This window comes from Grus americana, chromosome 1, assembly GCF_028858705.1.
Source record: "Grus americana isolate bGruAme1 chromosome 1, bGruAme1.mat, whole genome shotgun sequence".
Lineage (NCBI taxonomy): Eukaryota > Metazoa > Chordata > Aves > Gruiformes > Gruidae > Grus > Grus americana.
This window is the reverse complement of record NC_072852.1, coordinates 85,007,328-85,148,769: the sequence shown is the minus strand read 5'-3', so window position 1 is coordinate 85,148,769 and position 141,442 is coordinate 85,007,328. Positions and strand designations below refer to the sequence as shown.

General features: G+C 45.7%; 6 protein-coding genes and 1 long non-coding RNA gene across 15 annotated transcripts; 2 read left to right on the top strand and 5 right to left on the bottom strand.

Moving 5' to 3' along the window:
- The first annotated feature begins 10,060 nt into the window (after positions 1-10,060).
- On the top strand, positions 10,061-23,073 carry LOC129203394 (TRPM8 channel-associated factor 2-like). Its single transcript, XM_054817870.1, has 7 exons — positions 10,061-10,677; positions 13,985-14,976; positions 15,219-15,313; positions 16,655-16,875; positions 17,377-17,609; positions 21,497-21,834; positions 22,825-23,073. The coding sequence occupies exons 1-7, from the start codon at positions 10,061-10,063 to the stop codon at positions 23,071-23,073; spliced, it is 2,745 nt and encodes a 914-aa protein (XP_054673845.1).
- A 20,478-nt stretch (positions 23,074-43,551) lies between these two features.
- Positions 43,552-50,459, bottom strand: LOC129204508 (C-type lectin domain family 4 member E-like). 6 transcript variants are annotated; one of them, XM_054820663.1, is made up of 7 exons: positions 50,063-50,396; positions 49,025-49,120; positions 47,861-47,953; positions 45,085-45,236; positions 44,736-44,962; positions 44,257-44,453; positions 43,552-43,986 (listed from the first exon to the last, which is right to left on the bottom strand). In XM_054820663.1, the coding sequence occupies exons 1-6, from the start codon at positions 50,097-50,099 to the stop codon at positions 44,294-44,296; spliced, it is 765 nt and encodes a 254-aa protein (XP_054676638.1). In that variant the 5' UTR covers positions 50,100-50,396; the 3' UTR covers positions 43,552-43,986; positions 44,257-44,293. The 6 variants fall into 6 exon arrangements, with proteins under 6 accessions (XP_054676638.1, XP_054676676.1, XP_054676666.1 ...); XM_054820701.1 differs by lacking the exon at positions 44,257-44,453 and having other exon boundaries at positions 43,552-44,031; positions 50,063-50,459; XM_054820691.1 differs by lacking the exon at positions 44,257-44,453 and having other exon boundaries at positions 43,552-44,188; positions 50,063-50,458.
- Positions 50,460-59,247: 8,788 nt separating this feature from the next.
- Positions 59,248-68,809, bottom strand: LOC129204527 (C-type lectin domain family 6 member A-like). The gene is made up of 6 exons (XM_054820709.1): positions 64,779-68,809; positions 62,494-62,610; positions 61,661-61,753; positions 60,900-61,051; positions 60,553-60,674; positions 59,248-59,832 (listed from the first exon to the last, which is right to left on the bottom strand). Exons 1-6 carry the CDS (start codon positions 64,843-64,845, stop codon positions 59,673-59,675), a joined length of 711 nt encoding a protein of 236 aa, XP_054676684.1. The 5' UTR covers positions 64,846-68,809; the 3' UTR covers positions 59,248-59,672.
- Positions 68,810-76,119: 7,310 nt separating this feature from the next.
- Positions 76,120-83,729, bottom strand: NECAP1 (NECAP endocytosis associated 1). Its single transcript, XM_054820639.1, has 8 exons — positions 83,489-83,729; positions 82,129-82,229; positions 81,874-81,978; positions 81,386-81,467; positions 80,867-80,975; positions 80,598-80,784; positions 78,586-78,679; positions 76,120-78,469 (listed from the first exon to the last, which is right to left on the bottom strand). Exons 1-8 carry the CDS (start codon positions 83,584-83,586, stop codon positions 78,421-78,423), a joined length of 825 nt encoding a protein of 274 aa, XP_054676614.1. The 5' UTR covers positions 83,587-83,729; the 3' UTR covers positions 76,120-78,420.
- Positions 83,730-84,435: 706 nt separating this feature from the next.
- Positions 84,436-94,201, top strand: C3AR1 (complement C3a receptor 1). Of its 3 annotated transcripts, XM_054820596.1 has the most exons (4): positions 84,436-85,022; positions 86,329-86,570; positions 90,818-90,881; positions 92,706-94,201. In XM_054820596.1, exons 3-4 carry the CDS (start codon positions 90,838-90,840, stop codon positions 93,799-93,801), a joined length of 1,140 nt encoding a protein of 379 aa, XP_054676571.1. In that variant the 5' UTR covers positions 84,436-85,022; positions 86,329-86,570; positions 90,818-90,837; the 3' UTR covers positions 93,802-94,201. The 3 variants fall into 3 exon arrangements, with proteins under 3 accessions (XP_054676571.1, XP_054676561.1, XP_054676580.1); XM_054820586.1 differs by lacking the exon at positions 86,329-86,570 and having other exon boundaries at positions 90,736-90,881; XM_054820605.1 differs by lacking the exons at positions 84,436-85,022; positions 86,329-86,570 and having other exon boundaries at positions 89,630-90,881; positions 92,819-94,201.
- A 1,014-nt stretch (positions 94,202-95,215) lies between these two features.
- Positions 95,216-124,936, bottom strand: FOXJ2 (forkhead box J2). Of its 2 annotated transcripts, none has more exons than XM_054820551.1 (11): positions 123,348-124,936; positions 108,313-108,665; positions 107,709-107,783; positions 105,674-105,742; positions 105,170-105,310; positions 104,516-104,714; positions 100,385-100,711; positions 99,884-99,985; positions 99,216-99,416; positions 98,355-98,453; positions 95,216-97,759 (listed from the first exon to the last, which is right to left on the bottom strand). In XM_054820551.1, exons 2-11 carry the CDS (start codon positions 108,643-108,645, stop codon positions 97,671-97,673), a joined length of 1,635 nt encoding a protein of 544 aa, XP_054676526.1. In that variant the 5' UTR covers positions 108,646-108,665; positions 123,348-124,936; the 3' UTR covers positions 95,216-97,670. The 2 variants fall into 2 exon arrangements, with proteins under 2 accessions (XP_054676526.1, XP_054676536.1); XM_054820561.1 differs by having other exon boundaries at positions 104,516-104,711.
- A 2,252-nt stretch (positions 124,937-127,188) lies between these two features.
- On the bottom strand, positions 127,189-128,423 carry LOC129204548 (uncharacterized). Its single transcript, XR_008576436.1, has 2 exons — positions 128,128-128,423; positions 127,189-127,601 (listed from the first exon to the last, which is right to left on the bottom strand). It is a non-coding gene; the product is annotated as an uncharacterized LOC129204548 (long non-coding RNA).
- Between the last annotated feature and the right edge of the window lie 13,019 nt (positions 128,424-141,442).

Genomic DNA, 141,442 nt, shown 5'->3' with positions numbered 1-141,442 from the left:
CTGGCTCCTTGTGAAATTAACTCTATCCTTGCCAGAACCAGGACATGACCTCCAAAATAAACAGAATTCTGCAGAGTATAGAGACTTAATTCTGGTAAATGCCTTCTGTTGTTCTTTGAAAAAGAAACTGTACAGTACAGCTTGGGTGACATGACATACCTTTTGATAGTTCACATTGCTTAAAATCTGTGGGCTTTCATGAAACTGTAATCCAAAAATCCACAATTTAGATGAGACTTCAGTAGTGGATTAAATGAAAAACATTCCTAAATATCTGATATTATCTTTCTTGTACGCAGTGTTTGCTTACCTTCCCTTTTTGGACCTACCTTAAAAAGGGGTAAAAGCAGGGGACATTACTGAAACCCTGGACTGCATAAATGATTCAGTAGCCGTTACTTTCTACGTTTGCCTCTACGGTAAAAATTGTCCCCACTGTGCGACACTGGATTAACTCCTCCATTGCCAATAATTTAGATATGCTCTGTGCCTGGATGGAATGGGAAGAACGGATGGTAATTAATTGTACTGAAAGGCCCTTGGTAAGGGAAAAATGCAAAAGAATAGTGGTGGCTGGCTGAGCCTTGTCTTTGTCCTGCACAGCCACTATTTGGTGTGAAAGGAGGTGGTGAAATGAGAGCACAGGAGCTAAAAAGTTGATAGAACATTGGGTGGGACTCTCCCATTATGTTGTTCCTTCGTGTGGCTAACACGTACATCAGCTACTTGGGTCTTTGGACCTGTTTCTTCCTCCAGGTCCTAAGAAGGTTCAGTATCACTGACTTTGAGCTCAATACACTGACGAACTTGATTGTTTCTTTGGGAGCTGCTTGGGGTGTTGAATTCAATGGTACTGGATACATCACTCTTCCATAAATCAGTGATGTCAAGAATCTCTACACAAGATGAAACTGAAATACAGAGTTTGGCAACCCTGTGATCCATAATCAGGAGCATAGAACGCAATTCTGTGATGCAGTTCTGTGAATGTAGGTGCAGAATTGATGTGTGCACTGATGTAAACAGACTATGGCTATGCCTTCAAATAGGAAGCTGACATGTGGCTGAGATGACCCATAAGCAGTGGAAAGCCCAAAGATAAACAGGATGACCAAGATGTATAGCAGAGCAGTGTTGGATACTACCAAGAGGCGCGCAATATTTGGTACTGGTTAGGGATATGGCCTCACCAAACTGGCTGTAAATAAACCCAGGCAGAATTTAATATGGTCCAGCTCATGGTAATGGGTTGAAAAATGTACCTGAAAGCCTTCAGAGCTGGTATGCAGGGCCTACTGCCATTTCTCAAATGGGAAAATACAAGGCCAGGCACAGAATCAGCCAGAGGCTGCTGCCGCTTCTGCAGAATGTAAAAATAACTTCAGTGTAGCCAAAGGATTAATCTTAAGCTACCTCGTAAAGAAGCGTTTTTTCCACACACCCAGTAAATTTGTTTTTGAAACAGAGCTGCCTGAAACTCTCACAGCACCTCAAAAACAAGTAACGGGGTTATGAGCTCCACAATGGATTAAACTGCTCAGTGGAGAAACAGTGTGGAAGTACAGAACAATTTCATTTATGTTAATGTTACTGAAAAACCAGAAAAGCACTCCTAATGTAGTATTAAAGAGCAGGCGTTCTTTATTACGGTGTTGGATGCATGGGGGATAGCTCTGCCTATCGTGCATACCCTAAAACCAAAGTTCATCCTTTATATACCTTAAAGATATGAATATTCATACATTTTCTGAGAAGTCTCCGCCTCTTTGCCTATCTACTACATTTACATAATGCTGGCATTGCAAAACTACACTGCGCATATGCAGGGGTCTCAGGTGGTTGTCGGTGGTCATTTGGGGATTTAGCCCCCCCACTCCTTTTTCCCTTTTATGGTCATGAGTCTTGAGAACAATTTCTTCTCCTTAGATGTTTCCCAACTCTGTTGCCTGGCCAAGCTGTTCTTCCTTATCAACCCTGTTTGGGCAATCCTGCCAGGATGTCTCTATTCTCAAGGTTAGGATATCTTCTCCGTACACATTAATCACTCATTGGCCTTGTTAAATTCAAAGCTAATCATTGTTTGGTAAAAGAATTTCTCAACATTAATATTGTAGAAGAGAGGAAGAAACTTAGAGGCCTCTGTCAATGGGGATGTATATTTTTTAGCTGTTCTTTGAGATGTCTCAGAGTGCTCACGTAGAGGAGCAGTTCAAGGATGTGCCAAATAGCAGCAGCTTCAGAGGGAAGGGACGTGGCTGTCATTGGGCTGTGGAACGGGACATGGGCAAATCAAGCACCTACCAAGCTTCTGTGGTCTGAGAGGAAATGCTTGACGCTTGTAGCAGGGGACAATGCCATCTATATAGTATAAAAGACCTGGTGACGGGTGGCTTAAACCATAACAGATTATTTTCCATGTCAGAGCAAATTCCAACTGAAGCATCTACTTCACCTACTGGTTCCTCCGAACTTAAGCACATGGCTGTGTCTGTAAACCCAAGTCCAGAGATAGCCACGTGGTGTGTGGGTACCGTCTTGCAACCTCACAGGCTTCCCTATTAAATGTGACCAAGAGTGCACTTTTCTGACAGGCAGTGCTGGGGAGGGAGATATAGGTCTCCACAGCAAGCCACCTCTGATATTTACGGTCTCTAACATGCCCCTTTTCTCTAATCCTATTCTGGATAGCTTGTCCAACTTCAGTAGCAAAAAGACATCCGTGTTAAGGACATCACTAGGAAACTCCCCAGCCTGGTACACCCCTCTGACTATTACCCACTGCCGCTCCTCCATGTGGGTGGGGATGAAGCAGAGACACATACCACGAAAGCGATCTAAAGGGACTTCAGGCTCTTGGGACAGTCACTGAAGGATTCGGGAGCGCAGGTAATATTCTCCTCCCTCCTTGCAGTTGAGGGCAGCAATGTTGGGAGGAACAGGCGGACACAGTCCATAAATGCATGGCTCCATGGCTGATGTCAATGCCACAACTTTGGGTTCTTTGACAATGGGGTGGCCTACATGGCACCAGGCCTGATGAACCCTGATGGGATTCATCTCTCTCAAAGGGGGAAGAGGATCTTTGCCCAGGAACTAGTGGGGGCTCATTGACAGAGCTTTAAACTAGGCTTGAAGGGGGAGGGGGACAACATCAGGCTTGCCAGTGACATGTTGTGGGATGATATGCCCAGGTTGGAGGGACGGGGTGCTGGTGAGGGCCCTCAGCCTACTGCTCAGAGACGTGCTGGACTCAGAGACTACAGCACGCTCAAAGCCTAGAGGAGATGATCCAGGGGCTTCAGATGCAACAGGAACCAACGGGGTAACTCTGGGAAGATATATCAAAAGAATTCCAGCCACCCCAGCCAATAAGTCAGCCTCATCGGGGGCACAACTGAAATGCCTCTATGTGAATGCACGGAGCATGGCGAATAAACAAGAGGAGCTGGAGACATGTGTGCGCCTGCAAGGCTATGACCTTATTGGCATTACAGAGACGTGGTGGGATAGCTTCTGTGACTGGAGTGTTGGGATGGAAGGGTACAGGCTCTTTAGGAAGGACAGGCAGGGCAGATGAGGATGGGGCATCACCCTCTACGTCAATGACCAGCTGGAGTGCATGGAGCTCCACCTGGGGATGGATGAGGAGCTGACTGAGAGCCTATGGGTCAGGATTAAAGGGAGGGCTGGAGCAGGGGACATCATAGTGGGGGTCTGCTACAGGCCACCTGACCAGGGAGACCGAGCAGATGAAGCCCTCTATAGGCAGATAGGAGCAGCCTCATGTTCACAAGCCCTGGTCCTTATGGGGGACTTCAACCACCCTGACATCCGTTGGAGGGACAATGCAGCAGAGCACAAGCAATCCAGGAAGTTCCTGGAATGTGTCGATGACAACTTTCTCCTCCAAGTGTAGAGGAGCCCATGAGGAGAGGCGCCATGCTGGACCTTGTTCTCACCAATAAGGAGGGTCTGGTAGGGGATGTGAAGCTCAAGGGCAGCCTTGGCTGCAGTGACCACGAAATGCTGGAATTCAGGATCCTCAGGGCAGTGAGGAGGGCACGCAGCAAGCTCCCTACCCTGGACTTCAGGAGAGCAGACTTCAGCCTCTTCAGGGATCTGCTTGGTAGAATACCATGGGACAAAGCCCTGGAGGGAAGAGGGGCCCAAGACAGCTGGCTAATATTCAAGGGTCACCTCCTCCAAGCTCAGGAGCAATGCATCCCAACAAAGAGGAAGTCAAGCAGATCCACCAAGAGGCCCCTGTGGATGAACAAGGAGCTCCTGGGCAAAGTCAAACAAAAAAAGGAAGCCTACAGAGGGTGGAAGCAAGGGCAGGTAGCCTGGGAAGAATACAGAGAAACTGTCTGAGCAGCCAGGGATCAGGTTAGGAAAGCCAGAGCCCTGATAGAAATTAGTCTGGCCAGGGATGTCAAGGACAAGAAGAAAAGCTTCTATAGGTATGTTATTGAGAAAAGAAGGACAAGGGAAAATGTGGGTCACCTCTGGAATGAAACGGGTGACCTGGTTACCTGGGATATGGAGAAGGCTGAGGTACTCAATGACTTCTTTGCCTTAGTCTTCACTGGCAAATGCTTGAGCCACACTGCCCAGGTCGCAGAAGGCAGGGACTGGGAGAATGCCGAACCGCCCACTGTAGGAGAAGATCAGGTTTGAGAGTATCTAAGGAACCTGAAGGTGCACAAGTCCATGGGACCTGATGAGTTGCATCCATAGGTCTTGACGGAACTGGCGGATGAAGTGGCCAGGCCATTCTCCATCATATTTGAGAAGTCCTGGCAGTCTGGTGAAGTTCCCACTGACTGGAAAAGGGGAAACATAACCCTCATCTTTAAGAAGGGAAAGAAGGAAGACCCAGGGAACCACAGGCTGGTCAGTCTTACCTCTGTGCCTGGCAAGATTATGGAGCAGATCCTCCTGGAGACTATGCTCAGGCATATGGAACATAAGGAGGTGATTGGTGACAGCCAACATGGCTTCACTAAGGGCAAATCGTGCCTGACAAATTTGGTAGCGTTCTATGATGGGGTGACAGCGTTGGTGGATAAGGGAAGAGCAACTGACGTCATCTACCTGCAAGGCATTTGACACTGTCCCACACGACATCCTTGTCTCTAAATTGGAGAGACATGGATTTGACAGATGGACCACTCGGTGGATAAGGAATTAGCTGGATGGTCGCACTCAAAGACTTGCGGTCAACGGCTCGATGTCCAAGTGGAGAACAGTGATGAGTGGCGTTCCTCAGGGGTTGGTATTAGGACTGGCGCTGTTTAATATCTTGGTCAGCAACATGGACAGGGGGATCGAGCGCACCCTCAGCAAGTTTGACGACAACACCAAGCTGTGTAGTGCAGTCGACATGCTGGAGGGAAGGGACGCCATCCAGAGGGACCTTGACAGGCTGGAGAGGTGGGCCCGTGCGAACTGCATGAAGTTCAACAAGGCCAAGTGCAAGGTCCTGCATGTGGGTTGGCGCAATCCCAAGCATGACTATGGGCTGGGCGAGGAATGGATTGAAAGCAGCCCTGAGGAGAAGGACTTGGGGGTATTGATTGATGAGAAGCTCAACATGAGCCGGCAGTGTGCGCTTGCAGCCCAGAAAGCCACCCGTGTCCTGGGCTGCATCAAAAGAGGTGTGACCAGCAGGTCGAGGGAGGTGATCCTGACCCTCTACTCTGCTCTTGTGAGACCCCACCTGGAGTACTGCATCCAGCTCTGGGGGCCCCAGTACAGGAGAGACATCGAGCTGTTGGAGAGAGTCCAGTGGAGGGCCACGAAGCTGATCAGAGAGATGGAGCACCTCTCCTGTGAGGACAGGCTGAGAGAGTTAGGATTGTTCAGCCTGGAGAAAAGGCAGCTCCGGGGAGATCTAACTGCAGCTTACCAGTACCTGAAGGGGGCCTACAGGAAAGATGGTGAGGGACTGTTTATCAGGGAGTGTAGTGGCAGGACGAGGAGTAATGGGTTTAAGCTGAAGGAGGGTCAATTTCGATTAGATGTTTAGAAAGAACTTCTTTACTGTTAGAGTGGTGAGGCACTGGAACAGGTTGCCCAGAGAGGTTGTGGAGGCCCCATCCCTGGAAGTGTTTAAGACCAGGTTGGATGAGGCTTTGGGCAACCTGGTCTAGTGGAGGGTGTCCCTGCCCGTGGCAGGGGGGTTGGAACTAGATGATCTTCTAACCCAAACCATTCTATGATTCTATGATTCTGTGACACTCCTTATTCCAAGTCTGTTTACATTATTGAAGTGGGGCCTTTCTCATCCAGCATGCACTAAAATGCATGTAGCTGTAAAGTTGCTCTGTGGCTTAACCCAGTAGGCAGCTAAAACCACACAGCCGTTCGTTCACCCCCCACCCCTCACAGTGGGATGGAGGAGAGAATCAAATAGAAAAAGGTAAAACTTGTGGGTAGAGATAAAGACAGCTTAATAGGACAGAACAGGAAGATGGCAATAATAATAATAACAACAATAACAACAACAGAGGAATATACAAAAGAAGTGATGCACAGCACAATTTCTTGCCACCTGGAACTGATGCTCAGCTAGTTCTTGGGCCGAACTGCCTCCTGGCCCATCCCTCAGTTATATACAGATCATGACATCATATTGTATGGAATGTCCCTTTGGCCAGTTTGGGTCAGTTCTCCTGACTGTCTCCCCTCCCAGCTTTTTGGGAACCCCCCACCTTCTCGTTGGCAGGCCAGTATAAGAAGATTAAAAGTCCTTGACTGGTTGGAAACACCTAAAACATCAGTGTGTTATCAACACTATTCTCATTCTAAATCCAATACACAGCACTATACCAGCTGCTAGGAAGAAAATTAACTCTCTCCCTGCCAAAAAAAACCCCTAAAAAACCCTGCCAATATTTTCTTTGGTTTGACAGTTCATGCAGGGCATCAGTTGTACACAGAAAGTAAAAAAAAAAATGTTACTTTGACCTTAAAAAAAAAAACCCACCTAGATATTTCAGTGTTCACCAAAGCCACCTGACTGACTAGTCAAGAAATCAAAAGCATTTACCTAATCAAAGAGGTTCAGGCTAGGAGCTGACAGCCATTTACTATCATTATTGTTTTTAGGCCATCAGGCTCCTGCAAAGGTGAGAACCTTGTGTGAGGCACTGTGCAAACACGCAGAAACAAGTAGTACCTTTCCCCACAGGCTACAGTCTAATTAAGCAAATGAAAGAGGTTTAAAAGATAAAATGGTTTAGCCACAGCTAGATCAGGATGAAAATCACTATCTTGTGATTTCCAGGTCTATGTCAGACCTAGACCCTGTCCCTTGAGTGAACTACAGTAGAGGCAGGACAGGAGACAAGCTACAATGTATGCCTGTGGGACCCATCCTGGAGAAAAGCTACCTACAACAAATTTCTGAGAGCCACCCAGGAGGCAGGGCCAGAGACAGGCACCTGACAACATCTGAAGGCCCAGGGCTGAGCCAAAATGGAGCCCCTGCACCCATGGGCAGGGGAGCAGGTGGAGGCCCCAGGTGATATTGGCCATTAAGACCATGAAGGGTGCACTCCGGACCCTGACATTCAGCTGAAACTGCCAGCAGAAAACTGTACATGGTGGCTATTTTGACAACATATTCTCAGCTGCCAGGGAAATGGGTTTAGATGAGCTAGTCACTTCATTGAGGTTATAGGAAGCAAATATTAAATGGCTAGAGCTTCCATTCACTCCAGTGGGAGGTAGATGCGAAGTAGCACCCTATTCCTTCTCCCCGTCTCTGCCCTGTCCCCTTGCTGATAGAGGAAGACACCCAATGTATTGCTAGGTCAGCTTATGTAAGAAGGTGGCACCTGGTGCAGGATCAGATTAAAAAAATGCTGTTAACACAGCTTTAGCCTGCTAGTTAGTTTCCCTGTCTGGACAAGTGGAGGTATGTGGAACCCGCCACACCAGTGTAGCCCCAGAGGAGATACACTGGTCATGAATGGATGCAGTTACCTATCCTAATGGCCATGTCGATGGTTGGGGAGGCAATGAGACCACATTGCTTATGCCAGAAGATGTGCCCCTAAACACACAGCCTTGCAAAAGCATGCATCTGTCTAATTCTTCAGCACTCCATACATAATGTTCTGGAAGGGGTTTGATTGTCTTTGTTGCCCAGTGCTGTGGTTTAGCCGCAGCCGGCAACTGAGCACCATGCAGCTGCTCGCTCACTCACCCCTCCCCCTTCCCTCCTCTTCCCCCCCCGTGGGACAGGGAGGAGAATGGGAAGGAAAGGCAAGACCTCGTGGGTTGGTATAAGGACAGTTTACTGGGACAGCAAAGGGAGAGGGGAAAAGAAAAAAACAAAACAGTACTTAACAGAATATACAAAACTGGTGACACACAATGCAGTTTCTCACCCAGGGACCATACAACTCAGACCGCATGCTCAGACCCATCCCAAAGCCAGACCGTCCCGAGCCACGCGCCCTGGAGCTGCTGCTCCCCGCCCCGCAACTAGCCCCCTTTTATACTGAGCATGATGCACATGGTATGGAATACCCCCTTTGGTCAGTTTGGGTCACCTGTCCTGTCTGTCCCCTCCCAACTCCTTGTGTACTCCCAGCCATCCCGCTGGCAGGGTGGTGCGAGAAGCAGAAAAGGCCTTGGCTGTGTGTGAGCACTGCTCAACAACAACAGGTCCATATAACAAAAACATCTCTATATTATCAACACTGTTTCCAGCACAAATCCAAAACACAGCCCCATACCAACTACTATGAAGAAAATTAACCCTCTCAGCTGAAACCAGGACACCCAGTAAATGCATTGTTGCTACTAGTAGAGGCAAGCCAAAGGCCTTGTCCTAATTTAACAGCTCAAGACTCACCAGTAACCATCTTGAGTGGCCACAGGTCTTTTTTAGATATAACTTCAGAAATTTATAAGTGTCAGGAGAGACTCGGGAGGGCTATCTTCTATAGCTTAACACTGATTCTGCATATTTATCAAACATGGTAGAGGTCTACCATTACTAAGCAGTCATCGTGTAACTGACCCACGGGCCAATAAGAAACTGATTGTTTAAGAGGTATAAAAATAACTCCAAGAGGACATAAGATCAAGGAAGAAGAACTTCCCTCTACTTTCCTCCATTGAGTTCCTCCCAGTAACTAAGTCAGGATATTGATGGCTCACTGCAAACCATCTTTTCTAAGAAAAGACTAGCACGACTGAACATCAGGACCCAATGCTGGGGAAACGGATAGATAGCAGTGAGCCTATGTATATCAGTTTTAACTGTATCATTATTAGGATTTAGCAATAATTGAATGATTTGTATTATATATGACAGTATCATTTTAACTGGATTAATATTTTTGCTGTATTGTAATTACCCTGTCAAGGCACTAATGAGACGAATGATAAATCCTTTACTCTATATAAGGTATGTTCCTTTAAGTCTATACAACTTTAATTGATTGCCACACACTCTGATGGCAGGGGTACAATGGCATGAGCGCCACTGATTCCACCTCTGCCAGTGGGATGAACACTAAGCCCTGCAGTCTTAGAGATAACTGAAGGACTTTGCCACCTGGAGACACAAGACTTCCTCTTAAAATTGAGCCATGGAAATATAATAGCTTGTGGCTAGACCTAGTAATCTGAAGTCTACATATTATCTAATTAAAAAATTATTTGGATTGTTGTTCTACAAATCCAGGCATGTTAGTGTTGTAAAGCAGTTTCATACCAATTTGAACACTCATAGGCAGAAGAATATAGAAAGGCTTAACTGGAATTATCTCTTCAATGTACATTTCAGGACATGTCTCTTGGGATTATTGTGTGACTAGTAGCTATGCAAAGTTTCCTCATTCCTGTCATTTTTTCCTGGCTCACCTAACTGATGGGTTATATATTTGTGCATCATTTGTGGATACAGGTTCCTCCTGGGACTGTAGAACAGCATAGCTGGTATGTATCTCAATAACTCGTATCTGTTACACATTTCAAATGTAGCTTCTAATCTAAAAAGTGCTTCCTTTTCTTTCTCTTTCAGTAACAAGAAGTATATCAAATGGATTCCACAGCAGCCTATGCCTCTCTGGTGAAAGATGTTAATTCATTTGAGTTCACAACAAACTATCATCCATGTGAGCTGTTGCTCATTGGAGATGAAGCCTTCCCAGTGCTGGTGAGCACCAGTGGGCAAGTGCTAATTGCAGCATCTTGTTATGGAAAGGGCCGGATGGTGGTTGTTTCCCATGAGGGAATCTTGAAGGACTCCAAGTTTTCCCAGTTCCTCAGAAATGCTGTGGAGTGGCTCAAGCCTTCCCCCGAGGCCCTGGTTGGGGTCCATCCTCATTTGGATTCCCTCACCCAGCTGCTGCTCAGGGCTGGCACCAAAGTACAGGCTGGGGCAGAGCTTAGCCCCTCCCTGGGGGTGTACTGTATGGACGCCTATGACAGCACGCAGGCAAAAGACTTGGTTGGCTTTGTAAAGGGGGGTGGGGGGCTGCTCATTGGTGGCCAAGCCTGGCACTGGGCTAGTCGATATGGCAAGGAGAAGGTGCTGTTTGAATTCCCTGGGAATCAGGTGACCAGCGTGACTGGCGTGTATTTCACAGGCAGTGAGGGAGAGACTGACTCTTTTTCAGTGTCCAAAGAAAGGCCGAGGATTCCTCTGATCAGCCGGTGAGTATTTAAATACTTGTTTGGACTGTGTTTAGATTGTATATAGTGTTTATTCTGCCTTGGGTTTTCTGCTTGTGGCCTGCTAGAATGAAAAAGATCTCTTCTCCCTGTCCCCCAAAAGAAATGACTATGAATAGAGATGGATGTGCAGGAGTTGAAGGTGCTTCTACAGGTTATTGAGAAACTATGAAGAAGCTTGGCTCATGCTCCATGTTAAAATGTTTGATAACTGACTGTTCAGGAAGAAATTTTTGGTTGCGTCTGACCTGTTGTGCTATGGCACATCTAGCCTTTTTTCTCCACTATGTCAATAGCACAGCTATGAGGCCAGTTCCTGAGGTATTTAGATCCTTCCTGATGCAGAACCTTGGACACAAAAGATGATGTTTGTCTTTCCTGCTAATCTCCTGTGGTGTGGTGTAAATGTTAAGGCATTTGTAACAGAGGTAAGGCATTTGTAACAGATTGTGTATTGTGTAGATGCCTGCTGGTGGAGGCAAGTAGACTCAGTAGATGCCTACTGGTGGAGGAAACGAGACTCAGTAGCACAGGTTATCCTTTCCTGCCCAGTGCTGCAAATAGAATAGAATAGAAAAGAAAAGAAAAGAAAAGAAAAGAGAAGAAAAGAATAGTTCCAGTTGAAAGGGATCATTAGTCCAACTGCCTGACCAAAAGGGCTCACCAAAAGTTAAAGCATATTATTAAGGGCATTGTCCAAATGTCTCTTCAACACTGACAGGCCTGGAGCATTGACTACCTCTCTAGCAAGCCTCTTCCAGTGTTTGAGCACCCTCTTGGTAAAGAAATGCTTCCTAATATCACATCTAAACCTCCCCTGGTGCAGTTTTGAACCATGCCAACGTGTCCTTGCACTGGATCCCAGGGAGAAGAGCTCAGCAACTCCCTCTCTGCTTCCCCTCCTCAGGAAGCTGTAGAGAGCAATGAGGTCGCCCCTCAGCTTCCTTCTCTCCAAACTAGACAAGCCCAAAGTCCTCAGCCGCTCCTCAGAGGACATTCCTTCCAGCCCTTCCACCAGCTCTGTTGCCGTTCTCTGGACGCATTCAAGGACCTGAACTTCCTTCTGAAATGGTGGGGCCCAGAACTGCACACAGTGCTCAAGGTGAGGCCAGGCCAACACTGAATACAGTGGGATAATCCCCTCTTCTGACCGTCTGGTTATGCTGTGTTTGATGCACGCCAGGATGGGGTTTGCCCTCTTGGCTGCCAGGGCACACTGCTGGCTCACATCCAACTGCTGTCTGTCGACCAGCACCCCCAGATCCCTTCCTGCCACTCCTCTCCCAATTTATACTTGTATCTTGCGTTAGTCCATCCCAAGTGCAGAATCCAGCATTTGTTCTTGTTAAATTTCATGCCATGGATGATTACCCAATGCTCCAGTCTATCCAGATCCCTCTGCAAGGCCTCTTGTCCCTCCAGAGAGTCCACAGCACCTCCCAGTTTGGTGCCATCAGCAAACTTGTTAATGGTGCATGTAGCTCCTGCACCCAGATCCTTGACAAACACATTGAACAGAACTGGTCCTAGAAGGGAGCCCTGAGGAACACTGTTGGCGACTGGTTGCCAGCCAGATGTAGCTCCATTCACTACAGCCGTTTGAGCCCTGCCCTTCAGCCAGTTCTTCACCCAGTGCACCGTGTACCTGCTCATCTCACAGTTGGACAACTTGTCCAGAAGGATGCTGTGAGGGACAGTATCAAAAGTCTTACTAAAATCCAGAAAAACTACATCCACCGCCTTCCCTTCATCCACTAGGTGGGCAACCTTGGAGTATTACAAGAAAGCTCTAGAGAAAGTATCTTACAAGGGCATGTAGTGATAGGACAAGGGGTAATAGCTTTAAACTGAAAGAGGGTGGATTTAGATTAGGTATTAGGAAGAAATTCTTCACTATGAGGATGGTGAGGCACTGGCACAGGTCGCCCAGAGATGTTGTGGATGCCCCCTCCCTGGAAGTGTTCAAGGCCAGGTGGGATGGGGCTTTGGGCAACCTGGTCTAGGGGAGGGTGTCTTTGCCCATGGCAGGGGGGTTGGAACTAGAAGATCTTTAAAGTCCCTTCCAACCCAAACCATTCTGTGATTCTCTTAGAGTTAAGGCCCTTTCTTTTCATGTCACAAGTCCCTGAAAGTGATGATAATTCTTCAGGGAATTTCTCACAAATAAGGTATGAATTTGAAGCTCAATAATGGGACCTTATACTGCTACATAAGGAAGAACATATTACAGCTTCATCTCTGTCTCAGAGCTATGTTCAGGCAAGGAAAATAGACCATGTCATGATAACGAGACTCAGCTCTGGCCACGCTCAGTAGGCAGCTCTGCTGAGGCAATAAGCCATTATGTTCACAGTAATTTTTCAGGTGTGCTGCACTGCCAATATATTTGGAACATGCTGATGAAAATCTGAATCATGGAATAGTTGAGGTTGGAAGGGAACTCGGAAGGTCAGTTGCTCCAATGTTGCTCAAAGCAGGGCCACCTAGAGCAGGTTGCTCAGGGCTTTGTCTAGTCAAGTAATGAATATCTTCAAGGACTGAGATTCCACAACCTGTCTAGGCATCTGTTCAGTGGTTAACCACCATTATGATGAAAAACAATATCCTTGTATCTCAGGATGGGAAGGCAGGCAGGCAACAGAGGCTAAAATTTAGACTGAAGCATGTGGTAGAGACAAGCAAGAGAGCAGGTGACTGTGCAACTTTGCAAACAACTATCACAGTTTTAACATTTTGCTACCTGGTTTCCATTTGCTCTATGACTGAAGGTCACCATCTTAAAGCTGAACTGTTAGAAGAAAGAGTGTCAGAGCCTCTAGAGTTTCTGCAAGCAAAATCAAATGGATTAGTTGAAGCCATTGCTGAGAATGTTTTGAAGTACATGTCTACCTTTGCACTGAAAAGGATAAGGCAGTGCTTGCCTGATCTTTTATGGAGTCTGTGCCCTGAGGACTATAACTTCTTGTGAATATCTTAGCCCATTGCAGAAAAATCTAACATGAATCACAAGCACACAGCACCATTCTTGCCTGGAATTCAATTTATGCCATGCTTAAGGAAGGCTGGTGATCCCTGTAATTTTACTGTTGCTGCCACTTCAGTGGTATCTGTTGGGTAAACTTTCAAGTCTCTTTTGATAGAGATTACTATATTTGTCTTGATAACTTCTTGAAACAAGGAGTGTTTATAGCAAGTCATGACTGTATCACTACTAACAGGGCAAAGATAAGTACAGCTTTCAGCATTTATAAATCGATCTGGATGACAAGGATTTCTTTTGGTTTTCCAGACATGGATTGGATACGAAAAAAAATTTAGAAGTTCTTTTGAAAGGAGTGACCGAATTCAAGATAGAAGATGGCAGTGTCCCCTCCCATCTACTCATCCATGGTGCATTGGCATTTCCTATTGCTATGAATGACTCCCACCAGGCATTCCTTGTAGCTGCACACTATGGCAGGGGCCGTGTTGTGGTACTTGCTCATGAAAACTTTTTCCAAGCATCAGCAATGAAAACCTTTATCCTCAATGCCATTGGTTGGCTTGATGCTGGGAAGGGAGGACAAGTTGGTATTGCTGGTGATCTGCAGGATTTTTTCACTTTCCTAAGCCAGGAGAAGATCCCTTGCAAGCTAATGGATCTTAAGGAAAACCTGAGTGTGTACTGCTGCAAAGTTTACAGTGATGAGGAGGTGGAGAAGATTCATGAGCTTGTTTCAAGGGGCGGTGGTCTGCTGATTGGAGGACAGGCATGGTCCTGGGCTGCAGCGAATGCTGATGAGAATGCCATTGCTGAGTTTCCTGGGAACAAAATACTGCAAAAGTTTGGAGTTAGTATCTTAGGAGATAACATACTACCATCAAGTCAGCCAGTCTTACATCCTGATGCGATTTTCTTACAGTACCACTTTCGCAAGGCACTCTCCCAATTTCAGCAAAACCTCAAGAAAAAAGAAGCTCTAAAGCCACCATATTCCTCCTGGCTCAAGAAATTAGCACAGGACTCAAGAGTGTTCCTGAGGATTCCAGCACAGACCTCCCTAGCTATCTGCTTTGTTCAGAAGGAGATGGCTGAGCTAGTGCTTTCCCAGGGGGTTCTTGATGTCAGTGCTGACAGCCCAATCAAAGGCAGCTCTGAGGAAATGGTTTTAATCAACATAGCTGCCGAGCTCTATGGCAACTTCCCTGATGTACAAAAACAACTGTGTGCTCCCAACCAAAATCTTCCAGAAATGACTACATCCCCAACTGTAACTGTTCAGATTGATGGAAGAAATGAAGGTAGAGGATATTTTTCTATTTCCTTCCTCAGCAGCACCCAAACCATGGAATGGAATCAGGCTGACCAGAGTAATCTATAAGTATAATAGTCTAAATCTCTCTGCTTACACTAAGGTGTAAGCTTCAGAAAACTAATTTGTTAGAATTAGAACTGAAGCTGCTGTTGAATTTTATCTGTAATTTGAAAACTCTCATATGACTTACATGTTTCTATCTTGATAATGCCTGTGGTTCTTTCTAAGGTCCAGAAGCATGGAGAAGCACTGGGCTTTATATTCCTCCCAGAAGAACAGCCACTCTATATTTTCCCGCTTCTGCTGTTGCAGCTAACCTGAAGGTGAACATTTCCCTTTGTTTCTCATTACAGTCAGAAAAGCTTTCCTTGCTTCCATTCTCATTTCTTCGAAGTTTGGCTTGGCCTTACTGAAACATGAATCACAAACAATTTCTCCCCAGGTTTCTCCTATCATAAACCTCTTTCTACATTTCTCAAGTTATTCTCTCTCCCTTTTGTCTTGAAAAAGACTGCCCTATGCAGCTGTAATGGACACACCTCTGATTTTCATCTGCTCCACACTGTGGTCATCTCATGTTGGTCTCATACATCTTCTGTGCCCTTCTCCATACCTCTAGAGAAGGCAGTAGTCAAACAAGACAAATACCTACATTGTTGCTTTCAAGATTAAAGGAATAATCCCTGTATTGACAGTGAATAGGATGAGAAATGATAAGGTTGAATTTTGTCTATGTGGAGGAGACTACTAGATATTTCTGCCCACTATAAAAATATCTTACTTGCCCCACCTAGCTGTCTTCTGCTATCATCCTGCCTCATTTCATGGCCTCCAAGCTGTTTTCTTGCAAATTTTATTATCTTTGTCATCAGGACAGAAAAACACCGACACTATAAAAAAATATTTTTGTGGGGTTTATATCTTGACTCTGAAACCAACCTCTATGTAATTGTTAGCAAAAAGGGATAAACACTACAGTAGACGTAGTTATCCAAACAGTATTATAGCATAGCAGGGTGAGTTGTTTTTTTCTCTTTAAAAGGACAGTAATAGGACAGAAGCTTTGGTCAGAACTGGGCAGAACTAGTCTGATGACCAGGGATTCCCATATCTTCAGTCCCTGATGGCTGGCCCATGTGGGCATTACAGTGTTTCAGAGAGTTCATGGAAAGCAGGTGAATTATTATAAATGGGACATTATAATGTCCTTTCTTCTCATTTCATATTAGGGTAAGCTCTGCTCATGCTCTGCTTTTCACCTTGACACTACCCATTTATAGCAGTACAGCTATGGTAGCTGTGATGGAAAGTAAGGGTGATAAAACTGAGGCCAACCAACTTTGAAATTTCTTCAAAATCTCTCCTTTTGAACAGAGCTGTAGAAAGAGAATTCTACTTTTCTTTAGCATCTGATCCAGCATTTCCATTTTCTTCTTCATGGAGTTTAAGTCTGCCCTTGAATTCTTTCATGCTACTTTCATCTGATTGATGTCTGTGCTGAGGTGAAAAATAATGTTCCATATGGTAGCATACTGTTGCCTTTCCCTGCTGAGACAAGAGCATCTTGTTGCCTACAGTAGCTACAGAACACAACACATTTGGAGTGGAGCTACCTGAACCTGTCTGGGTTGCAGTGCCTTTCGGTGACTGTTGTTCCCCACCAGGTGCAGATTGGCTGTCACACTGATGACCTCAGCTATGCTGCAGAGCTGAAGCGGCCTCCGTTGGTGGTAAAGAAATTCAAAGTTGAAAAAACCACCATGGAAGTCTCTAGTCTGTGGGGTGGCCTCATATATATCATAGTGCCAAAGGAGAGCACATTAGGCCAAATATCAGTCACAATTAAAGAGGCTGTGCAGGCTCCATTCTTCAGGCTTGGTAAGTGGTCCCGAAACTTAACTATGGGCAGGTGAGTAAAGAGTGAGTACGTATGTATTGATGGCTTGCCTATATTTTCCTGGTTTTTTTGTGGTCATGCATGGAGAAGACCTCAGAATAAGTAATGCCCCAGGAAAGCCTTTGCATAAAGCTTTGTATTTCTCAGTGCAGAAAGTGTATTTATAGGACTTTCATTTAGGAATTAATCTCTGTCCATGTTCCCAGTATGAGCATGTCTGAGACACTTTTAAAGTTGCTTGATATTAAAAAGTGAATATCTTCAATCCCTTGCAGCGACAGTAGACATGGAGTCACCAAAGATGACTGGACTCTTCTCCAGAATCTCAAGATCTCCTCCTGATTCAGTAAAACCCAGTTACGTCTAGATTAACTTATTGTTTCTGAGGCTATACAGAGGGGTTTAGCTATTGTGATTCTCCTCTCGACACTTAAAACTTCTTTTTAAATTGGCTACCTTTTTTCACCTGAATGCTGAATTATGGGAAAGTGACATCTCTGCCTGGCAGTCAACCATCTGTCAGTACCCAGCCCCCTGGGCTGAGCTGGCCACAGAGAACATCATCCTGACAGTACCAGCTGCTGATGTACGCCACATGGACGACCCAGAGAGTCTGCTTTCCATCTGGAACAAGATGATGAATGCAATAGCCAGACTGGCAGCCATCCCAGCAACTTTTCCAAGGCCAGAGAGGATGGTGGCAGATGTCCAGATATCTCATGGCAAGTATAATAACTAGAACATTTTGTCTTTATCTGTGATGGATATTTGTATGGGAAATACACAAGGCAGTAGTATTATCACAAGATCATGCAGATCCTCAAATCAGCCGATTAATCCCACCAAATTCATGGAGGCTGCTCGTGAGAGTAAGAGTCTTCTGTAAATGTCAAGAGCTTGTACACAAAAGTAACACATTCTGCTGCTAAATCTGAGGCCGTCGCAGGGTAAAACACAGTGGAGGGAGACAGGCTGGCCACCAAATGACATGTGTACTGTGTCATGTTACTCTTATTACTGTGCAAGTGAGTTTATGCTAATTGCAACAGAAAGAAGGGAAACAGAGCTAGCTAGTTTAGGCAGGACAAATGAGATCTTGAAACTTTAAGGCATGTAACAGACACACAGGTAGCCTACTATGTAATAAGACCCTGATGTTAGCAGGCATACGATCACTTAAATCAGTGGGGAACTGAGGGCAGTGGTTGGGGGAAAAGTTTGTTGTAAGCAGCATTTTGCTGTCATTTATGAAACATGCTACTTAAAGGCAATTCACTAAGCCAGTGGAACTGAAGAGGCTGGAGCCAGTTATGGATGGTAAAGAGGCTCCTAAAGGCCAAATCTCACCGTTATTTGCAATTAATTTTTTTCAAGTATTACACTTTTCTCAGTAGGATTAGTAGGTGCTTTCAGCTCTATTTGATTGCAACACTAGAGGTGTTTTCTACCACTTGAATTGATAAGTTCATCAGCTGCCCAGGCCACCACTCTCTCAATAATCCACAGCTCCAGAAGCTTAACTCACGTGGTGTAGCTGCTGTCAGTCAAGTAGGACTAATTCAAGAGAGGCTGGCTCAAGTGTAAACAACTTGCACTTCAGTTATTAATAATCAGTTAATTATAATCACTAGTGAAATATAACCAAAATAAATAATAAGCCCCCTTTCAATACTTAAAGGGGGCTTATAAGAAAGATGGGGAGAGACTGTTTAGTGGGACCTGTAGCAATAGGACAAGGGGTGATGGTTTTAAAGTAAAGGAGGATAGATTCAGACTAGAGGGTGGTGAAACACTGGAACAGGTTGCCCAGAGAGGTGGTAGATGTCCCATCCCTAGAATATTCAAGGTCAGGTTGGACAGAGCTCTGCGCAACCTTATCTAGTTGAAGATGTCCTTGCCCATTGCAGGGGGGTTGGAGTACATGACCTTTAAAGGTCCCTTACAACCCAAACCATTCCATGATTCCATGATAGGTAAGTGCTCTGTTTCCACATTGCAATATGCTCCTCCAAGCACATCCTCATGTAAGAAGGATTTTATCAGACTAATCAATCATTACATCTGGCAACATATGGCTCTAAATTTAACAATGAAGTTGTAATCTGTCAGTGACTCTGCAACAACTGTGTTTAGATTACATGTCAGTTGCTAATTTTTGTAACTGCTAACGCCTCAAGCTCATCAGGGAACATGGGAGTATTATATTTTTCTCATTCATTCTTACCATTAGTGACAGCTGTAGTTGAAAATTCAGACTCAGGACACAAAGCTAATATAATTGTCATCAATATTTTTGTACAGGTATAAAGAATGAGCAAGGAGTTAATCTGGCAGTGCATGTCAGAGAGCAGAGTCCATCCTTCTCCCTGCTTTGTTTTAGCTGCATTGACTCCACAAGCCTAGTAAGCAAACCATGGTGTGTGCATGACCCAGGCCAATCAGTAGGTTTTGTGCTGACACAAGTAGCTGTTCTGCAGTAATTTTTACTGATGCACAGGAAGAACTGACTTGCAAATGCCAGAGTTTAAAATTCTTGGATGTCAACAGATGGAGGTGAATGTTAAGCACTAGCCGTCCCTTCCCTTGAGCTGCAGAGAAACAGCAGTGTTAAAAAACAGCATGACCCTGAACACATGCAGACTTGATTCACAGCTGCAGATCTTTCAAATGAGTTTGCACCAACTGAGAACCCGCCCTGAGAAACACTTGTTGTTTAGATAGCTGCCCTTCTCTGAGTGAAGCTGCACTCAAAGACTGCTGGATTATTGATTTCTGTGGCTCCTTCTCTTAATGTATTCCAGCCCTCTGCACAGATACTCACAATGTGATAGACTGCTATGTCCACCAGAGGCCACACTGGTAGAACCCAACATATAAAACTCTTCCAGTTTCTGGCACGCCTGGTGGAATAAGTGGAGAGTAGCACCATTTCAGAGATGTGAATGGCTCTGTATCCTTCCTGCACTGTTATGGAGCTGTGAGAAACCTGTGAAGGATCCACTGAGCCTATTGAATTGGCACTGAAGGAAAAAGAACTAAAGATAGTAAATTCCTATGAAAAGATACTGAAACATGATTTTTAAAGCTGGTTATGGTAGTCAGCAATACTGATGAATTCATGGGAGATATTAAGGAGTATGTTAAGTCTGTCTTTTCTGAAGAAAGATTTTTACAAACAGCATGAGAAACAGCAAAACTGGAAACAAAGTAATGACAGTTACAGTGAAGTAGTAACTGTGGCCATCAGCAGCAAGTTCTATCCAAAGCTGAAGTGAACTATGGAATATTTTTCAATAGTAAACAGCTGCTTTAATAAAAACTGACAAGAATCTGCCTTCACAAAAAACAAAACAAAACCCCAGTTCACGTTTTGCTTTCTGACATTGTCAGAGCACAGTGGAGGCCAAGTGCTCCCCAAGGGCCAGGGAGTCAGGAGCCAACAGCAGTAAGACAGCCAGCAGGGCAGATGCCTCACCAGCACCTGAGTGAGGCAAGCAGGGCAGACCTGGCACAATAGCCAGGGTCAGCTGACCGTCCAGATTGCTAGACAAGTTTTCAGGGATGAGGCAGGTCTGAGGTCAAGCAAGGAAATCAATCCGCAGGTCATGGTCAGGTTCAGTGATGGTAACCAGGGTGAGACATAGTTCAGTGATTACCAGGCAGGCCCATCGTGATGAAGCACATCCTGAAAGCGAGGAAGTCATGGATCAGGGTCTGGATCAACAGGGTCCATGGCCAGACACAGGCATTGCTGTAGCACAACTGGAGACAGGCACGCTTACAGCATAGCTCAGGCAGGGACTGACAGCCCAGGACTGAGCTGAAATGCAACCCCTGGGGCCACCAACAGGAGGTGTGAGTGGAATCCCCAAGTGGGGCAGCTCAAGGCCATTAAAGCCTTTTGGTGCACATAGGGCCCTGACCCAAAATTTTGCAATGAAACATTTTAGTCCTCTGCCTTCAAGATTAAAATCTCCTTCTTCTGGAGGACTTTAGGAAAACTAATCCTTTAATAATACTTTATTTGTGTCTGCTATTTGTCATGAGGTTTTCCCCTCAATGTATTTCCTCCAGAGCCAGAACTTAGATTACAGAGTTTCTAGGGAGAGCTGGGGAGGGTGCTGGGGTAATTTTCATCAGCACAAACCATACAGTTATTTGGCTATACAAGGATACAAACTGTCCTGGCAATAGCATCTTCCTTGCCAGATCTGAAAATAAGAAAACACCAGTGTCAACAGAAAATTCTTCTACAGACAGAATTAGATTTCCATGCCTCTTCTCCTGTTGCTGGGAGTACAGTTGTCTGCAATGTCTATAGCTCTGGCAAAAGTAATTTGGCCTTTTTTGCTCTTTGCATTGGGTAGTGCCGAGGAGTGGAAATGGAGCAGAAGACTGTGCACATTGACCTTTTGCTTGTGGTTGATACATTTGATACTCCAGCACAGGGAATGGAAGCACATCATGAGCAGCATCCACTCATGAAAAACAACTCAAAGAATGAGTTAACATAAAGATAATGAATTGTATTTTTCTTACTGTGGTCTTCCATCCCATGAGCTTTCCCAGACAGATTGCCAAGACTGATTGTGGTTTACCTTCCCTGCAGGTTGGATGCATGCTGGCTACCCAGTCATGCATCATTTGGAGTCGGTGACAGAGATGATAGATCTGCAGTCCCTCCAAGCCAACGGCCTTTGGGGTGCCATTCATGAGCTGGGCCACAATCAGCAGCAATCTGAATGGGAGTTTCCTCCTCACACCACCGAAGCCACCTGCAGCCTCTGGTCTGTTTATGTGAATGAGACTGTGTTGGGCATCCCAAGAGATAAGGCCCACAATGCACTCACGGTGGAATTTAGAAAGAAGAGGATTCAAGATTACATTAAAAATGGAGCACAGCTGAAGGACTGGGAAGTATTTACTGCCCTGGAGACGTACCTGCAGGTAATCTGTAGGCAAATTAAGCTTGCAACAGATTTACAAACTGATAATTTTAATCCAGGGCTGCTGCTTTCCATTTCTTCACTTTCTGCATCCACTTGATCCCTACCCCAGATTATCTCTCTCTGTTGACTATTAGTCTCCAACAGAGTCTTTGTGTGCCAGCTCATAAGATTCCATAAACCAACATGAGTCAGTCCTGATCTGTCTGTAGGTATCACGCTTCAGTGGGAGACCCAGAGTTGCAGGGAAGTTTTTGAAGCATTCCTCAAAAATGTACTTGTTTTGAGCCATTTGTGATCTCAGCACAGTGTAAAGGTCATTTGTCTGTGGAATTTACCGGTTTAGGATGTAATGGTAAATCACAGCCTTTGGGCATTACCAAAGATGACTTCTGATCATTGATAATTTTTGGTTTGGTTTGGTTTTTTTTTAAATTTAAGTCAGTCTTTCAGTTTTGTTGGTGCAATACTTCATTCAGTAGCACCCAGAATTAATTGATGGTACAAACATCAAGTGCAGAATCACCAAGCAGAGAGCCTATATTTTGTGCTGAGAGAAGACAGTCTTATGCATTATAAGTATTCAGAGATATTATACATATGCATACTTATAAGCATGCAGAAGTGGGTTGATAATTGTATCAATCTTTTTTTGAACCATTGTAACAATTGTAAAAATAAATGTAGCACTCAAGCCTGTAAGTGCAGCAAGGCCCTTCAGGATGGAAAGCACTTAAATAAATACTTGATTTTTGGTTTTGTGTGAATATTAGAAATATAGGGTTGTTGAAGGTGTTAAAGGGCTACTTTGATTCTTCAGTAGGCATTTAGAATTTGTCAGGTAGCTACACTTATAAAAAAGAAATAAAAATATCCTGTAAAAAGGTCAGTAACTAAATTTAGTAAAAGATTTTGTAAAGAATGCAAGTAGACTAATTCTAAACTTCCATACATATATTTTGTACTGTTTCCATTTTCTTCGGATCCATAGCTGCAAGAGGCCTTTGGATGGGAAGCCTTCATTGAAATCTTTTCTAAATACCAAAATATGTCTGAGCTCCCAGATGATAATGACTCAAAAATGAATCTGTGGGCAGAAACCTTTTCTCATCTGGTGAAGAAGAATTTGACTCCTTTCTTTAAAAGCTGGGGATGGCCAATCAAGGAGAGCCTTTCCCAGCAGCTGGCTGATTCTTTCCCCAGTTGGTCAGATGATCCAATGAAGCAATATAGCTCCTAAGCAGGTTTTTGGTCATGAAAATGAAAATGTGATTGCCTGTGATAAAGCCAGTGCTCTGCAATAGTTTTAAATGGTGTCTGAATGGTATGGAATGATAATGAATCTGAGAAGCAGCTTTACATTGTGCATGTGATAGAAGAGTTCGTTCTTGGATCCCTCCCAAGACTGCCTTTGTGTGCTAGGGTCCCACTACTTCCTTTCCCAACAGAAGTAATTTTAACCACAGAAGGGGAAACATTTGCTATCTTAGTACCTGTGAAACAAAACAACCACCTCCTATTTTTTTACTTTCTCTATTTCCTTGTCTCTAAAATGTTCTCTGTTCCAGATTTAGATATGCAAAGTTTGTTAATTAAGATCATTAGAAGAAGAGTAGGAACAGGGGAAAAAAGTAATTTTAGAAATAGAGACATGTTAGGAGATAATAAAGCTAGAAATAAATGGAAGAACGAAGGTGAAATCACTGCTACAGCAACAAGAAATCAGAATGACCATTCAAAAGAAGACCTTGATGGACAGCACAGGAAAGGCCTTGATCTTTGTTTAATGTTTTGAAAGGGGTTGCCCTCATGCTCATTTTTCATAGTTGGTAGATGTGTAGTGAGAAACTGTTGCTTTAGTTCATGTTAGAAGCAAAACAGTGTCCAGGCAGTGAAGTTACCACCTCAATCTTCAGCTAGAATAAGTCTGCAGACATCTAGTGAATGTAAAATTGTGGCAACTCACTCTGCCTAAGGATCTAAGACAGAAGGTGGCTCACCTCACAGGATTGAATGTGTTGACAGGAAAGCAGCACTGGAGTGTGTTTACAATGGTCTATTTTGATCTCCAATCTAAATAATCAGATCAGTGAACCTTTCTTAAATGCTGCCCCTGAATCTACCCTATGTTAAAACACAGGCTATAGCACAAGCCAATTTTTTTATGGTGCATTTCAAGACCCAGAACCAAGCAGTTGCTTGTCTTGTGGCTGTGGTTTCTTTTTCTAGTGAATGTTACAGAATTCTTGATCTTGCTGCTCAGGCCCCTGACACACACCACAAGGGATAGCAGCAACAGAGTCAGAGGCTCTCTGCAACTCTTACAGCTCTCATGGGCCATAGCTGAACAGATTCTTCAGCAAAAGAGCTGGGAAGTAAGGGATACAAGGATCAAGCATTTCTTTCCACTTTGCCCAGATAAACATATGTCAAACCTATGAATAATCCGAAGTCAATTAAGTGACCTGCATTAATAATAGCACAAATCGTTTACATGTACATCCAATAGCACATGTTATCCAGAAAGATCCCCAAAATCCTTCAGCCATCCTGAACTTGAAAAACTTTATTCTATACTTTGAAGACGAACATTCACATGCTACTGTTTTTTCTTCTGGCAAAGTTCTACAACTCTGATTTTGTTTTGATGTTTTGGTGATTCTAAGCTGAGAGAAAGCTGAAGACTTTGTGATTTGGTTCTTAGGAATTAAAAGCTAAGAGTGCATGATTATCTCCTCAACCCCGATGTTTGAAAAATTTCCACAAATCTAGTTTTAATACCCCAGAAAATTGACCTTGCTGTCTTTTCTACAGTAGAGGATATTCTTCCAAATTTCCAAGTACTTTTGACACTGATATTTTATGTTACTGTACAACCTCTTTTTGCCTCTGGTGTTTTGTGGTGTCTTTAATAAAGGCTTTTTTGATTGTTCCTATCTGTTTGTACACAATATGATAACATTCTGTTAACATAATTCAGCAGTTATATCCAAGATTTCAAAGTGTTTCCTTCGCAGTTTCCAGTACAGCATGAAGAATTGTACTAGGCACTAATTTAATTTAGCATATTCATCCTGATCTCCTGCTAATAAATCTTGCTGATACCACAAATATATGGGCATTGTTGGTACATGAATAAAGTGTATGAATATTATCTGAAAATAATCAGATATCACTGAAGACTATAGTACGGGAAATGGAATGAAATTTTAAAGTGCAGAACTATTTTGACCTCATCATCAAGAGCTTCTTTTCTAAGCTAAGAACTTATTAATGGATAATGGCAGAGAGGAAGAAATCTGGGCATATTAAGTGGGTCACTGAAGAGCTTAAGACAGACTGAAACTTAAATAAATGCAGAAGATAATGGGGAGGGGGAATGAGGAACCAGCCATAAGATTTGCTTTGTTAAACATAGTTTGTTTAAGCCTTGAAAGATTAAAGTCTGGGAGAGGTTCTGTGATTATTATCTATGAATGCACTGGAGAGGCAAACTCACAGAAATGAAGAAACCTACCTCAGATGTCTCCAACAGCAGTAACTGCATGGAACCCCTTCCAGAAGATATACTTGGGGATCTGCCTGTGCTCTCAGATGCTGGCCTGGAGCTAAGGAAGATCTTCAGGTTTCCCCAACTTGACATTATCAACATAACAGACATCTGGTCTGCACCTGTTTCTCCGGCTTCTCTCCTGGGAAGGATTCTGAGTAGTATGGTGTTTTATTTTAAAATAGTAACACACACTCATGTGTTCAGGCATGGGTAGGTACTCATTACTGCTTCTTTACATTAAAAGGGGAAAGGAAAGTAAGGAATCGTGCCTTCCAATTCATGATGACTCAGAGTATCTGTCTGACCATCTGGGACAGGCTCCTGAGAGAGCTGTTTCCTATCTCAGGAATGCATTGTTGATCATGGCCACAAGCCTGCAGCCTTATTTGATCTTTCAGATACTCTAGGCATGGGGTATCTTAAGAACCAAGGCCTAGAAGTCATTGCAGGGTCTGGAGAGCATAGTGTTTGGTGTGCTTGGGGTAGCCAAGGCTGAGAAGTTGTGCTGCAGTGTTCCGCTTCTGCTGGGGTCTCCTAAGAGCTGCAGACCTCTTCCCTAGGTATACTGCACTGCTGTAGTGCCTCTGAGTGGTGGTGAGGACATGAACAATTGGGCTGGAGTTTGCCAGCTTAGCCCTGAAACTGCCCACCAACTACAAACAGCTACTGTTAAAGAAGATCTCATTTTTGTGAGGAACCCACCAGTGAGCCTAATCTCCTGACATGAATGAGCCAATTTATCATGGGTTATCATTTTCTCAGTGAACCTCATTTTCTGTGCAGTAGTGGATAAACAGGAAAGCTGTGAGAGCAGCAAGAGGTAAGAAAGAGCAGTGGTGCTATTTAAGGGTGAGGGCACCTCACTTCAGCCTCCCTGCTCATGCTCTACAAGCACTGGTGCCATGAAAGGCCTCACATCTTCTTGGATTCAACCTAAGACAGCACATGCATGTGCATACCCACCCCATTACTGCTAGTGGACCCTCACTCTCAGCAGCTCACATCCTGTGCCAACAAACTGCTCCCCAGTGGGACTCTGCCTTCCACTAGACTTCAACTGGTTCCACATCTTCAGTGCTTTCCAATGGTTCTCTTCCTTCATGGGTTTTATCTTCTCCCTCACCTCTAACTCCCAGAGACTCCATGTCACAGGAGCTCCTCTCCCCATCACTGTGAGGAGTCACCAGTCACTCTTTGCAGATGTCCAGTGGTAACTCTTTCCCTACCAAAGATGGATGGAGGAGTTCTTTCCTGCTAGGCAGGTACAGGAGTACCACCCCAATTCTCCACATGTGGGTAGGGAAATCCTAGGTGAGGTTTCCCCTTGAAAAAGTTTTCCTTTTGGAAATGAAACTTAGGGCCAAGGCATTGTTCTCTCCAGACACAATAAGACCGCTGGGCAAAGCTGGAATCTAGTTTCAGAACCACCCAAGAGATGGGATAATGTCTGCCCCTCTTTCCTGTTAGGGGACTGAAGATGGAAGACAAGTGCTCCATCCAAGATCAAGGGGCAGAAAAGCTGGACACAGTAGTTGGCACAGAAGCTTGACATGGAGCAACTCAGTTCAGTGGTGCCTGAAGACATTTTATTACATTACTTAGAAAAAGCAGATTATATTTTTGAACAAGTGGATGAGTGGCAGGAAAATTCCAGTCCTGTAATATGTCAGCCAGAGGTGGAACAGTAGGTGGATTCAATGCTTGCTCCAAGATTAGCATGTCACAGAGGAAAACATCTCTTGGTTTGTTCATTGTAGGCCAAAACTTCCCATGTTTCACATGTACTTGGGATTCTGCTTTTGTTACTGTTCATAAAATGCTGAAACAGAAGGAGCAGATGGTGGAGCTGGGGTAATAAAAAACCCAAGTGATTCACCTGGTAGGAACTGCTGCCAGAACATTGTTATTTATTGTGCAAATGTTGAAGGAGGAGATATTGTGAGAAGTGAAATATCAGGAAAAAGCCCCAGAAAGTGACAGTAGCAAAGTACACGTAGATAATTAAACAAAAAAAAATAAGACAGAGGACAAACTATCCCCCTTCATCCCCTTCCCCCCAGTCAAAAGTTACCTCCACAGAAAAGAAATAGCTTTTCATTTCTTTTTATTTTTCTTTTTGCACCTTCCTGGTGGGGTGATGTGGGCAGAGGTGATACTGCTGCAGAGCTAGCACTCACCATTGGCTCTTTGTGTTGGGTTTGCGTGGCAAGGTTTTGGTAGCGGGGGGGGCTACAGGGGTGGCTTCTGCGAGAAGCTGCTAGAAGCTTCCCCTGTGTCTGATAGAGCCAATGCCAGCCGGCTCCAAGATGGACCCGCCACTGGGCAAGGCCTTTGTGATAACATATTTAAGAAGGAAAAAAAAAACAGAGAGAGTTTTTGCAGCCCAAGAGAGGAGTGAGAAGATGTAAGAAACTCTGCAGACACCAAGGTCAGTGCAGAAGGAGGGGGAGGAGGTGCTCCAGACACCAGAGCAAAGATCCCCCTGCAGCCTGTGGTGAAGACCATGGTGAAGCAGGCTGTCCCCCTGCAGCCCATGGAGGAAGGATGAGGGGGTGTAGAGATTCCACCTGCAGCCCGTGGAGGACCCCACGCCGGAGCAGGTGGAGACACCGGAAGGAGGCTGTGACACCATGGGAAGCCCACGCTGGAGCAAGTTCCTGGCAGGACCTGTGGACCTGTGGAGAGAGGAGCCCATGCCAGGGCAGGTTTGCTGGCAGGACTTGTGACCCCGTGGGGGACCCACACTGGAGCAGTCTGTTCCTGAAGGTCTGCACCCCGTGGGAGAGACCCACGTTGGAGCAGTTGGTGAAGAACTGTAGCCCATGGGAAGGACTCACATTGGAGAAGTTCATGAAGGACTGTCTCCTGTGAGAGGGACTCCATGTTGGAGCAGGGGAATGATGAGAGGAGTCCTCCCCCTGAGGATGAAGAAGCGGCAGAAACAACATGCCATCAACTGACCGTAACCCCCATTCCCCGTCCCCTTGTGCCGCTGAGGGGGGTGGAGGTTGAAGCCAGAACTGAAGTTGAGCCTGGGAAGATGGGAGTGGTGGGGGGAGGTGTTTTAAGATTTGATTTTATTTCTCATTGCTCTACTCTGGCTGCAAAAGCTCTCTAACTGATTTTTTTTCCTTCTTAAATATGTTATCACAGAGGCACTGATTGGCTTGGCCTTGGCCAGTGGCGGGTCTGTCTTGGAGCCCACTGGCATTGGCTCTATCAGACACAGGGGAAGCTTCTAGCAGCTTCTCACAGAAGCCACCCCTGTAGCCCCCCCCCCCCCCCCGCTACCAAAACATTGCCATGCAAACCCAACACACTGATGCAGCACCCTTCCTAGGAGGCTAACATCTCCGTGGTCTCTGCCCAGGCCAGACCATGTTGCAGAAGAAGCAGGAAGGGGTAGGGCTGCTGCTGCGCATGAGGTCCCTTCCACAAGTGGATTGCCTATTGAATTGCCTTCATGTCCTGCTGCAGACCATGTGCCCATGTGGATCCCACCTTTTCTCCACCCATTCCAACTTACTGGCCCCTGTGCTGCCACTTTCGTTTGCCTCGGGTAACATCATCTGCTTAAACTTTCCCAACCAAATAGTGCCAGCTCCCCACAGGGCACTGATGTGCCTCTCCGTCTGTGTGACTCTCTCCTACCTATGAAAGTGATTCCTCTCTCTCTGTGTCCCAGAGGGGAGAATTTGTAGTGGAGGCAAGGTGAGAAGGAGATTTGGCTCCTAAGCCAATCAGTGGAAGTAGTTCTGTGAATGACAGTGGGTGGTGGCAGGAGCTGCTGAATCCCATAGCCCAGCAGACGCAAGGCTGCTGCAGCTCCAGGTCCCCAGCACCAGCTGGTAGTGAGGCTGAGTGTGTATGTACAATATGTACATATACAGATACATACTGAAGAATAAGAATACATACACATAAGCAGCCCCACAGGTCAACACAGGCAGAAAGCACTGACGCAAACACAAACAGCGTGAACAGCCTGATCCTGTTCCCCTCCCTGGCTGCTAGCAGGGTGAAAGCCTGCTAGCAGAAAAAATACATGTTTACACATATACAATATGGACCCCTCCAGCAGCGAGGCTTAGTCATTCAGTCTATCCATAGCTGGCCCCTGCATCCCCTCGTTTTCCCTATACTGGCGTGTCTCATGCCAGATGCATAAAGAAAAGGGTCTCTCTGGTAGCTTGTTAAGACTTCTGGTCTTCCCAGTAGCTGCCTCTCAGACCCCTAGTCTGCCAGGGAGCTGGCTTGGATGCTAGACCCTGCTACATTTTTAGTGATGAGGTTCCCGGGGTTCATAACTGCCTGACGTCGTTCAACCACATAATCTGACAGATAGGAAGAATCTGGAGTCCTTCTTTGGAAATTAGCTATTTCCACTGGTTGACAAGGGTATTTCCACCTGTGTAGTATTGACACTTGTAGGGATTTGACTTAATTCCACAAGATACCATCAATAATGAAAGCTGACATGAAGCAGTGTCGCAGACCGCTGTCAGAAAGCGGTGATCGGCAGAGACTTGTGGTGATATCTGGGAAATCGAGAAGTGCAGTACTAGAAATTGCCTCCCTTCCCCTTCCTGGTGTTCCAGTCCTCTCCAGCTTCACAGGTCAGCAGTGTATCTCATGCAGAACAAAATCCTTGTCTGCTGCCACTTGAGTTAATGTCCTCCAGTGTCCTCTGGTGGGAACATGACCACTGTGTTCTTCAGAACCTCTTAGTGGATGAGATGTTTCTCTCCTTTCCTCTTCCAGGGGCTTTTTCCCAATGCCAAGCCTCATCTTTCCTCACAGACTTCTTTTCACCATTTTTCTTACTTTACCTTGGACTTTTCCCATTCCCTTCTGGCTCTGGATAAGCCAAATGCTCTAGCTGTAAGCAGAATAGCAGAATTTACCTCTTCCCCCCTATGTCGTACATCTAGCCCTAGTGTTAATATACCTCCTCTGGAGACCTGCTGCTGGACAAGGAGTTTCCTCCCCTCTTTAGGGAGTTTTATGAGGCTCAACCTCACCCCTGCAAAGCTGCGTTGTAGTCACTTGTCCCAGGGTTTATTTCCATGTTGGATTTCTCTTCCATGGTGTAATGGTCTCAGCCTGCTTTCCAAGCTGACTGGTTTTAGTTCTTTTCTCCAGTTTCCAGATCATTTGTCCTCTCAGCCTGCTTCTTGGCCTCTTGAGTTGTCCCTTCTAAAGTTTTCACAGCTTTTCCTACTCTTTGACTGGTTATTGACTTTTCCTCCTCATAGGGCTTTTCTTTTTGTATTAGTGGAGTGAAAGAGCCCATGCTTTGCCTCCTTTTGAACAGACCCTGAAAAACTAGATAGGGAGCAAAAGAAATCCAGTGGTGATCCACCTTGGTGATCTGACTGCACCCTGTCACTTCACAGAATGGCTCTCGACCTTCCTTGAGAGTTCTTCTTGCACAAGAGACCTGCAAGTGAGGCTTTCTTCCTGAAACATGCAGAAGATGAGTTCTCATAGACCCAGGTTCTGCCTGGTCTTACACATTGTCTCAAGAAGAGTGATCTGTGACAGTATCCCCTCCTGGCCCTGCAAGTGAGGGCCTCTTCTTCTACAAGCTAGAAAGTATCTTCTGTAGCGGCACAGGTCCTTCCAACCCCATTCTGGGATCCTGGGCTCAGCTCTGCCTGGGGGGCATCCTCCTTGTCTGGACCCATTAGCAATGTTCCTGCTAGTTTCTGGCTTTTGCCATGCAGGACTCCCCTTTAGCTCTCACTCTGGGATAATTCTTAGCATGCAAGAATAACAAGGAGCAGATTTCCTTTCTTCTTTCCTCCAGAAAAGAGCCAAACCAAAGCCTGCAGTGATAAAGCTAACTGAAGGTGCGCAGCCATTGAATGACAGAGCTGACCAGCAGTTTCATCTGCTGAGTGTGGAGAGACTGGGGTGAGCTGCAGTGAACAGCATGCCTTACCAGGATCATACACATCCCTCTTGTCTGGGCTCATTCAGAGATGAATCAACACCTGGAAGAGTCCACTTCCATGCCCCTCCAAGCCCTAGATCCCCAGGTCCCAGACCTGACCTTTCCTTGCAATGCTCAACAAGGGCATGCTGGAGCGTAACATGTCTCCCATTCTGGAGGCCTGGGGAACCAACTAGTGTGAATGATGATGTGTGTGTTGTAATCCACTGGAAGGCAGAAGTACACCAGAGCTGGAACAATCTTCCACATGAGTGAGAGCCCTTGTTTTCAAATTTCTGAAGCTGCAGCATCAACTGTCTGATGGAGGAAACCTGATCCTGAGTAAAACTGAGAGGTACGGGGTTTTGCTCTTCCCCTTGTTGAATTTCATGAGGTTCCTGTCAGCCCATTTCTCCAGCCTATTTAGGTCCCTCTGGATGGCAGCATGACCCTCTGGAGTATCAACCACTCCTCCCAGTTTTTTGCCATCAGCAAATTTGCTGAAGGTACACTCTGCTCCATCATCCAGGTCACTAATGAAGTTGTTAAATGGGACTGGATCCAGTTTAGACCCCCGGGGTACACTGCTAGTTACTGGCCTCCGGCTAGACTTTGCACCACTGATCACCACCCTCTCCTTACCAGCTTGGCCAGCCTGTTGGCAAAGATCGTTTTGCCCCAGTTAGGTTGATGCCATCTCTTCCAAGCATCTCTTCTAAGCAGCTGTCAATCCTCAAAGAGGGTCCCATGGTCATAGAATCCAAAACCCTCTTGCCAACTGTTGTGATCCTCACTAGAAGACCATTGAGAAGTTAGTGATCCACATAACAGTTAACCTGAGTAGGCACAGGACTGTGCTGTGTGTACAGTGTGGCCTTCAGACTGCGTTGTGCTGCCCATATCCCTTGTCCTCAGGATAAACTTATCTGGTTGATTGTAATAGGAGCCTGCAGGCATCTCCCAGACAGTATCAGCAATTACACTGTGTATACTTGCCTTTAAGGCTGCAGCAGGAAGTACCCATGTGAACATCCTTTTGTTGTACAGAAGAAATGATGAATAGAATTGCTTTCCTTGTAATAAAATCCTATAAGAGTTCAGAGGAACAAAATGAGACAACCCTTGCAGAGACGGGATCCACTCAGCATCCTGTGACCTGATCATAGGACCATTCAGTGCTGCACAACTCAGGGTTCCCAGCATCCAAAGGGACAAAAGACTATATGTACTATCCACCCTTTCTTCATAGTGTTATCTCTGATAAACAGCATTTTAACTGGTACTTTACAGAGTCTGAGTGCCTTTCTTGCTGGAATCATAACAAAACAGCATTTCTTGGTGCAAAACACTGACATCAGCTGCACAATTAGTTGCTGACCCACAGACTCCATCCACTCCTCCTCAGGCCCTTCCCCCTCACTTGCAGGATTAAGAAGAACATCACTTGGGCTCCCATGCCCTTGAACCTTGTCCCTTGCGCGCACACACACACACCCCCCCCCCATGTAGTCCTGCTCGACATACTCCAGGTCTCCCCCAGCAGTATCACTGTTGCCCACATGGAAGAGCAGCAGGGAGTAACGGTCTGAGGGCTGGACAACTGTTGGCAATCTTTCCACAACATCAGAAATATATGCCCCTGTCAAACAGCAAACCTGTCTAGATGTTATATCAAGTTGCCAGATGAGGGCCTCAGATCCCAAGAGCAGAGAATTGTCCAGTGGGGCAGAGGTGAACCCAACAGAGAGAGGATCTAACCCCTTCTGATACAAAGACCACTTTTAAGAAACTTCCCAGTTGCCTTGAATCTAACAGATCCAAAAGGGAACTGGAGCAACAGGTTAGCACTTCAGCTCTGTGCTACTTTGGCAGATGGGCATTAACAATGCAGCTGTCCTGGGACACCACCAGGATGGCTGAAGATCTAGCTCCTCTGTGTTCTACAGCATGTCAGCACTGTTGCACCTGCATGGAGCCAGCAGTGTTCTACCACCACTCAATGTGTATGCCTAGCAGAAATATGGGATATTCTTCTGCCCATATGGCTGCAGCAGAAGAAAAATAAATGGCAATGGCAGCTCTGTGGTTGCCTTGCTACATATCAGTTGCAGGAGAGCTAGGACTGCACATGCTGCCTTGTTGAAGCAATTTATACTATGACCCCTTGCTTGCTTTCTGCCAGAACTGCCTGAACTGCTAGCCTAGTTCACAGACATGGGTAGGCATTTGGACAGAATGGGGTTACAACTGCAATACAGGTGCTGTTTTGGCATAGACAGAGCCTCCCTCATGAAGTTATGTTTTGTTGTATGGTACTTGAATGGTTGTGCAGGAAGCACAGATACTTGTTCTCCTGTGGATACAAGTCATCAATAACTCCGTTGTTTGGAACTACCCAGAGCAGGGGAGATACGCTCCCATTAACAGTGTGATAGTGTTTGTTACTTGGACAGTTTTCATCCACTGCTTTCATTTGCTTTAATAACTCTTTGGTGAGTTCAGTAGCTGTGGAGGGATGGCCGGAAACCTCAGCACTCTAGGAGCAAAACCTGCAGTGCTCTAGAAACAGGAAGCCATGGCTTCTTCCTTTTCAGAACTATAAAACAGTCTTAAAATTTTGGAAATGACTCACAATACTTTGGTTTGGGGTGCAGCCACACTATATGGCCTCCACATCAGCCACTCTTCAGGGAGGGGGAAAGGACAACATCAATCTGTCCCACAGCACGCTCGTACCAACCTGGCCCATACTACACTCAGTTCCCCTTCCTTCTTTGACCAGGTGAACAGTGTCATGCAGTAGAATGGCTTCCGAACAGCCAGCATGGAAAGAAGGGAATATGAACCGTCAAGGGTCCTCCTGAGGGAAGTGATCCATGGCACTTTTACAAGTAACTTTGCCAGCAGACATTGGGTTAACTACAGAAGTTAACAAAAAAGGGGGTTTTCCCTTTTATTTTTCCTTTCTTTGTCCTCTTTCATATCTTCTGGATGCTCATCAACATTGCAGAGCACAAAGCTTTGCTGCAGTACCTTAGAATGGAAGACTGTGTCTGTAAGATATCTGGTGGCACAAGTTGCTTACCAAGAATGATGTAGATCGCCTCTTCTTAACTCCTCCTATGTTAGTCAGGTGACTAACTTGCTCCCACACGTCACCACTTGAAATTGTTGTTCTTAAAAGCAGAGGGAGAGTCAACTGAGGTAGGACATAGGGACAAAGCAAGAGACTGCATTTCAAGTCAGAGAGTGGATAAACACTCACAGGGTGAGACTGATTACACTGAGATACTACTGTTTTTCTCCAGGCATAGATTTCCACAAGTGGTTAGATCCACAATAATCAGATTGTTGATGTAGCTAGAGCTGCTAAATGTATTAGGAAGATCTTCTTATAACCCATGTTTTATCCCAGTCTCAGCAAAGGCCTAAACACAAGATGGCAAATCCTTAGACATAGGGAGAAAATGATCCTACATGGTTCCCAGGGACTATGGAATATCCCATGTAAATCATTAGTGCTTGATCTGTGCTTGTCCTCCACACACAGGGCAAGGCAGGATCTGCTGTCCAATGGACTGGAGAGGTCTTTGTGTTGGGTTTTGTGTGGCAAGGTTTTGGTAGCGGGAGGGGCTACAGGGGTGGCTTCTGCGAGAAGCTGCTAGAAGCTTCCCCTGTGTCTGACAGAGCCAATGCCAGCCACCTCCAAGATGGACCCGCCGCTGGCCAAGGCCAAGCAAATCAGCGCCTCTGTGATAACATATTTAAGAAGGAAAAAAAACAGTTAGAAGAGCTTTTGCAGCCAGAGAGAGGAGTGAGAAGATGTAAGAAACTCTGCAGACACCAAGGTCAGTGCAGAAGGAGGGGGAGGAGGTGCTCCAGGCGCCGGAGCAGAGATCCCCCTGCAGCCCGTGGTGAAGACCATGGTGAGGCAGGCTGTCCCCCTGCAGCCCATGGAGGAAGGATGAGGGGGTGTAGAGATTCCACCTGCAGCCCATGGAGGACCCCACGCTGGAGCAGGTGGAGGCACCTGAAGGAGGCTGCGGCCCGTGGGAAGCCCATGTTGGAGCAAGTTCCTGGCAGGACCTGTGGACCCATGGAGAGAGGAACCCACACCAGAGCAGGTTTGCTGGCAGGACTTGTGACCCCGTGGGGGACCCACACTGGAGCAGTTTGCTCCTGAAGGTCTGCACCCCGTGGGAGAGACCCACACTGGAGCAGTTCATGAAGGACTGTAGCCCGTGGGAGAGACTCCATGTTGGAGCAGGGGAACGTTGAGAGGAGTCCTCCCCCTGAGGATGAAGAAGCGGCAGAAACAACGTGTGCTGAACTGACCATAACCCCCATTCCCCGTCCCCCTGTGCCGCTGAGGGGGAGGAGGTTGAAGCTGGGAGTGAACTTGAGCCCAGGAAGATGGGAGGGGTGGGGGGAGGTGTTTTAAGACTTGATTGTATTTTCTCATTGCTCTACTCTGTTTTGCTTAGTAATAAATTAGACGAATTCCCTCTCTCAGTTCAGCCTGTTTTGCTCGTGATGATAATTAGTGAGTGATCTCTTCCTGTCCTTATCTCGACCTAAGCCTTTTGTTATACTTCTCCTCCCCATCCCACTGGGGGAGGGGTGAGTGAGCAGCCGCTGCCAGCTGGGCCTAAACCACGACAGTCTTCAAGTCAGCTATTGTCCGATATAATGTCCCAGCAATGGGAACAAGAACTCCCACACAATCTGTACAGGTGCTGAGAAGGTAACTACAGAGCTCAGCAGTTCTGTTGGGATCCTGCACCTCTCATCTTGCTAATGAGTTGGACCCTCTCTGGGTTGCTTCCATCCTCAGTCCCATGGTCAACCCACAGAGACTCAAGTCTGCTCAAGCCCTGCCTCTGCTGAAGAATTAATTTTATGTTTTAACAGGATTTCCTCTTCTGTTTGACTCTAAGTACTTGTCACAGGCAGCAAAGAAGTAATCCCATCAGTCTGGGTGTGGAGAAGGCAGAAGACTAAAGCCACTGGGCATGCCACAGTGCAATGTGCATATGCTCTATGATCGAAACCATTTGTCAGAGCACAGCCAAGATGAGCAGGGCTGAAGACGATGTGAGGCATGCGTGCAGTTGGATGCTGATGCATGTGTGAAAGATCATGCTCCTTACTTGGAATGAAGTCTTTCTGCTGTAACAACGAAGTCTGTGTTGGGAGAAACTATCAACTCCTCTCAGGGCAATGAAGAGAAACCTTGATTTCCCATCCCTCCAGCTGCAGCTACAGCTCTTTAATATCATAGAATCATAGAATATCTCAAGTTGGAAGGGACCCATAAGGATCATCAAGTCCAACTCCCTGCTCCACGCAGGACTACCTAAAACTAAACAATATGACTAAGAGCACGTTTGGTTTGGTAAAGCTGCAGCAGATGGGAAAGCAGTGTTAACTGAGGAAATAAAAGGTTCTGCCCAATAAGCTGAGTTACTTGCTGTTACATGAGCTTTTGAAGCTGGAGCTAACACAAGCCTATACTGATTCCCATGCTGTAGGGGCTGGAGCTACCCAATGGCTTGGGAACTGGCAATGACATGACTGGCAGGTAGGGAAAAAAGAAGTTTAATAATTCCCTTCTAATGCAAGGACATTTCCCTCTTGCAGAGGCTGGTACCTAGAGGTACTTAGTCATAGAGATGGGCAGGATTTCGGTGTTTGTGAAAGAAATAACATATGAGAATGGAAACAGAAGTTTCCTGCTTTTCCTTGAGAGCCTGTCACATTTGTGGCACTCCAGGAAAACATCTGTGAAGGATTCGTTGGGTCTCCTCGACGTGGGGCTACAGCAAGAGAGACCACCCTGGCTCTCTTGAGGGAATCTGGTGAGAGAGGATGTGGGGAAATCCTGAATCCTGGCTCTTATTATGCCGAAAGAGGAGAGACTGAGGTGGCCTGGTTCACCATCTTGAAATCAAGAAACAAACATTATTCTTTAAGGAAATTTGAAACATTTAATATGTAGCAGAGTAGGATGGCCAACCTACTGTGTAGAGGCTTCTTATGAATATCCAAACATGTTCTAGAAGAGGTTGATTGGACCCAGATTTTTTTGAGAAGTGATACAGGGCAAATGACACTAATACTACTAAACTCTGCAGCTTCTGTGTGAATGTTGTGAACCCAACACATTTGTCCAAATATGAAAAAGGGAGCAGCTCCTCTTGTCTGCAGACCTTCTGTGAAAGCAAATATTCAGCTTTTGCACAATGAAGGGCCAGACTTCTAACTGCTTTGGCCCCAGTGGAGATATACATGTTTCCAGCAGTAGGGGACAGCAGTAGTTTCTAGTATCTTATGAATCTGAAAAATGTCAAGAGGGAAGCAAAGGCCTGCCTTATAACCCCTGCTCAGGAACTTTGCCAGCCTGTCTTCCTCTGAGCCAGCCCAAATTCTGTCTCCGTTTGTCACATGCAAAAGGCCTCACAGTGTCTCTCAGCCAGCCTAACCGTGTGGGCAGTTGACCCGTGGGCACTGCACGCTCCAGGGCAGAAACCCTCTGAGGCAAATGGGTCTGCTACAGGTGTAGTCATGCAGGATCCAACCATGAAAACTTGTAATTGCTGTGCATATTTCGGTGTGGGATAGGTGCACCTTTCTGAGCAGGAGAATAAAATTTCTGAGTAGGTGAGGCTGCCTTGGGGTAACCTGGTGATGCAGCTTTTAAAAGCTGTGTCCTCAGGGCCATGAGCTGTAGGAGAAGTTTTCTGCATCGCAGCTCTTGTGTCACAAGCTTGCAGCTGTTCCCCATGTAGTACAACTGCCCAGTAGTCCCAGCGACCACCCGAGCTGCACCAGCCGTGACCAACCCTTTACACTCCCGTGGCACAGGCTTATGGTCCAGTGTTGGTGGGTACTTTCCCTGGTAGCTGAGCAGGGGTGGAGGGAACAGAGGGAAGTCTGTATCTCTCTCCTCTGGCAGAAGGAGGATGTGTTTCTTCCACAAAGAGGGCCCTTTCCACCCTGCAGATCCTCTTCAGCTGCCTCCACCCCTGCCTCCCTTCCCCATCTCTCCCCAGTCACAGATGCTGGTCTCACAAGCCCTCTCCCAGCTCCCCTCACCTCCTCCTATCTCCTGGCAGCCCCCCACATGGCTCCTGTCAAGTACATCCCACTCAGGCCTTGCCATCTCCTCCCCCATCTCTCAGCAAACTGCACAAAAGCACAGGCATCCTGCAGCCCTGCAGGGGCAGCCCTGGCCACCATGCTCCAGGCAGGGTTGTGAGACCGCACCCTCCAGCTCAGGAGGAAGGCAGGCCAGCACTTTGGCCAAAGGCCCTTGCAGATAGCTGCCTTCCTGCTTTTTGTCATCCAAGAAACCTCTGCCTTGCAGACTACCTGCTGCTCTAGCTCTGGGCCACTCACATAGCTTTGATAGTGCCCCCACTCCTGCCTTGCAGACCCTTTTCCTTTTCCAGCCAAGAAATATATCCCTCTTCATCCCCAGAGGCTCCCAGTCCTTGTTGGAAGAGCTGTAAGGATCCAACCATTTCATTATAGGTCATAAATTAAATTTAGTTGTATCTCAAGTCATTTCTTTGAGCCTTATAGTTGCCCACAGCTGGAAATGGCTTTAGCCAGTGGTTCTAGTTTGGAGCCACTGAGCGACTGGCACCGCAAAAGTCTGAAATAACTGATTTTCTGAGGTGGATGAAAAGGACCCTTGAACTGTAATTGGTCATCTGCAGAGGATTTCTACTACATCTGCTTGGGATGGAGAAAGGAAGGGACTTTTTTCTATTTTCTCTTTTGTAAAATGGTGAACACATTTGTATGCTCTGGCAATATGTATTGATGGCTCAATGTAAAGGGAATTGAGAGTGCACAGGCTGTGGGCGTTCCTTCTCCATAAGCTCATTAACCCATACGTTCCCTTGCATCTCACTAAGTCAGTATTCTGAAGAGCAGCAAAAGCCATTTTATGCTTTGCTGCAAGAGAAAGTTGGATCAGATGCAAGAAACAAATTCTTCCCTGAGAGTGGTGTGGCACTAGAACATGTGGCCAGAGGGACTGTGGGATCTCAGTCCTTGAGACTGTCCAAACTCACCAGGAAAAGGACCTAAGCAACTTCATGTAGCCTTGAAGATAGCCCTCCTGCTAGCAGTAGGTAGGACTAAAGACCTCCAAATGTGCAATTCCACCTAAAGTGCTCTATGATTCATCAAAGGTACCAAATAGCAGGACAGCTTCATATTGCACTCTCACAGTACAGAAACTGTAGCTAAGAAAGCACCATATGCAGCAACTGTCTTCCAAAGCAACTGCATTACTTTGGCACTATGCTTCCCCATCCTCAGGATCCCTTGGCCAAAGTCTACTTAGACCAGACCTTCACGGCTGCTTAGAGATATATAATGAGTATCAGATGGCTGCATGATCAAGAGATCCCCTTCTAGAGGAAAAAGAATGCTTAATTCACAGAGTGCTCCTTCCACAGTAGTCTGATACTGCTGCTGTGTCTGGTACTGGTTCTTTGGCTGGTCCTTGCTGGATACCACACAATGGCCTTTGGCAGCTGAGCTCAGAATCCAACTTGGTTTACAAAACCAAGAGCTTCAAATATTTCCTCCTTACCTGCTAGGGTAGATCTTAGCTTATTCCTGTCTCTTTTCCTTTCCAGCTCCTTCACATCTGAGTTGCCTTTCCTGGAGAGAAGCCATCTCATTCTGAAACAGTCAATGTGGGACAACATGGGCAGTGTGGACAACCAGGGTGTGTAGAGGTATGGCAGAGATCAAGCCCCAAGGTGACAGAATGGTAGAAATGTCTCTGCTGTGTGGGAGCCCCCTACAATGTGAGACTTCAGGGTCTCACATCACACAGTTCATCACTCTCACCACAACAGCCTTCCCACCACTCATTCTCGCCAGCAGGTATCCATTACCCTCAGGTGAACACAGTGACTCTGAGAGAGAGTGGCAGGTGACTTGCTGTGAGCTAGAGATGATGCTAGGGTACTGGACCTCATATTCAGCTAAGGCCTTTGCAGGAAACCAGGAGGTTTTCCAAAAGCATGTCAAGAGAAATTATTTATAATTAAGCAGCTAAGAGAGAACAAGGTGTTGTGTGAGCACAAAACCAGAATCTGAAAAAACTTGCTCTGATATGTGGACTGTCTGCATATAAAATAAGAAAGTATTTGTATTTACTTGTAACCAGGTAAAGATATAAAGGCTAAAGTCACAGGATTTGTTTTAGACAACATATGAAGTAACCAGCATGAACTGGACAACTGAAGGGGGATTTGGGGGATCTCTTGGATAAGAATTTTGCAAGACCAACAGTACTTGGGTTACTACTAATACTTTTCACAAGATTGCTTAGGAAGTGGTTTCAGAAACACCAAATTTGGGTATAGATGTAGCAAAGCTGAGACCAATGGGGAAAGAGTAATTAGACGTAGGCTTTTTACTTGGGAGGATACTGGGTAGAGGAAGATCAGTACTAAGGTGGCAAAAAGTTGGCTCGAAAAATGAAAAGGAAAAAAACAATAATAAAGTATAAAATCAGTCAAAGAACAAAGGAGGGCAGGTCTTCCAATGGTGGGAATATGGACCCCTACAGCTTGTAGTGAACCTGCCCTGAGGATCCAAATCCAGCAAAACATTGAAAGGATCCCCCTTTGACAACCCACTGGCCTCTCCATCAGGTCTTTGTCTGAAAGACTAGATGTGGGAGGGTGGAGTAAGGTGAGATGGGATTCCATCCTAAAACTAGGTGACGTGGGAGGACAAAGAAAAGGGCAGTGGAAGTGCAACTCAATACTAGTTGTGTGTATGAGGGATAAACTGTAGCTGCATAATTGAAAGTAGATGTGAGAAATCATAGACCTGTAGATTGATAACAGAGATGTTAATTAATTTATTGGTCATTTAATTGATTTATTAATTTCTTAATAGTGTGTTTATTAATTGATAGTCTCTTGAATATAGTCTCTTGGACCAAATATGTCTCAAGCTTGCAATCTAAAGAGGAAGGTCAGATCGCAGAATCATAGAATCATGGAATGGTTTGGGTTGGAAGGGACCTTAAAGATCATACTGCAGCATGGTACAAATCATGGTTTCTGGTGTAGCAACTCCAGTTCAGTAGGAAGTTCATCCTACCTAACGCAAGCCCTTTCATAGGAGAGTGATTCTCTTATACCACTCTCTAACTTACAGCTCAGAAATAGCAATTTCTGTTAAATTGGCCATTATTTGTCATCTCCTTTACTTTTTCTGTTGCATTTAGACTGCGAGCTCTTTGGGGCAGGAACTGCCTTCTGACTCCTGCTAAGGGTATATCAAGTAACTGATTCTGTGGGGACCTACACAGGCCTCTAAGAACTATAGGAGTAGATTGGAGAAAAGCAAAAATGGTTAAATTCCATTTAAGAGCATCAAAGCAAATCATTGCAGAATAAAGTTTTTGGTTCAGTGTTACTTCTCATTATCAGTGTATCTAGGAATACCAAGTTTCACATATTCAATAACCTCCTCTTTCCTCTTTTCTTATAAACTTTTGAAAGCCAGAACTGATATGTTTCTGATGTCAGAACTCCTTTAAATGCCATTTCTCTTCTCTTTTATATCCCAAAACAACATTGTACGCTCCTCATCTGTGGTCTAGCAAGAAAAGGTAAAAGGAAACCAAACTAAAAAAAAAAAAAAGGAATAAAGTAGGAAGCAGTATGAGACACAGCAGGAGAGAACTGGCTGTGCTTTCCTCTGCAAAAGAAACAATATGCAGGGGAATGAGGCTGTCCTTCCAATATGGCTTTTCCGATGTTTTTTCCAGCTGATGACAGCATCTCAAAGACTGAGCATGACAGGGTTTCTTGAGGAAAACCAGAAGCTAGTACAGGTTTGAACCTTGACAGGTTTTTTTTTTTGTTGCAGTCAGACCATGTCTTTAGTGTATATATCCTCAGAAGTGAATGTCACTGTGGTTCCTTCTGAATCCGCAGACCTGAGTTTCTCTCCAAAGGAAAAGTTAATGCGCCAAGGAGTGGTGACCTTCCAGGTTTTGTTCTGACAGGCGGTTGGGATGTGGCCAGGATTCCCACCTGAAAACAAGGACTACAGATGCCATCATAAACTTTTTGTCCTTTCCATCCAATTTCCTAGTTCAATATGCAGGGATTGTCCTTCTGAAGCTTTCTAAAAGTGCTATACCCGACTGCATATCTTTATTTCTGCCTCTTGCTATGACATCTGCTGCTTCCTGGATGAAGACAGACAGACATAATGCCTGTTTCTCATATGTTGGAGAAAGGTACCTCTTTCAGATAAATCCATAACGAAGAGGAATACATTAAGAGAGAGGCTTTTACATTATTCTACATCTGTGCAAACACCCACTGTGGACAGAGTCCATCCCTACCTAAACCCTGAGTGCTGCTATTGGGGTGGACTAGTCAAGGGCATTGGCTTTACTCTGAGACATGGCTGAAACTCTTGTTCAGAGTTTTACCACCTGTCCTTCAACAGTGGCTGCATGAAGCAGGGACAGGGACCAATTCTTCTGTCTACCTTCACTTGCTGTATTGTACAACTAATGCAAAAGAATGGGTTTGTACTTCTGTATGTGTCCATGTGTGTGTGAGTGTGTGTGTGTGTTTGCAGGGAGATGGGATCAGAAACTTTGCTTCAGCATTTCTGCAGGCAAACCCATTATCATCTCCCAAGATCCCTCTTTTGTCAGGACAAAACTGCGGCTGCCTCTAAAACCTCCTGTAAAACATTGGTCACTCTCTATGTGTCTTATCTGTCTCACTTTCTTCCTCAAAACACTGCTGCTGTGGTTTCCAGAGCTGAGTTGGGAGAAATCGAAAAGAGAAGTCCATTGCAATGTTTTGGTTTATTGTCTTGTTAGACAGGACAACAAAGTTTTGTCCATTGTGAAAAGATCCCAGAAACTCTAGTGTCCTGGTTTCAGCTGAGATAGAGATAATTTTTGTTCTAGTAGCTGGTGGCTTTCAGCTGTGGCTAGGTAGTTCTAGTGTCTACCCTAAGTCAAGGACTTTTCAGCTTCCCATGCCCTGCCAGGTGCACAAGAAGCTGGGAGACCATAGCATGGACAGCTGACCCAGAGTAGCCAAAGGGATATTCCATACCTTATAGCATCATGTTCCAGATATAACTGAGGAAGCTAGCTAGGAGGTGGGATTGCTGCTCGGAAACAGACTGGGCATTGGGTGGGTTTGGTTTTTTTCCTTCCACATACGGTGAGCAATTGCATTTGTGCATCACTTATTTATACATATATATAAACATATATATACACACATACATTTGTGTATATATATTTTTTTATATGTATATATAAACCATCACAGTAATATTCTCACCTGCAGGTGCCAAACACACTGAAAAGTTAAATCCGCCATGCAGAGGGGCTGGGACTTGTCACTCAGAAGAGAGTCTCATGCAAAGAGCAGAATTAACATTTATTGATATGGTTTTTTAACTTATCAGCACAGGATATACTGAAGGAAGAAGGAAACATTAAAGATAAACCACGTATAATTGTTCCCTTCAGGGGTGGGCCAAGCACACTCCACTGAATGCTCTTTCAAATTCTGCTCCAGTGATTTGTGGGACCAGTGTCCTTTCGTGAAACAGAGAGAGGGCCTTTTCCGCATCATTATCTGGACAAGGAGTCAAGGAAAGTACTGGAGGATCAGGGCACCCATCTATGAAGAAGGAGAGTGAAAAGGGGCACAGTAGGTCCTTGAGATCAGCCTGAGCAATTTCATCCAGGACTGATCTTCAGCTTGGAAAGAGATGCAGGGGCACAGGCTGGGAACTGAGGTCCTTCAGAGCTGGGATTCTGTGGCAGGCTTGCTCATCCTACATTGCAAGATAAAGGATTTGTGTGGGTTCAGCTCTTTCACAAGCTGCCCTTTCTTCAAGGATACTCCTTCAGGTCCTATATCCAAAGTGGAGTTTCCTTCCTCAGACAAATTTGACTGCGAGTTCACAAATTCGATAGCAACTTGTGAAGCAAAGAATGTTATTCCAGTTACTGTAAGTGCTGGAATCTGTGTTTCCCTTGACATGAATTGCAGCACATTTTTCTGCAAAGAGTAAATTGGGTTCCCCGGGTTTCCAGAACCTGTAAAAGAAAGTTCCTCTATTGGGAATGCACTGGTATGCATGACAGTGGGAGTGAAGTCATCTCAAACAGTTGTGGAAGAGGAAGGAGAAGATTGCTACAACAGCAATCAGGAGCTCTGGCAAGGCAAAGACTAGTCATGTTTTTGACTAGAAAACTAGTCAAGTTTTCTGACTTAGAATACAGTTAGGAATAGAGACTCGTCTCTGACACATGTGTATTAATCACTTGGACTGAGGGGTGTGAATTACAGGACGTTCCTCACTCTCCCGGGATACTCACGTGGCTGCCTTCTTATATGGAGTCTGATCCACCCACTGCCATTGCCCATTTTCGTAAGCAGTTAAGCCTATGTAGTATTTTGTTTCATATGCGTTAGTAAATACTCTTTTTGCCAAGTTGAAGAGGAACTCCTGGAAAAAGCACAATGTCCATGAGGTGCAGGACTGAGCAGAGGGAGGCAGCAGGAGTCCCTGCGGGCTGGGGCTGGTGGCAGAGGGGAGCCGGTGCTGAAGGGGTGCAGAAGGGACATCTCCCCTCAGCTGCAGGAGCAAGGAGGGGCTCCGAGTCCCCTCCAGGGCCTGGCACTGTGTCTCTGGCTGCTGTGCCCCTCTCTCAGCCCTGCACCTACCTGCTCTGCTTCGCTGTTAATCACCACCAGGTGGGAGCCCATCCCAGTGCAGTTCTGCACACTTTCAGCCCAGCGCATCTTATCATCTGACAGGTAATAGCAGCTTTCTTGAAAGCGTTTCCAGCCCTTTGGGCAGCACATCCAGCTCTCCTCTGTGGAGAAAAAAAAATAATCACGCTTTTGAACATGATGTGCTGTCCTTCATCTTAGGGAGCTCATTGTAGGGTCTAAGTGTTAGGGCAGGGGTTTGAACTACACTTTTAATCTGGGCAGAGGTAAATGCTCTCTTCCATGTTCCACAGGTAAAGCTGTCAACAGCCTGGCAGGGTCCTGTCACAAGGCCCCTGCCTGAAGTGCCTTTCCCTTTCTCTATCTGTTCCGCCATGTCCATGCAACCTCTGTTTGGTGAGAATCAGTTTCTGCATTACACTTCCTGAGGAACCAAGATGGGAAGTAGTTGGCTTCCGCTCCTCTGGGAACACTTCCATCAGAGAACTGTTGTCCAAGTGTTTAGCTCTCAACTCATGCAGACTGACAGAAATGTGCAGTAAACTGCTCTGGCAGCCTTGCTGTCACCACAGGCAGTTCCTTACAATAGCCAAGTTTTCCTAGAGATCTGCCTTATAGCCAGAAAGTCACATGACAGATTAAAAAAACACAGATATATCCTCTCAAAGCATGAGGCTGCATGCTTTGAGGCTATATATGTGTATCTATGAGCTGTATATATTATACTCTGAATATATCTCTGTATAGAATGTATCAGGCTGAAAAGTTCATCCAATAAAGTCAACAAACAAATGCATCCTTGTATGTGCTACCTTAGATGCTTGCTCTTAATCTCAGACCTCAAAGGGACTCCGTTCTTGTGAGATCTCCCACCTGGAGTACGGCATCCAGCTCTGGGGTCCCCAGGACAAGAAAGACATCAAGCTGTTAGAGCAAGTCCAGAGGAAGGCCACGAAGTTGATCAGAGAAATGGAGCACCTCTCCTATGAGGACAGGCTGAGAGAGTTGGGATTGTTCAGCCTGGAGAAGAGAAGGCTCCAAGGAGACCTAACTGCAGCCTTCCAGTACCTGAAGGGGGCCTACAGGAAAGATGGAGGGGGACTGTTTATCAGGGAGTGTAGTGACAGGACAAGGGGTAAGGGGTTTAAGCTGAAGGAGGGTCGATTTAGATTAGATGTTAGAAAGAAATTCTTCACTATGAGGGTGGTGAGGCACTGGCACAGGTTGCCCAGAGAGGTTGTGGAGGCCCCATCCCTGGAAGTGTTCAAGGCCAGGTTGGATGAGGCTTTGGGCAACCTGGTCTAGTGGAGGGTGTCCCTGCCCGTGGCAGGGGGTTGGAACTAGATGATCTTTGAGGTCCCTTCCAACCCAAACCATTCTATGATTCTATGATTCTATGACTCCCTTCTTTGGTTTCCCGGCTAGGAGCTCTTCATGGGGGGGGCACATGCAGCGATAATGCCCCAGCCAAGCCAATGTTCCAGCCCACTCACAGCAAGGAAGTACATCATATTCATACTACAAGGTGGACCCAGATAACCCTGTGTCCTTCAAGAGCTGTCTTTACAGCACAGAATCTCACATCCCATTCTTGGCACCAAATGGAGGGAGTAGAGTCCAGTGAGTGGAACAGGTAGCAAAACTTTTGTTAACCTACCTGTGGTCTTATATATTAGATCAACTCAAGGTGCACCATTATGTACCTTTACAGAAAGAGACCGTGGCACTAGAGAGCATCAGAAAATATGCAAAATCAAGTTCAAGCAGTCTAAGGAGACTTGGAGCTCTCTGTCTCTGTGCTGCCCCCCCCGATCTTTCACTGAACTGCCGGAGGATGGTCTGTAGCCATCATGTACTCTGCAAAACTTTTCCATCCATTCCTAATTCCACAATGAAAGCAAAAGTTTTCCCACATGACTAAGCAATGCTGGACAATTTCTTCTAAATTCTTAAGTGTGTCGGTTGGGAGATGGACATGCATGTGCCTTGTGGAGCTAGGCAGGTTTTTTTTTTACAGGGAACAGCAAATTGAGCATGTGCAGAACACAGCTTGTCTGGCCTTCCATAGATGTCCACCATAAGAACAGGTGAACTGTGCCTATTTTATACCTGCAAACACCTTTTTTATCATGGACTGTAAACAGAGTTTGAAAAGCTAGCTCAGATGTTACTAAAGGGGTTAGCCTTTGTGCAAATTGCAACCTGTTTCTGAATGCAGCACACAAGTGAGAACAGACCTCGGAACTGAGTTTTGGAATTTGTGCTGCAGGAATTCTAGCACTTGCCATTGCCATCACTTCATGTGTGACGGCAGCCCAGCTTTCCAGCTATGACAAATTACGTAACAACATCCTCCTACCACTCCTACTTCTGTCCCTTGCACTGACCATGATGCCTGTGTGAGTGGGCAGTGAGCCAGCACAGGGAGTAGAGCTGGATTGAACCAGCCCTTGCAAAAGGATGAATCACTTGCAGCTAGATTAGTGAACTGGACTAGCAGTTGAGGTTGTGTGAGGGGAAGAGTAGGAAAGGTGGTCAAACATAGATCTGGACAACCCACCCTCTTCCACGGGCCCAGAACATGTTTTCATAGCATCCAAAGTAAAATTGTGCAATGCAGCATTTTCCCTCAATTGTCCAGCTTCCTTCCTTAAAACAATCCAGCTCTGGCTGACCATCACATTCCCATTGTCGAAGGCTGACTGACACCAGTGTAAATTTTGGTGAGGTTCTTAGTGTGGCTTAGGAGGCTTTTAGCATCACTCACTTTTCCCTGCAAATATGTTGGGGACGCAGCACCACTCTGTGGCATTCTGGAGCAGGGTCTTGTACTGGCCGTAGGTTCCATGAAGGAAAACAACTGGGAAGAGAGGAAAGAGAAGTGCTACTGTCATCGTTTCCTCATTCATGAGCAACATGCCCTACCCACACCCCACACCCTGCCCCGCTTCTGGTTTAAAGTCCCCACAGAGACTGTTACACTAACCAGCTCTGAAATCTGTATTGAACAAGGAGATGAGAAACAGCAGGCTGCTTCTCCCACTACTGGTCACTCCCTCCTTTGAACAGGCATTAGTTGCATGAGCTTCCCTCACCTCTGCTGGCTGAGAGACTCATTTTCCCAGCTGACAAAACCAGCTTAGACATCCTTTGAGGATGGGGTCAGGAAAGGGTCAAAGAAGTCATGGGATAAGCTTAATAAAGGTGGAATGTTAATATATATTTCCTCTTAATCTTCCTGGGCATTGCAGTTTTAGAGCATCACTTTTACCCTTATCAAGAAGGGGTAGAACTGTTGAGTGTTGAGGCCTCACCCAAGGGAGACAAGAAGAAGCATAGAAGAGTCATCACAGAACAGTATGATACTCCAGGACAGTACAAGCAAAGGATTTCCCTTTTGGTCGGACCGAGCAGTGTGAGTGGGATGCAGCTGGAGCATTTTGATGGATTCACCCCCACGCTGCTAAAATATGGGCAGCCTGATACCAGTATTTCCAAGGAGATCGCGCTGGCTCCTTGGCTGCAACATTGTCACAGGGAGCTCTGAGAGAGAGAGACCAGGTCAGGACAACCAACATCCAACAGCCAGCCTTTGGGGAACCTACTCAGATGCCCTCAGACACTAAAGAGACTTCTCAGCTCTTGGTGAGAAGGGAGAAACTGACTGATTTCATCCAGGACCAGTGTTATTCAGGCAGGTGGGAAAGTGAGAGGAGCAGTGGGAAGGTCCTGCCAGGGAACAAACCTTAACTGTGGAAGGGACCCGACTCCCTGACTAAGAGGGCAGAGGTAGGAGGGGGGCAGCAGAACAGGCTGTTTTGGTAAAGGGCATTTGCCTGCTGGCAGAGAGACTAGGACTTTTTTTTCCATCTGACAAAAGGCAATCAACTACCCCTTCATCCCAAGGGAATTACGAGACCCTGGAACCCACCAAGGCAGATGGTTACAAAAGCAGTTTTGATGACAAGGACAGAAACAAGGAAGACCCAGGGTTTCAGCCAGGAGCAGCTTCTCTCTTCTACTGGGGCTGAAAAACACAAGGCAAGAATGGGGATCCCCCAGCTCAGAGTCAGGGGCAGGATAACCCAGGTGGCTCTGTACCACAACAACCTGCTGGTACCCTTGTTCCAAGGACTGGGGATCCCCACAAGTGCTGTAACCAGGTCCTGCTGTAACCACGTCCTGCTCACTGTCATTAGCAGTGGGTCATATCCACAGAGTAGGGCAACACGGGGGCTACTGTGAAGCTGCTCTTTTATTTCACTTTTTATCACAAGCCCTGCTTGTACCGTTCCCAAACTGCACTCCTCTTTTCTTTGTCCTGTCACACCTCCTTTCTCCCCAACACATCTTCCTTATTGCCCTCCATTACCCCTGTCTTTCAATGAATGCTCTTTCCATACTTCCCTCCTCTTCATCTCTCTTTAGAGCTTCTTTTTCTCAGCTACCTTTATTTTGGCTCTATCCCACAAGCCCTTTTATACAATAGCCTATAGTCAAAGGAGTGACTGTCCAGCTCAGCGTTTGCAGAGGCAGACACACAGAAGAGATTGTTTCCACAGGGAGAATGGGCACTTTGAAGCTCTTGGGAGAGCCCTTGCTTGATTGTCCTTAGAGACACCAGAGGTGGGAGTAGTGACTTGTGCTTAGCTTGATGCAGGTAGTTTTACCTCGATAATGACAGTAGGATAGCGCTCTTCAGTCCCATGGTTTACAGAAAAAAACACCAAAGGGGATGGCAGACCATAGTCTGCCTGGACTTTCATTCCCCCTGGCTCTAGAAAAAAGGTCATTCTCCCAGCCCGGGCACTCTCTAGTTCCCTCATCTGTTGCTTTGCTCTTGTCCTAAGCCCCTTCTCCTGGTACAAGGCCAGCCACTATACCATGACCATTATCTATCCCAGTCCTGTATTTTCCCCCATCTCCTCCTTCTTCTACAGGAAGACAGAAGGGAAGGCTTTGTGGTTACCTGCAGTTCCAGGACTGACTCTCCCTCGGCGATTCATTATCTCTACCGCAGTATCACTCTTCTCCACCAAGAGTCCACATTACCAATATAACCACAAATACAGCTTTCCTCCTGCACAGAAGACTGCACTAGGACAGCTCCCACACTGGTGAGGAGCCTCTATAATCTCTAATCTGGTGTGCAGAAAAAGCGATACCCTGGGTGTTCCCCACAGCACATGCAGATGGGGGAATTTTCACCATTTCTCTGCCAGGACATTTCACAAGATGCTCCTTGCAACACAGAAACTGACAGAGGCAAATGGAAACAGATGAAGAGTAGAATCATTCCAGCTCGAACTACCTCCTTTTGCACATATTCAAGAAGTTTCACAGGACATACTACTGGCCTTACCTCTTTGGTGTTTGTTCTCTCCTGGTGAGTGAGTATGTGTGTGAAAATGCCTGTGCTGTTGGTATTTGCTAGCAAAGGGCTAAACCCACTCCTGCAAAAGGGAGTCAGAAAATGACAGGAAACCATATCTGTGACTCAGTCTGGGCAACCCCCATGTGAAGCCTGATCACAGTAACCCAGAGCGCAACAAAGAATTTGCCAACGCTGTTTTTAACTAAGTGCTCAGGAAAAGAGGATGGAGCTTTGAGTGGAGGGATTGCATGTGACCTGTCATTATGGAGCTCAAGGTCATAAGGGAACACTAGACAGTGCCAGAATCCCTGTGCACTACAGATCATGAAGTTTTACTTGGTCATGACTACAAAAGGCACAGCCATACCTGGTACTTCTAGCACTGCTCAAGGCAACTTGATTCAAAACGCTGCAGGATAAAGTGTGCCTAAGGATACCCCTAAGGATAAATAATGTCTGCTGGATCTCATTGTACTCTGAATGGACTGGAGTGGGTATGCAGCCTTTACTCTTCCATGTTCCATCAGCTAGTTTCTTTCTGTGAAGAGGCATACACAGATGCACTGAGGAAGGAATGAGATAGCTAACACAATAGCATAAGCACATCAGTTAAAGACTCAAAAGAGCAGCGCAAAAAGCTGGTTACAAACGAGGAGCCTAAATTGTGTGTAGAAAATATCCTCTGAGTATGTTTTTTCATGCACGACAGGCTGCAGGCAGGGTCCAACCATCCAACAATTCTGTTGCATTGAAAAGATGGTCCATACACGTGCTTGCTGGTATTGTCGTAGAAGGTATGAGCTACTAAAAGGCACTAGCTACTGGATTCACAGTGCAGTGAGAGATTCTCAAGTGACATTTTAAAAGGTTCCCAGCCGTCATGCTGGAGAACAGCACCGAATTGTACCACAGATGCCCAAAATGCATTGTGTTTGCTATCACTCTAAAATATACTTGCTTTTGCACATATGAGCTGGGAGCTGACTTCAGCTGATCAGTATGGAGAATGCAGAGAGTGCAAAACTGTCAGAAGGAAAATATGCTCAGTGCATGTGTTTTAAATCTAATAAGGATAGATCTAAGTAGTTTACTGATTTACTCATGACATGGAATTAACAGACAAACCATGACCTGTATATTCAAGATCAGTATCAGCAATCCAACAGATAAAACACAATACCAGACACAAAATATTAATAAACACCTACAAATTTCTAAACAACTTTATGTAACTAATCCCCCAAAGCTCTAAACCCCACACGCACACACAATCATATGATTACTTGTGCAACCTCCTGCCTGCCACTCCCACCACAGGAAGTGCAGGCTGCAAGAACACATCCCTTTTCTGGGAGTAGGGGTTTCCCTATTCTCACACACTTCCTGCTGGAGATGTAGGTTCATGTATATCCACGACACTTCCTACAGTCTGCTAACCCACAGGCCTGCGAGAAAGCACAAGGTCACATATGCACACTGAAGTTGTGGCTCTGTACATGTTGCACCCCATTCTGCCAGGAATGCAGGTTACCCACAGTATCCAACAGGGAGGATGCTCTGTTACAGACAGAGGTTGCAAAGTTCCAGGGCAACGGTCAAAACAGATTTCCACTGTCATTTCCTTCCCACGTCTCTCTCTTTTCTCTGCTAAAAATCTTCTTGCTTCTTCTAAACTTTGTTTTTAGACTGACTCTTCTCTGCCTCAAAAGCCTTTCGCTAATTCCCTGGTTACTGTTAAGCTGGTGGTCATGTTTTTCTTTAGCAATAGTGTGTTTGGGGCAAATGCCCTCTCAGATAGTTTCAGGTGTTCCATTCACACAGCTGTTCACATTCATATTCCTATTTTATCAGTTGTTGCTATCCAGGCCATTTGACCAAGGCGAAGATCTCTGCAAGCACCCTCATGTGAATTCACTTTGGTGTGTGCACAGGGTCTAAAGCAGAGAGATCAGATGACTTTCTTTTCAGCATCACAAACCAAGCTAATCTTCCCAGCAAATCAACAGCTGACCTTACAAGATTCAGGTGACTAACAGGTCTGTCCCACTCCAGGATAAAGAGACTCAAAGTCGTGAGGGTAGCCAAACTCCGCACTAGCCTGCACAGAAACTCCATAGTAGTCCTGGTGCCGGACAGCTGGGACAGTGATGGGAGAGGTTACCTCCTCAGGGGAAGGCTCTGGAACCATTGCAAATAGCTTTTCCAAAATATATCATTTCCAAAATGGCAGGAACTTATTTCTCTTTCCTGCTGCATAAACATGCTTGGGGAGAGCATGTATCAATGACCTCAGTCTTCCTGTACATCTTTCCACAGTTCTGTAAGTAAAGATTCTCAGCTGTTCTCTACCTGCTCCAGTCATGAAGAGCTTCACAAGTGACCCTAGGTTATTTAACTTCACAAATATATGTGTCAGATCTGTGTGCTGGGGCAATGGCGTGGCACCTGGCAGTGCAGAATTGCTAGGGACTTCTGGCCCTGAACCACTAAAGGCAGCGGTATTTGTTTATAACAAGTGCACTCCTAGAAGAGGCAGTGGAAATCCTTGAATCTACTTTCACACACCCATGCAATATAGACAAAGAGTCAACAAGCATGACATGGATACAGACAAGATCAATGGGACATTAACTAAGGAAAATATTGCAGTCACAATGTGTCTTGCAGGACTCAAGATTGCAGGAGAAGACATAGAATGCAACTTCCCTCAGAGGTAATCAGGAGAAGCTGAAATCCAAAAGCTGGAAGATAAAATTTTCAGTTCTTCTGCAAAATTATACGACACAATAAATTAGTTGCAGCTCCTATTTAAGAGGTGGGAACACAGCAAAACACATGTTGGGAGCACTGAAGGTGCCTGGTTTTAGAAGCAGCCAGCCACCTGAAGCAGATGGAGAATACATGAGAGGATTCCAAGCACCACCAAAGATCAACAGGTGTGCTCACATTCAGAAATGAACTTGTTGGATCTAGGTATCTCATTTTCAGGCATCGGTGGCAGTTTCTCCATCCACTTGAATCCCTTGGGGAGTCCTGCTTTCCAGTTTTCTTGAATTCAGAATGACTTTAAGGGAAAGACTTCTCTGCAACAGTCAAATAAAGGCAAGTAGTCTAGAAGGGGATACCGACAAAGTGAAAGGCAGAAAACACAGAACAAGTGCAACCAGCTGTGACAATATAGGATGAGAGACTTAATCCCACAGGAAGTTCTTCCCAATGTGCCTGTTTGCTTTGCACTTTCGAGGACTGAAGACCAGCTCCACAGTCCTAAGCCCCAGCAGTACGTGTGAAAGTGCAGCTAATAGAGGCAGCCAGCAGGCTTAACAGTTTGCGCAGCAGTTTCCGAGCTTTGTTTTCAGCAGCAAAGTACGAGCAATCCAGGAGGTTTCTGGAGTGCCTTGATGGTAACTTCCTGACAGGTTATGGAGGACCTGATGAGGAGACGTGCTCTGCTGGATCTCACACTTACAAATGAGGAAGAACTGGTTTGGGATGTAAAGGCTGGGGGCAAGCTTGGCTGCGGTGACTATGAGATGTTGGAGTTCAGGATCTTGTGAGGAGGGAGCAGGGCAAAACCCAGGATCACAACCAGAGACTTCAGGAGAGCAGACACTGGCTGATTTGAAGATCTGCTTGGAAGTCTCCCGTGGGTAGACTCCCACTTACCTGATTTGCTTCTGTATTGATCACCACCACATGGGAGCCCAACCCTGTGCTGGTGTCCTTGCTTTCATTCCAGGACATCTGTTCAGCCAATATGTATCATAGAATCATAAAATCATAGAAACTTAAGGCTGGAAAAGACCTCTAAGATCATCAAGTCCAACCGTCAACCCAACACCACCATGTCAACTAAACTATGTCTCAAAGTGCCACGTCTATGTGTTTTTTGAACACACTCCACCACCTCTCTGGGCAGCCTGTTCCAACGCCTGACCACTCTTTTGGTGAAGAAATTTTTCCTAATATCTAATCTAAATCTCCCCTGACGCAACTTGAGGCTGTTTCCTCTTCTCCCATTGCTTGTTGCTTGGGAGAAGAGACCAACACCCACCTCACTACAACCTCCTTTGAGGTAGTTGTAGAGAGCAATAAGGTCTCCCCTCAGCCTCCTCTTCTCCAGACTAAACAACCTGCGGCGGGTTGACCCTGCCTGGGGGCCAGGTGCCCACCAGAGCCGCTCTATCACTCCCCTCGTTCACTAGACAGGGGAGAAAAAGTGTAACAAAAAGCTTATGGGTCGAGATAAGAACAGGGAGAGATCACTCACTAATTATCATCACAAGCAAAACAGGCTGAACTTAGAGAGGGAATTCGTCTAATTTATTACTAAGCAAAACAGAGTAGAGGAATGAGAAATAAAATCAAATCTTAAAACACCTCCCCCCACCACTCCCATCTTCCTGGGCTCAACTTCACTCCCAGCTTCAACCTCCTCCCCCTCAGCGGCACAGGGGGACGGGGAATGGGGGTCGTGGTCAGTTCAGCACACGTTGTTTCTGCCGCTTCTTCATCCTCAGGGGGAGGACTCCTCTCAACGTTCCCCTGCTCCAACATGGGGTCCCTCTCATGGGAGACAGTCCTTCACGAAGTGCTCCAACGTGAGTCTCTCCCACGGGGTGCAGACCTTCAGGAGCAAACTGCTCCAGTGTGGGTCCCCCACGGGGTCACGAGTCTTGCCAGCAAACCTGCCCTGGCGTGGGCTCCTCTCTCCATGGGTCCACAGGTCCTGCCAGGAACTTGCTCCAACATGGGCTTCCCACGGGCCGCAGCCTCCTTCAGGTGCCTCCACCTGCTCCAGCGTGGGGTCCTCCACGGGCTGCAGGTGGAATCTCTACACCCCCTCATCCTTCCTCCATGGGCTGCAGGGGGACAGCCTGCTTCACCATGGTCTTCACCACGGGCTGCAGGGGGATCTCTGCTCCGGCGCCTGGAGCACCTCCTCCCCCTCCATCTGCACTGACCTTGGTGTCTGCAGAGTTTCTTACATCTTCTCACTCCTCTCTCTGGCTGCAAAAGCTCTCTCTAACTGTTTTTTTTTCCTTCTTAAATATGTTATCACAGAGGCGCTGATTGGCTTGGCCTTGGCCAGCAGCGGGTCCATCTTGAAGCTGGCTGGCATTGGCTCTGTCAGACACAGGGGAAGCGTCTAGCAGCTTCTCGCAGAAGCCACCTCTGTAGCCCCCCCCACTACCAAAACCTTGCCATGCAAACCCAACATACAACCCCAGTTCCCTCAGCCGCTCCTCATAAGACTTGTGCTCTAGAACCTTTAGCAGCTTCGTTGCCCTTCTCTGGACACGCTCCAGCACCTCAATGTCCTTCTTGTACTGAGGGGCCCAAAACTGAACACAGTATTCAAGGTGTGGCCTCACCACGGCCTCGCCAGAACAGCACAATCACTTCTGTATTGCTGCTGGCCACACTATTTCTGATACAAGGCAGGATGCTGTTGGCCTTCTTGGCCACCTGGGCACACTGCTGGCTCATGTCCAGCCAGCTGGCAGCCAGCACCCCCAGGTCCTTTTCCTCCAGGCACCTTTCCAGCCACTCTTCCCCAAGCCTGTAGTGTTGCCTGGGGTTGTTGTGACCGAAGTGCAGGACCCGGCACTTGGCCTTGTTAAACCTCATACAGTTGGCCTCGGCCCATTGACCCGGCCTGTCCAGATCCCTCTGCAGAGCCTTCTTACCCTCAAGCAGATTGACACCCCCTCCCAATTTGTTGTCATCTGCAAACTTACTGGAGGTGCACTCAATACCCTCATCCAGATCATTAACGAAGATATTAAACAAGACTGGCCCCAAAACTGAGCCCTGGGGAACACCGCTTGTGAACCAGCCACCAACTGGATTTAACTCCATTCACCGCAACTCTCTGGGCTCGGCCTTCCAGCCAGTTTTTTACCCAACGAAGAGTGCACCTGTCTAAGCCATGAGCCGCCAGCTTCTCTAGCAGAATGCTGTGGGAGACAGTATCAAAGGCTTTACTAAAGTCCAGGTAGATAACATCCACAGCCTTTCCCTCATCCACTAGGCAAGTCACCTGGTCATAGAAGGAGATCAGGTTGGTCGAGCAGGACCTGCCTTTCATGAACCCATGCTGGCTAGCCCTGATCCCCTGATTGTCCTGCACCTGCCTGGTGAGCGCACTCAGGATGAACCTCTCCATAACCTTCCCCGGTACCGAGGTCAGGCTGACAGGCCTGTAGTTCCCTGAATCCTCCTCCAGCCCTTCTTGAAGACAGGCATCACATTAGCAAGCCTCCAGTCATCTGGGACCTCCCCTGTTAACCAGGACTGCTGATAAATGATGGAGAGTGGCTTGGCAAGCTCCTCCGCCAGCTCCCTCAGTACTCTCGGGTGGATCCCATCCGGCCCCATAGGCTTGTGAGTGTCCAGGTGACATAGCAGGTCATTAACTGCTTCCTCCTGGACCATGGGAGGTTTATTCTGCTCTCTGTCCCTGTCTTCCAGCTCAGGGGGCTGAATGCCCTGGGAACAACTGGTCTGACTATTGAAGACTGAGGCAAAGAAGGCATTAAAAGTACCTTAGCTTTTTCCTCATCCTTGGTGGCCATGTTCCCCTCCGCATCCAATAAGGGACAGAGATTCTCCTTAGCTCTCTTTTTGTTGTTAATGTATTTGTAAAAACATTTTTTGTTATCCCTTACAACAGTGGCCAGACTGAGTTCTAGCTGGGCTTTTGCCTCTCAATGCAAAGTAGCAGCATTTTTGAAAACATCTCCAGCCCATTGTGCAGCACACCTAGACAGCAGGCACCAATGACAGCAGGTCACAGAGTGCATGTTACCAAGAGAACGGAGAGGGAGTATGGCCTGTTGTCTGGAAAGTCACTAAAGTAGTGAGCACAGTGCTGGATTGTTCTTTGCAGGTTGTTACCCAGGCAGCTGACCATATCACTAACCATGTGTCCAAACAAGCTATAGGAAAAGGCCAATCTCATTGCAAAGCCAGTGTCTTTGACAGGCTGCAGTAAGAGGGAAGTTTCCTATGTCTTGAAAAGGCAAATGGAGCATCTTTTGGAGCATCTTTCATACAAGGGGAGGCTGAGAGAGTTAGAAGTGTTCAGCCTGGAGAAGAGAAGGTTGGTGCTCACCAACTGTATCACTTCCACTCACATATTCCCATGCAGCAGAGTGAAGATGCAGACTCCAGCATTCACATACATTCCAAAAAATCTTCTGTGTTCTTGTCAGGTCACTGCTGGTCTCTCAGTTTTACTCAGGATGAGGCTTCCTCCATCAGACACTTGATGCTGCAGCTTCAGAAATTTGAAGACAAGGACTCTCACTCATGTGGAAGATTGTTCCAGCTCTGGTGTACTTCTGCCTTCCAGTGGATTACAACAGATAATTGTGTTTATGTCAGTGCATTCTGTCTGTGTGTCTGCTTATGTGTACGTACCCTTTTTCTTCTATATGTATCCGTATATGTACATATTGTGCATACACACTCAGTCTCGCTACCAGCTGGAGCTGGGGACCTGGAGCTGCAGCAGCCTTGCGTCTGCTGGGCCATGGGATTCAGCAGCTCCTGCCACCACCCACTGCCGTTCATAGAACTACTCCCATTGATTAGTTTAGGAAGCCAAATCTCCTGCTCACCTTGTCTCTAGTACAATTTCTCCCCTCTCTTTGGGACACAGAGAGAGGATTCTCCTCATATTTGGTCAACCATGTGCAGGTCAGACTCCCGGCACAAGTTCCTGTTACTCTCTGTGACGGTGTGCTCCCACCCCCCCAACCTGACCTTTATTTCCCATAACCCTGCTCAAGTGATAACCACCAGTGGCAGTGGTAATGGATGTGTCTGGTCCATTTCTTTTTGTGTGATGGCTGCATCTGGCTCAAAGTGGATTCCGAGACAGATAGCAATACAATAGCCAAGGGCTGATTTGAGCAATGTGCCCACCTTACCACAGTACTGGTCAATGTCCAACTCAGGCCAAGACTGGAAGAAGCTAACATTGAACAGCCCAAGAGCCCTTTGAGCTCTCATGCACAGCAGTGGGCTGCACACCAGGATCTTCCTTTGAGTAGGGATGCCTCACAAGTTTACCCCTCGAGGTCGAGAGAACCCTCATTGTGTCAGATATACTTGGTAAGTGAATTTGGAATAAGTGCACTGAAACTTTGAAAATTTTAGCTCTCTGATATAAAGGATTGATTGTGCACATACAATCCTTTAGACATAAACTGTTGACCAAGCCTGGGACTAGGAGTGGATCCAGCTGCACCTAGACTCCTCTGGGAGTTTAGAAAGCAAGGGGGTCATCTCTGAACCTCATGACTCAATGGGAGGGTCTCCCTGACAGTTTTGTCTGACCCTGTCCTCTATGCAGTAAATAATCAAGTGTACCTTGCCATCGAACCTTGTTAAACCACTGTTGCATTTACCATTGAACCTTGTTGATAATGAAATACTTTGCGGCTTCTCTCTTGCAAGTGAAGTGCATCTCTATTTCTCCATCCCTGACACTCTGCTGAGCAAGACTTTCAGCCATGGAAACAAATACTTAAAATATTCCTAGAGCCATTTTCCTGTGCCCAGTCCCCTCCAGAGCTTTAGCTGTGTGCAATGGGACTGTGTAGCCACATTGTCTCTGAGGGGTTTACTCTCACTGGGTGGATGCAACGTATGCTGCAGTAGTTGTGTAAGGGTCTATCCTGGCAGAGCAACATCTTTGGATCCTGTTTGTACAAAACGCAAATTAGAGAGGGAAAGAGGAAGAGAGAGAAAGAGAGAGACAGCACAAAGACTTTTTCATTGGTCTAATTTGTATTTTCTCTTTTATAGGAAATCAGTGCAATTAGAGGACATTCTCTGTCTGCCCCAAGAAAAAGCAGACACCACTGCTCAGGGAGACAAAGGAAATCACATCTCTGAACATCTGTCTTCCATTCCTGTGTCTTCTTTCTGGAGAATTCAACCTCTTTTCACCCAGTGGCTGCTGCACCCACTCAGAGGGAAGAGGACGCAAGAGCCCAGGACCTGCTTTGATGACCCTGAGCCTTCATGTGTTCCCTGAGCCGATACGTGCACTAGGCATGCTGGACACAGCATAATATCACTTCCACTCACATCCTCTCAACCAGAAGACTGAAGGTGCAGGATCCAGGGCCCCCCACCCCTCCCAACACAGCCCTGAGCTGTTCCCAGCTCACTGCTCATCTCTCAGTTTTACTCAAGATGAGGGTTGCTCCATCAGAGTTACTGCTGCAGCTTCACAAATTCGATAATGGTCCTCACATCGAGCATCATTCCAGTTGCGTATTTCTGAAATCGTATGGATAACAACGCACATCTCAACTGCCACATTACTTGGTTCATCTGGCCTCCAGAACCTGAGATAGAGACAGACATGTTATTCCCCAGTGTACCCTGTAAAGCACTGCTGGAAAAGGCCACAGTGGAGGGAAGAGGGAAAAATTGTAGATGCTGATTCACACACAGAAGCTGTATCCTTCCTCCCCCTCTGCTGTCCCACTGGCACCAGTCTTATGTGGAAACCTGCCTTCTTCCTACAGCCAACACAACAGGGCTCTGCTCAGTCCTGGTGGGTGGAGTTCCTCCCCACCACTCACCCCGTGCACTTCACACCCAGCAGAGGCACGTGTCTGCCTCCAGGGCGACTTTGTCCTCCAGAAGAAGACACAGCAAGGACAGCCCTGGTGATCTCTCCCTGTGCCCGATTTCTTCCAGAGCATCACAGCACTGGTCCTGCCCATGCACATATGGGCACATATGCATGGTGGGGGCCGTATGGAGTTTAGGCAAGGATGGTCATCTCTGAAGGGTTCTTCCCGCTGGCAAGATGCAGCTTCTTCTGTGCCTACAGCATTGATGGCCACGTCACAGGTAGTTAACTAACAACCACTAACCAGCATGATGGATAGGGCCATGTGAACCTGGTGTCCTACACAGCCCTCTCCTGCTCCATCACTGTCCTCTCACAGGGAGTTGTCTCACCTCCCCCTCATGCACCATCAGACACCCTCACATCTCTCCTACTCTCTCACATTACCAGGAGCCGCACCAAACACTCTCCATCCGAGGATACTCACGCTCCCTCCTCATTAAATGGAGTCTGGTCCACCCAGCGCCACTTGCCCACCTCCCGCGCATGCAGACCAATGTAGTAATTTGCTCTTCTTGGAGACTGTGGTAGCTCTTTAGTGAGGAAAGCCTGGAAATCAGGGAGAGTGCAATGTCCATGAGGTGCAGGACTGAGCAGAGGGAGGCAGCAGGAGTCCCTGCGGGCTGGGGCTGGTGGCAGAGGGGAGCCGGTGCTGAAGGGGTGCAGAAGGGACATCTCCCCTCAGCTGCAGGAGCAAGGAGGGGCTCCGAGTCCCCTCCAGGGCCTGGCACTGTGTCTCTGGCTGCTGTGCCCCTCTCTCAGCCCTGCACCTACCTGCTCTGCTTCGCTGTTAATCACCACCAGGTGGGAGCCCATCCCAGTGCAGTTCTGCACACTTTCAGCCCAGCGCATCATATCTTCTGACAGGTAATAGCAGCTTCCTTGAAAGCGTTTCCAGCTGTTCGGGCAGCATGTCCAGCCTTGCTCTGTGCAGGTAGAGACCGCAGAGATGAATGCTAATAATGAGAGAGATGGTGACTGCAAGGATCCCTATTCTCCAGGGACAATGCTTATGTTCTCCTTAGATCACTCTTCCTGACAGAAAGAGCTTGAATAACAAGGATAGTACAGATATTTCTTCCCATTGCTTTGCGGTATGACCAATGAGATTTATATACACAAAGCTATGTAATCCTTGTAAATTATTTCACGTCTTGACTTGACAAAGTTATTTTGGTGATCTGGTTTGACTTCTGCTTGCAGTCTCCTTTCGGCCCCAGGAAACAGGCAATACTGCTTTTTTCCTTGACTAGAGCTGCACTTTTATTATTGCTCCGTTGTTAACCTTCCCTGTGCCTCTGTATCTGTCCCTTTTGGTTTGTCAGTGTTCACAGCCACCCTGCCCTCCAGGACATCATTAACATGGCCCTCTCCTCCCCCTAAGCTGCTAGCAGGAAATCCTTTTTCTTTCCACCCATCTCCTCTGGAATCTGCCTCTCCAGAGTCTGCTTCCGCTGCTGCTTGCTGTCAGAGCAGACCCAGCATTCATTGTCCCCATCCCAAAGACCTCCTGCACCTGTGCCAGCACTACTGACCTTTGCCTTGCGACACTGCCGAGATGCACTGCCACTCTGTGAATTTCTGCTGCAGGACTGTGGGCTGGGCACTGCTATGTGAGCGGGAAATGACTGGAAAGGGAGAGGAAAGGCAGCAGGATTACCCCTTCTTGTGCTGTCATATCCAGGGTTTTTTTTTTTTCCCCTCTGCTGAATGTAATTAAGTTCTTTTTTGTGTGGTATGCAGGTAGAGAATTGTTCCATGGTTCCAAAGAGGCAAGATGGGGATGTGCAGTCTGGGAACACTGAAAAGGCCTCAGGGAAAACAGTGGAAGATCTGGGGGATGTATGCAGACATATACAAAGTCAGGGCAGAAAAGCCTGAGACCTTTCAGAAAGCCCAAGTAACCCTGAAATTCTAAAGATGGCCATGCTTCAAATAAGACATGAGATTAGAGAACCCCAGAAGTTAGTTCCCACATAACTCTTTTCATCATTCTAAGAAAGAGGATGTTTACAACAGAACTATCTGGTGTAATGCTGTGGTAGTCCTAGCTCCCACATACCAGTTGGCCAAAACATCTGGTTTGTCTGGCCTGCAAGAGAGAAGTTTGTGCCATGTCACAACTGTACCCTTAAATCCCCAATGTTTAAGTAGTCAGGAAAGATTTTGCTGCTTAGTTTTCAAATATTCAACAGTTGGGTTTTCTGAGTCCAAATGTTGGTGCTTGCATCCTTTCTCATGACAAAACAGTTCCTGAGTAAAAGCTCCCTTCTGTTTGGAAGATGTTCCCCTGTGGGCTCTGATTTCTCTGCTTTTCTCCCAGCACTTATCCCAGACCTCCATCTGTAACCAGCCTGCACGTACTCACCAAGGAGAACAACAACAAGGGCAATGCACACCAAGAGAAGCAGCAGTGAGATCAGCCACGGGAGCCAAGGTGGGTATTTCTGGGGATGGTGCTCATGCTTCTTCGTCTCAGGAGGTACTAAAAGTGAAGGAACACACCAAACACAATACCACCATCACTTATGCTTCAGTCAGGCCACATACCAAGAATGTACAACTCGAGGGAGAGCCGCCCCCCCCAAAAAATGCAGTTTCAGTTCTGATATGGAAGTTTGGGAGGGGGCATGTTGGGACAGAGCAGGGGACCTCTGTGGTTTCTGGAGAAGGACAGGTTCAGTGACACTGTTCACAGCCCCAGCCCCATCAGTGAGCTAGCAATGCTAATTGCTGGTATTTGGAGGTGAGGCCTTCACATGGCCTCAAAATCTCAAGTGAAACCATGTCTTTCTAGACTGAGATGAGAGCTGCCAAATACAACATCGCTCTAGCTGTAATACTTGAGACATTCACAAGAAGTTTTCATGTTGACTTCCCCAAGAAACTTTTTATGCCTGCTTCAGTTCCTTCTTAGCTTTTTGGACTTTCTGTGTAGGAGAAGGTTGGTGTAAGTTGAATGAGGGCATGAGACAAAAAATGTGCAAAGGTAGGATGGCACAGAATCACTGGAAGAGAAAAAAAAATTCCCTTACATCTCTGCTTTCCAAGCCAGGTTCAGAGATCTGCTGTAGTAAAACTAGGCTGTGCTAGGCTAGATGCCTGGGGAGAACAGAGGGCTGAAGTCAATGTATAAGCTACAAGTAGTGTGTGATCACTTGGACAGACGCACCCAAAGACAGACCCTGAGCACACATCCAAACCTATGGCATGAGCTTGGCATCAGCAGAAAAAGCAAACATGGCTGGATCAGGTGTCTTTGGAATAGGCCATTGGGAACACAACAGGGAACTTCCACCACCTCACCATGATGGAAATTCTAGCTGTAATTAGCACCAGCTAATCTTGGTGCATCAAAATCAGTAAGCTTTCAAATCAGTCAGGAGTATGTACATGCTTTATTTCCATGACTCATGCCTCAGAGCAGGCAAGGAGTAACCTGGAGCTGATGCTTGCTCTGTCTGAGATTGTAAAACTGAGATAAAGCTGTAACTAGGCTTTATTATCCTTAACAGCAATAACAATTTATTTATTTATTCATTCATTTATGCACACATACTTTCACACCTCTGGAACCTGCTGTTGTGTAGGGTCCTGTATGTAAGGGTGGAAGCAATGAGCCACACATGGAACATCTCTATGCATTTCTACTTGTGGCATAATGATTACAGAATACATACTGATCAGAACATGCCTTAAATTTGCACAAAGCCTAGTAAAGGCATCATTTTATAACCATGATTTTTAATAGCAATAAAAATGTGTTTGTTTGGTGTGTTGTTTATTTTCAGGAGTGGTAGAGATCAATTGCAGAATTGGATCTTCCTCTAGATCTTAGATAATACTTTGTCTGTGTATTTTAGGGTGTTTTGTTCAAGCCCATTCTTCCTTTTAACTTTTGGGTCTCTCTTCTCCAAGGACCATTTCTCAATCAACCAAGGACAATGGGGCTATAAGTTTCTGCAGCCAATGCCACCTCTCACAAAGCTGCAGAGGGCAACTGCTCTACTGTAAGGAGGCAGGTTGGTTCTCTACTCTTGCTCTCTCCATAAGCAGGAGTCTGTAGCCTCACTCTCTCAGATGCAAGAGCAGTAGCAGCCAGGGCTTATTTGCTGCCATTTGCTGCCCTGGGAGCCCCTCCACCTTTGTGACATATCAGATTGTTTGTAATAAAACATAGTATCTAGTGTTGGTACTTAGTATTTGTCAAAAATAGCGCTGTCATCCAAGACTAGATAACATACAGAGAGGCAGCTACTGCCTGCATCGTACCAGGGTTAAGCACCCATCCTGGACCCTCTACCATTCACCACTGTTGGTGTTGCAACCAGGAGACTAAGGGAGCCCAAATATGTTTCTTACTGAATGCTCACTTGAAACCTACTGTTTGTGCCCCTACTAGTTATCTTTGTTCATGTTGCAACTCCAACCATCTAAAGATTCTCACCTTTCCTCTTGTAGACATTCCTTGAACCTCTTACTTCAAAACTCCTCCAGTGTCCTGTTCATGTAGTGGTAGACAACTCCTTTTGCTCAACAATTTGTCAAGACCAAGTAGGAACCAGAGTCACAGAAGGAAAAGACTCCATTCCCTATTCTTCAGCCCCCCGCCCTCCAGGTCCCCTTCCCCTGCATAACCCACTCTTTTCTTACCTTCGACCACTGGAGCTGGTGATGCATTCTTGAATTTCAGCTCAGCGTAGGTGATTTCTGATGCCATTTAATCATATGGATCCCTGTCCTTAGTTTTGATATGTAAAAGGTGGGTCTTTTTGGTCCCTGGTTCCAGAGGGAGATACCAATAAGTTACTGAGCCTTTCCCATCTGTTCATTCACCCTCTGTCTGTCAAAGAAGGCTGTGCTGAACACTGGAAGCACTGGCAATAATCTGAGAATTCCTGGGAACTCAGAAATGCTCTGAACAGATCTTCAGTTTCTTGGCCCAGGAAATCAGCCTCGGAACAATGGAAACTTCTGAGAGAAAAAACAAAATGAGAACCTAACAACTGAAAAGGAAGTTGCACTCCTTCTTCCCCACATCAGATTCTCAGCTGACGGGTTTCCTTTTTAAGATCTCTTGGATTTTTTTCTTTTTTCATACTTCTTTTTTTACCCTCTCTCCTACCCTTATTTTCATGCCTTTCTTTGTCTGTTAGTAATTCTGCCATTGCTCTTAGGTTTGCATCTATCATGCGTCTTAGTCCAGCTTAACCTGCAGCACAGCCCAATACAAAATGCATTCTGCCCTCACTTGTCTCTTATGGTTAAGCTGCTTTTACTACATCAAATATCACATGCTATGTCTCATCCTGGAAAGTCAGCCCCAGTTGGCAGCTAGCACTAGAATAAATCTCAAATGAGGAACTGTTCCTGTAGAAGTGAGATCGGGGAGTTGCAGCCTTAGGCAGAGCAATAGAAATAATCAGAAGTTGGATATATCCAAGGAGAAGCAGAAGGATGAGGCCAGGGTCAGGCAGGAGAACAAGCAAAGTGGAATAAAAAAAAATGGTGTTGATGGTTTAAGAGGTTATTGGGAAGAGCACACACGGAGACCTCTCTATCACAACCTGATTTACAGCCTGTGGAAGTTCAGAGTAGTGCTTGCTTCAGGGAGTCAGGCTCCATTTCTGAGGCTGAAAAGGGCTGCTTTATATTTTTTGCTGTCATTTATCTCACTTTTCTGCTGTCTGGTAAAGGCCTCTGATATTGGGGAAAATGTCAGCCTACTGTTTAGTCTGATTTCAAGCTGCGGCAAATGTTGAAAGGAGACAGTTAAGGGAAACGGCTACTGAGATACACACTGAATCAGAAAGACTTCTCAGAAGAAAAGCCAATGAGTCAGGATACCCTGGAGAAAAAGGGTGAGAAGGGCTCAATCAGCAGATAGGACTCAAGAATCACAGAATGGTTTGGATTGGAGGGGACCTTTAAAGCTCATGTAGTTCCAACCCCCCTGCCACGGGCAGGGACATCTTCCACTAGGCCATGTTGCCCAAAGACCCATCTAACCTGGCCTTGAACACTTCCAGGGAGGGGGCATCCACAACCTCTCTGGGCAACCTGTCCCAGTGCCTCACCACCCTCAACATAAAAAAAATTCTTCCTTATATCTAATCTGGATCTAGCTTCCTTCAGTTTAAAATCTTTGCCCCTTGTCCTGTCACTACAGGTGCTAGTAAAAAGTCTCCCTCCATCTTTCTTATAAGCCCCCTCTAAGTATTTAAAAGCCACAATAAGGTCTCAAAACAACCAGAAAGAAGGAAGAAGCTTTGCTTGGTTAATTTGGCTAGCTAGAATTTCCTCAAGGCAGATCAGAATGACCCACTAGCAGGACATCCAGGGAGCTAGCATGGAGGGTATGCAGGGCAGAGTTGGAGGTGACCTAGGACAGTGCAAGGAAGAACATGCAACAGACAACAGAGGGGAACAATGTGACAGAAGGTAAAGGGCAAGGGAAGGATGTAGTGGACATCTGAACACAGACTATGGAGAACTGCCCCTAAACAGAATGGGGCATATGTAGCTGGATTTCTTTACCAAGGAGCCTCCTCATGTGCACTGAGCTGGCTTCACTTCTCCTTTTTGTATTGTGTGCAAAGAGGGTGACTTTTATAGAAGAAGAGCAGCTGCAGGACAGAAGCCTGGTCCCTTGAGAAGATGCATGCTGCCTGCTTTTCTTTCCAACATCCTTCCAGCACTTCCCTTCGTCTTCAGGCTTGGCCCTCTCACTGGAATTAAGCCTCCCTAAGTTTTTGCTGAAACCTAGTTATGCTCTCAGATTTCACGCTGAGATTTCAGTCAGGCTAATCCTCTGCATGGTTCCCCCTGCCCCTCACCAGTGAAACCACAACAGGCTCACAGTCCAATGAGGCAAAGGCTTACTTCCCGGCAGAGTTTCAAACTTTCCACGGTGAGGAAATGGGAAATGCAATCAGCAGACAGAGAAGGAAGTCACAGTGTAGCTTTATGAGCTTTTTGCCATTGCCACCTGCAAACATAGCTGAGGAATTTCAAAGCAAATTCAGGATCTAACTGCTGATTTTATTAGAATACACTAGATTGTGCTCAAACATCAGGAAACAGCTCAATTCTTCCTGTGCAGCCATCAGAGTTGTTGCTTGCTGTCAAAATGCAACCCTTAACCACACTTCCATAGTATGCAATGCTGGGCTCTTGTGCAACAACAGTGAAGTGATATTCGTGAAGGTAAAATTTGTGCTTTGAATTTCATATGCACTGATGGCATGTAAATGGGTGGGAGATATGGAGAATCAAGCCCAGCAGTTAGTTGTAGGGCTGAAAACAGAAAAAAAAGAAAACCTAGCTTAAAAACCCCACCAAACTCACACTTCTTTTCCTTGCATTCCCACTGCTGTTTCTCCCTTCCCCCTCCACCTGTGTTCTGTCCACCCCACACAGTACACCTTGTCCTCTCACAATACCTGTGTTTCCTCACAGACATCTTTCATCTCATCCCCACTCAGCACTGCCAGGTACCTCCCATGGTCCTAACTCCCACATACCTTGCAAGTCCCCTCCTTTCTAGGACTTGTGTGTTTGCTTGCCACAACAGTCCTGCTTTGCTTTCCCTCATTACTCATGCTCCAGCTGCTGCCTTTAGGTGGTTGCTCTTCAGTGGGCACCACTTGGGTAGCTGACCCAAACAGAAGGCAGCAGAAGCACTAATACTCTTTCTCCCCTACCTGTCAATGAAGTTTGCATAAGGTACTATCTGCAAGCCTTTCACCTCACAGCCAGTTTCACCCAATTTAGCAAGCAGGTCCACTTCACAGCAGAGGAGACAGCACCATTGCACGTGCCTTACTTCTTTTAAAAATCAAGTTGAACCAGTTGAGTTAAAATTGAATTCGTAAGCAAAGAGAAGGACTTGAATCCTAAAGCTGTGACCACACACATTCCAAAAAAAAAAAATCCCCTTTTGAAGTTGAGCACAGCTGTGGTGGAAGCTGCAGGGAAGTGAGACACTTGTTACAAGCCAGTCAGAATGGAGAGGGGCAGCTGAGGGAATTCAGTCATCGCAAGTGGCATGGAGGTTACAGAGGGGCATCACATTGGCAGCCCAGAGACAATACCTAGTACCTCCTGAGAAGATTTGACAAAAGGCAAAAGAAGCTGATGTGGCTAAAATGTCAAGCCAAAGGGATTATCAGCATGCATTCTTCAACAAGCTGACCTTGCATCCAAATGAGGAAAATTGAAATTATCATGACCCCCATTAAGTGTAAAACCACAACAAAGCAAAGGTAAAATAGAGTCTAAAAACCAACTATCAGAAGCCATCAGAACTAGTAATAAATAATTTCCTATGGCTACTGAAGTTAGAAACCTTTTCACAAGCTTTGAAGACAACTGAAGAGCAGGGTATAAAAGAAGCAGTGAGACAGAACAAGGACATCGAAACAAAGCTAAATTAATTAATTGTGACAGTGGAAGAAATTGGAGAAATTCCCACACAAGAACCCTGGTTTATTTGGACCTGTCCAAAATAAAAGTGATTCTGCAAAAGGCATGGAATTAGCAGGATGCTGGGCATGCTGAAAGCTTACTTGGCTTAAAGGTGAAAACTGGGAAAAAAATAATGGGAAAGAAATGCACTGAGGACTTCATGCAAAGTAACCATACCCTACTTGGCAAGTGCCTATTCTGATAACATTTGGAATGGGGCAAAAGATAAAGAAGAACATCTTGGATACTTGTCCTGTGTCTATCAGGTGGAGGTTAGTCAGGATACAGCATAGCATGAGATTCTGTAGCCAGCAGCATGAAGAGTGTTGCTGATGTGGCTGTCATCCTCTTAAGCAGGCTTCAGCTCCCCCAGCCAGCTGGGCTGCCCGTGGTGCAACCTTTGGTATGAGGGCAATCTTCCAGGGAGAATGCCTCTGCTGTTCTGCCAGTTGTGGGGTCTCCCCCTGAGCACAGACAAAGGGGAGGCAGCTTGCTGCATTCTGGAAAGCAAAGCAGAGAGCAAAAAAAGCAGAAAGACAGAAATAAGGTGGTGGGAAAATTCTCCGGCCAAATTATATTCTGTCCATTTAATGTCATGCATGTAAGTATTTATCATCACTCAGCCTTATGTGTGGTTTTGTTCAGTTTCCTGAATGGAGCACTGATACAGAAGACCTTCCCACAAGACCTCTGACCTCTTATTCAAGCACAGCCTACACCCAATCCTTTCGTAAAACTCTCTGCTCTGATATTACCTGGACCCTAGCTGCCCACTGATAGGACAGTCCTGCCATTACCTGCTCTTATGGTACCTCTAGCTAACACAGTTCTCCAGGTCACCTGGATAAAGACAGCCTAAACCGAGGCCTGTTTTTTTTTGTCCCTGCACCTTGGTGAGCAGAGCATCAGAAATGAATGCACACCACCCTCTTGGTCTTCCCTCTCCACCTTGCTCCTCGCCCAGGGATTAAAGCCCTGGGGGTAAAAAAAAGGGAGAGCAGAGCCCTTGCAGCCAAGGGAAGAACATAAAAAGGTACCAAGCATGGACAATGGGGCCCCAAGGCCCAATATTGAGCCGTTAGTAAGGGATGGCAGATATCTAATCAAAGGGATTCAGGCAGTGACAGGTCCTTGAGAACTGCTGAGGGATTTGGCTGGTTAGAGGTGATCTAGCAATAAGGGATCCTACTGTGTACCCTGTTGCAAGGAACCCGTTAGAGAAGGGAGGAGCAGGATGCTGCAGTTCTCACTATATGAGCTGAGTTCCCCCAGCTTCAGGGGACAGTGTGAGAGCACTGCAGCCTGCTGGGACCTGAGAGAAAGGCATCCTATGCCCTTCTCATGTATGGCTAACAGTGGCCAGAGCTGCAGGGAGAAGACACCTCTGCTGGAAGGCAGTCACCCCTGCTGATGACAGAAGGTGAACCTGGGTGCCATACAGATATACCATGAGACCTAGGAAGAAATGGGTTATATGGAGCTGTGAAAGCTCATAGAAAAGGACATTTGAGCATCCAGGGGTGAAGTGGAAACAGAGGAGAACTGAATGGAGAGTAAGAAAGGGAGGTGAAAGCAGAGAGTGGGACAGATAAAACTGAAGGCCACAGATAAAACTGCAAAGCCACACTAATTTCTGGCAGGTGGCAGCACTTCACCACAGGCAGGCCTGAGTCAGCAGCAACACTGTGTCCTGAACAAAACTGCATCAAGTGACTAGCACTTTGACAGAGCCCAGCAGCTCCCCAAAATGCTGCAGTTACAGTACCACGCAGAACATGGTGGAAGGAAAGAAAAGTAGGAGAGATAAGAAAGAATTGTTCCTCCCCAAAAGGGTTTGTGCATTCCTCCCCCCCCCCATCTCTGTCACATTTTAGCAAGAGCTGAAGTTTTCAAGCAGAACAGCCTATGTCCCAAAGCTGTCTGAGCTGAGGGAACTCAAATTCAGTCAGCTGCAGAAAGGGAAAAAGTAGTGTGCTCACCTGTGATGACAGGCTTCCAAAATCCCTCCAAAAATGTATAAGGGAAGGAATAAGAGAAGGAAGAACAGTATCCAGGGAACCTTCAAACAGACAAGAAGCTCCAACCTGCCTCTTTACATATACCATTAACCCAGGATTGTTTCTGCAGAAGAGAAAAGTTATGTTTCATTTATTTCCCCTAATTAACAAATTATCCAACCAAAGCCAACAGAGGACACATTTGGATGCATTATCTCACAGCTTTGGTTTATGCCATTACTAGGAACATCACATTTTCACCTCCTTCCTCTTTTGGATCTGAGCCACAAGTCTCAAGGCCAGAAATTGTTGGAGGTGAGATCCAGATACTGTAGTTGCTTGCCACAGCTGCACATCTGACTCCAAACCTGGGCCAGATCCAAGTCCTGGTCAGACTCAGTGGCCTGTTTCAGAGGCAGAGCTGTGAAGTTTAGTTTCTTAGAATGAGTACATGGCATTTGCATGAACAAACTGTGGCCACATAACGCCTCCCCACAGAAGCAATCCTTCATGCTTCATTGTCAGTTCTGTTCAAGGATCGCACAGATCTCAACAGCCTTGAATTCAGTTTGGCTACACTTCTGCCCAGTGAGATGAACGCACGTCATGTCCCTCTCTTGAAGGAGGAGTGGGGGGAGTGGAAGGAAAAGCACAAAAAAATGGAAAACAACCACAGTCATCCAGCAAGGGTGCTATCAGGTAAGGTCACCCAGACCCATGCTGTAACTTTAGGGCCACTGTTATTTGATCTCAAGCTGTTTCCCCTCCACATCCTCATATCCTCTGCATGCATATGCAAGTAAAATCTTGGCGTGAGGTTCTGGGGAGAGCTGCATTGGTTAGGCTGTCCCACCAGATGGCACTGGAACAGCAGCACAAACCTCCCAGGACCTGCAGAGCTTCCCTCAGTGCTAGCATCACGTGGCTCCCTCATGCTGCTCCTATCCTCAAGGACAGATTTATCAGAAAGATTGTAAATGGCCTGCACTGACCCTTGCCCTGCACCCTAGCAGCACCCAATAGCCAAAAAGGCCCTGCCATTTGGAGCCTCTGTGCCCATCACGTGCTACACCGGCAGTGGGGCGAGGGACACCACCTGCCTCCGGAGCAGCATAGCCATCCTTCATGTCCAGTCAGGATAGGACAAGGCAAAGGCCATCTGGAGACAACCATAGAAAACTGAATTAAACCCAGGGAGTAGAGTCATCTCAGCTGGACACTCCCTGGCACCTCGTCACTGAAATACACTAGGGAAGTTTTAATGCCAGGCAGTGAAGGCTCTAGATTTGGGGTTCGACCACATACAGGAGCCTCCTCACAACACAGATGTCAGCATGCTCAGATGGGGAAGGGGACTTTTTGGTTTTTGAAGGGCACACTCTCCCAGTGCCTGCGTCAGCCATTTTTACCATGCTAGGACACTGAAGTCAGCATCGGCCACCGTAAAGCAAAAGGCCTGCAAACTGCATTCCTGGGTGCCAGCCTCCAGCATGGAGCTGGCATTGACTCAGAGGGCGAAGGGCCCTGCTGCTGACTCCCTGAAGGCCCCGGAGCTGCTGGCTGGCCCTGACGCAGAGGGCAAAGTGCCCCTTGCTGACTCATGCTGGCCTGCGGCACCATGGCCCACATCTCTTAGGATCTGCCTCTAGTTCACAGTTATTTGCGCATTTAGCCTTTTAAGACTAGGCAGGCACACCACACCACACTGGTCCTTGCACAGTCTCTGCCCTTCCTGAGCTGAAGGATCACCGTCAGTGTTCCCCACCACCTACCAACCCCCCATGTCAGATGTCTTGCCAGACACTGCTGGGCCACCACAGGACCCACCTCACTACAGCTGAGCACAAAAGTTGTCCTAGGAAATAGTTCAGGCTGGAGGTATCTTGTTCAACCCTTGCTCAAAGCAGCGCTACGTTTGAAGCTAGACCAGACTACTCAGGGCAGGTTCTCTCCTTACAGAAATACTGTTTCTGTATGGAATATATTGCTTAAGGACTTTTCCTGTTCTTTTACCCAAAAAGTATGCGGTGGTCATTTCCAAGTATACTTTGTACATGTACCCATCGTATTGACTTCAGCTTTAGGTACTAGTGACAGCACCCCCTAACTCTGGGCCAGACATGCAACCTATGCTGCCGTATCTGTAGCCCCTTAGCACATATTCTCCAAAGACAACGCTCTCCTATCCCTCTCCTCTTGGCACTGCTGCTCACTGGAATCCAGTTCCTTGTCCCTGCCAGCTAATCAAAGCAATGGTTTATGTAGCACTACTGATGTAGCATCTCCACGCATCTTTGAACAGTTTGCTTAACACCATAAGCTCATGGGCAAGTGCTTAGAGTTTACTTCAAAAAAGACCAGGAGGAGTTCATTTCCTATGGGGCAAATTTTAAAGACAACACACATATGCACAAGTATACGCACTGGCAGATCACAAGACTGGGACATTTCAATTCCAAGCCCTATACTACTGTCTGTGCATGATGGCACTGAAGTGCAGATGTCATTAAGATAGCAGAACATGTCTGCATTTGGAAGCACCAGTTCCATTACTGCCAAACTGTTGGCGGAGGGGGAGAGAAGGGGGGAGAAAAAAATCTTTAAACAGTGCTTCTGTAAACTTGACCAGAGGTCAGTTTTAAGACATTCAGGAAAGCATTTGAATGACAAGTTATGATACTGGTGGATATAAAGGCAAAGCTACTATGGAACTGAGGGTAGCATTCAATAAAAGCCAATACAAACTCTGCTATCACCCAAAACTATTCTGGTCCATTTAAAACCAGACCCACCAAAGTTTTTGTTCTGGCATCTTGCAGTTGCCTACCTCCTTCTCCTTTGTGCCTCCTGTGTGCTAAAGTCAAGATATCCTTTCCTTTCCCTTCCATCTCAGATGCTCCTGGGAACACCTCCAGATGCTGCAGTTCTGCTTTGTGGCTTGTTCCTGTCCTGGTTTCAGCAGGGATAAGGTTAATTTTCTTTGTGGCAGCTGGCATAGTGCTGTGTTTTGGATTTAGGATGAGAAAAATGTTGGTAACACACTGATGTTTTAGCTGTTGCCAAGCACTCAAGGACTTTTCAGCTTCTCATACTGCCCTGCCAATGAGAAGACAGGGGGGTTCCCAAGAAGCTGGGAGGGGACACAGCCAGGGCACCAGGGCAGCTGACCCAAACTGTCCAAAGGGATATTCCATACCATATGACATCATGTTCCATTTATAACAGGGGGGTGGCCAGGAGGCAGGGCAGCTCAGGAACTAGCTAGGCATCGACTTCAGGTGATGAGAAATTGTGGTGTTCATCACTTGTTTTGTATATTCTTTTATTATCATTATTATTAATCTTCCTTTTCTGTCCTATTAAACTGTCTGTATCTCAACCCTTGAGTCTTAACTTTTTTTTTTCCCCCTCCTTTTTCAATTCTGTCCCTCATCCCACTGGGAGGGAGGGAGCGAATGGCTGCGTGGTTGTTTGAGTTGCTGGCTGGGTTAAACCCATGACAGTTCCATACCCGGATCCAGCCCTTGCTCACACCTGGCCCCAGGCACAGGTCTGCCCTGCCCAGAGGAGGTCACTGCAGGCAGCCAGCCCAGGAGCAGGCACGCTCTTGCTTACAGGTGCCAGCTGCGATTTCTTTTCAGAGAGCACTTCACCAGTGCTAGCCAGGTCCCAGGTGATGTTTGCCTGTGTCCCCCCACTCCCGACTGCTGGGGGTCCCAGCCGGTCCCTGCAGATGGGGTTTGAGCCCAGGGGTTGCCAGAAGCCCCCCAACATGGGGATTCAGCAGCAGATGGCAGCACATGGTCACAGGTGGGACAGAACTTGCAAGCCCTGATCGGGGGTGTCACCAACCCAGCAGGCCAGGCTAGGTGGGCAAGGGAGCACCACACCTCCTTACATCCTAAAAAACATGGCTCAACGCAAAGGCTGCAAGTTACAGGCAGCTCCCTCCTCCAGGGAATGTCTCTTCACACTGCTTCAAGGATTAAGACAATCTCCTAAAAAAGCCAGCTGCCTCTGCCCCAACATGCAGGAGCTGCCATACTATAATGCCTGGAAAAGGGAAAGCAGGCCGTTGCAAACTCAGTTAAGGCTCATATCTGTTTTAATCCATTGGAGAAACCAGCACTCCCTCTTATCCACTTCACAGCTGAGAAAGCCACATCCTTTTTAAGCATTTTATCACATGATTGAAACAGCCTTGCAGTTTTATTTCCATTGCTTTTTATGGACTTACAGAACCCTAGGTGACACTGGTTTGGTTCGGATCTCCTCTTATAGCACAGCATGAGCTGGGTCTACTGGGAATAGACTGGGCCAGTTTTAGTTGATTGTTCTGAGCAAAGACATTAGGCAGCTAAGGAATAGACACTGGCCTGCACGAGGGTGATTTTGGGTGGAATTTCCTTATGACTTTCCTCATTCAGGTCCCTCCCTCCCACGTTTCCCTCTTCTACAGGGGCAAGCGCTGTTGACGAATGGGTGCTGTTCCTGATGGAACAAGTGCAAACACACAAGGCCAAGTGCAGGACCTGGCACTTAGCCTTGCTGAACCTTGTACAATTGGCCTCAGCCCATCAATCCCTCTGAAGAGCCTTCCTACCCTCAAGTAGGTCAACATTCCCACCCAACTTGGTGTTGTCTGCAGAGTTGCTGAGGGTGCACCTGATGCCCTTCCTTGGAGGTATTTAAAAGACATGTAGATGTGGTGCTCATGGACATGGTTTAGTGCTGGCCTTGGCAGTGCTAGGTTTACAGTTGGACTCAATCTTAAAAGTCTTCTCCAACCTAAATGATTCTAAGTTACCTGGCTGCCCTGCCCCAAACACAAGTGACACAAGAAGTTCACCGCAGGCTCCCACCAGTGACAGCTGGCAAAATGTGGCCCTGGTCAGGAGCCAGTTACAGGCATCAGCTGCTGCTGACTGATCTTCTCATGCTCAGAGGCAGCTTCGATGAATGTCTGAGGCCTCACTCTGAATGAGGACACACAGCTATAGGTAATGGCAGCTGGCAAAATAAAGCTATCAAACTATAAGGGCCCTACGTCCTGTAATGTGCTTGTCCATGCTAACAGGAAAAAGATATTAATTTGGAAGAAAGACCTGTAACAGTCTCTAGACTGAGGACCTATTGTTCACATAATGTAATGAGCCTAGACCTTGAGGCATTACAATGTGCGTTAACTACATAGGCTCCAGCGCTCTGCTTTTACACATTAACAGCCCTGTTGTGCTCCCTCCTAGAGCTTTGGAGGGTTATGCTAATTTAACAGGATGAGTTCAGGTTCAGATCCTGTTCCCCCATCACCAAAGTTCAGGAAGACTTTCGTGGTTTTGGTTTCTTGTTTTGTTTTTAAGTTTATTCAGATTTCCTCCAATGGACATATACTCATCTCCATTTCTTCAGGAGTCCACACACAGCACCAAGGCTTTGTTAAAGATAGCAAGTTTGTGCTGGAGACATATAGACCTTCAATCTGCAGGGCTTCCAAAGCAGCAACAATTTGACAACTTAGAAGACTCATGACATTCTTTTCCCCAATATTACTTGTTTAATAACCATTTGCACCAGTACATCTTATGCTTTATATACATATATCTTTAATTTTTACTTCTTCAGCTTTTCAAATACATAATATATTATCTCCAGAATACTAACACAATACAGAAGAGGCTCCTAGTTAGTTGTTAATTGGTGCTATGAACTTCCTTGTTTTGGGGAACTGATACATAGTTGAAATGACAGGACGTCACAATGACTTAAGCAAAAAAGGAGGAAGAAAACAAAAAGCTAACCAGCAGAGTCCATGACTTTGCTAGCAGATTATAGCCACACACAAACTCAGAGGAGGCAAGGAGTTTAAGTACAATGAGACTGCAGGAGTGACTATGAAGGCAAGGGAGGGGCACGCAGGGGGAACACTAAGACAGCCAGGGGGTCAGGATTAAATGACTACTTAAAATACATCCAAGAGCAGTCTGGTCCCCACTTCCACAAGTGGAACTGTACCAGCTTTAGAGCTATTTTCAAGAATTTTGCTTCCCAGAGGGATGGTCTCAGTGAAACTTTGTCCCCAAAATGCCCTCAGTGTAGTAAGACAAAAAGGACAAGAGACCTTTGCAAGTTGAAGGTGCATATAGCTAACTACTCTTTTAAAAGCTTCACCAGGAAATCTTTGCCCAAAGGGAAAAACTCACTTGCACAGGTGTGCTAGCAAAGCGCATCCCAGTTCTAAAAGCGTTGCTGCTGGTTGAGTGTTCAAAACAGGAGGAAGCCTTCCAGTGAAGTAGCAAACCCCTAGTGTTCTAGTAACAGGGTACAGCTGTAGAACAGTCATTTGAGACCACCTTCCCAGCTAGCATTTTGGCTTATCAGCTGGAATTGAGAGGTTTCCAGCCTGCCCACGGGCTTTGCCCAGAGTAATCAGCAGAGGTACATCCCAGATCACATCCATAGCTGATGAAGATGGAATAGTGTCCAGATCCAAGTGCCTCAGGAAACTCTCCCAAAGAGAAGAGCAGAGAGTAAGGGCCTTCTACCTCTTTCTAACCCCCTAAACCACACAGGAAACTGAGGGTGTTTGAGGCACATTTAAAAAAAAAAATCCAAGTTAAAATAACCAGCTAACTTCCCTAGAAAGTTAGCCTCGGAAGAAAAGCCACAAGAAGGAACACAGGTGGGAGAATTTCACTGCCACAATTCTCAAGATTTGGCCTACTATACATTTCTTGCCCAAATGATCAGTGTGAGCTGAAAAGGAGAAGACAACTGTCCCTTCACCAGAGACTAGTCTACTGTCCCACCGTAGTTCTTACTGTGGCATGGATATGCAATACTTGTAATACAGTGCCAAGTCACAACACAAGGCCAGGGCTCAGGACAGTGATGCAGGAACACGAAATGCTGAGTGGTGGGATTACCTGGTTGTCATCTAGTGCAAGTAACTACCAAATTATAAAAACAGGCTCTTTTGTGTTTTGTTTGTTTTTAAAGCTATTTCCAGTTAAAACAGCTCAATGACAATGAGGCCTTTGCATGGGGCAGGAGGAAGAAAGGAGTGAAAATGAGAGAAGTTCCTCCAGTGAACCTGGAAGCCAAACAAAGAGCCTCAAGATGAGGTGCCCACCTGGAGCTACAGCACAATGGCAGCAGGTCTACTCAAGGACTTGCATGACTCCTCCCACAAGAGCACAGGAACATCCAGCACTATCAAGAATTGCATGAAAGAGAGGACAAGTAGTGTGTGCATGGGGAGGTCCACTCCTCACCACAGACGTAATTAATCAAAGAGGGTTTTGTGTTGAGACAAGACTTATCTCCTTACAGATTCCATTTACAAGCTGCAGCCAAATGCAGCTGCCATTAGCACTGCAGGCCAAGCTGCAGAAACTTAAGTCACTATTGAAAGCAGCCACAAAAAGCAACAGTCTAACCAGAGAAAATTTAAAGGACAAGGAACCCAGAGGCACCTACCCAGCTTCCTCCTGCACCCACCTTCTTCAGGATTCTTGCTTTCCCTGTATGGAAAGATAGGGAAAAAGAGCTAGGATGTACCAGGTAACGGCCAAGTGGGTGGAAGAAATGAGACTACCTCTCTCCTCCTTGCACATCTTGTAAGGAGTCAGTATGTTCTCCTTAGATTCAGTGGTTTCACTGTGGAATCAAAAATAGTAAGTTTTGACTGAAGTGAAGATCTAGTTTAAAAAGGAAAGATTGTCCTGAATTGTTTTTTGATTGAAGACTAGAGAGGTTTGTGTCCCCTCTGATCCCATTTGGTGCCTCTAGAGCCTCTTGGTCATCAGTTTGTCCCATTCCACTGCTTTGACCGTTCAGAACTGGACCCAGTTGGACTGCTGAGGAGCTTGATTGGGAACAGCACTGAAATAAAGGAGAATCAAAGGAACAGATATAATAGGACTTCTCAACTTATGGCTCTTCCAGTGCCCGTCAAGACACAACCCTTCTCAAGTGCAGTTCCCTTCACCACAGTTTACCTGGATGCAGTGCTGAAGTCTCCCCAGAGGTCTGTGGTAGCTGATGCTGGTGCCTTGGATGCAGATGCAGGAGCATCTAAGTGTAACAGAATATCTAAGGCAGAAGGGGAGGGGAAAAAAAACAAAAATAAAATCAAGCTAATCGAGAAGAAAACCCCACAGGCATTTAAACTGTTGCCTTACACAAACTGCTGGATGCAGGTGCAAAGTATCTTTTGAAGGGACTTCAGCTCTGCTTCTAGAAGAAGGAAGTTAAGACTTTTTAAGGATTTTGTTATAACAGCTCCTTTTGCTGAATGTGCACAGAGCCTCCAGCTCATGCTGCAGGGGTACATTGTCTTCAAGAAGTATTCAGTCTCCATCTCACATACCAACTGGCATATTTGAGACATACTACCTCTCCCAGCAGACATAAGGCTCAGACTCAGCCCAAGCTCAGCAATTGTAACAGTTGCCAAACATGCATCATCTTAACAGTACAAATCACACACTGGAGCCCAGACCTATTCAGAAGCTTCTGGTTTCTTCTTACTCTGATCTGTGTACAGCACTGCTAAAGTCTCTGCCTTCACAAGATTATCATCAGCTCTCCAGACACCTTTTAGTACAGCATCCAGAAGACTGCAGTAACCTCAGAATGGTTTGGGTTGGAAGGGACCTTTAAAGATCATCTAGTCCAACCCCCCTGCCAAGGGAAGGGACACCCTCCACTGGACCAGGCTGCTCAAATCCTCATCCAATCTGGCTTTGAACACTTCCAAGGAGAGTGCATCCACAACTTCTCCAGGCAACCTGTTACAGTGCCTCACCACGCTCATTGTAAAGAATGTCTTCCTTATATCCAATCCAAATCTACCCTCTTTCATTTTAAACATTTTCCCTTGTCCTATCACTACAGACCCTGGTAAAAAAGTCTTTCTCCATCTTTCTTATAAGCTCCCTTTATATACTGAAAGGCTGCAATAAGGTCTCCCCAGAGCCTTCTCTTCTCCAGGCTGAAGAACCCCAACTCTCTCAGCCTGTCTTCACAGGAGAGGTGCTCCAGCCCTCTGGTCATTTTCACAGCCCTCCTCTGAACCCACTCTAACAGCTCCATGTCTTTCTCATCCTGGGGACCCCAGAGCTGGATGCAGTACTCCAGGTGCGGTCTCACCAGAGCAGAGTAGAGAGAAACAATCACCTCCCTCGACCTGCTGGTCACACTTCTTTTGATGCAGCCCAAGATATTGGCTTTCTGGGCTGCAAGCACACATTGCTGGCTCATGTCCAATGTTTCATCCACCAGTATCCCTAAGTCCTTATCTGCAGGGCTACTCTCAATCCATTCATGCCCTAGTGTGTATTGATACGGGTGACTGCCCCACTGCAGGTGCAGGACCCTAAACCTGTTGAACTTCATACATACATATGAAGTTCAACATATATAATTTTTATATTTTTATTATTTTAATATATAAATAGTATATTATATTAAGTTATATATTTTTAAAATAACTAACTAAACCCAGAATCCCACTATACTCTGCACCTCTTTCTGCTGCTCATACGAAAGCTTCCACACTCCCTATTCCAAACCACTCACAAGAAGTGCTTTTCCTGCATCTTTCAACAAGTCTATCTATATATTTCTGCAGAAAGTAAGTGACTGTGCAGTACTTTTCTAGACACCCTACACAGCTCTGCCAGTGCCCCTAAAGCACATACAAATTCAGAAAAATCCAACTATTTAAATTTCATATCCACCCACATCCCCCACCTTTCTGACCAAGTTGCTTGGTTTGTCCTTTTGCAAGGACAGGAGCTACAATGCTGTCCTCCTTGCAAGAACAAGCAGGTATTATTAAACAAGCATGGAGGTCCTCAGGTGAAAGAGAGCAAAGCCCTCAGGACACATCATGTCTCATAGGGTACTGCTGGCACTAGATTGAACACCAGTTCCCTGAAGCAGGCCTCAGTCCTCTCTATGCACCTACTAGCATGTGACAGACTGTTTGTTCTATAGTAATGTTTACCTGCACTGTTCACATTACTGGATTTCAGCACGGGTGGTGGCGTGACATGGTTGGCAATGGCTGTGGAAGAAGGGGGAGGTATAGGAGGGACTGCAATTTTGCCTCCTGGTGGGGGTGGCAGCAGGCTTAGGCCCCCTGATCCAGACACACGGGGCTTGGCTGCTCCTCCTTTCTTTGTCGTCATGTTCTGTAGAAAAAGATAAGACAAGTGAGGAAGAGTCTCTGTTGGCATATCCAAAGAAAGAAGCAGGGTAAACTGGGCTGCTTACCCCAATGTTCAGTTTGATGGTCTGCCCCTCCTTAAACCCTAAGTCTAATTTGGGACGTGTGTCAGCTTCCTGGGACTCCTTGGATATCTCAGTCTCCTGCTTCACCCACCTAAAAAGAAGAGAGGAAGGCATAAGACCCTATGGCAAAGGAGAACAAGGGTTTCAGAAAAATGCACAGTTCCACTCCCCATCCCACCAAAGAACTACTTTGCCTTGTCAAACCAGCTACTTTCTTACTCTCAGTGTAGTGTAGCAAAAAGCTGGGACCAGCACAAACCCAAGAGACTGTCTAACACTGCACCTGTAGCATCACAGGACCTAAGCTTAAGACTTCCAGATCTGACCCTGCAGGACTCTCAGCTTGCATGACAGTTAGCAGCACACTCAAGTGTCCCTGATAGAGCCAGAGTAGGGCTTCATGACCATCCCAGGGAAGCCTGTGCTAAATGAACATGCACCACCACCCGCCACGTTCTACAGGCCAGAGGAAAAACAGCATTCCAGAAAAGCACAACTCACTTGAAGTGATCCTGCAAAGAGACGTTGAAGTCAAAGGCATCACCACGATCCGTGAAGCCAATGCCTATAAAAGCACTTCGTCCTAGCAAGGAGACAGGAGGAGTCATTGGAGGTGCCCTGCAAATGGGTCCTTGTGTTCATTCACTTCAAAATCCTTCTGGTTCTCCTAAACCACTCTCCGCTACCTCCATCTGACACACCTGCTGCTGGATACCAGCTCATAGCAGTTCATTGTTCCTAGCCTTCAGGATGCACACTTCTTCCCATACGGCACTCTCAGAAACTCAATGTTCCTTCCCAGCTCCTGGACTCCGTGCAATGTAGAGAACCCTCCTCTGTTAACCTTGCCTGCCTACCCCTCCAGGCACACTACCCAGACTTTTCAGCACTCCCAACACCATTTCAATCCACCTGGCATACACCCAGCTCCATCAGGCTAAGCCTTCTCCACCCCTAGCACTCGGCACATACACAACCCCTCAACTCACCAGTTCCATCCTGAATTCGAATGACAAAATAGCGGCTGGAATCTGTCACAGTCTCTACTGCAATGCCAGGGTATTGATCTATAGGAGCCTGGGCAAAGAGTTCTCCTGCAGACAAAGAACTGGGTGTTAAGGAGAGCAACCTCTTGCTAAAGTGCTGCCAGGGCTGCCATGCACAGCTCTGAGCAGGCTTAGAAGCACAGGCCCATAAGCAGCAGTCAGAGTCACAGTCTTGCCAAGCCACAGCCTTTCCCTCACCTGAAACCTTATCCTCCAGTTTTATGTAGGCAGTTTTGCCTTTGGAGGTCACACGAAGCCGCCCTGTCCAGTCCGGATGGTCCAGTTTCCAATCAGATGCCCTGAAAAAAAAAGCAACTGTTCACTGACCATACATCAACCCCTCCACTTCTGCAAATCTCAACAAAAGTCTCTGCTCCCATCAACACATGCAACTGCCTTATTCCACTTCTCTCCCCAAACAATATACAAAGTCTCAGCTCCTCTTTGTTGCTGCCATTTGACACACACAGCTCTGACTGGCCTCTCTTTCCTCTGGGTAAAGGGAAATAGATACAGTCCAGAGAACATCAACTCTGTCTTCACCTTCATAAGCTTGCAAAAGAGGGGAGACTGAAACCCAGAAACTCATGTAGAACAGTAAACCCAAAAGCAACTAAGAAGTGACTTGTGAGCACAAGGAAGACCCCAAAAACTTAAATAGCATGGTGAAAAGCCACTGTATTATTCTACCTTGTTGTTGTAAAATAATATCAAGTACCTCTGAACCTGGAGGCAGCTAGCTTACACTAGCTAAAACATCATACACACTGCCATCTTGACTAGCCCATCAAAGTCTTTACTACAGGCTGTTGTAAAGGGGGAAAAAAAAAAAAAAAGAGAGAGAGAAAACAACCCCCAACCTACAGGATTCTACAACTGGAAACAGACAGCTGTGGCCAGGCACAGCATCCACTTGGCAACAGTTTGCCAAGTTCAGCGAGTACCACCAACACCCATCAGTGCTTCAAAGCACAAACCCATTTCTCCAGCAAGCCTGCGGGCAAAGCTTACAAAACTTACACTCCACTGGTTTTGGCTAAAGGGAGAGAGATAACATTTCTAACTCCTGGTTCTACAGTCTCTTCTTAAAAGTCATGCTGAACTCCTGGCTTCCTCCTTGCTACTGCAAAAGCCAACAGGCCGATTTCAACACACCGTTATACCACATCAGACTCGCACCCCAGGGAACTGGGCAACCTGGGAGCAGAGATTGGCTCTGCCTGGAAGAGCCCTCACCTCCTGCACCCAAATAAAGGGGCAGCCGCTACTGCTACGCGGCACGGAGCGAAGGCTCCTGCTTTTAGGCACAGACCACCTACAAGAGGGGACTCAAGCCGGCACGTCCCCCGAAGCTGCAGCCAGTGGGGGGTAAGGCCTCAGCGAACAGGACTGACCTGCTTGGGGCCACAGACCACGGCCTCCTAAAGCCCCACTCGGGGCAAGGACGCCCCTTCCCAAGCCCAGCCCCTGGCTGCCCTGCCCGCGGGGCTGCGGGCAGGGCAGCCAGGGGCTGGGCCGCACTAAGCCGGAACGGCCCAGGCACCACACACTCCCTCACCTGTACCCCCGGTTGGAGGTGCGCGGCGGGATACGGTAGACGTTGACATCGGGCTTCACGCAGAGGACGGACTCGTACTCCAGCTCCGCCGCCGCCATCTCGGCCGCGAATCCCAACAAACCGGCAAGGAGCAAGGGGTGGGAGCCTAACGAGCAGGGGCGCTTCCGACCGCCATCTTTGATGAGGGCAGACACCGCCTACGGGCGCTGAGGCGGTCGGGCGAGAAACAAGCTACGTTGAAGGCGTGGAGGAAGGCATCTTGGATTCTGGCAGCGAAGCGCAGGGGTGGGGAGGCGGCCATCTTGGAACCAGTTCTGACACAGCAGCGGGGGCCGGTGCCATCTTGGACCCTGGCAGTCGTCCCCCCTCCCAGGGCCTGGCGCGGCCATGTTTAGTTCGGGCTGATGAAGCGGTACGGGGCGCTGTCCCGGACCCGGGCGCAGCCATGCCGGGAGCGGGCAGAGCAGGGCGGGCTCACGCGCCCTTGGGGAGGCCGGGTCCCTGCCCTGGGTGCTGGGGAGGTGCTGAGCTGCAGCCTCCCGTCAGCCCGGTGCGCGGAGAGGGGGGGCCAAGACGCCGGCCGCGGGCTACAAACCGCGGTGACACCGAGCAAAAGACGCCGGTGTCATGCTGAGCTGGGAAGCCACGGCTGGGCCACCCATATAGGGCTGGATTTTGTGCCACCACAGGAATATCTGGGGGGAGCTTGTGGATCCCTGCGTGCCCTCGGCAGTGGGCCTGGGTGCTTCTCCCCTGCGTGGTTTTCTTTCCTGCAGCCTTGGGTCAAAGCTTGGGTTTTAAGTGAAAATGGGTTTCTGTGTGACCTGTGGTGCTGGGATCAGGATGCCTTTGGTAAAACAGCAAACCAAAGAGAAAACACAATTGCAAGTCTTGCAGCTAGAAGTGGTGAAAATGCCTGTTATGTTAATTTCAGGAGTGTAACTTCCCAGAAATGTGGCCAAAATAAGTCTATAGATACTATTTTATTTATCAAATAAGATAGAGACTATTAGTATTTAAACTGCTATGTTTTTAATAGTGACTTCTCATTGACTACTGGTGTTAAAGTGTATTGCTATGCAGCAGCCTGTGACAGTCTGAAAAATATTAAATGTTTACTCTGAAAACTGGAAGAAAAGGTGTAAGAGAAGTTACAAAGCTATATATCCACAGAGCCGGGGTGGGCAAATTGTGCTTGGAATTTAAAGTTTCCATGTGTGAACAGAGTTTATTGCTGAGGGTAAAGCAAAAAGTGAATGAAACAGCACAAAGTTTGAGGAATTTTTTTTTTTTTCTGGTATGGAATAGTGTTAGTTAATGCAGTGAGAGCAGAAATGGTATCTGGAGATTTGTTTCTTGCTGTTTCTAGAGATAAGTGGAAAAGGATGGCAATGAACACCAATCATAGCTGTCAAACAGGCTGTCCTCCTGTCAGGTCAAGCATCCAACTATCCCAGCATTGTATCTCTGACAGTGCCTGGTGCAGAAAAATTTTGAAACAAAGTGAGTCTGTGCTGCTGATTCCATAGATCTGGTAAGTGGAGCTTTTTTGAAGCCGAGGACAGGAATAGTCTTGTGTCGTAAATAGGATACTTGTAATTTAACTAGCACATCTAAATGTAACTGGCCAAGTTTTCCCCAGAAATGGTGTTCACAGCTGATGAGTAGATACATGGGAAAGGCCTGTGAGCCGAGTACTTGAAGAGATACGGACTGACGCAAATGCACATCTTCCTTTTCCCCTTCCCCTCTGCCAGCTTGGTCTGCCTCCCTGCAGCAGGAAGGGGGTGCTGACACGCTTTGTGTGGTGGCAGATCTTGATGCCCCAGGGAGCAGAGGCCCAGGCTCTGCTGTGTGGGTGCCCTGCCAGGCCGCACGCTGGGGCGAACAGAGACCTGCCCAGGAAGAGAGATTTGAACCCTTTCATGCAGCCTGCGCAAGAACTAGTAGGAATACATGGCACAGATGCTTCATGCAGATATGTGCCACGGTGTAAAAGAAGGCTCTGTCACCCTGCTTGCAATATGCCAGTGTGACATTGCTTACCAGACTGCCAGTGTTAAGGCAAAGAGGTTGATGAGAGGCAAACCTTGGAGAAGAACAGAGCTGCTTAAGGAAAGCCTATAAAACAGGACAGAATTACACTTTCCTAGTATACTAGCCTAGCAATCTGTAGTGTAAGGGCTTTGTGGGCCAGGGGTTTGGTGTGCATTCGTTAGAGTTAGTGCATTTTATAGACTTATTCTACAGATTCATCTAATTGCTTCTTTTAAACTTATTTATACTTTTGATTACCCATATCATCCCTGGAGCCATGAGTCTAATTGTGCAATATGAAAAAATATAATTTTTTGTTTTCAAACTTCTACCTGATAATTTCATTTGATATCTCCTAGTTCTTTTGTGCTATAGGAATTAGTCACCTTCTCTATGTGTCTCTCATACTGCCACTTAGATGTCTCCCTCCCAAGGTGAAGCATTCTCATTTATTTAGCTTGTTCACCAAAAGAAGCCATTCTGAGCCATGGACGTCTAGCCATCATTTTCTGTATAATTTCTGAGTCTATAATTGTTTTTAAGATCGAGGACCACCACAGCATTCAGCATTCAAGAAGCAACTGAATACTTCCAGTTACATTTAGCTTTTGAATAGCATTGCATGTTGACATGATTTTTTCATAGAACCTCCTGCAGTGACTGCTAAGTTTTTTCTTTGAATGGTAATAACTTATTTAGAGTACATCACTTCGTATATATAGTTATGATTGCTTTTCCAAATTCAGTAATTCATAATTAGCAATATTAAATTTTGCCTGCCTCTTTATTGTGATATCATTCAGTTTGCCACAGTCCTCCTACAACTCTTCTAGAAGGAGAGCATCTAAGATGAGAGTGTGGCAAAGGGCCAGCTTCTATAAGGCATGCAAGGAAAGGTGCACAAGCAGCACCAGCACACCAGGAATACATCTCCCATTCAACTTCATTGAGCCTTAACCAGCAGAGAACATAAAATTCTTCTATGTTTTTCAAACAAGCATCTCTGGACCAAGAAAATACAAAGCACTGCCAATAATAGCTGAAGGTTTGTTTTTTGTTTGGTTTTGTTTTGCTTTTAAAGGATTAAGCAGTGAGGTTGAAATCTTAAAGGAGAACATATTTAAAATCAGAGTATGAAAGCAATGGAAGACCCATATTCTTCCCACACAGAAATCTTCAATGAATGAAAACCAAAGAATAGCAGAAATCTTGGATGGAACTCCACAATGTTCAATCATATGAGGTGTGCAAATAAAAAGGCCTATGCAAGCAGGGTAAAATGCACAGTTCATGCCAATCCATAGGTAGCTTCATAATAAACCATGCAGAAGAATAATTTGGGGGTTTGCTTTGCTTTTTGTTTTCTCATTTAAGAAAAAAAAAATAAGGCATTGTCCAGGAACATACTTAATGGATGGACCCAACACTTGGAATTTTCCTTCTCTGCACAGAAGGTACAGGGGAAACCAGTCTCACCAAATGACTCATTAGATAACTTAAATGTTAATTCCAACATCAGCATTTTTACAGTCCAGATAGTATTTCAAATGGTGCTTCCTTCACTGCAAATGCCCTGGCAAAACATCTGACCTGAACACTCACCCAGTACTGAGAACCTGTTATAGTGAAGAGCTACTTTTTAATTATGTATGATCTATGTATGTATCATTTTTGCCAAGCTCTGTTCCCTTCTTGGTGTCCAAAGTTTGTGCTTACCTGAGTTTACTCAGCAATGTACAAAAATACTTTGAGGTCATACAGTGGATTTTCTAAAGAGGAGAGTCTGAGGAATACCAGTGTAGGGCAGATACTTGATGTTACTGGACAGTCCCTATGAAACTATGTGCACAGTTTTGACGATGAAAACAAGCGCATAGCAAAGACTGACCACCAGACCACTGCAGTGTGCTGTCTAGAGAAACAGTTGTGCTACTTATGGCTGAGCTTTATATGGAGAGTTTTGGACAGGTTTTTTTAGGAAGATGGGCTTGCCATATACACAAGGAATATTAAGGGTCTGTGAAAGAGCATAACTCTCTAGTGACTCCACCTGTAGAGAAGCAGATGGGAAGTCTGAGAGGGGCTGCAAAGCTTTGTAGAACTGCAGAAGTAGTAGGAGAAATATGAAATACAAGCGGAATTCTCAGTTCTTGCCAAAGCGTTTTGGAGACAACCTGCATACTCTTGCAAGAGGGAGGAGGCTTTTGTAAATACACTGATCACATTTTTAGGATTGTATATGGGTATAACTATTTAGTAACTGATAGACTGGTGCAATTTTGTAATAACAAACCTGAAATGGCAGTATAAATGGTAACTTGCATTGAGGTTTTAGCCAACCTGGACATGCTGGAAAATTGGGCAGGCAGGAACCTCATGAAGGTCAGCAACAAGTGCAGAGTCCTGCACCTGGGGAGGAACAACCCCATGCACTACTACACGCTGGGGGCTGACCACCTGGAAGGCAGCTTTGCGGAGAACAATGATGGTGTGGTCCTGGTGGACAAAAAAATGAACATAAGCCAGCAATGCGCCCTTGCAGCAAAGAATGCCAATAGCTGCCAGGGCTAGATTAGGAGGAGTGCTGCCAGCAGGTCGAGGGAGGTGATCTTTTCCCCTCTACTCAGACTTGGTGAGGCCACATGTGGTCTGCTGGCTCCAGTTCTGGGCTGCCCAGTACTAGAGAGACATGGACATAGTGGAGCAAAACTATGAGGAGAGCCATTAAGGTAGTTAAGGGGCTGGTACACCTGTCATGCAAGGAGCAGCTGAGAGAGCTGGGACTGTTCAGCCTGGAGAAGAGAAGGCTCAGGGGAATCTTATCATCTATCTGATGGGAGTGTTTAATGGCGATGGAGTCAGTGGTGCCTGATGACAGGACAAGAGGCAATAGGCACAAACTGAAACACAGGAGGTTCCATCTGAACACAATAAAACAGTTTTTTACTGTGAGGGTGGTTGAACACTGGAACAGGTTGCCCAGAGAGTTTGTGGTATCTCCTTCTGTGGAGAAACTCAAACCCAACTGGATATAGTCCTGGACAATCTTCTCTGTCTGTCCCTGCTTTGAGCAGTGGAGTTGGGCTAGACAGTTTCCAGACAGTCTTCCAACTTCAGCTATTCAGTGATTCTGTGAATTAGGGCCTTTCTAAGCTAACTCAGTCTGTTTATCATGAGAGGAAAGGAGAGATCCGGAAGAGAAGAATGCAGTATGGTGTTTTGGGATTACTATCAAAGCTGCAAGTCAAAGGTCTGGTCTGATCAAAGTAACAAAATGTCTTTTTTTCCTCCTTGCACCATCTCATTTGAGAGTCTACATCATTAGGCTCTTTATGTGGAGGTGCAAAACACTTCACTAGTCAAACCATTTAAAAGGTTCATTGATGTGTAAAGCTATACAGAGAAGTACCACATCATCTCATCACCGTCCAGGGTGAGCTGGCTGGACTAAAAGTGCTTACAGTGTCAAGGTTGGCTGCAGGGGAGAGGTTTTAACTGGGAGGATCAGAGCTGGCCAACTGGTGGAGAAGGACCTTCTTGCAAAGGAGGGTTTGACTAGAGCTAGCGAGTCATATGGTGCTGAAAAAGCCGGGCGCCCCTTGGCCAACAGGAGCCGATAGGAGTATCCTCCTATCAACACTTTTATCTGGGTCTGAGGAGTCCCCCAGGGAAGATGGCAGCTGAGAATAAGATGCATCTAGAGGAATTTTCCTGGCCAGTTCCTGACAGCTCGTCCATCTTTGGGGGTACAGCACAGCCCTGGCTTGCCTTTCTGTTTCTGGTTTCATGGATTTTTGTGTTGGAGGCAGCATTCCTGTGTTTCACAGAGACATGCTCAGGAGCAGAACTCTGCTCCGTCCTGGTTCATTTTCCAGACCAAAACCAAAATAACAAGGCTGATTCTTTATGTCTGGGCTTTGTAATTTCTTGATTTCCCAAACTGGGAGGGGTGAGGGCAACACCCATTGTTGCCCTTTTTAAATGCCTTGCCTTAGATGTCTTGTCTTTTTATAGTCTTGCCACATTTTATGCTATCAGCATTTCAGTTCACCACTTCTAACTTTTCGTCAGTCAAGTTCCTTCTTTAAAAAGAAAAAAAAAAAACAAAAACCAACAGAAGAACCCCAAACAGCTTTAAATACCCTAAAAAGGTCAACAATCAGATTAAAATCCCTTTGACATGACCAATTATGGTTTGCTGAGTACAATGTTCTGTATTTGGTGAACTAAGCTGTCTGAAGCTGGGACAGAAGCTGATCTGGATTTATAAGAATCCCAGAAATTAGATTAGCTAGGTGAATGTGCTGATCTGATAAAACATGGAAGTGGCTACAAGACAACAGATCAGACAGCTGATAGTGGCATGGCAAAGTCTGGAATTATGAATTACATCTGTGGTGGGTTGACCTTGGCTGGATACCAGGTGCCCACCAAGCTGCTCTATCACTCCCCTCCTCAGCAGGACTGGAGGGGGAAAAAATAAGATGGCAAAAAACTTGTGGGTCAAGATAAAGGCAGTTTAATAAAGCAGAAGCAAAGGTCATGTGTGGAAGTAAAGGAAAACAAAAGATTTATTCTCTGCTTCACATCTGCAGGCAATGTCTGGCCACTTGCTGGGAAGCAGGGCTTTGGTATGCATAGAAGACAAATGTCATAGTAACGAATGCCCCCACTTCCTCCTCCTTTTCGCTCAGCTTTTATTGCTGAGCAGACATCCTATGGTATGGAATTTCCCTTTGATCATTTTGGGTCAGCTGTCCTGGCTGTGTCCTCTCCCAAGATCTTGCCCACCCCCAGCCTACTGGTGAGGAGGGGGAATGTTGGAAAGACAGCCCTGATGCTGTGCCAGCACTGCTCAGCAGTAGACACAACGCTAGTATGTCACCAGCACCTCGCTGACTGCCAATACACAGCACAGCACTGTGAGGGCTGCTGTGAGGAAAATTAACTCTATCTCAGCCAGACCCAGTACAACATCAAGCAAAGATCAGCATTATGCCACTAGGCAAGACATCTGATTCAGTCATCTTATGGAAACTATAGTAAAGTATATATCTGTGTCTATCATTCCCTTGCTTTCTATTATTCTTTAACTCAGGGCACTTATATTTTGACAGTGTTGGGACAGCTTCTTTTGGTTTGATTGATTATTTTATCAGCAGATCATATCTAAAACTTCAAACAAGAGTCATTCTAAACCTTTCCATCAGGGTGAAAGAACATACTTGGCACACACGTGCACACAGAGGAAAAACGCAGTTCCTAAAATGTCACGTGAGTTTCTTTTTTCAGTCACTCCAAAGACAGGACTGATGATACTTGCTCCCTCACACACCGAAATATCTGCTTCACTCGGGTAAGTATAATAAGCTGCAGAATTCTGCTTTCCTCTTGAACTTGCAATTTCTTATTCTTCACCTCTGAAAAACCTCTCTCTCCCCTCCAGTTCCCCCTTCCATTTTCATAACCACATAGCTGCCCTTTTAGCACTCTTGAAAACATAGCGTGGGCAGTATTTTCTTATTGATTCATCCCTCAGTTTGCTTTGGAATAGGATTTGTACACCTATCTTTACAGCATTCCTTGATTCCCTATCCCCTTCATACCATCTTCTGTAGCTATACGGGGAGGCAGCAAGATTCAGCTCCTGCAGCACTGTTCTCCAGCTGTCTCTGTAAAAGTTGCTTCTGCAAGACCACAGGAAATGTAACAAACTTGTTAGAATTTTAAGTTAAGTCCCCCGCTGCCTTCCAGTGACTTCTTTCATAGCTTTCCTTGCAGGTCACCCTCAACTAAAAGCCTCTTAGCAGTTATTACCAAAAAGTGGTCAATTGCAATGTTTCTTACAACTGTTTATCTCATTTTCTTCCTGATGAAGCGGTTCTAACATGCATCGCTCCACATTTAGACTATATGTTATGCAAGAAAGAGACTGATGATTTGGAATATTATTTTTAATAATATTGATATTTAGTCCTGCATACAACAGTCCCTGACTGGCATTTAAGTACTGGCATAATAGAGTTTAAAATAGATTCAGTCTGGGTTGTCTTATTCATGTCTCCTGAGTTGCTTCTGCAGCCTGTATTCAGCTCTTACCCATGCAGTTTCCTTGCATTCTGGTAATGCTTTTGGGGACCTTTCAGCAACACAACTGTCTTCATTGATTTGGCAAGGGTTTAGTTAACAGGGATTTTATAAACAATTCTATTAATGCCTAAAGGATGAAGATCAGGCTCTTCTCAGTTCTATTTTGACATTACTAGATTTCCTTTACTTTCCTTTCTAAATTTTCTAATATCTAAGTCAAAGAATAATTGAGCAATTAAAGTTTTTCCACTACTATTCTCATAGTTTTGAAACATCACTTTGGTATTCTGTGGCTCAGATTCATTGTCTTACAATAAGATGCCTTTTCTTATATCTAAAATGGCTCAAGAACATTACTGTTATTACTCTGTGGTTTAGTTTTTCTTTCTATGACTAAACCTCTCTGTTCTTAAACCATTCATTTCTTGCCTTTCTCCTCATCAAGACTAGCTGTTCAAGGCACCAGCAGACAGCTCAGAACAAAAGCAGGGAAAAGGAAGTGCTTACTGAGACTTCCCTAAAAACACCGCTTAGCAAACAGAGTTGCTGTCCTATCTGTTCTATTTGTAATGTCCAGAAAGTGATGCAGGGTTATTTCATTAAGACAAGCATTGCTTTCTTAATGTAAACCTATTTCACTGGTTATGCCAGAAGAAATCACTTGTTTTAAAGGGGAAAAGGAACTAAAATGCTGACTTACCTTTCGGAAGAAAAGTGTATGCAAAGCTGGAAGTCAATCAGGAAAGACACCTGGTGACAGTGTGGGCATGTGAATAGAGAGCTCCACTTTAGAGTGGAGATTAAAAAGCAGCAGACTGAAATCAAAGGGAATGACAGAGATAGGAGAACTTAAGTGTATACAATCCCCCTGTTGGAATAGTGAGGCTTACTAGCTTAGCCATGATAAGAATGATGAAGGTGTATAATGGTCAGATTAGCAAGAATTTAGCACAAACTTGCATAGACCGAAGCCTTTGTACCCTGACAGCTCTGTACTCTCACCTGACTCACAGATGCTTCAGTACAGATAAAGAGAAGAATTTGGGGAAGAGGATGTGAATTGCTTACTAATTTTCTTTCTATTTTATAGCTACAGCATGCCTGGACTCCTGGATAACAGCAGTTCATATGAACAGGCTGCTGCATATTATGCACCAGAATCCATTGTCTCCATGGCTATCTTCATCATCATTTTCATCGTAGGTATCCCAGGCAATGGATTGGTAATCTGGATAGCTGGTCTGAAAATGAAAAGGTCTGTGAACATCGTCTGGTTCCTAAACCTTGCTGTGGCTGACTTCATGTGCTGCCTGTCCTTGCCATTTTTCATTGTTCACCTGGCTCTCCATGAACACTGGCCGTATGGTTGGTTCCTCTGCAAAGTCATTCCATCAGTCATAACGTTCACTATGTTTGCTAGCGTCTTCCTACTCATGGCCATCAGCATTGACCGGTGCCTCCTCGTGATGAAACCTATCTGGTGTCAAAATCATCGAACGCTGAAATTTACATCACTAATATACAGTGGCATTTGGATCCTGGCCTTCATTTTCTGCTGTCCTGTCTTCCACTACCGTGAGACTAGCACTCATGATGGCAAAACTGAGTGTGGGTACAATTTTGGAGATGACGAGGACATAGATTACATAGATGAATACTCACCTTTAGCCTACAATGACTCATGGGTAAATTTCTATGAAAGTGATTATTCTGTATCCCTTGCCTTAGTAGTAATAAATATCACTAGGGCTGTCTTTGGCTTTGTACTGCCCTTTGGCATAATGGCAGTTTGCTATGCCCTTATTGCTTTCAGAATGCATGCAAATCAGTTTCACAAGCCACGCAACAGGACGCTGCGAACAATTGCGCTCGTGGTAGCTGCATTCTTTATCTGCTGGGCTCCATACCACGTAGTTGGGATTCTGTCCCTTGTACCTACTCTTGGAACAGGACTGAAGGAGTCATTGATCCTCTGGGATCACCTCTCTACAGCACTTGCATATGCCAACAGCTGTATCAATCCCTTGCTCTATGTTTTTGTGGGACGGGACTTCAGGGCAAAGGCACAGCAATCAGTGCACGGAATCTTGGAAGGTGCCTTTAGTGAGGAACCAACACGTTCGATCCCGTACTCCCTTGACAGAAGCAAGACTTCAACAGAAAAGGACATTAGCAGCGCAGTGTAAACACAGGACTGCCAATCAGCAGAGTAGAAAAAGCAAGCTATGGCCCTGCACTTCAATCACTCTCCACTTAACAGCTTTTCTTGCTCCAACACATTTGATTAATATGCAGATCCACAGACATGGCACCAAGATGGTTCAGATCAGAACGGCTAACTCCCATTATATCCCACGCTGGAGAGAGGGGAAGTTGGAAGTACCAAGAGTAATAATCTGAGGGAAGACTCCTGGTAAAGCAGGAGACACAGAGTACTTGAACTTTTAAAGAAGAAAGCAGGTTTGCAGAATGATTTGTGGTGGGATCATGTAGTTTAATCTCTGAATTGCTAGATGAGAATGTCCTGTTATTTGCATATGTCTATGTTCTACATCTCCTGTCTCTGATAAACTGCAAATGAAACTAACTTTGATGTCTCTCCTTGGAATCTGTCATCCCATCTTTCCTCTCCTTGGACTATACTTTGGGTCTGAGGGTTTTTTTCCTGAAGATTTCCCTAGAGAGTAGTGCTACATTTTCTTACAGCCATGCATTAGAACAGCACTTGCCCCAGTCAGCTGCATTGAACTGACTTTTATGCCCTTGTAGATGCTCAAGATATTTCTTTGTCCCAACAAATACATCACTGTATAGTAGTAACCAGTCCAATGCACATGCTGTAGCTATGTTCGTTAGCATCCACTCACTCATTGTCTCCCCAACACTCCCTCTACCACCAGAGTCCCAAATCTTCCCTTTAGGAAGTAGTCTGAGATTATCCAAATGCACCTACTGCATTGTAAGATGGCACGCAAGCAGAATTTGAGCAACTGCAGTCATTGATGAACCAGATTAGGTGGCTGCTGGACTATCAGCCATTTGGTAAAACCTTGGCATTGAGAAGTGATACCCTCCAGTCTGATCCCAAGAAGGTGGGCAGTGAGCCTGTTGCAGCAGTCAAGTCCTGCTCTCTACAAGAGATGTGCTTCTCACATCTTTCTGGTGGACAAAGATAAAATTTTCATCCAGTCAGGCTATTTGGGGGTGTTACCCAAGTTTGAACGTTCCCTGCTCCTGAAAAGCAAAAGTATGTTTACTAGGTACTCTAAGGAAGTGATTTAAAATTTGCTTTCTGTGTTAGTCTTTCCTTAAAGGAGTAGGGTCAACAAATGATATGATAAAACAGCCACTACGCATCGGTACAGTTTTTTTCATTTTGCCTTTCTGGTGAGCATGAGTTGAAAGACTCACTGATCTCAGTGCCCTGCGAACAGTCAACTGTGAGAACTTTTGACTTTGTCTTGACATCCCAAGTACATATAGGTGTGGGCTGTTAATTTAGCCATGTCCACACTCAAATTCTAAGGTAAGCAGGTGGGAATCGAGCCCACCTGACAGGCGCCGCTGAAAAAAAAAGTCAACACTGGCACCAAAAGCGTTAAACCATAAACATTCACTTTTTCTTTTTATTAAGAAAGCATGCACAAAAATAAACTCGTGAGACCACGCCCCTCTCTCCCTGACCACTGACACAAAGCATAGGGGGCCGCACCGCGCTGGAGGGGCCGCAAGAACCCCTCTGGGTGACAGGCTGGCATCCTGCCCCTCCCTGCAGAGCTCCACGCCACCCACCCGATGCCTTCCCACACACTAACAACGCACATTTATTTCAGGGGCAGAGGAACGAGGCTAATTTGCACACTGACCGGCATGTATTTACATATGCAAATGAGACACAACTTAATATGCAAATGAGGCAAATATGCAAATGAGGAGCACTTGGATACGCAGAAGGAGCCATCTCTGTTTGTTTTAATTCCGGTGGTGTTTTCAGACTTCCACAGGGCCAGCTCTCAGTAACATCCTCTGCAAAGCACTAACTGGCACCTACCAGAGGTTGTCTCTCATGGTTGTCTCTGGTGCCACTTTCCACAGAAACCTATTATCACATGTGCTTCCAAGTAGTATCATTCCCATCATGAGGCAGCACGGATAACAGCTGACTCCACACTGAAGTTGGCTCTGGGATTCCTCATTTCTCTTGGAAACACTCAATGATGAACTCCCCCCAAAACACACAAAGAAAGAAAAAAAAAAAAAAAGGAAACAAATGTTGTGTTCCCCCCCACCCCACAGTACAATGAGATTCTGTCCACTTCCCTGACAAAGATCCAATTGGTTTATCCCTACAGCAAATTTAAGAAGCAATGCCAGTTCCCAACCTTCCTGCAGTCGGAGTAGAGGTTATTATTCCCCTGCCCCAGGTCTGTCAAGCGGCCGTGATGTTTTATGTATTTCCATCTTAGTTCCCTTCACTGGTAAACAGGGAATAAGGGCTGGGGGGAGGCTTTACAAAATATGAAGAGGAAACAAGAGGTTTAAAAGAACAGAGCCATACCAGAAAAAAGGGGAACACAGGACACAGCTTTGGGGAGGAGGCATCTCAACACTCACTCCTGCACCTTTTCCACCTTCCTGATTTGCAAGTGCTGACAAAACTCATCCTTCGAGATTTACACTAGATTCCATCATCTCCCCAGCTGAACTGAAAGGGGTCTGACCCACCCGCCTCCCTGTTATACTACACTCCTTGGCTGTTTGATTTAAACATCTGCCCCACTTCATCTTCTCTTCTAATGCACCTCTTGCAAAAACAAGTGGTTTTTGTAACGAGCCTCCTCGTTACTTGACCAGAGGGTCCAGCCCCGTGACCAGAAGTCTCCTAATTCACCTCCACTCTGAGCAGCAGCTTACTCTTCTCATCATTAGCCCATTCACAAAGGGGGAACCACTGATGGAGAATCTGTTGCTGGCGCTCTCAATCCACAGGCAAGGACAGTCTCCAAAGAAATATGAAGGGCTGAGGGCCAAATAACAACTGAACAAATACTGATGGGAGAAAACGTCCAAATTTGCATATGCAAGTAAGAGCCTCACTACATATTTTGAGGAAGGGCTTGAAGGGGTGGGGGGTGAAATTAAAAGCTCTGGGGAATATAATTTGCTGAATCACACGTGACACCCCTGACTGCTTCTTTTACCTGATGGGTATGTAGGCTTCACCTGGAGACTGCAAAAGGCAGTGTAGAAAATAGGTCAGGATTCCCTCAAAATCTCTCAGTCCTCACAGGTGGCGCTGCATTCTGAAACCCAACTCCTTGCTGAAATACCACCTCTGCTACATTCTCCTTTCTCCAAACTCAGGTCTACCTTCCCAGCTCAGCTCAGCTCTCCCTACCTCAGGGATTACCCTCTCTTTGTACTAAGGAACTCTACTTCTTTTCTTGCTTTTCCTGCTGGTACGAGAAAGTTCACAGAGCTAAGATCACCCCTCCAGTGTCCCTTTAGCCCCCTGACCTTTACAACATTTACGAAACAACATAACTACAGGCTCCCAGGGTCCACTAGGCTCTCTCACTCCAGTAGCCAATACGACAGATTCACCGGCCACCTTGAAGGGAAAGAGGGATTGTTAAACGCAAAATGACGGAGGCAGAGAAAGATGCACTCGAGGATTCAGCCTTCCGAGGTCTTTTCATGGCACCAAGGACCCATCTTTCCACCCTCCACAGGGCACCACGCAACATGAAAGAGCCGATCTGATGCGTCTGAGGCCACCAGAAGAGGGGGAGGGCTGTGCTCAATTATTGGTAATAATAATAATAATAACAATAATAATAATAAACAAAAGAAGAAAAAGAAGATAAAACAGGACGCAAGGAAGGATTATCTTCGGCAGCATCTTGCGGTGGCTTCTCTGGCGGAGATAGAGAATATATATCTATATACAGGCAAGGCAGGGAGGCTGGGGAGGGTGGTGCTGGCACCATTCACCCCACGTCCCCCTCCCCTCCCGCGTCCTTCACAAAGGACGGGCTATCAAGTCTGTAACTCGCTAGGTGATCAAGTCCCAGTCGAAATCATCGGGGATTTCCTCATTGGCGCCTGGAGGAGGCCCTGGAGGCCGAGGGACCAGATGGTGAGCTGAGCCAAAAACAAGAAGGGAAAAAAAAAAAAAAGAGAAAGGAAAGAGAACATTTAGAATAAAAAAAGTCATGCTTTTTCACAGTAGGCCCTTGGGCAAAAGAAAGCATAAGGGATTCAGGCCTTCTCCCTTCCAACAGTCTAACAAGCAAGAACACTCCTGGCATGAATTTCTCCCTGTCAGACAGCACCTACCAATGTCTGTAGGTGGTCTGCTGTGAAATTCTCCACAGCAGCTTCTACAGAAGTTAAGCTTCAGCCTCCTTAACTTTCCTTACAGCTAACTGCTGACAAGAGCACAAAGGACTTCATCAACAGAGGCTTCTCATGTAAAGTTGCCTTCAAGCAACGAACTAAAGGTGAGGCTGAGCTAGAAGACTATTTATGTGAAGTGAAAGAAATCAGGCCACTGATATCCTAAACCTTGCCAGAGCTATGGCAGAGCCCTAAATGGAGGGTCCCTTGCAGTCCAGGCTCCCTCTCTACCCTCAGTGCTCCACTTGATTAGTACATGCTTTGGGAGAAACGCACAGAGGTCTTGGGAACTGGTTCTTTAATGTTCATTGGTATACTATGCATTAATGTCACCCCTTACCTGGGCGATTATATCCTGGAGAGTCCTGGGTGGAAATCTGGTACATAGGAGATGGCCCAGAGAAGAGATGGGGAGGCTGGGGCTGACCATAGGAGTTCACTGTGAAAGGAAAGGAATAAACAACCTATTAACGTTCTGGTCAGCTGTCTTGGCCCTGACTGGGTGGCAGCTCAGCCACAGAGCAACTCACTCAGACCCACGGGATACTGAGGAGATGTTCAGCTGTTGAGTCCTAACTGCAAGCTATAGCTTGGTCAGGGATCTTGTTCTTGGAACCAGCAGGAGTTTCTCTATTATTGTAAAAGAAGAAAATTTTCATCCAGAAACACCACAAGCTGGCTCATGATCATCCATTTAGTTCAGTACTAGATGACACACACCACCACAGTTCTGTCAAGACCATCATATCCTCCGTGCTCTCCTCAGAGTGCATCCTCCTACTCCTTGTCCAGTCAGTATTTCTCCAACATGTGTGCAAGAGCTTTCTTCTTTACAACTCCTATAGCTCCTGCCATCTGGAATAGCACTCTCTCTACCTTGCCATTCCTTTCTGTTGGTCACCTACAAAAAACACCACCCCCTTCTCCTTTTATGGGTTTACCTTTAAAGGTATTTCTGCCTGGAAACGTTGCCTGTCAATGGTATGCATGTCAATGGTATGCATCACACAATAACGGTCCGTCTAGGCCACAGATACGGGACACCCTAATTCTTTAAAGCCAGAGGAAGCTAAGTTGCTATGAACTGCTCTGACAGCCCAGCCCTGAGTGCTACATTGCGTGGCAATACAGCAAGTAGCTTAGGGTATTGACAAAATTGGGCCTTCATTTACATGTCATTTTTAGTCTCCCTCCTAATTACCTTGGTTCATGGATTGCTCCTGTTTGCCAGTGTTCAGGGCACAAGAATCAGAGATTCGGGGGGGCTGCTGTGGGCCAACCAGATGAGGGAGCTGACCAGTCTGGGTGAGGAAGTGATTAAGGGAGTCACAGAGGTTGGCAATATGGTGTTGATCCAGCGTCCAGTTCTTCCGCTCAGCCTGGCGCAGACTTTCCATCAGCTCTGCAGGAGACAAAGGTCAATGTCAAAGACAACACTCACACTGTGGTCTTCCCTGCAAAGAGTTTCTGTCTTCTACCCCTAAATCCTACCTTCTCCCCACAAACCCAACTTCATTGCTTCGAATCTGTCACCAAACTCCTGGAGAGCTCCATATCTAGGATACTGTCTCACTGACTCAGGTAGGGGAGGGAAGAGTAGGAGGGAAAAATCTGTTAGCTTTCTGACATACTTTTATGCAGTAATTCCCCCTGCCCCAAATTCCTACAGTGTTCAAGTGCTTCAGGGTCTTTAACAGAACCCATGAAGTAGGACACCACATTTTACAAATAGGAGAGTTGAGTCACTGAGACACCCATGAACTTGACATGGTTACATTGAAAAAAATATCTGGGCACAGCACTCACATATTCTAGACTACAGCCCTAGTCACTGAGTCACTAGACCTAGTCACTTAGGCCAACACTGACCTGAGAATTGGGAGTGCTCAATGCTAGACCAGTTCAGCCGGTTTACCATCTTGAAGCTTTCCTTCAGGGAATCAATGTTGGAGCACCAATCAGGAGGAAATGCTGGAATGAAATGGGGACAAGATTATTCCAATACAGACTGCCCTCTCCCTCAGCCCCTTCATATAAAATGATTGGCCCCTCTTCACCAAAGGGCCTGATGCTACAGTAGCTAGAAATCATTTCTCCCTTGGAAGACCATGGATGGTGCCTCCTTTTTCATTTAGCTCCTCACTTTATCCTGCATCCCTAAAGAGAATTCCGAACCCAATGTGGATACATCCTCCTTTCCTTTAGTAAGGGAGCAATTTCCCTCCCAGATTTCAATCTTAACTGCCTTTCACCCTTTTTCCACACACAATGTAGGCACCACTTAGGGAAAGCTTGCTTGTGGAATTTCTGCCTGGGGGCTCCTCACCACTCCCTTTTCCCCAGCTGTTCTTTCCATCACCCCTGACTCACCAAAGCCAGCATTGTTGATTGAAGCCTGTGACTGCTGCTGCTGCTGGTGCTGATGTGGCTGCTGCTGTGGGTGGGAGTGTGGGTGATGTTGTTGATGCTGATGGTAGCCTCCATGCTGCATTGGAGGTGGGTGCATGGACATCACTGGTGGAGGGCCATAACCTTCACCACCCTGCTGCTTTCCCCCTTGGGATGGGCAACCCTCTGGGGTTGGAGTGTGGAGTGGGGGAGCAGCACCCACTGATGAGGGGCCTTGCTGCTGCTGCTGCTGGTACATGTAGTAGTTGTGGTTGGAGGGCTGCATGTCACCAAGGAGAGAAGAGAAACCTGCCGAGTAAAAGAAAGAGGAGGGAGCTTTAAGAGCTGCCTGGATCAGACCTCTGCTTAAATTATCCATCTCTAATTTCAAACGGCTCATCCTGCTATTTATGAAGCTTTTGGAGTGCCCTCTACAGGCTGCCAACAACTGTCACCTGCACAGTTTTGCTCTGACTGTGCTCTAGATTCTGTTCAAAACAAAAGACTCTACAACAAAGCCCCAGCAGGAGTTAAACTTTTAGTACAGAGTGAGGCACTTAAATTCCTCCCTGAACGTTTCCTATATTTACCAGAGTAACCCATGCTCTCCTAAAATTTCACATGCATGTTGTTTTCCTAGAAATGACCATTAAGCAAACCTAAACAACAAAACATTCAGAAAACAGACAGCTTGATAGACCTGACTTGCTGTATCCAAAAGCTCCCTTCAGTTCCTATCTTACAACCAGCTTGGTTGGGAACCTTCACAATTTTTCTCACACAGATCATTAGAGGTCATTCTACTGCTTTTGTACACAGAGCACACTGCACACATCAGGGCTCCTTTATTACTTTCATTCCTCCTGACTCATTGGGTGTGTCATTTCTATCCTCTCAGGCATCCCCATGCAAGAGCATCAGGTGTTCTCCATTCTTCACCACATCAGGAGCTAAGCATATTTCTTATGTCTGCTTCCCTGGTTCATTCTCCCCTTATAATGTGGAACCTCTAAGAAAAATCAGAGTGAAGGGCATTACATGCCACTAACCTGAGCTACTCGTTTCTTACTGTGAGTGCCCTTACTTGAACATCCACAAGAAAGCTTCCATTTTTCACTAGATCCAAAACCAACCCTTACAGCATCCTATTACTGCTATGGGGCAAAAGCATGAATGCTGCCATTCTGAATCAAAAGTTGCCCACAAAATTTCCCCAAAACTTGTAAGTCTTCCTAGACTACCTTACAGCTGAAGACTTGGGAAAAAAAAGAAAAAAAACAAACCAAAAACCAAAACAACAGACCGCTGCTAAGCTTTTAAAACAGAGGCACACACCAAGTCAAAGTTCTTCTCTACATTTTTGTATCATAGAATCATAGAATGGTTTGGGTTGGAATGGACCTTGAAGATCATCTAGTTCCAACCCCCCTGCCACAGGCAGGGACACCCTCCACTAGACCACATTGCCCAAAGCCCCATCCAGCCTGGCCTTGAACACTTCCAGGGATGGGGCCTCCACAACCTCTCTGGGCAACCTGTGCCAGTGCCTCACCACTCTAACAGTAAAGAAGTTCTTTCTAACATCTAATCTAAATCGACCCTCCTTCAGCTTAAACCCATTACCCCTTGTCCTGTCACTACACTCCCTGATAAACAGTCCCTCACCAGCTTTCCTGTAGGCCCCCTTTAGGTACTGGAAGGCCGCAGTTAGGTCTCCTTGGAGCCTTCTCTTCTCCAGGCTGAACAATCCCAACTCTCTCAGCCTGTCCTCATAGGAGAGGTGCTCCAGCCCTCCAATCAGCCTCGTGGCCCTCCTCTGGACTCGCTCCAGCAGCTCGATGTCTTTCTTGTCCTGGGGCCCCCAGAGCTGGACGCAGTACTCCAGGTGGGGTCTCACAAGAGCAGAGTAGAGGGGCAGGATCACCTCCCTCGACCTGCTGGTCACACCTCTTTTGATGCAGCCCAGGACACAGTTGGCTTTCTGGGCTGCAAGCGCACACTGCCGGCTCGTGTTGAGCTTCTCATCAATCAATACCCCCAAGTCCTTCTCCTCAGGGCTGCTCTCAATCCATTCCTCGCCCAGCCTATAGCTGTGCTTGGGATTGCGCTGACCCACGTGCAGGACCCTGCACTTGGCCTTGTTGAACTTCATGCAGTTTGCACGGGCCCACCTCTCCAGCCTGTCAAGGTCCCTCTAGAGGGCATCCCTTCCCTCCAGTGTGTCGGCCACACCACACAGCTTGGTGTCATCAGCAAACTTGCTGAGGGTGCACTCAATCCCATTGTCCATGTTGCTGACAAAGATGTTGAACAGTGCCGGTCCTGGTACCGACCCCTGAGGAATGCCACTTGTCACTGTTCTCCACCGAGTGGTCCATCTGTCAAATCCATGTCTCTCCAATTTAGAGACAAGGATGTCATGTGGGACAGTGTCAAATGCCTTGCACAAGTCCAGGTAGATGATGTCAGCTGCCCTTCCCTTATCCACCAACGCTGTCACCCCATCATAGAAGGCCACCAAGTTTGTCAGGCACGATTTGCCCTTAGTGAAGCCATGTTGGCTGTCACCAATCACCTCCTTATGTTCCATGTGCCTGAGCATAGTCTCCAGGAGGGTCTGCTCCATAATCTTGCCAGGCATGGAGGTGAGACTGATCGGTCTGTGGTTCCCTGGGTCTTCCTTTTTCCCCTTCTTAAAAATGGGGGTTATGTTTCCCCTTTTCCAGTCGGTGGGAACTTCGCCGGACTGCCAGGACTTCTCAAATATGATGGAGAGTGGCCAGGCCACTTCATCTGCCAGTTCCCTCAAGACCCACGGATGCATCTCATCAGGTCCCATGGACTTGTGCACCTTCAGGTTCCTTAGACATTCTCGAACCTGATCTTCTACAGTGGGCGGTTCGGCATTCTCCCAGTCCCTGCCTTCTGCGACCTGGGCAGTGTGGCTCAAGCATTTGCCAGTGAAGACTGAGGCAAAGAAGTCATTGAGTACCTCAGCCTTCTCCATATCCCAGGTAACCAGGTCACCCGTTTCATTCCAGAGGCGACCCACATTTTCCCTCATCCTCCTTTTCTCAATAACATACCTATAGAAGCTTTTCTTCTTGTCCTTGACATCCCTGGCCAGACTAATTTCTATCAGGGCTCTGGCTTTCCTAACCTGATCCCTGGCTGCTCAGACAGTTTGTCTGTATTCCTGCCCTTGCTTCCACCCTCTGAAGGCCTCCTTTTTTTGTTTGACTTTGCTGAGTAGTTTGTAGCTTGCTCATTCTACATCTCACACAACAGGCTCTTACTAGGAATCTCAAGCGCCAGCATAATAGAAGCAGTAAAAGTAATAAATTTTTATTTCACTGAAACTACAAGTTCAGGAGGCTTCTCCTAGAGTAGCAAACTTTGCCTGCACCATATGATGGCTGACAGCACAGGTGAGAGGCTCATCTATTAATATATTCCTTTTTACATCAGGCTAATATTTAGAAGAGTGTTTCATGGTGGGAACAACTGGAGATTTTTCTGAAGTGTTTTCTGTGGACATCACATCTCATCCCTACAGTGATTCTGCCCTCTGGTGGCTGCTCCCTCAGTCCCAGAAATGCAAGCTATGAATGGAGTTGTAGGCTTGCTCTTCCACGCTCTCAATCCAACAAAGCTCAATTCTCTAAGGCCTCATACAATCCTACTTTTAACAGATCTGAGAAATGATGACTTTCCACTCTCCTTTCAGAGAAACTCCACTGCCTACACGCAACAATCCCCTCCCTCTTATGGTTTCTAGCCTGACAGATTGTGAATACTGCTCCGACGTGCTTTTCTTCAGGACTTCATTTCTCTAAGTGCCTGCCATTTCAGTATTTGTTTTTGTATCAACACAAGGTATTTTTAAATAATTATCCTCTGTATTCTGAGAAAGCTAAGGGGAGCAATAGATAAAGGACATGCAGATTTCTTATCTACTCCTGGCAGAACTAATTACAGCATGCCAAAGAAGGAAAGTCTGTTTGCACAGGCTCCTAAACGAGGAAAGATCTGAGAGATACCAAGGACAGATCAGTGGACAAGACTGTGTGGGCAGATACCTGCCCACCCCACATGACGCACATAGTTACTCACCGTGCTGAGAGGAAGATGATTTCTCCAGCATGGATTTGTAGAGATTTCGGAAGGACCAGCTAAGATCCTGGAAGTTGATCTCAGAGTAGGAGAACTTGAAGTCATGGTTGGCACTGTACAGCGGGGGTGGCACATCAGCCCCTTCACGGCCCTGCCCCCCTGCTACAGTAGAGGCAACATCCACAGGCCCTGCACTCTGCTAAGGAAGGTAGAAGTAAGGCCTTTAGTTTGCACTAGGCTTTGTAACTTGAGACAGGGATCCAGAGACTAGATACAGGTAGAACATGCACTGATATTCCATATCACTTAGCTCATCTCCCAGCAAATCTTCCCAAATGCCATCTTCCTTGACAAAAATCAACCACCGCCCTCCCTCTGCAGCAGACTGGTTCCAGCCTATTCTTCAGCTATCTAACACCATTATGCCTTTATTCCTTATCCCCATCCAGCCCTGTGTTAAAATTCACTTCCTCCTTATTTTCTGTCTGTGCAATTTCAGCTTCCTCCCTTCTTTTTATTTTTGCCTCTGTATCATCATTTTCATGATTCCCTCTCTTCTCACCACTTTGCTTTTCCATTCATGCACCCCTTCCCCTCTCCTTTTCCCCTTTTTCCCCCCACCGTAAGGCTTCTATCCTTTTCCCAGCTGCTCACCTGACTGTAGTTGGCAATGGGGGTGGTGCTCTGGAGTGACAGCTGAGGGGTGGCCTCAGGTGGCAAAGAGGCTTCTGAGCTGACTGGAACAGCCCCTCGGGGGCTCTTACTCGCCTCTTGCTCTGGGGAGTCTTGTGGTATCTGTGGATAGGAAGAAAGAGAAAAGGAAAGGAGCAGAAATCAAGAGCAGATGGAGAAGTGAAACTGCAGATGGGAAGCCGGCTCCCCCACTGTAGAAGTTCATGGCTTAGAAAAGGACTAGGCCTTAGTCACTAAAGAGTCAGGATAAATGACTTTAAACAAGAATAACTTTGCTACTGAACACCAGCAACAACAGCCAATCAGCAGGACATACATGCTAGTTAATTCAGTCCTAGCCTTTGTCTCTCCATCTGTATACCCTGCCCCCAAAACAATACCATGGTCTGGTGCTGGAAGGGCTCCTTGGAACAAGAGGGAAATTCCCCCTCCTGCTCCATGCTGTCTGGGAAGAACAACACTCACGTCATCATCTGGAGGATGCCGCCTCTTGCGAGATATATCTGGACACGTATCTATTGTCCAATAAGAGCCCTGGAAAGAAGACCCATTGGTGAATGCATGATTAAATCAGAGAGCTTCCTGAAGCAGGGGGTTACTGACTCAAAGAACACAGCACATGCTAAACACTAGGACCACAATGACCACCTTCCAGAACATCAGACTGCTGAGACTTGGGTGTTGGAAGGAGATTCCTCTCTTGCATTGGGGTGTACTGAACAATGAGGTACGATGCTACTGGTGGAAGGCAAAATGCTCTACATTTCTATCACTCTGAGACAGGACACCAAGAAGAGCAAAGGACATTTTGATCCAAGTTAGACCAACTCTTTTGGGCCTGCACACCCCTTTCAGTACCTTCCTCACAACATGAATTTGTTATTGACTGATGAGAACCAATTCAACGTTCAGACTGGGCAGAGGCAGCTAGAAGGATCACTCTTATGGTGGTGATACTCCACTTTGAGTACTGTACCCATTTGGGAGGTTCCCAGTGTAAGACAGACACTGATGTGCTAGAATGCATCCAAAGAAGGGCCACCACGATAGGCAAGAACTAAAATACACGATGTACATGCATGTACACACAGAAGGATCTGTTTAGCTTCGACAATAGAAGGCTAAGGGAAGCTAACCAACTGTCTTCAATTGTGTAAGGAGATTATAAAGACAACAGAATCAAACTCTTCTCAAAAATGCACAGCACAAGAATAAGAGGCAACAAACACAAGTTACAGCAATGGAAATTACAATCAGATATAAAGAAAAAAATTCTTCACAATGGTGGTGATGCAGCACTGGAACAAGTTCCCAGTTGTTGTATCTGCATCCTTGGAGATATTCAAAGCTCAGTGAACACCTCAACAACTCAATCTAATTGTCTCTGTCTGGGAGGAGGCTGGGGGCGCTAGCTGACCTTCAGAGGTTCCTTTCAACATAAAATAGTCTATAATTATGTCTGTTGTTTTCTGAATCAGTATAAAGAGAACTTTAGAATGTGATTTAGCTCATTTTAACCTCCAATTGAAATCCGAATAGTCAGTGAAAAACAATATAAACCAGTCCAACATGCCAATGAGCACCTGCAAACATGTACAGTGAAGTCAGTTAGGATTTCCTGGAATAAGCCATATAATCAATGGTATTTTTGAGCAGAGATCTTCAAAGATATATTACTTCCATTTATAGATGCCAACTGAGCACCACTTAGTCCTTTAAATATAACCTGAAATAAAAGGCCTGCATAAGAGGCCCTTTCTGGTAACTTTAGGATGGGGGCATAAAGAGACAAACTTTCTGTCTGAATACATAGCTTCTTGTCCCCAACATCTCCTTCTGCTTGTTTGTTTTTTAACAGTAGTATCTACATGCCAAGATGCCAAGTCTTGGTTTTGCTAGCAATTCCCCTTTACAATTATATAAACTATCAGAGCTTTATTAGCCCTTACTTAGCCAACAAATTCCTAAATTCTTGAGTTCTACTTGTAACTGATTTCTACAGATTTGAACTATCTGATGGTAACATTTTTTCCCAACACCAAATGTTTTACAGTCTAAATAAGTAGTAGTTCTGCTCTCACTTCCATGGACCTTGCCTCCATGAAACCCATGATGTCACGTCATAGTCCTGCCATTCACCAGCAGCCACTATGGTCTTTCATAATAGAACAGGTTGGACTAGACCCACATTTTACACAGAAAAATCAAGAAGAAACAAAACAAAGTACATTCAACCTCATTTTTTTCCTTCTTCCAGTATCTTTAGAGTCAACTGAAGATCACAGTTAAGAAAAAATAATTGGTAGAACGATTAAGGCCCCTTCACAAGTTCCCTTTAAGTGAGTGCTTCTGTAGCCAAAGCCCTGCAGTAAATCTTACTACTGCTTCCATTTTTGCCTACACTTTAGGTTTCAAATTCCAACCATGAGTTAGAAAGGGCAACCCCGGCTTATTCCCTGCAGTTTTAAATTGCTTGCCCAGGAGCATGCAGATTTCTTACCTTCCCAGGATCATCCCTCGGTCGAGGCACCTTCCGAAAACATTTATTCAGAGAGAGGTTATGACGAATAGAGTTCTGATGAGAGATTAAGAGATACAGGTAAGTGCTACAACAAAAACATACAGCCTTCTGAGTATGCCCAGGAGCGGGTAGAAAAAAAAGAAGAATAGTGCATACTCAAAAGCCAGAGTTCACTACATATACCCAGAATGGGGCAGAACAGAAGCTGTGGATAGGAGAGGGATTGATTAGGATGAATAATATGGGGCTAAACCACCTATACATCTACAGAAGGTGCAATGAAAATAGTATCAGTGTGATACAGAGGTTGGTGGTAATGTGGGGTTTGTGGGGTTTTTTCATTTTGTTTTTCTTGGTTGTTGTTGGTGGGGGTTTTTTGCAGGCTCCTTCTTAAGGGGCCACCACATACATACAACAAAATTCTCAGAGTAAATGGGACTTCTCTTCTGGCTGTGCATTTTCTCCAGTTGGTCCACTTAGTTTCACATCTGTCTTTTTATTTTGCTCAGTGAGGATATTTTGCACAGAATTAATAAGTCTTGTAAGTAGGCAAAAAGGGTACTTTTGCAATGCAAGTCCTCACCTTCCAACCAATACCAGCATTTTTGTAGTAGGGAAAGTTGTCACAGATCCAACGGTAGATCTCACTAAGCGTCATCTTCTTGGCAGGTGATGAGTTGATGGCATATGTGATCAAAGTGGCATAGCTGTAACGTGGCTTCCCATCTTGGTGCACTGCAGCCTCATCCTTACTCAGGGTGGCATTAGGATCTGTCGGTGAGCCTGGGGGACACTTTCGGGCAGCCCCTGGAGGTCCTGCTTGTGAGGAACCCCCTAATTTTTCAATAGTAGCCCTTAAAGTAAGCTGTGGGAGCCAGTCTATGGAAGTGAGGCTGCTTTCCAGGTCAGAGGCCATGATGCTGGAAGCAGGAGTATCTGTGAGGAGAAAGGAGCAGAAAGGGAAGTCCTGAGATAGAAACAAGGTGAACCCTAAGAATAGAAACATCCATTGGCATTCCTCCTCTGCTTCTCCCCCTATCACAAATACCTGTGTGAAGATCATCCTACTTCATATACCTTATTCACAGCCAGACAGAATAATCCAAAAAGGCCTATGACTGTGTCTCTGGGAGGACCATCCTTGATGATAGTACCTGGGACAGTGCTGATGGTAACATTGCTAGGACAGTCCTACCCAGAGCATCCCAACTGTTCCCAGGTAAAGAACTAAGATCTACTTAAAGGAAGTGGAGCCTTTTCAGCAGCTGTATCACAGTCACTCATTTACTATGTAAGCAATATAACCTTGGGACACTTCACCAAGTTTACCTGTAATCCAGTAGGTTTACTGTGTCAGGTTAGAGGAAAATCATAGCTAAAAGTGAATACTCCTTCATGCCACATACAAACCACAGTTTAATTAGATCATCCGGAAAAGTCAGGACTGTGACTATCTTAATTTTGGGGGGAAATTCTTTTCTCTCTAAGGCCTAGCCTCTCTTTTTGCATCAGGTGACATTATAATGAATCCTATTCCTTACAGCTAGGATTACATATCTCATTTTAAAACACCAAGATCATGCATAATACTATATATAGATAATTACATCTAGCATGTCGAGGTGGAACAGACTATATTAAGCTCATAATAGTTAAAGCTTTGACTACCACAACGCACTTTTCCTAAACATACATATCATTTTATTGAATTAAATCTTGCTTAATTCACAACATAACAGGCAGGTATTTTCCCCAAATCTGAGACACAAGAAAAACTTACTTGTCCAAGGTCACACAACAAGTTTGCCACAGGGTGGAAACAGACTCAGTATCTTTCCTCTCATAAATATTATATATTTCCCCTCATAAAACACACCTGTCCAACATGGCTAGCACTTGTACCCAGGGTGTTCTACTTAACAATTCTTTTATATGAAGAAAATATTTAGCAGCGTGAACTTGCATGAACTTGTACACTTAGCACACAAACTTGTATGCTGTCTTTTGCAGTACTGACTACAAAAAGGCAGCAGAAAGATCATCATTCTTACTTGTAATTGTCTGCATGACTATACTAGGAGCAATCCCTTGAAGCCTGAAGACTGAGATACCTAAGTTTCCATGGCCACAACCTGCACTGCTCTGTGCTTATTCTTTGCATAAAGAGAAGAATCACATCTTGAAGGGCTGCAAGTTTTGTATCTTTCATTTTTGAAATTAATCTTCTTAGAGGATTAGATGATAGTATCTTTGAGCATGCTAGTGCATACGAAAGCTAAACACCCAAAGACATGCGCATGCTTACGTACACACTCTGTAACAAATTAAACATGTATATGTAAGAGAGAACAGATCGACATGAACACACTCTGCTTAGGAAAGATTCATCAGCAGACACCTCCCACCAAGTGCATCACTCAGATGAGTGGACCAGATGAGACAGGGAGACACCCATCTGCATGAATACCAATGAGATACTCATTCTAAAAATAGGTATTTGACAATAACACAGTGTGGATGCACAGATCCAGAGACAGATGCACCCAGCATTTTGACACAGAAGCTTCCTGTTCTTCCCCCATCACCATATGCATTATACCTTGCACTTCTGCACTGAAGTGCTCTAACAGCACAAAAGCACTGAAGAGTCTACACTCCAACACATTTGTATGCACTAAACCTTTCATTTTCATACATGTGCTCATCACACCTCTTAGGGCTCAAACACCTACACAATACCCCAACAAAATCCATCCCTCAACCATCACAAGCAGTGGCTCCAAAGCCTTGGGCTCAGAAAACACCTCCTAACTGCACAGCTAACGTTATCACTCGCACTCATATGCACGCACAGACTGAAAAGTAAAACTGCAGCACTACAGTATCTGTAGTGAGTGGAAACATTTTTCTGTCTGTGGAGGAAAGGAAAAGCCCAACTGCTACTAACTTATCTATCTACTCATCTGCCACACTATCACATATGATAGCAATGACTACTTGCTACACAGCTAACCAGACGATCAGAGCTGCAAAAGGCTTGCCATTATCCACCCTCCTCAACTTGTTGTTTATTGAATATAGCTCTTTTTGGCTGAATTGATCTAATCTCAAACATTTTAATTTTTTTTTTTTTTTAAAAAGAAGAAACAGCACTATTTCTTCCTGAATTATACAAGGGTAAAGCAACAATGTATTTTCATCTGGTGGGGATGGACAGACTGCTGAGGTATCCATGTAACTGAAACACAGGCACATTTGCATGGTAACTTTGCAGGCACAGCCCTCACTAAAAGTACTATTTACCTTGGGAGAAAACAAACATGAACTAAATATCAGCTGAATGCTTAATTTTGTAAGTGTGCCTCATATAAATTTTAATTACCACAGTGCAATTGGAGAACAAATTACTGCTGCTTGTCATATGCACGTTAAGCCATTATGAAATAGCAGTTGTGCTAACAATACAAATCCAAAGGAAAACAAATACAAATTTTGCAGCCACCCCCCCCCCCGGTTTTGTTTTTTTTTTTTTTTTTTTAAGACAAGCACAGAAATCAAAAACACTAGGTTATAAAAGCCTATGGCAGATTAAGATACCAGTTTGAAACATCAGAAATTTAAGAAGCAGAAAAAAACACTGCAGTTTTCACAGAGCTTCAGATTTGCCCAGGTTATGTCAGTAGAGCACTTGGGATGAGTGGCTATGCAGTAAAACGTAAGGTTGATATACAACACATCAATGGTCAAATACACAAACTTTTGTGTATTCTTGTAAAATACACTTGTCATCAAGACAAGCAAGGTTGTTACACTAAGAATCTGAATATTTTCATTCCCTGGTTTATAAAAATCTTTGACAGGAAAACGCAATCCCAAAATCTTAAATAAAGAAATTCTGTGTATACATATACACTAATCAGCCAGTACTGAAACAACTACTTTCCAGTAAAATACAGCAGCTCTTTAAGAACATATATACTAGACAGTAATTTAGGACAGAAAGTGAAGACTCAGACCCAACAACAATCACATGGGAAATTTCAAAGCAGTGGAATAACCTCTTTTTTTTTTCCCCAAGTTTAAACTCGATCGTGTTACTGGATTTATAAGCCTGTATCCTGGCAATATGGGATCTGTAATAATCAGATAAAGTCAAACCTTAAGTGGCAATTCCAGAACACTGTCAGTGCAAAAATAATTTGGTATAATTGGCTATGAAATTATTTGAAAGAATACTTACTATAACAGTAATACTTGCTATAATTTGTGCTGCATCTCTCATTCACTTTATCCAAGCAGTACACCAGCTTGACACTACTTAACGGTACAATAAAACAAGACTGCAGCCAAACCAGAGCAGCTGATGATTCTTCCAACTTTCCCTTCCCAGTTTATTGCCTGGCAAATCTTCTTTCAAACTCTTCTCTTATGATACCACTCAAACAAAGAAAAAAAAAATTACTAATGACTAACAAACACACTGAACTGAAATCAAGGGTGTTTAAAAAAAAATTCTACCACATTAGCAAGCCAGAATTAACTTTGAAGCAAAAACAGTCAAAGACCAGAATTCATAGTCTCCACTTTACATGGTAAACGGTATCTGTTTATGTATTTGGCTGACTTTAAAAGCCAAGGATAAGGTAGCCAAGTCATAACCACCATCAACAGCTGGAAATAGACTGCAGAGTCTTCGTTTCTGAAGCACTAACTAGTTCCAGTACAACGTCAAGTCAAGACAGGTCAGAGAGATACAAAAATGACAGCCGAGCACTGATCCAAAACTACAATTAAACAGACGAGAATCTGTCTGATTCATAAGAAAAATATATTATTAAAGAAAATCCTAGCATTGAATACCTTTTAATAACCACTATTTCACTTGGGATTAGTAATACTTCACTACAGCTTTCCAAGAAAGCTACTGCCTTACTTTGAATATTTGCAAATACTTGCAAATCGAACCTCAGGCTGAAAATGCAAGGCAGCCTTCTGTCTATCAGATTGTACTATCCCTGCCACCGGACTGAAGAAATCTGTACTTTCCCTGCCCTGTATTTTGCAAATACTTGCTCTCAGCCAGTCAGATCTTATCCAAGATTGCTGCTACTTATATATCAGGACTGAAAAAATGTATGAGATCTGGGCAACAGCACTCTAAGGGTCATATTGAATGTAGTTAATAAACATTTATAGCCTGAAATATTCTCTAAGGCTGAACTCAAAGGCTGGCCAGTCAGAATCAGTTATGACTGAAGCAGAATGTCATACAATGAATGCAACTACGCTGTGCACAGCCTACAGAAGATGCATATTCTAGAATAAATCTCTACATTTACTCTTCTATATTTACTTTCACTGTTGCTTTATTTGCTGCTATTCTAACCCAATGAAACGCAACCGGCAAAATATTCAAAGGAGACTCAAGTTAGGTTTCTCAACATAAATGTTGAGAAGGAAGAAATGCACAATAGACTACCAAGCAGTGAGAGACATTGCTGTAGGACACCTAGAAAAATAAGGCCACTTCTATTTAGGTGCCTGAAACACAGATCCAGTGATCTAACTAACAATATCCATCTACTATACTCAGAGATACACCTAAACTGGCAAAAAAACCCCATTTGACTGCCAACCTTTCTGAAACTGAAAGGTGAGTGGGATGTCAATTAGAGGAAACTGCCTCAAAAAGTAAGGAAGAAAAGTAACACATAAGAATACCACATGCATGGAGAAACAGCTAGCTTCTACTTTGATGGAAAAAGGCAATTTTGACATACTTGTGTAAATTACATATGCGAGAAACCTGTATTGTTACACCAATACAGAAAGGGGAAAAAAAGAAATTTTGCTAACTCTGGCAGGAAAAAAAAATTGCCATTTAAAGACAAGTGCTTTCCCTCAAAAATAAGGAGGTGTAAACTAACAGGGCAAGAAAAAAAAACCACTTAAAAATCTTATCTTCTCTAAGCAAACATCCTCCCTGAAAGATATTTGTTTCATGTAAGACATTAGAAAAAAAGGATACTGATTACCTGCATAGTCTGAAATCATTATCCGCCATTTTGGTAACTACTTGTGAGAACCTTGAGGAAATGTTCATGTTTCTGGAATCGAATCCAGAAGGAAGAGTGAGGCTGCTGGGTATTGTTCAAAAAAATCAAACTTAACCTGGAAGGAGTGGTAGGTGTCATGTCATCAGCAAACCAAAAGAAAAGCACTGCAGTTTGAAAGTACTTCTGTCTGCAGTGCCATATGAAAGGAGGAAAACCACTCCCCGGGGCAAAGAGGTAAGAGAAATCATCATACCCTAGAACTATGTTTCCTTTCTTTGAGAGCACTAGAACAAGCCAAAAAAACATTTTCCCAATAAACTATAGGCTTGCAGATGTGGTAATAGGAGGGCACACAGTTCTCATTAGTCATGAACCACAAAGGAAAAAAGAATTCAACCAAAGGAAGTTACTGTCACCCAAGAGCACCCAGCATGGTATCACCTATATGAACTGCCACAATCTGCACTTTTCCATGTCACAGTGGTCTGACTCTGTGCCACTACTCAAAACTACTTAGTGTGCAAAATGGAATGGTTTTGAATGTTCAGTGCTATTCTGTGTAAAAGAACACAGGTGGTACAGTAATTGTGGCATCCTGAACTGGAAATTAGCTAGAAGTTGTAACGCAATGCACAAAGATGGTACTGAAAAAATCACAGCTAGAGGAAGATGAAAGCTTTTAGACCATGTACAGCTTAATATAAATCACTGAACTAATTGTTTTGTTATAATTAAATTCTTATACAGATACGGTTTTCCTTTAATGAACAAATCTCAACAACATACAGTTCATATTAAGTCTTGAGGAAAAATAAAAAGAAAACAAATTTGTTTTCATAATATTTACTACTTACATAAATATCATAACAGTACATTTTAACACAGGACCTTTTGATTCCCTCCATTCTGTGAAAGGTGCATGAGCAAGGTATAATCTTGTATTTTTAATTTAGTGAATGAACGGCACTGACTGTGCATGCATTCTTGGTACTAATGAAGCACGAAGTCTCATGGGGACCATAAAGTCACCAAAACCCCCATGTTGGAAGTGCATCAGGATCCAATTCCAAAAGCAATTATGTACAAAACTGACAAAATGGTATAGTTTACAAAACTTGACTTGCTTATTTAAACTTATCAACAGATGGCATTATAGCCAAAGTCTCAAATATTCTCAGGCCAAGGGAGGCAGTATCTTTACAGGCATAGAAAGCTAGGATCAAGCACAGCTAGTGCCTTGCCAGATTTTAATAAGACCAACTAATCAAATATTTTTGTTGTCTCCTATATAAACATGCAGCAAAAATGCAGAGAGAAATACTGCACAAACATTGCAGAGACCCCTCAGACGGTCTGAAAATACGTGTTAAAAGTTAAGATTAGTTTGCTTATTTATGGTGCTGCATAAGTGAAAGTGGGGAATACATAACACCTGTCAAAAGAAACAGCAAGTGATATTGAGAATACTGATATGCCTAAAATACTTTTGAGCCGAAAATTATTTTCTTTGTAATAAGACTACTATAAAAGATTTATTCTAATAATAAGCCAAATGTTCCATGACAATCCTCCCAGTAACGGATTTGAAGTAAAAAGTAAACCAAGCACTTTGAAGAAGCACAATGAAAATACATCACCACAGTAGAAATGTCTCTACAGCATCCCTCCACCCTCACTACCACTACGCAATATTTTACCATTGGAAGTAGAAGCTGTAATTCTAAACATATGCCAATGCAGGCAAAAGAAATCTTTGGCATTTGCTTTAAGAATATTAACAGAACAATTATTCTTACACTGAGAAAGGTACAAGGTATTGTTTTTGGAATAATTCAAATTTACGAGCACATATCTGGAATGAAATTTTCCCTTGGAAACCAGGAAGTCCGTGGTAGAGAAACTGTATCTAAGGGAAGGTATTTTCCACAGCCTTGTGGGAGCACCCAGGTTGAAGAGAAGGATTTCAATTTTAACTGCCTAACAGAATCACATCCAGTAGTAAACCTTCAGTATAGAATACTGATATGATACCCAGATTGTCTCTGAAATTAGAGACAACATCAGAAGTAGATCAGCATGCAGAAAATCCCGCTCAGAAGATCTTCACATCGTTGCAAAGACAGGTACAGAAACCCAGGTTAAAAGAATGCACATGCACTTCTAAATGAAAACTGTATTCTTATTCCCATTAAAAAAATGTGTCTATCAATGAAAAATTACTGTTAACCTTGCAGCTTAATAATAGTAATACTACAAAGCTGCTATGTAAGAGAGCTCCCAATGGCTAAATGAATGCCAGCCCTGCATAGTGAAAATGAAAATCTGACTGCAGTGGTCAGAACCAAAGGCTGAACCACTGAAGATAAATTAGTCAACACTCTGCAATAGCTGCTGGAACAAGCCACAACCCATTCCATCCCACTTGTAGAAATGGGTATCAAGCACTAGCAAGAACTATGTACTGAATTTACAGAAAATAAGGAAATTGGTATCAAGTGCAGATCAGTTATATACCACACGGCCAAAGTGTACATACAGCAGATGCTCCTAGAGTTAAGATTACCAAAGCACTGCAGAAAAGCCTGTTAAAGAGGAGTTTGGAAGCAAAGCATAGCTGAAACTGAAGTTGGAAAATGATCAGAAGAATCAAGTAATACTGTGTGAAGGTCATAAATTAGGTCTCAACCACTGTTTTAACATAATTCCTTTTCACTATTCTGCTAGCTGTTATTCTGAACTAAAGTGACTGAACTGTCTTCCAAGAGACAGAACACCTGACAATCCCTAGTCAGGCTCACAACTTGTAAAGATTTGTACCAAGCTTGAAGGTCAAGAGGATTCAGAACCACACTAGCAAGGAAGACACACACATTAACAGTTTCAACTGGCTTAAAACGCTAGTATTGCTACTTGACTTTCTGCATCCTACTCATAAAATGCTTCATTTTGTGTACTATCCTTAAACTAAATCTCCTGTTCATTTCTTAAAGAAGCCCCTTTCTTCCACGCACATACTTGCCACAGTTGCCACCTTGCAACTGCAATAAATATTCTGCTCCAATCCTGACCTTCCTAGTCTTTGAGATGTTGTGTCTTTGCTTATGATCATCTCTATTTACTTTTGGAATCACCCTTCTTTACAAAAGAAGCCAGGGAGAGGAGGGTACACGTAATAAGACAATGACCTCTGAATATCAGTTAGACCTTTTGAATAATTTTAAAATATGCAAATAAGTAGTTTCCAGTATGTTCAGCCTCTATTTGGCTGGCAGCTTTCCTATATGTATCAAGGTATGAGTCAGCTGAGGAAGAATGTGAAGAGATGCTCATGCAAGAAATGGAAAAGCACGTCATGCTTGTGTTGCTGGCAGAGCAAAGGACAATACGGTAAGAGACAGCAACAGATAGAGGAGAAACATAAATGTGAAGGGCCCTTCAAGTACAAGAAGCTGGAACCTTATACGGTGGATGACAGCCAACAAACACGCTTGTCAAGGAGGAGATGGCAACATGTTGAGAAAACGTGGAAGGAGGATACATTCAGTAGTTGCATTTTTAACAAGACAAGAAAGTAACAATTGTCAGAGGCCAGCAAGAACAGCTAGCAGTAACTGAGATGGTAAATGAAGGAGAAAGCATAAGGGTTACTCAGAGAGACTCAGAAAGCACCAGCAGATTTAGGCCATGAAACTGGAAGATGAGTCCCTATCCTGTATGTGCAGAGCAAGATGAGTGCGAGAAAACCCATGTTATAGGCCCAACTGTGGAGGCTCACAACAGAAGAAAGCAAGAAACAAAGGGAAATCTGAAAGGAGGTTTCTGGAGTTCCATCTTGGCCTCAGCAGTCTTAAGCTTGTAGCAAAAAATTTTAAAAAGATGTTAAGGTAGTATGCCAGGTTGCATAATTTAATATCACTGGCATGAAGGAGGTAAAGAAAAGCAAAGAAAGGACACCAGAGATGGGTCTTTGTGTCTAACTTATGAAAATAATAAATGGAGGAAGGTAAATAGCTTAGTGCAGAAGCTACTAAATGAATGACTAGAACAGTAGGACAGAAACCAGGAAAATACAGACACAAAAGTCAAGGGAGGACAAGATTTCAAGACTGGGCATGATCAAGTGTCAAAAACAGCAGGGAAGCCAAGAAGGATGAAGATGGAATAGAGAGCCTGAGACCTGGCCAAGAAAAGGTCATTAGAGATCTTAGAAGAAGCTTCAAGGGAGTCAGAATATCTATACTTAAGTCAACTTAAAAAACAGTTCTAGGCTGCAGACATGTTACAGGATCTTTCAGTTCTGGAGTCACAGGTCCTTCCATGAAACAAAAATTAACTGGAGCATCATGCTTTCACTGTTTCATAATGCTACAAAAAGCAGCATACAGAGGTTTTGAGTTCAATATCACATTGTAATTAAGGTAATCAACAGCAAGAAGAACAGCCAACCTTTATAAAGTGTTTTTCATCTTTATACTTTGGAATCCTTATAAAGGATCAATAGCCTATTCCAGGATAAATGGGAAGCCATGCATGGGGAAGCACGCAGCCCAACGTCACCCAGCAAAGAAGTAGCAGAATCATGCAGAGAACACAGGTCTCCCAAATCCCAGATCAGTTCTCTACATTCAAAGCTTGCCTGCTTTGTTCAGGTAGAGATAAGGGGAATTTCAGAGGTAACTATTTTAGCAGCTTGTTTATTTTTCTCTGCAAGTTCCTGATGGGGAGGGAGAATTGTTTTGGTTTTACTTAATATTTTTTTGGGGGAAACTGAGAATTCAGAAACTTTGCTCTTTAATTTGTGACCACAGAAAGTTCAGATTCCTTCCCAATTATTCAGATTTGAACTTTTAACAGTAATTACATATTTCTACTATAATCAGCCACAGTCTTCATACAGCAGAGAGCATAAACAAAATTTGAATTGCTAATTGTAAAAAACAAAAAAGCAAATATTTTTTTCCTGGAGGTATAAAAGCTCTTGCTCCTAATCTCTCCCTCATTACTCAGTCTCTCTTATACATAAAAAGGGCCAAAAAAAGAACGTACATTCCTTTATTTCTTGACTTCACATCAAGTAAAATGACCAGCTTAGAAAGACGAAGAACAAGGTACTGGGCCTTGCACGAATTGTTCACCCCAATTCTCTAAAGCAAAATCCTTGAGTGCTGGAAGGAACCAGAGAACACAGCGCATTGGCTTTTCATTATAACCAACTAAAATCCAGCTATTCTTGAGGAAGGGAAGGAGGCCGGGGAAAAGGGAAGGTGGGAGAATGAATGAGTCAGATGGATTATGGAGAAAAAGTGCCATTCCTCAGCCTATCAGAACTGAGTATTTTCAGAGGAACAAAAATCTATTTATTATATAATGGTATAAAAGAATAGGTTTCTTGACATAACCTCAGACAAAAACCTCTATGTGTCCACAAGCATATAATCTAATGAAAGCCAAACCAAGAATGGGTCAAAATGCAGGTGTGGAAGTAAGAGCAAGGCCTGTGAGATGTAGTAAGAAAGGATTCCTGCCAGAGAAGAATCCTAGACAGGAGATGAGGGATGCTTGCTTGATGAAGAAAGAAGCAGCATTCTAGGCTTATAGGACCACAGGACAGAATGCCAAAGGGACAGCATACAAAATGAGATGCAAAGAGCAGTACAGAGAGAACTGGGAGGAGGAGTGGGGTGTAGGAGGAAATGAGAGTAAAGAAGTAGGTGGGTGGAAACACGCTGGGCCTTAAAGGTGCAGGAGAGGAACCTGACTGTGATATGATGCTAGGTAGCCCAGGACAGGATTCAGGAAAGGGTTCACAAAGGTCAGGACTTAGCAAAATCTGTGCATCATCTACCTTTAAGACACAAATTCCAAGGTTCATAATAGGATGGGGTAGAGGATGGGGCAGGTCAAAGACAGAAGGATAAAACAACAGTCTAGTCCAAATCTTGGCAAAGCACCACAGCACACAACATTAAATCAGTCCCAAACTCTGTTGCGAGGTCTCTGAATTTTGAAACATTCCCGGTATTTCGCATTTTCATTCCAAACTTACAATGAAAACTTGCAATTAATTAATTGTGAAAACATACTGCAGCATGCTTACCCTCTCACAGTAATACACACACACGAACTGCCTTTAAAAGTGAAAAGATAAGTACAGGGCAGAAATATGTTATAGATTTTAAGTTCATCATACATCCCTTAGAAGGAAGAAGGAAACAACAGCAGAATAGATAACATGTAGCAATACAGACTCCTACCAAAATGATAAGCATTTGGAGGTTGAACACATCAACTAGATATTCTTGCAAAAATAACATAATGTGCAACATCCAGCAATACAGAGATTTAAATTCTTTTCTTTAGGGTTCAGAGTTAACACAACTGGAGAGTTCAAACATTTCAGAGATACCATTTCAGGCTGTCTGTTAATCTGGACACTACTCATTTTCAAAGTTGGCTTCCAGACCAAAAATGCTAGAAACAGTATTTTCTTAAGTTTCAATTCTGAAGCATCACTCATCAACAGATTCTGCAAATGGAGTACTACAAAACACAGTGGGTTCTGTGTGAAAGTCATCAGTTACAATTCTACCCAAGGTTGGGAGAAGCAAATGGAAAAAAGAGTCTAAAAGCATTTCATCTTTTGGTTGCTAATGACCAAGATGTAATTCCTGCCTGACAGCTGCATAAAATGAGATAATCATCTCAGTCTTGCTCTTGAGGGACAGCTGTCCATATCACAGTTGCCATTAACCATACCTCCTTTCTGACACCCAAAAGGCCAAAGATCCAAACTGTGATGCAGAATGAATCTCCCACTATATGAAGGTCAGCTGAAGTTTAGGGGAGGAGGTAGTAAGCAAAGATACCTATACCTCTACCTCTGGGGCAAGAGAAAACTTCTCCAGAGCTACCAGCATTCAGCTGTATTTTTATACAACAAAGTACTACAGTACTCACAACCCTGTCTCGGACTGGGAAATTACATCCAAATTCCTCAAACCATTTACTGTATTTCATTCCAAGTTTTCTGACTCCTTACTGTATCCTAGAAACTTGCCTATAGAACCAGATTTCAAGATAAAACCCAGGAACTTGCAGAACACATACTTAAATATTAATATAACCGCATGATCTTTCAGTAACGTAATCCTTTTCCCATAACTCTCTAGACCTTCTCATTTCATTTTACTTAAGGGCTTGACCTGAGAAATGCCACACACGGTTCTCAGATGGGAGCAGAGCACACATAGGACAGGATCAGACTGCTTCAACTTTACAAGTCAACTTTTGGAAGCATGCATGTCCAAATTTAAATTTACAAACCCGTACACACATAACTGTCTCTACTCAAATGTTGAAGACTTCATTGCTTCTATTGAAGTCAACTCTATGTTCCTGGGCACTTACAAGAATTAGGCTATTTACTTAGGTACCTAAATGAGGTTTTTAAAGTCTAATTTTAGGTGTTCAGGTTTAACATTCTTAATGTAAACTCTTAAAGACATAACACTTTCATTTAAATGTGTCTATAAAGTACCTTGCACTTTTATGAAGATTAATAATACTCTCCCTTTTTCTTTTATAGATACTTTTGTACAAAATAAATGGTGCAGAACAGCTGCAGTATCCCACCTCAGAGGAAGCTGCATTTTAGTCAGCGATAAACATTTGATGTAAATACCATGATCACACTGAAGAGCTATGCTCTCTAAAAATGATTCCCTCCCTTAAAATTTATCAGTATGTCCTAGCTTTTGTATAGCTGTGTTTTAGACTGAGATCTTCAGAGCAGAGATCGTTTTAATTTTGCGTGTCTAAGTGAGCACTGAATGCCCTGTCAGCAATTAACAAATAAATAACAACTACTCTACAGTATACGACTTTCAGCCTTGTATGTCTGTCATGAATATTTAAAACTCAGGCAGCATATACAACATCTTAATCTTTAGCATTAATAATAAAGAAAAAAATGTTTCATCTACAGAAAGATAATTGTTGTGGGAAAGCAGAATTTTGTAAGGCTGGCATATAGGTAAAGTGCCCTGGCATCCATCAGAGCCAAAAGCAATTGAAAAATGTCAAGTCATTACTGTGAGGAAGGGGGCAGCATGAGGTAAATTAAACTCAAGAGCATGAAAAGCCAGTTACCCCCTCGAATGTGCAAAGGCCAAAATGCCTCAGTTATCTCTCTTCCCTTGTGCTAGATAACACAGCTGTACTCAAAACAGGCTGATTGCATAACTATGGGGCAACAGGTAGGAGGGCATCTAACAGTACCCCCAGAACATGTGTATGCTTCATGGTTCAGCCTTCCCTTAGAAAGAGGCACCTTCTGAAGCTATGGATAACCATCAAAATTCTCTGCCAAAATGGGGAATCACTTTGGAGCGACCTGGCATTTTTTGTCTGATGTTGTTAGCAAATTACACCAAGGAGTCCCTTCTTCAGGGACTCCCTGTTAACCATTGTGCTCCCAAATGGATTCCAGAAGGGTTCCTCTCCTGGCCAAGGACCCTTTGATCTTGGATTTCCTCACTGCTATCTAGCTGGAGAACAGAAAAAGGAATATCTCAGGTGAGATATCCCTAGGCATCATTCTTCTGCTACGGAAATCTGCTTTGGCTTCATTTGAGATGTAGCCTCCCTCAGACTTGATTTCTCAGGAAATCACTACATTAGTGTCAGAATACTCATTTATGACTGGAAATTAACTGCCTCATTTACAAAAAGCAGCCAGCTTGGCTCACCACAGCATTAGCATTAGGATTCACATTCCTAGTCCCTGAACACAGCATAAAATACAAATGAACACTGGTGGCAACGGAATGGCTTCTTTTGGCTTTCAGAGCAGGTTCCACCAGCACTGTCATGACTTTCATTCCCAGGCCCCTGAGCACCACAGAACCCACTCTCAAGGGCATGCTTTCCAGAATTCATCCCACAGCTCCTAGGTACATTAGGACACACATCTTGGAGTACTACCACTGGTATCTGTACATTTGGCTCCCAAGCACAGTGAGGTCTGCATCGCACAATGGCTTTATTCCCACAGTTACAAGCATAGTAGGAGCCACATGGAGAACAACTAACACTCCAACCCCACAGGTGCATCCTTGGACACCAGCACTACAAATCACTGCTCCTGTCTCCTCAACACTTGTTTTGGCCAGTATTATCCATCTCAATGACCCCTAAATGAAAGAAATTAATTTCACACCAGTGATGATAAAAGCTGAGCCTACGATGAATACCCCAGTGAAAGAAAGCAGAAGAGAAAGGGCAGAGAGATTTCTTACAATTAAACAGGTCTAAGGTTTCCCATAAGCTACATAGCGAGGGAAAGAATCAGGTCAATTCCATATAGCATATAAAGGAGCTAAATGAGAGAGATGGAGAAAGACACGCAGAAAAAGGCAGCTGGGGAGAGGTTCAGAAACAGAAAGAGAGCAAAAAGATTAAAAGGAAAACAGACACAGGGAGAGAAGAGACATGGAAAACAAGGACAGAAAGCAAAAGAGAAGGACAGCTAGGAATAGAGAGGTGATATAATGTGGTTACTCACTCTGTTTGGAAGATTTTCTGGAGGGAGGTGGGTTATCTTCAGTGCTGGTTTCTGGGGTGCTGCCCTTCACACTCCTTCTCTGAGACCCATCCTCAGAGCGCTGCTGTCAGCTATTCCAAGAGCTTCTTCAAGAAATATTTTGAGGGCGAAGGGATTGTGGATGAAATCAGGATCTTGAGTATTAAAAAAATCTGCTTGGGACTGTCAGTCCCCTAAAACTGCTGGGTTTATCCCAGGATGGAAATCCTCTCTCCCTTTTGGCAGCTAACTACTAAAGGGGTGTTCCCCTGGGAGACAGCCTTTTCACTGATTGTCAGATTATTTCAGAGATCAATTTCCCCAATCTCCCTACCTGTAAATCTTTCTTCTCTCTCCTGTAGGTACACCTTGTCCTTAAGGGTGGGCAAATCTTTATCTGAAAAAATTCTTGCTATCTCTGTGGATATTATCAGCGAAATCTGCCTTTTCCTTTCCCTGTAGCTGGGAGGTGTGTCTTCTCTCCCTGCACAGGGTATTTGAAGAAAACCCTCCTGGGATTAGGCGATGAGGGATCTTTCCTGGGATGAAGGAGGATGAGGTCAGTATTGGAAGTTACCTTTATGTCCAGTAGTTAACAGCAACTGGAAAAGGGAAGAATAATATCTAAATCTGCCTCTGCTTTCTCTCCCTCGTTTTGCTTTCTCTGCTGCCTGCTGAGCCAACGTAAATAATTAAAATTACTAGGTAAGTATCTGGAGCTCCTGCTTATTTCTGTCTTGGGGACTGCCTCTCTTGGGAACACAAGTTTTTTTCTGTGGAGACTCCTCTGTTACTATCTGGTCTGGGGATCAGCAGGGGAAGGGCTGTCTCCTCTGCTTCACAGAGGAATTTCCTCAGTAGCAGGGGGGAGTAGGTGGTAAGGGTTATTCTCACAACCCTCAGAAATTGGGGTCTGAAGATGCCTCTCCCCTAAACAGGTATTGAGGGAGCTCCAGGAGGCTCTATTCCACAGTGAGGAAGAGCAGACCTGCTCCTAGATAGTTACCAGGGCTTGGTGCCGGGGGCCTCTGCCCACCCCTTGGCTCGTTAGTGGAGAAGGGGGCAAGAGTTAAGCTCCTTCGCCAGTAGCGGGGAAGGGGGCTGGCAGGCGGGTGCGCCCCGGCCTGCCAGTGAGGTGGGGGTGGTGAGGGGCCGCCGAGGCGTCCCCGCCGCCGGGAGCGGGGCTGCCTAACGGGGTGTCCCCTCACGGCTGCGGATTGGGCGGGGGGCGGCGGGCAGGGCCTCTCCCCAACCCTGGCAGGCTACGGGGGTGTCCCCCCACCCCGGCTGCCCGGAGGCTGTCCCTGGCTTCCCCCCAGGCCCCAGCTCCTCTTGCCCGGGCCCGGCTACCACAGGAGGCCGCAGCGGCTCACGGGCCTACGCGGGGCTGAGCGACCGCCTCCGCCGCCTTCCGCCGGGCCTTGGCTTCGTCCCCGGGGGCTCCCCGGGCTCCGGTGCGGGGGGCCCCAGCCGGACGGCGCAGAGTCTCTCCAGGCCCCACCGCTCCGGCGGCTGCTGCTCCGGGCTGCGGCTCCACTGCAGGCCCCAGCTCCTCCCCGGCCTCCGCTCCGCCTCCCTCGGCTCCCCCCGGCCGCAGCCGCCCCCGCCTCCCCGGGTTAAGGAGGCGCCGTTCTCCAGGAGCTGCGGCTGTTTAGCGGGGGCCGCGCCCGCTCTACCCGGTGGAGGGAGAGCCCAGTTCCGCCCAGGAAGCCTGGCTGCCCGTCGGAACTACCCAGGGCTGCGGCCTACTCCAGCACACCTGCCCCCGCCCCGGGGGCTCGATTCACCCCAGAGATGGTCGCTGGCCCGGGGGGGGCGGTCCTCGCCCGTCAGGGCCGCTGCCAGCAACAGCCTCTTGCCGCCCCCCAGCTGGCGGCGGCAGCTGTTGAGCCACCCCTGCAACAGCCGCTCACCCAGCCGGTGGTCATCTCTTCCAGCCCGAGGGCACTCCCCATCCCACCCGCGGGACACTGCGGCCAAATGGCCACCTGGGACCGGGCCTGGCAGCCCCACCGTGGGTGCGGCTTGATGCTCTTGGTGACCTGCTCCGCTCCCCGCCAGCTGTACAATGGTTGCGGTCAGCTCCAGCCCAGGACATGCAGAGTCCTCTCTTACCCCCCCAAAAAATCAACTCTCCATCCCTGGTAACCTCTTATGCCTTGTATGTGTCATTAACCTATTGCAGTAACATCCCCAAATCTTAAGAGGTGTTTCTATCATGACCCTGTTAAAAGTCTCATCGCTATCTCTCCAACATGTTAACAACCAGCCAAAACCATATAGAGAACCCCATGAATTACATACAGTGTTGTCCTGCTTTCACCCAGTTGGTTGAAAACTGGGAGTCTCATGTAGGTGTGTTGCAAGGCTGGTCTTGGGGACGCAAAGGCAACCATCCATTCTTTTACAACACTAAAGGGGACTGTGCAGTGAAGTAAATAGCTCCAATACTCTAAAATGTGTGTGTGAGAAGGAACAGCCACAGCCTGGGATCCCCATGCATCTGAGGCCAATGCCATAGGCAGGCCACTTCTACATGGAAATCTGAAATGCGCGACGGTGAAACAGCCTCCCTCGGGGTTCCTACCCCAGTTATCTGAAAGGCTCCCTGTATTTGGTAATCTCTTCTTTCTGTGAGTAGTTTCACATTTGCATCCCTCCAAACAGCAACAGTGCTGTAAGCCTTGGAGGATAGGACACAGGGAGAAAATGGCATTTTCTGAGTAAATTTCTTCTTTTTTCTTTCTTCTGGAAACTGTAATATGTTTATAAGACTTGCTGCTTTTGCAAGGCTTAGCTTATCATCGCACCTGCAACAACTCCTTCAACAGGTCAAAAGCTGTGCCAAAGTCCCGTGCCTTCATTTTCAGGGAGTCACAAGAATGAACACTTAACCTGAATCCTCTCAGTACGCTATGTCCTCTTCTCCCACACCAACCCTTTCTTCTGCTCCTATGCCAGCATCTCTGGACATAGATCTTCTCCCTGTGCTATTACTTGTTCTTCTCTCTGATAAAGAGGGTTTCCTGCCCCTTTTGCCATATTATTATCTCATTACAGATCCCATTACAGCATTCCTAATCATTACCAAGGGCCAACAACCACCTCTTTCCCTCCCACCTCCACAGGCCATGGCAGAGTTCTGTCCTATTCTGTCCTTTCCCCCAGCCTTGCTCCAGTCCTGGGTACACATCTTAGCTGTAGTTCCCTTGGCCTTCTGCCTCTCCTTGGACTTCTCTTTGGCCTGGGTGGTCTTTGGGTCTCCCTGCTATTCCCACACCAAGTTCTCCAGTTCCCCTCTAGCTAGGATTTGTGTCTGTATTGTGCACAGGCTCCTCTCAACTCATACTGAGAGACAAGATGGAAGCATCATTGTGCTGAGAGGCACTGATGGGTGGTATCTGCGAGTTGTTTGATCTATAGCCATCTGCAGAGGTGTTAGAAAACTGCGGTTGGACTTGACACGTGCCAGGCATCCAGCATGTGTTCCCCATTTATTTTTTCCTTTTGGTTTTCAGGATCCTCTCTCCTAAATCAAGGTCTGAAATATTCTCTGTGTTTTCTAGACAAAAAGATACAATGTAACTAACTTATTCCACTACTTGAATAGATACAAAAGTGCCATCCAACACCAAAAAAAAGCCTTGGCAGACCAAAGAATTGGTGTTGCAGAAATACACAGAAGCAAATGGATCGTGATGCAGTTATCATATTTAGCATTCAGAGAACAACAAGACCTATCTCAAAGCCTTTGCAAGCTAAGTAGAAAACAGGGGCTAGCAGATGGAGACATGGAAAAAACAGTAAACTAGTCACCACTTACTTTTACATTACATTCAATGTATTTTATCTTTCTCTGATTTTTTCAAGATGCCAATGGCTTTGTGCATGACTGAACTGTTAGTATTTGTCTAGGGAAAGCTATAAATTTTGACAGATGGGTAGCGGGCAGTTGGGGATTCTGGTATCCAGGGAAGTGTAGGAAGTGGCTTTGTTTTTTGGCAGTTAGGACACTGAAACTTACAGTGTTCAGGAAGGAATTCTCTTCCACATCCTGGCTGAAGGACCGTTCATTTGCAGCTAGTAGTAAACATGCACCTCAGTGATCCAGTGTAACATACAGGTATCCTATCATGGTTTTCTTCCTGGGTAGGATTTGGTGGTTGGTTTTTAGTTGGTTTGTTTAGGGTTTTTTCAAAACCTCTTCTCACCCCGGAAAATCTTTCTTTTCTATATCTGTGTGTAAACACATACATAAAATTACTTTAGTTACTTTTCACAGTAGCCCCATGCAATGATGTGTCTTACATGATCTAGAGCTTAAAACTGGTGTTTTAAAACTAGGTGCTTTTAATACGCGTTTAGGATCTTGACTACAAGAAAGAGTATGTATCCTACGTCTCTACCAGTGCCAAATGGACCTGCCAGGAGTTTCAAAGATTGGACAAGTGTCGAGGGACTGGTCTGCTGGCCCAGCCTCGGACACCTGCGAAGGCAGACACTTAAGCTGCCGGCGGGACAGCTCCCCATCTCCACAGCTGGACGCCTCATGTCACGGCATCTTCTCTCCCGGTACACAAAGCCAGGAGCGGCCTCGTCCTCCACCCGGCCCCCTCACCCTGACGGCACAGCGGGTTCCTTCTCCCCCAGCCGCCCCCGCCCTGCAATGGCAGCCCGCTGGGCCAGCGAAGCCGCCGGGTATCCCCGCACGCCACCCTCACACCCGGCAGCTCCCGCCTGACGCGATGTCGGCCGCCGTTACCGCGCGTCTCCCCGCGGCGAGGTTTCCCCCGCCGGAGACAGCCCCGTCACCCCGGGCAAAGGCCGCACGCCCCGCTCCCGCCGGCGGTACGGGGCGCGGCACAGGCGGCTCCCCCCTCCTGCCGCGGCCAGACAGGCAGCGCGGGCAGGGCGGCGGGGTGCCGGGCCACCTTAAGAGCGTGAGGAGCCCCCGCACGCAGCGCCCGGGCGGCTCCTCCCCGCCCCGTGTCGCATCCAGCCTGGGAACGTGTGGCGGGCAGCGGACCCGCTGCGGGGACGCGCCGCCGGGGTTGCCCCGGCCCGGGGGCGGCGGGAGAGGCTCCCTCGGGCGGAAGCGCGCGGGCGGCGACCCCGCAGCGGGCGGCAGCAAAACAGCCAGGGCAGGGGCGCCTGACGCGGCCTTCCCTTACACCTCCCCCCCCCCCCGGTTCCGCTAGCGCCTTCATTCCACGGCGCCCATTGGTGGGAGGCGGGGGCAGGGTTAGCCCACAGTCCACTGCCTGGTTGGCTCCTCCATCCATCCATCCAAGGGCGACGGCGACGGAGGAGAATTTGCCCTTCCGATTGGCCGTGGCCCGAGAGAAGGTGGGCCAGACGGGAAGGGAGAAGTAGCTCCCATTGGTCACCCCCCGCGTGTCAGTCAAATGAGTCACAAAGGACCGCACGGCCGGCTGGAGCGGAGCGCGGGCAGGGGGCCCCGGCAGCGGGGCTGTTTGTCACCCTGCGCAGGGGTCACTTCCTGTCCGGGGCCGACGACTTCCGGTTAACTCCACGGCGTGAGGCGGGTGCCGTTGTCCTTCAGCCGGCGGCTGGCGCATGCGCAGCGGTGGTGGCGGCGCTTGGCCGTGCTCCTGCCGCCGCGCACGTCACGTCATGTCACGTCAGGTTGCAGACGGTGACCGCGCGGGCGGCGGGGGCCTCTGGTGGCCGTGGGCGGTCCTGGGAAGGCAGCGCTCCGCCCCGGCCCCGGGACTCCCGCGGGGGGCTGCAGCTCTGTCGCTGTGCCGTGACGCCGGGAATGGATATGGCGGGGCCTTCTCCTCCGCAGCCTGGGGCGTGCGGGGAAGCTTCCCCCATCCCCTTCCCCGCGTGGGGAGCGGCGCCTGCAAAATGGCAGGAAGGGGTCCATGTTGCCTGTCGTAGCAGCGCCCGCGCCGGGTCTGTTACGTTTGCAGGTGGAGCGGGGCAGTTCCCAGCTGCCAGGCCTTCAGACGCACGCTGGGCTCCTGACGCTTCGTGATCGATTGAAACGTAGCCTGCGGTGCTTGGGTGGGTAACGGTGATGATACGTGGCAGAGCACAGTATCTCTCATGCTCTCGTAGTTGTGTTCATGCCACTGTAAATGGGAGTAGAAGAAGCCATTTAATTTAGTTCCTTACTCAGCAGGTATGACACACATCACCCTGTGAAGCGTGTACTTTTCCCACTTAAACTCCAGTCAGGCTCTCAGCAATGGAGTATGTTTTATCTGTTACGTGTCTGCTAAAGGAGTGTGTGTGCGTGCTAGTGTAACCCTGCCACGTTACGTTAAAATATCAAATCGTCCCTGCTCCAGAGGTTTTAGTCCTTGGAAAAGATAATCTGTCTCTCACCACCCACAAAAGTTTCTACATGGACTATCCTGTCTCTACCATGGGCCCACTCCCTGCTTTTACGTAGGACCTGCAACTATATGAACCTCTCCCTGAAACCCTCAGAAGCCTAAGACAGGGACGTTGGCTGTGCTTTCAATACAGAAAGTCTTTCAAAAGAAGGAAAGTCCCAGCCTTCATTTCTTAGTGACTGGTGGTTTGCTCTTTGTTTCCTTCAAGCCTGACTCTGTGCAGGCTCCACGTGATCACACATGGTTGTAATAGTCAATTTTCAGACTACAGCTGCACTTTAATGTGCTGTGCAAGTAGTTCTGTGAATTGCAGAACTAACAAAGCCTGGTTCATTATCAGTTTTAGTCTGGTAATTGGATTCTTTGACATCTGATAAGGCACAAGTTCTGACCGAAGCTTTTCCCCTAATTGGTGCATTTGTAATGTCTCTTTTCATTCTGGTTCTCTTATGCTTTTTAAATCTTCAGTTTGTACCATGATCTTTCCCTCTGCAAAGGCAAAAATAAAGTCTTTCTCCTGTATTTGGTCTCTTACTTTCATGAACTCTGCAAGAGTTCTTGATTTTTTTAGATTTCTGCAAGGAACTTTCATTCCTCTCATAGCTTTATAGCAAAGGTTTAAACATGGGTCACCTGCTTTTCCCTCGATCTTTCAGACAGGCATAGTGGCTGTAGGTAGGTACCAGAGCAGAGCAGGGCTCATTCCCAAGGATCATGAGCAGAAGGAGACTACTCCTGTGTCTGCCCAAGGTCAAATGCCCTATTTGAAAGAGACGAGCCAGCAGATCTCAGGTAAATGTTCTTATTACCCAGCTTTGGGTAATTGGAGGCAGTTGTGCTATTAAGCCTTTTTTTCTTTAAGCTCTTCCTCTTTATGTGAATGATTAAATATTCATGGAGAGAAAAATAGATGGATTATAAACCCCAGTCCACAGGATATTCAGTCAGTATATGTGAGATACCAGGGAGATAGAAAATGACAAATACTCACTGCAAAGTACTTAATTGTGTGTTCAGACTGTGATACTTCTGACAGATAGCAATGCAGGGAGGCAAGAGTTGGGATCCAAATCTGCAAACTGGGGAGAATGTTTTAACCGTGACATGCTTGGTCTGCCCCAACCCTTCCTACGGGTTCCCTGTGGCCCAGACATGCTCTGAATGGGCCTCTAGGAGCGACATCTTCTAGACAGACTGGTGGGGGAAAACCATACGTAGGAGTCTTGTTCTGGAGCCTCTGCTCAAGCTGAAAAGCTTGGAGGGTATAGTCAGAGCTAAGAGAGTCAGCAAGTGCTTGCATGAGAATAAGTGATGCTTAAAAGCAGACTCCTGCACAGTTTCAGTGCTTGTAAAGCTAAAGAGCAGGAGACCCTGGGGACAAGGTTCCTGGCCATCATGGTCTGGCAGGGTGTCGAGATCTTCTGAAGCACTTTCAGTGGCCTAGGGTCTGCTGTGCTCTAATCTAGCAGACCTGGGTGAGATAAAGGAGCTTTCTCAGGAAGAAGAGGGGGTGTCAGTGAATGAAGTGAAGTACATTTTCAATTCATGCTGGTTTTCCTTCAGTGTAAAACATCTAAAACATTTTCCGTGAGAAAATATTTTCATGATAATTGCACTTTCCTGACTCAGAAGGTTTACTTAGTGTTACTATGTTGAAAATTATGAAGTACTTACAAATGAGACATTTCAGTAGTTAGACAGACAAACTGATAATGAATATCAGATTCTAGGGCCCAAATGCTCACAGAGGTACTATTACACATGTTATGTTACTATAGCCTCAGTGAATACAATGCAAAGTGCAGCAAAGTTAGTAAGTGATTCTCCGCTAAAAAGCTGTACATTAAAAGGTACCTTCTTACTCAGCAGTTAAGATGCTTAGGTGCATTCTGACTAATCTGGCTTGACAGACTGAAATAATTTTTACTGTTTTTCTTGCTTGTTAGAATTAAAATTGCTCAGAGAGAGTAAGCTGGATACTGCTCCTTCCTGTATTGAATTGACAAAATTGTATTCGGATAGTTATAGTGAGCAAACCAAAAGATCAATTAGTAGCCATCCTTAAAGGAAAACCCTGTTTTGTGCATCAAAGTTTGGGTCTTCGTATTAGGCGATAGTGCCAGGGAAGGCAAGCTGTGGCCACATCCCGGGACTGGCAGCTAGGGAACCTCAGTTTGCCTGTAAGTGCGGGCAGAAGTTGCTGTGAAACAATAAATGTAGAACCACCTCAAGTCACTTTTCAAAGAGCCACCATTCTTCACAGACACTGAAGCATAGTAAGTCTGATTAACAGCCTGTCTGCCACTTCAAAAGCAGATGGTGTGAAAATGCAGACAGGATATAAAGTTTGATCGCAGTAGCTCAAGCTAATGAGCAGTTCATGCCATTGCGTTCTGACTGAGAAGCAGACATCAGAGTTAATAGTAAAAGATTAAAATCCTTAGAAGTGCTGCAGATACCTATGATATCAGCAATAATAATAGTCTTGGATGACAGGCATCCCTGTGGATCAAAAGGAAAACAGGATACCCATGTGACTTAAGTTATAATTTCTGAGAAACTGGGAGTCATGCAAGAGGTTCTTCAAAATTTACAGCAGGGAGAAGCTTGAATTTGCAGCATGTAATAATTAGGAGGGAAGCTAGAACAGGGAGTTGCAGAGCAAACAATGAAATGAATGAAAAGTATAAACGAGAGTCTTCCAGGGTGTGAGAACCAGGAAGCCTGTGAAAGAATTAGAGGATGTGTTGGATCAAGGGAGGTTAAAAAGAACAATCAAGAGAAACTTTTGCTTTTTCATATCCACCTCCAGTTTTGAGGATGTAGGAGACTTATACTCTTGTCCTGCATCCATTCTGTTTTTTACAATGAAGCAGCTTTTGGAGATCGAGATCTGAGAAGGAGAAATGGTGGACCAAACTAATCATTTTAAAACATAATATAGCATACCTCCAAGAATTCCAGAGGACTTCAGGTGAGAAGTAGTTGGGCACCTTGACTTCTTGAGTAAGGAAAATATGTGGTCCCTCATAGAAAGCTGCCATGGTACCAGAACATAAGGGGAGGCAATACAGACTCTACCCACAATTTGAAAAAAAGGTGATAAGGATGAAGCAGGGAAGTAGAATAGTGAAACTTTATCTGTTTCTTGAAAGCTGGTTGGCATGGTAATTAAAAATATGTCAAAACACCTGGAAGACTGTGATAACCAAGATGAATTCTTTAAGCAAAGAGTAGCTCATAAATCTTCTCAGTTTTCTGGATGTGTCAATAAAGAAGTTGATAAAAGAGAAACATTTAATCTGATATATTTAGATTTTTAAAAGGCCTTTGAGTCTGCTCCACAAAGACAGAATCTTGATAGGGAAAAGGGATTACTAATGTAGGTCACTTTGGGTCCTTATCTTGTTTCATATTTGAATTCATGGCCTTGGCATAAATAAAAAGAGCGTTTAGATGAAATTTGCTGATGGCATGAGGACAGAATGATCAGGATGTTATAAATGAATACTGAAAGACCTCTGAGATTTGGATGAGATTCAGGTATGCAAAATTTAGTGCCATGAATGTAGGTACTAATAACTTTTTTTTTTTTCTGCCCTGGGAACTCACCAATTGGAAATAAGAGAGAAGGAGGAAAAGCATCTTTAAGTATTAGCTGGTCACACACCATGAACTGCTAAAAGGTAAATGGGATCCAGGAAAGTATCGAGAATTTTCTATTTTAAAAAATCTCATATAGAATACTGTGAATAATTCCAATCAGTGATTCTCAATAAAGATTAATTCAAACTGAAACAGGTATAAGAATGGCTTCTAGGATTTCCCGGAGAATGAAGATCCTATCACCAGAGTTTTGGCTTAAAAACCTTGCCTAGTAAAATGGAGAATGGGAAGGGATCTGATAGCTGGCCAGAAACACACCTGACAGTAAGCAACAGGTAGAGAAAGGAGCTTTTAATTGGAAGGATGTTACTAGTTTAAGAACAAATAGGTACAGAGTGGCCAAAGTTAGGCTGAAAAGTAGGGAAAAGAGTTCCAGAATTAAGTAGGGACTTTCCAAAATTGCCTTCCTTAATTGTGCAGGCAAAAAGTGTTAAAAATTTTTAAGCATTACAGTATAAGATGAGACAAATTGTCTTTGAACCAGAACTGTCCCATAAGCAGCAGGCACAGGGTGGAATTGAACAGTTAATTTCCATCATGGCAAAAGGTTAAAAGCAAAATGTCTTGAGGATTTCTCTGGTGCCCTGTGTTGTGTTTATTCATTGTTCATCTGGAAAGAGGAGGGAAAAGTGAACAGTGAAGCAATGACCTCTTCAGAAGACAAAGTAATTCAGAGTAGCTGTATTAGGACTCTGGAAGACTTCAGTCAGACCTAAACTGGGAAGGTGACTGGGCAGTGCAACAGTAATTGAAATTCCATGTCTTTGGTGCAATGGCAAGGGAAAAAACATTTAGGCTGATTGTAGCCCTTCTGGGGTTTAAATTAACTCTATAATAATCACAGGCATGAGATTTCAGCACCAGTGTGTACAATCTGAATGCTCTGGGGAGGACACAGAAATCTGCCCTTAAAGAGAAGATTTCAGGAAATGGTGACACGAGTGATTAAGGCATGTGAAAACTCTGAGAGAAATAATTGAAAAACCAAGGTCGCTATTTTGGAAAGGAGGGATATAAAAGTGGACAGATAGTTTATAAAATAATTACTAGAGTAGGAAAAGTAGACTTGAGAGCTTCTGTTCTTCCTGTATCATAATATGAGAACAAAGGGACCATTCATTGAAACTGGGAGTGAAAATGGGGAAACGCTTTTCCATGTCATGACATTACACTGGTGAATTCATTGCTGAAGGAAGTGGTTGAGCCAAATACTTCACTAGATTTCAGAAAGAACTGGACAATTATGTAGCTCTCCTGAGTGCCTAGCACTGTCATCAATGACAGTACCTTTGGGACAGGGGTATTTGATAGGGTTATGTCGCCATGAGCTGTGGAGAGGTTGTGAGGGGGAACATTCTGGCTGAATTATCTGGTAGGTGACTGATGCCCAGGAGAGACTGTAGTGAAGGATGTCCCAAAGGTGTGTGAGACACACTGAAACATAACTGAATAAAGATATAGAGTTCAACAAGGGGGCTGAATAACGTTTTTCCTTTCACAGACAGACATCTGCTGTCCTACTCTTCCACTCAGCCTGAGGTGGTAGAGTGGAAACAGGAAGAGGAAACAGCCATTTAACTTGAACTTAACGCAGTTTCTTCTCTGAACTATTAAAGCTTTCTGATCAGTTGAAAGCACAACATACTCCTTCAAGTGGTGTTACCATTGGCCAGACATAATCGTAATTACTTGCATGATTTTTTGACACTATTGCTAATTATGTTCTGAAGTTGTTGGTTTATAGGAATAGTCAGCATCAGATGCCCTTCTGTCCAAGGAACGAGGAGCTTGGATAACTCTGTTACTGTGCATAATCAGAAGATTTTTGGTCGCAAACATTTGAGGAGACACAGGATGAATAGAAGGAGGGGAAAAAATGATTTACAAATGCTTGTGAAAAAATATTTACAAAGGCTTACATACGGTTTTCAAAGGATTTTTAATGGCTGCTTTCCCAAAAATACTGCCTTCTGCTTAAGGAGTCTGTGTCAGGGAGAGAGATCATTTGATAAATTGGTAGTAAACATTAGCAGAGATGCTAAACACCAGTAGGTTTGGTTCAGTCTGTGAGCTTTGAAACCTTAATGTGAATCATCCTTAGTCGTTCTTAAGAATTGGTATGAGCCAGCAGTTCTGCTCTGGGTTGCTTAAAATGGCATTGCTGCAGTTATGACACGCACTTGGTGATGATGCAAAATATTCAGAGCTAAGTTAGCCTGCAGCTTCTGGAAGAATTACTGTCAGCAAGATGAGTAACCATATGCTAAAAATGACCAGTTCTGGCATGGAAGATTTATCATTTGTTTCCTATTGGATTTAGAACTTCTGTGTTTCCCCAGCTCTAGCTTTGTAGTGATTTTTGCTACGTGCAAGCCAGTAGCTCAGGGATGCAATGAGAGGGGTACTTGTATTTCCCAGTACTCCTCTTCAGTTCTTGATAGGCAGCACGAGATTTAAGGAAGCTCTCCTTTCCAGCTCAGAAAGAACATGGAGGTCTGTAGATGAAACTCTGGGAACACGTGAACCCTATGTTAAGTGTTCAGGGTAACCTGGCTTTGTTTCAAAGCAACATTGGCTTTGGCTCTGATAGGGACTCTTTGTGTCTGGGATCAAATCAATGGGAGTTGTGTGGTAAAGCACGACTCTGTGGTAAAGCAGTGCACTTGACCTATTAACCAGTGTTTTCAGTAACTTGGATCCTGAAAACCAGCAACAAGCTCTAATTTTCTAAAGGCAATGCAGCTGGAAAAAAAAAAAAAACAACAAACTTGGCTCTGTCATCATAGTGAATCAAGCATTACATGTAGAGACATGCTAGCGAAAGAAGACTTTGGACCTAAACTGCATTAGTCCCTTACCCCAGTGATTTTGGTACCATGCAGAGAGTCTAAAGTAATTGGGAAGTATGAGAAGTGAACAAAGTGTTCAGTGCCCACTCAGAGAGAAAGGCTGACTCTGTGGTAGCAAATTAAACAGAACTTTTCCCTGGCTGTGAGGCCAATGGGCATGGAGTGGCCATACTGTTAAACTCTCTAACCCTCCATAACAGGCTGGGTCCATGCAGACTTCCTTCTGGACCGTTCCTTGCTATGCGCTGACTCCTAAACCATGAATAGAACTGTTTGAAAGATTGCTAGTTGGCTGCTAACAAAACTTTAAACATAAATATCAGTGCTGGGGAACACCCCCAGCCACCGTTTCATTTACTAGTGCGGTTGTGTAACCAAATAATCTTTGTCACAAAATAGTTTGAAGTGAATGAAGATCCACTCCTGGCCTAAGTTGTAAAAAAAAATATTCTTAATAAAATCCTATGTCTATGAAGTTTCTGGAGACTCCTGTGTCTTTCAGACTCATTTGACCTATTGCCATCATACTGTGGTGGCGTGAAGTTTCTTCGTTTTGGAGCAGAGCAGTGGACTGACGGGTCAGTGGGGTGTCTCTTGGACTGCCTAGGTTTGTGAGGTCTGTGGAATCAGGGGTTTAACTCAGAATGGCTGAGGACCATTGTCTGTCCCCACTGCTTTCCAGCAGCATGGTGGCAAACAGCTCTCTGGTGCCTGTCTCTGCTCTGTGGCCTGAGGTAACAGTTGTGAATGCACTGGACTGAACACGAAGCTGAAACATGAAGCTGTAGAGAGCTGGGTGAGAGAATTGCTGCCAGTTATGAGCCCCTCAAGCACTCACCCTTCCTGGTCTTGCCAGTGGATGTCAGTACTGATGTAGAAAATAAAAAAATAAATTACCTAAAGCAAAGGATGTTTACAGCTGCACTAGAACTTTTCCAATTGGCCCCTGTTGGAATGCTGGGGATGCTGCATTGCAGGGTTCCTTCCTGGGACCATACTGAGGGTCGCAGTACTGCCACACAACCCCACACAGTCCCTCTGCCTTTGCTGTAAGGTTATGAGTGCAGCTTCTGCTGACTGCCTTCCCCTGGGATCTACATAAACTGTTACAAGAAATGCCTCACCTTCTGCAGTGGAGGGCTTGTTTCGGCCCTCGTGACACCATCAACAGCACACGCAGGAGAGTAGGTCAAAACCAAGAAATGACGTAGGTAAACAGTACCAAAACAACATCAGTTGTCTTCATGTCTCGAAGTGTTCAAGGCCAGGTTGGATGGGGCTTTGGGCCCCATCTCTGGTCTAGTGGAGGTTGTCCCTGCCCATGGCACGGGGGCTGGAACTAGATGGTTTTTAAGGTCCCTTCCAACCCAAACCATTCTGTGATTCTGTGATTAGTTCAGTGTGGCAAGGGAAGGTTCAGCTCTGAGATGGGGCTAGTGAAGGAACTGCTGCACTTCCACAGATAGTTTCACATGGGGCAGAAGCTGGTGCTGGGAGCACCGATATCTGCACAGAGCTGGAGTGTGGCTGGCTGCTCCTGGGATTTCATCAGCTGAGTTACTGGGAGTGACGAGGTGCCATGAGTCATTCCTGCCTCTGGGAATACCAGAGTGGGAAATTCACAGGGGAGTCTGTGCCTCAGTGGTAAGTCAGTTTGTTGGAGTTCAGGCAAGATGGTCAGGAGATTGGGTGGTTCCAGCAGGCAGATGTGGCTGGGCTGGAGCCAGCCACAGGGAACAGGGGCAAGGTTGGCACAGAGGGAGGTACAACGGAGGACTACAATGCAATGCCATCAGGATGCCCTGCTTCTGAATTGTCCATGCAGTATTTGGATTTGGTGCCCTTCTTAAATGGGAAGGGAATTATCCTCTACTAAGGAATAATGAGATGACAGGAGGGTGAATTTGTGGCTACCTGCAGAAACTCTGGTGCAGTTTAAGCCAGGCTCCAGCAGAAGCTGCACCAGTGCCCATGAAAGGAACATGTCAGGGCAAACTGTCTGACATGACATCTCTGGCTTCCATGAGGCCTCTGCCCTCAGGCCAGTGATGGGGCCCTGGGCTAGATAGGGAGTCTGAGGCTGGCAGTGGTTGTATGTTCTTCGGTAAGCAGGGGTGCAATCCTATAAGGAGATTTCTGCAGCAGGCAGATGGGGTTGGCAATTTTACATTCATTAACTGACCCACTGTGGATGACTCATTCAGCAACTCTCAGGGCTAGAGTGAAGATTTCTAATTTAGGGTGAGCTAAACCGCAAGCTTCAGAGGTTAGGAAGGAATCTTGACTACAGCATGTGGAGTAGTCAAGAAAATTGCCAGTGTTGAATTAAAAACTGTGGAGAAAGCTTGCAATGACAGGTATAACCTGGAATCTAATAACATTAGATTAAATAATAAATAAATAGTCCAATAGCACTAACATTCAAAACATAGAATCATAGAATGATTTGGGTTGGAAAGGGCCTTAAAAATCATCTAGTTCCAACTCCCAAACATTCTCCCCCTCTCCCATCTGAAGTGAGTAAGTTGTGATATGGCCAGAGTAAGGGCCTGTGGAATAAATGGAGGAGAACAAGCCCTGCTCAGTGAATGGCGGGGGTGTGGATCTTGGCATTTATTCTACATTTCCAGGTGGCTTGCAGTTGCCACCAGATGGCAACAGAAATCCGTTCAGCGCATCAGGATTCTGCAGAGACTGCTCAGTTCCAGCTGCTTTGCTGGAGGAAAGGTTTGCAGGCGGTCTGCAAAGGCTGCCTGCCCTGCCTACAAAACAACAACAACAAAAAAAACCCCAAACCAACAACAAAAAAAAAACACCAACAAAACCCAACAAAAAGCCCAACCCCAAAAAAACCCACAAGCCAACGTGATTTTATCGTTGCTAGGCATGTATACGTTGGCTTTTTATGAAGTCGAGTACTTAAGGACAGTGAAGGAGTGGTGACTGGGGGGGGGTTGAGCCTCCCGTGGCAGTCGGCGTTGGGTTGATGCAGCCGGTTCTGCAGCCTGCCGTGGGCAGCCCTGGCTGGTGATGAAGAGGAGGGTGGATGTGCCAGCCCGCACTGCAATCAACCTCTGCTGACTATGCAGACGTGTTCTTGGTGACCCAGAAATAAATATAGCCGGGGTGAATTCAACACAGGCATTGAGACAGGTGATCAAGGCAGAGCCGCGAGGAGCACCGTAGCAGGGAGCAATGCAATCCAGTTTGGTTGGGTGAGGGGGTGCAGGGCTGCTGTGGCACCCAGACTGAGTCATGCAGTCACTGCCGTGGGATTTATCCTCACATGAAAATTCGTTTTCTCTGGCAGCCTGTCATCATTTTGACCTCAGATGACTTGAGCATGGTTGCCATGGGAACCGGTTTGCTCTTCCCTCCATCCCATCCACTTATTGTCTCTGGCAAGCAACCAGCTGTCAGTCAAACATTAGAATAAATCAGCCATCCCCTCTGTGGCCTCTGCGACTAAGTGGCAGGTTGTCCTGCTTGTCCCTGCCCTCCTATTTTGCATCGGGTCACTCCTAAGAGATGGGCTGCCAGAGCTTAGCCCTGCTCCCAGCTACCCCCCAAGCACAAGCGCATTGCTTAGCAACCCCTGCCTCAGAATAGCAGGAGAGCCAGTTTCCAGGGACAACAGCAACATTTTTACATCATAAATAACTGTTTGGGTATATCATCACACACCTCATGGCCTGCCCTGGCTAGTCACCCAGGGCTCACTTCAGAAGCAAACAGTGTCAGGCAGCTAAATAACCGCAGGAAACTGAATCCCTAAAAATGGCCCTCTCTTGTCCAGGATTGGCAGAGGTGAGCTTGCGAAAGAAGGTTTCCCTGTAGTGCACACAGCTAATGTCGCTAATATTGCTAATTTAGCTAATTTGGAGATGGGGGTGGCTCATCTGCCAAGTCCTGGCAGCGTTACAGTCATTCAGAGAAAGTGAAAAGGAAGAGAAAGGGAGGGCAGAAGGAAGGAAGGAAGGAAGGAAGGAAGGAAGGAAGGAAGGAAGGAAGGAAGGAAGGAAGGAAGGAAGGAGAGACTGGTGAGGGAAACAGGGAAAGAAAAAGAGGGAGTGGGTGGGAGAGCCGGGGCGAGGAGAGGCAGCGGGGTGGAATGACTGGGAGGGCAGACATGAAGCAGCGTGATGGGCATCAGAGAGGAGAGTGGGACAAAGCCGCAGGTGGGAGGTTTGGGGAGTGAGTGTGTGTTGAAATGAATGCTTACCAAGATGTAAGTACCCCAGAAAACCTGTCTAAAACCTGTACCTAATAGCAAGATGAAGGAAATTTTAAGTTGCAAAAAGATCTAGAGGTGGGAACCTTAGAAAAAATGGGACTTGGCTGTAAGTCTGCAGTCCTACGGCACAGGAAGGAAATCCAGAAACTCTTGAATACACATGAAACAGACATGACGTACATTGCAGATTCCCTGCAAGAGCAAGAGCTCTGCTGTAGCCAAATAATAGTGCCTTCTATATTCCACTGCCAACAGAAATGCCGCAGGAAATTTTACAGATCTGTGCACATATGGGGAGCAGGCCAAGAAGCTCTTTATGCTTGTTAAACCAAGATCATGCATCAGTATTTCTTTAAGTACAAAAGGATACAGCAAAACAAGTAACTCTTTTTCATGCTGTTTAACATTATGGATACATGTGCCTACGTGTTGTTTTGTAAATAATCTGGCCTTTTAGGCCTTCCTGTTTATCTTTTCCATGTAGCTTCTGCCCTCATAACAGAAGTGAGGAAAGAAAATCCAGGCCACTGAAGGAAACTGTTAGGTGCGATAAGGAGGCAAGAGTGTGGCAGTGTATTAGCGTGCATTTAAAGACATAAAAGACCTACTACTAATTGACCTTAAAGTTGAATGAGTAATACAAAATAAATATCTGTTTTTTCACTACAATTCCCCCAACACTTCATGCATTCTTATCCTCAAACAGGAACGCTGTGTTTCAGCTAACAGAGATGGGTTTGGTGCCCTTCGGAGTCCTGTTGTCTCGCAGGGCAAACGGGGTCAATGCGGAGCAGCGTGTCCCCAGCAGACCTCGCCCTGCCCGGTGTCCCCGGGCACCGGCCAGCAGAGGGGAGTGCTGGAGTGGGTTGGCTCCCGTTATGCAATCCGGTTTTTGCTACCACCTGCCCTCTCCTGGGCATCAGAGGCACCACTGGGAAGGTGGAATCGGGCCTCCTCATTCGT

Excerpts from the sequence above, each read along its gene's own strand:
- C3AR1 (XM_054820586.1), top strand. The coding sequence starts at position 90,793 with ATGTCACGTGAGTTTCTTTTTTCAGTCACTCCAAAGACAGGACTGATG. Across the intron at positions 90,882-92,705 it reads GAAATATCTGCTTCACTCGG|CTACAGCATGCCTGGACTCC; the intron begins GTAAGTATAATA and ends TCTATTTTATAG.
- LOC129204508 (XM_054820654.1), bottom strand. The coding sequence starts at position 50,099 with ATGAATCGCCGAGGGAGAGTCAGTCCTGGAACTGCAG. Across the intron at positions 45,237-47,860 it reads CAACATATTTGCAGGGAAAA|AGGAGAGCTGGATGTGCTGC; the intron begins GTGAGTGATGCT and ends TTTTCTCCACAG. Across the intron at positions 44,963-45,084 it reads TTAACAGCGAAGCAGAGCAG|CACCGGCTCCCCTCTGCCAC; the intron begins GTAGGTGCAGGG and ends GCACCCCTTCAG.
- NECAP1 (XM_054820639.1), bottom strand. The coding sequence starts at position 83,586 with ATGGCGGCGGCGGAGCTGGAGTACGAGTCCGTCCTCTGCGTGAAGCCC. Across the intron at positions 80,785-80,866 it reads CCATCAAACTGAACATTGGG|AACATGACGACAAAGAAAGG; the intron begins GTAAGCAGCCCA and ends CTTTTTCTACAG. Across the intron at positions 78,470-78,585 it reads GACTTCAGCACTGCATCCAG|TGCTGTTCCCAATCAAGCTC; the intron begins GTAAACTGTGGT and ends CCTTTATTTCAG.
- FOXJ2 (XM_054820551.1), bottom strand. The coding sequence starts at position 108,645 with ATGGCCTCTGACCTGGAAAGCAGCCTCACTTCCATAGACTGGCTCCCA. Across the intron at positions 105,743-107,708 it reads CGAGGGATGATCCTGGGAAG|GGCTCTTATTGGACAATAGA; the intron begins GTAAGAAATCTG and ends TCTTCTTTCCAG. Across the intron at positions 99,986-100,384 it reads AATCAACAATGCTGGCTTTG|CATTTCCTCCTGATTGGTGC; the intron begins GTGAGTCAGGGG and ends ATTTCATTCCAG.
- LOC129203394 (XM_054817870.1), top strand. The coding sequence starts at position 10,061 with ATGGATTCCACAGCAGCCTATGCCTCTCTGGTGAAAGATGTTAATTCA. Across the intron at positions 15,314-16,654 it reads CTGTTGCAGCTAACCTGAAG|GTGCAGATTGGCTGTCACAC; the intron begins GTGAACATTTCC and ends GTTCCCCACCAG. Across the intron at positions 21,835-22,824 it reads CCCTGGAGACGTACCTGCAG|CTGCAAGAGGCCTTTGGATG; the intron begins GTAATCTGTAGG and ends TCGGATCCATAG.
- LOC129204527 (XM_054820709.1), bottom strand. The coding sequence starts at position 64,845 with ATGGCATCAGAAATCACCTACGCTGAGCTGAAATTCAAGAATGCATCA. Across the intron at positions 62,611-64,778 it reads ACCAGCTCCAGTGGTCGAAG|TACCTCCTGAGACGAAGAAG; the intron begins GTAAGAAAAGAG and ends CTTCACTTTTAG. Across the intron at positions 61,052-61,660 it reads GGCAGTGTCGCAAGGCAAAG|AGCAAGGCTGGACATGCTGC; the intron begins GTCAGTAGTGCT and ends CTACCTGCACAG.